Genomic DNA, 128,489 nt, shown 5'->3' on the forward strand with positions numbered 1-128,489 from the left:
TGGGAGCAAAAATTAATATAAAACACTGTCTTCGGGGAAACAGGGTAAATATTTTATGATTCATTTTCAGTGTTTCCGATTTACGATCCATTTATGGTTTCCAAATTTCCAATTTTACCATTCCATTTCAATGTTGATAATGATTGAAGATTTGTGCTTAGAAATCGCGAACAAAATTCTCAATCAATTGGGAATGCCATCATGGAATCGATCTGCTGCTGCTTCGTTCGATGTAGAATTGCATGGTGAACAAAATTACAACACGGTTGATCTTTTATCGTATGTACAATCAAATGTTCCTAAGCTAACGCTTGAGCAAAAAGGCATTTACAATCAAATAATGCAAACTGTCAATAACGGGTTTGGAGAAATCTTCTTAGATGCACCAGGAGGAACTGGTAAAACTTTCCTAATTAGATTGATTCTGGCAGCAATTCGATCCCAAAATGACATAGCCTTAGTTCTTGCGTTGTCCAAATAGCTGCGACATTGCTACCACGTGGAAGAACTGCTCATTCTGCTTTGAAATTGCCATTGAACATGCAATTCATTGAAACTCTCACGTGCAACATTTCCAGAGCATCCAGAATGGCAAAAGTATTGCAGAAATGCAAACTATTGTTTGGGATGGATGCACAATGGTGCACAAAAAAATCACTCGAGGCTCTTAATAGATCATTGCAAGATTTGCGTGGAAACATCAGACCATTTGGGAACGTATTAAGATTGCTTGCAGGAGATTTCAGGCAAACATTACATGTAATTCCTCGATCGACAACAGCGGACAAAATAAATGCTTGCCTGAAATACTCTACTTTGTGACGACACGTAAAGACGTTAAAATTAAGGACAAATATGCTTGTCCAGCTGCAAAACGATCAATCAGCTGAGATATTCTCACATCAATTGCTGGAAATTGGGAATGGAAAGGTGCCAGTTGATCTGACCTCAGAACGAATTTTCTTGCCCCATAACTTTTGCAATGTAGTGACGTCAAAAGAAGAATTGGTTGAAAAGTATTTCCCAATATTCAAACCAATTATAAGAATCACGATTGGCTGAGTGAACGAGTTATTCTTGCGGCCAAGAACAAAGACGTCTACAAACTTAATATTATTCAGTCTAACACTCAAAGCGAGGCAGTCACATACAAGTTCGTCCACACTGTTGCGGAAGCAGATGAAGTGGTTAATTATCCAACAGAATTTTTGAATTCACTCGATCTGCCAGGGATGCCACCGCGCGTACTGCAACTGAAAATCGGCATGCCAATTATCATGTTGCGAAACATCAACCAGTCAAAGCTTTGCAACCGCAGGCGGCTTGCAGTAAAAAATTAATGAGCAAGTTGTAGAAGCGACAATCTTGACAGGACCTTTCAAAGGTGAAGATGTCCTCATTCCTCACATTCCTATGATTCCAACGGATATGCCATTTCAATATGAGAGACTGCAATTCCTGATTCGATTGGCGTTTGCAATCACCATCAGCAAAGCTCAGGGCCAATCTTTAGAATTGTGCGGTTTAGATCTAGACACGGATTGCTTCTCACATGGACAATTATATGTTGCATGTCCTAGAGTCGGCAAACCAGACAATCTCTATATCTGCACAGACAAGGGAACAACAAAAAATACTGTATACCCACAAGCATTGTGAAATTAAACATTTTAGAAACAAACATGCGCTTTCTCTTTTCTTTCTTTTCCATTTAACCAGACTGAGCCACAGCAACACGTGGTCGGATGCAACTAGTAAAAAATAAAGTGTAAATCTGAGTGTGTCCCATTCTAGGTTAAAAGGCTTTATTTAATAGCTGCTTACTCCCATTGTTGTCCTGATAGAATAAAAAATCTTTAAGGTGATTCCAGGGCCTGTAGGAATTTCACCTCTTTTTTTTTTTTTTTTTTTTTTAATTCAGGGAAAAATAGTATTTTAGAATCATCTGGGGATGATGAAGGGCTTTAGAAAATTGTTTAAAATGTACTTGGCCATGAAGAGATAATACTCAAATTGTACCAGATTTTCCAAGGTCTAAAATATCTGGGAAAATAGTTTAATTATATATACTTTTACCCATTTTATAGTTTGAGATTTTATTTTATGAGCGGGAAACATGATCATATTTTCTGAGTTTAAGGTTTCTAAAGCTCATCTGGCCCAGAGTCTGTGGGTTAAGGAAAGTCTTACTTGGGGGAATAAGGTCTAAATTGGGTCCAGTTAGTTACACTAAGGGTCTAGGGAGGTTGGGAAAGAATGAAGGATCATGGAAAGGGGAGAGAGAAGTCTATGAGAGGGAGGAGTGGAATGTCAATGCCATAGCAAGTCTGGTCTTTATTCCCTGGGCCACTTGCTTCATGGAAGGATGGGGGCTAGGGGCCGATTTCTCTTGTTCATATTTGAAGCCCCAGTGCCTGGCACACGGTAGACATATGGCTGGCAACAAATGCTGAATGGATTAATGAATAAACAAATGAATACTTCTAAGAAAGCATTGCAGTTACTTACGTTTCGGTGTGTTTTATTCATCTCTGCTTAGTTAATCTTGTGCTCAGTACCTGTTGAATTGCCCTTAATTGCATAGCTGGACAGGAATTAGTTTTGGAACTTGGGAGTACAAGTTCTTACTCCTAGTTCAGTTTTCTTGTCCCTCACACCATGTTGCCTCTTTAATGCTGTATAAATATTAGAATATGCCCCTGAGTGCTATAAGTGTTTCTCAGGGGCTCACAAACCACAAGTTTCTTTTTCTGATAATCAGTTTTATTTATTTTATTTATTTACACCTCTCATTGCTAAGGAACGTTGTTTTTTAGCAGTGAATTTCAAATATTCAAACCCATTACCACTGTATTTTAGGTAACCGCAGTGTTTTTTTATAACTTATTTTAAAGAGCACAAATAGTGTGTGCTTTTGAACCTGCTGTGGTACTATAATGTCTCAGGGGTAACAGATTCCATCTGAAGAAGAGTCTAGTGTATTCACCAATATAGCATTTTGTCTCAAACTTCTAATTGATTGAAAGGTCTATTATCCCTAACCGTTTGGCTCAGTGGATAGAGCTTCTGCCTGCGGACTCAAGGGTCCCAGGTTTGATTCTGCCCAAGGGCATGTACCTTGGCTGCGGGCACAAAAAGGAAAGAAGGTCTATTAAAACTGAAACTTTCAGACAAACAACAGACTTTGCTCTTAGGAGGCCCTTACCATTATCCCTTCTCTCTTCCATTTTTCTTCCTGTTTTCATCCTCTATTTCTCTCTCACACAATGCCAACCATGTTCAAAACTTATTTACACTTGTTTTCCCCCTCAAGCAACATTTGTCTCAGTTCTTTTTTAAAAAATATATATTTTATTGATTTTGTACAGAGAGGAAGGGAGAGAGATAGAGAGTTAGAAACATCAATGAGAGAGAGAGTCGTTGATCAGCTGCCTCCTGCACACCCACTACTGGGGATATGCCCGCAACCAACATACATGCCCTTGACCGGAATCGAACCCGGGACCTTTCAGTCCCCAAGCCGACGCTCTATCCATTGAGCCAAGCCGGTTTTGGCTGTCTCAGTTCTTTACAACGTGCTTCTTCAGCTTTCTGCTGAAATAATGCCCTACGTGGAGAAAGTGCTTCCTGGCCACCATATAAAATTGAGGCCTTCTGGTTTCCATCCTTTAGATTTTTCTCCATAGCATATTAATCACCACCTGACATTCTGTATATAATTGCTAAATTGTTTGTCTCACTCAATAAAATATGAGCCCCATGAAGATGGAGGCTGACTTGCATCCTTACTATCTATTTGGCACACCACTGACTATTTGGTGAATGAGTGAATGATGTTTGACCTTTAATAACTGTCACTTTATCATCTAAAGAAGGTATAATCTGTTCATAATAGTGTCTGCAGAAAATAGTGTCCTTCATTAACACTGTCCCCACAGTTATATTTTTAGGCCACATCTAATTATGCCACTCACATGTATAAAGTTTTTCTATTGTTTCTGACTGCCACTAGCCATGCTTCTCAATTTGAGGTATGAGGGGATGGAGAGGTCACAGGATAAAATAGCACGCCATTCTATTTCAGAGGGCCAATTTTAGTTTCAGGATTTGGGGGGTGGGGCAAGTTTCCAATTTTATTCATCTTTAAAAGTTTTGTCACATGCATGTATAAACTCTGTATAAAGTCAAGAATGTATAGGACTTGAACTTTTCAGTGTTTTACTTTTATTAATTTACATAGAAAATATATCTCATACAGCTTTAATATATATATATATATATATATATATATATATATATATTTCAGAGAGGAATGGAGAGGGGGGGAGAGAGAGAAACATCAATGATGAGAGGGAATCACTGATTGGCTCCTCCTGCACACTCTATTGGGGTTCCAGCTCTAAACTCAGACATGTGACCTTGGCCAGAAACAAACCTGGGTCCCTTTAGTTCCTTGTCTGACATTCTAGCCACTGAGCCAAACCAGGTAGGACTTCTTACAACTTTTGCAGAACTCTGAAATAGTTACACAATGCAATGTTTCCAGAAATGAAGAGCTCCTACTATATTCATAGCATATATTCTATGAATATATACCCAAACTTTATTTACAAACTACTTTTTCTAGTATCAAAATGATATCCATTATTGTTATTAGATTCAATTATTTAATTGTTATATACTATTTTTCAAATGCCTGTATTCATCCAGGTTTCTCAGACCCCATAACCCCATATGGCAACCACTGTTTCAAAATAATGGCAAAATAGCTAGTCAATGTACAGCCATTATCCCATGGTTCAAAATATAATAAAGAACCAGAATTTTAGCCTTTGCCCTAAAACTATTTCTTAAACTTGGAGAATCACTAAAAATCTTTAGACTTTTTTTTTTAATTGTGAATAGATGGCATTAGGCATTCTCTACCATTGCTTCAGAGACTACAAATCATTTTAACTTCCTTGAGTTTAGGTTTCTTTTTTTAAAATATATGTTTTATTGATTTTGTACAGAGAGGAAGGGAGAGGGAGTTAGAAACATCGGTGAGAGAGAAACATCGATCAACTACCTCCTGCACACCCCCTACTGGGGATGTACCCACAACCAAGGTACATGCCCTTGACCAGAATTGAACCTGGGACCCTTGAGTCAACAGGCAGACACTGTCCACTGAGCCAAACTGGCTAGGACAAGTTTAGGTTTCTTATTTGTCCATTTCAAAACATGTTTATTTTACCTTGCAGGACATCAGTGCATATAGCAGCAGCACAATAATTACATGTTCAGCTAAATTAATCAGTAGCCCACTAAATTTGTCACAGGCCTGGCTTCTAATGATTAATCAGTTAATATTTGTTGAGGGAATTAAAATACCTGAAAGGAGCCTAGAAGGACAGAATAATCACCTATCTTCATTCACCAACATGAAGATAGCGTTATATTTTCATTTGAATTCACCTATGCTAATCAAAATATTGAATGTCCCCAGAATTAGTTTTTTTCTACTGCAACTATAAAAGACTTACACACCCAAAATTATCACATTGGCAAATACAGATCTTTAAGTTCTGTCCATTTCTTTCTGGATTAGTGCACAAAATGATGGCCTGGGAGACAACAAGAGTCCATCTGGGCATCAAATCGTTTTATTGCAAAGAACAGTTTGATAAGTACTTAGCCTTTGCCCACAATTTACAGGTTGAAGAAAAAGTAGGTTTCTAGTTGTTTATATGGAAAAAATGCAGGTACTTTTGCTCCACCCTGTGTACTTAGTTCCTTATCAACCTATGGGTTTTGCTATTACATAAGTGTGGTTGGCCAATCTCAAGTGTCCTTTAAGTGAGAAAACACTGAGCAAAAAGAGGAGGCAGTCATCATTCTTGACACTTAAAAACCAACTACATTACACTTATGAAGAATAAGCTGAGGTGGTTTGCTTTATAAGTTAGATAATAAAGTTACATAATTAAGGTAGTGCGGTATTAGCAGAGAGAGGAAAAGTTTACCGATAGAATAAACTATAAAACCCAGGAACAGAGTAACATGCATTTGTGGAAACTTGGTATATGAAAAAAGTTACACAAAATATGGCAGGGGAAAAATGGACTATTTAATGAATGATGCTCAGACATTAAATATTTATTTAAAAATGAAATTGGATTTCTTTTCAGTATCATACATAAAAATCAAATCTTTGTAATGAAAATTAAAGAAAAAATTAATCTTTATTGAAAAAAGCTATCTGAGAACAAAAGTGACTGGCAAATGATTCTGAGGATGTTTCAGACTGCCATACTATTATATAAGTATTCAGACTTAACCTTCTAACAAGAAGATAGGTATCAATGTTTTTATTAATAGTTGCCCATATTATTGTAATACATTTCTCTGGTAGTATTTTGGATCTTCTTCTTCCTAGCAATTATACTTACATCTCCTCTAAAGACAAGAAAATAATATTTTTGTATTCATGTTTTGTATAATTTGGTATTACATAGAATGAGATATAGCCTTGATTGTGAATTTCTAGCCCTAGTCCCAATTTGATGAAATCAAAATGCAATTCACATTATCTATTAAATAAGATTTAGAAAAACAATTTGTATTTTTCTTGGGTCATTAAAATCAAACACCATTATATAATGGAATAGAATAATAAATTCACATGAATTTGAAAGGTAAAACATGTGATGTCAAAGAAAGCCCATAGGAGTTGAGGGTTACTTTGATCTCTCTCTACCCATACAGTCCCCCTTCAAGAACAGGAATGGCATTTGGCCACAACTTGACTCTTTCCAATTTTTTCTTCCACAATCCGCTGCTCATTCTCCCCATGTTCCCACAAACACACCTCTTCTCATATTTGATCCAACTATGTTCTAGCTGTAATCTTTTTTGGAACACCTCCATATGGACAAGCAAATCTAGATTTCTAACTAGCAATATAAATCTATCCATATAATTAACCATGAAGACTTTGGCAAGTTAGTAAGACCGAAAATACAGGGTCATTTCTGTCCCCAAAACATTATAGACACTACTTTAACTGCTGATAGCTCAACGGATGTTTTTTAGCCAGACTAAACTTTGAACAAAGGAAATTCATCCTAAAATGCCACTGGAAGTTGAAAATACAGTTGAAGCACCAGAACTGCCTTTGTAATTATTCCAAGTGTGTATACAGCCGAAACCGGTTTGGCTCAGTGGTAGAGCATCGGTCTGTGGACTGAAAGGTCCCTGGGTTCGATTCCGGTCAGGGGCATGTACGTTGGTTGCAGGCACATCCCCGGTAGGGGGTGTGCAAAAGGCAGCTGGTAGATGTTTCTCTCTCATCGATGTTTCTAGCTTTCTACCTCTCTCCCTTCCTCTCTGTAAAAAATAAAAATAAAAAATAAAAAAATTAAAAAAAATTAAAAAACAACAACTGTGTATACATTTAATTTTCTCTCCTCTTCAGGTTTAACTGATTTGTAATAATAATGGGGGAAGTCAGACTAAGCTTTGAACAAAGAAAATTTATCCACTGGACTTTTTTTTTTATGGGGATACATAAAAGATAAAGTTTACAGTACAAAACCTGCCAACAGCTAATGAATTGAGGCGCACAGATACCCAACGAAATGATTCTTGATGTTTGGGATTCTATTGCTTCCTGTCATCAGCAGTGCCTGAACTAGAATGGTCATCAGTTTGAGAACAGACACGAACAAAAAAATTATTCATTTCTGTAAATTCTTCTAAATTTTGAAAATGATCTATATATTGTATTAATAAACCCTGGCTTTATTCATTAATAAACCCTGGCTTTATTCATTAATAAACCCTGGCTTTAATCACATTCAAAGTGATTGTTCATTTATCTGGGGATACCCTATGTACTAAATATAACCCAAAGGTTTGCTTTGGAGAACTGAAAAATCCCCCAGTCTGCTACTCCTTGGCTTGGTAAAAATACATATCTTCTTTTCAAGTACAAAATATTCATTAAATATTTTTAAGAATTGCAGAGTAAATTATTGAACCCCATACCCCCTCCCGCATAAGGACCATATTCTTTGTTTTTTTGAGTTAGGGTACTACACGACCACAATAACGATGTTTAATGAAACACAAAGGCTTTTAATTAGAGTACTACTACATGTTAAACATTTTAAACCTAATAACTCTTTGGCATTGGTGTTCTAATTGGCAATTTTCAGCAACGTGGCAGCCGCGGTGGAGGTGAGGCGGATGGTAAGAAGATGCTCCAGCGACCTGCCCCAGGTCCGTTGGGGCTCCCGCCTCGGAGGCCCCGAAGGAGACCGGCCCGGTCCCAGAACCGTTGGACCTGCCAGGGACCACCAGCTTTGCCGGGCGGCCTCCCTGGAAGCCCACACGGAACCATTAGGAAATGAGACGGAAAGAAAAGGTGGCTCCTTGGCAGGTTTCTCCCCGTGGACACCCACGTGCTCGCTGCGGGGAAAGTTTCCCCCAGTGCGGCCTGCGGGCCAGAGGATCCCCGCGCCGCCTTAACGCGACCGCGGCACCACCTGCGCAGCGCCGAGAGCTCGAAGCCTGGCCGGTTCGGTCCGGTCCGTGGCGAGGCGGGAAGATAACCAGGCCCCCCTCGATCGTGAGAACATGGTCCCTCGGAAGCCTCCCCCGCCACTCCCGGGACAGGCTGTCCGGCCTCAGCAAAGGGTTCGTCCACCCCCATAGGTCAGGCGCCCGCGAAGGGCCCGCGCACTCCCCTCCAACTTCGCGAGGCGAAGGGGCGGGCCCGGCGCGGAAGCCCCGCCCACTCCCACACGGAGGGCCCGCCCACCTAACACCCGCTCTGCCTGCCGGATTGGCCCCACCCACTCCCGCGCGGCGGCCCCGCCCACTCCCGCGCGGCCTGCCGGATTGGCCCCGCCCCCTCGGGGGACGCTGGTGGCTCCTCTTCCTTCGCAGCCACAGGCCTCGGCCGCGGCCCTAGTTCCGGCACGCGCCTCGGGTTGTCGTGGGCGGCCGCAGGCGCCGGTCTGGGCCCTCCCGAGCCGCGCGCCGCGCCTCCGTCCCCCCCTCCCCGAGAGCCGCTGGCCGCGGAAGTGACGTGGGGTCCAGGCAGGAGTTTGTTTGAATCGGTTCCCGGCCCGAACCTCCCGCTCGCCGCTCCTCGGCCACCGCCGCGGAGGGAGGAGCTGCGGGGCGCCGAGGCGGAGCTGCCTCGCGGCCGGGGGGACCGGAGCTGAGGGCGCCGCGCGGAGCCTGCGTCTGGGCCCTGGGCGCGGCGGCGGCGGCTGTTTTTTCCTCCTTTCTCCCAATATGGCAGCGGCGGGCGGCGGCGGCGGCGGGCCCTCGGCGGGGGCTGGAAGGGGCGGCCGCGGCGACCGCAGCAGGAAGGTGTACGTGTTCGACCGGCGCGAGAAGGAGTCGCAGCAGGGCGAGCGGCTGCTGCAGGTCGGCGAGCGCTTGGACTTGGCGGGGTTCCGCGCCGCCGTGTGCCAGGTAGGCGGCGGGCCGCCGAGGGATGCGCGGGGGGCGGACAGTTGGGGTTGGGAAAGGGGGCGGGGGAGGGGGGGGACGAGGAAAGGCCAAGTTTCTTGCTCGGGGCCATAAACCTGTCACCGGACCCGGTCCCGGGCGGCTTTTGGCTTCTCTCTCTCTCGCTGCCCGGCGCCCGCCATCTCCGCGGCCGGGCGGCAGGAAGCCTCGGGGTCGGCCCCGCCGGGGCCGCGGAGGGCGGACCGGGCCTGGCCGCGGGCCTCCCTTTGCCCCGGGGGCCTCGGGTGGTCAGTGGGGCCGGGCCGGGCCCGCTCGGCATTCCACCGGGGTCTCTCTCGTGCGGGACTTTTTTATCGTTGAAACCGGAGAGCAGAGGCATCCCGGAGGGCTGTCAGGAGTGTTGGGGGCGTTGGAAGTTGTGAGATTCCTGGAGTCGGTGTGCTCCCAGGTTCCTTCCATGAGGCGCAGATTCCGCGGGCCGGCCGGCCGCCTGTCAGGAGCGCGGGCGGCGGGGTCCTCCCCTCCCGGGCGGGCGCCCCGGGCCCCGGCGGCCTCGCAGGTGCGGCTCGCTTTCTGGGTCGTCTGAGCCCTCGTCGCTGGGACTCCCTGAACTCGGAGGGTGTCCGGGGGACCCCAAAGGAGGGTGTGTGTTCCCTTGCTTTAAGAAACGAACGGCCGTGGGAGGGAACCGGCCGTGTTTTGCCGATGGGAAGGGGCGGTGCCCCCTGAGCTTTACCGAAGGGACGGTGTCCTGCCCTGCGGGACCCGCAGGAGGTTCTTGGTACCCAAGGAAGAACTCTCAAGGAAAAAGGAGCTGGGGTGAAAGTGTTTGAACTTGAGCGGGAAGATGTTGTAAAAGACATAACTCTGTAACTGCTGAAGTTACTGACATCCACAACCGTGCAAGCGACGTGAGAGGCAGGGACTCTATTGCTCCGTGTCTAGAACTGTGCCTGGTGCTTCGTAAGTGCCCACGTTAGAGTGAATTATCTGGGTGGCGGCCCCCAGTGTGCGAACTTGGGAGTTCATTCTGTGCCTGGATGTAGAAGACTCCCCTGTGTCTTTAGAGTGAATGAAAGAATGGGGTATCTTCTTTGATGGGTGTTTTGTACTCAGAACCATCCCACAAAAATGAAACTTTTTTGTTTATCATTTTTTTTTATTGCAAAAAATAATCAGCGCAATAAAGGAAATAGGGAACCAGCAGGGGGGAAAAGTGAACCTTTCCTCACTGTAAAATTTATAACCACTGTTAGCTCTTGGGGTTATTTCTTTGTATCCTCACCCCTCATTTTTTTTTTTAAAAAGTATTAAGTTTATTGGGGTGACATTGGATAATAGCATGTTTCAAGTGCACCATTCTATAATACATGCATCTTTGTATAGTGTGCTCACCACCCAAAGGCTAGACCCTCATTTTTAAAAAATATATTTTTCATTGATTTCAGAGAGGAAGTGAGAGAGGGAGAGAGACAGGAACATCAATGATGCGAGAATCATTGATTGTCACGCCCACACTGAGGGTGGATGTATGTGCCCAGACTGGGAATTGAACCATGACCTACCTCCTGGTTCACACGCCAGCCAGGCTAGACCTTTTTTTTTTTTTTTCAATAAATCTTTATTGCTCAGATTATTACAATTGTTTCTCTTTCACCCCCCCACCCATAGCTCCCTTCCACCAGGTTCCTGCCACACCCTCTGCTCTTACCCCAGGCCCCCCCCCCTCCCCCCGCAGGATGCTAACTCTGTCTCTTGCAACCAATTCCCTAATCCCCCAATTTATAATTTGCCTTACAATTTCAGAGTTACTCTTTTGGGAAGAGTTACAATAGATAAAATGAGTCTTTAATACAGGTAACATGCATAGCATGGCTATTTTTACCATAGTGTTATAAAATGTTACCTCTATTTTTTTCTGGTACTTTTATTTTACCTACTTAAATATTGAATGTATGTGAACATACGTTAATAAGTTTACCTATATATTGGGTTGGAATAATGTCTTTTGTCTGGGAAGAGTCTGCTTTTGTTGAAACCTTTCTAAAATGTCCATCTATACACTCATGGTCCTAGGTGGCATATAATAGTAGGAAAAAAAACCTTGTTAAGCAAATAATTTATAGATTTGTGCTTAATTATGAAAAGGCAAGATTTTAAAATATTATGACAGACAATTGTAGTAATTGTTACAAGATTATATACTATTAGTATTTTCATATTTTTAAAAACTTGTTTGGTGCATATATTTCCTTTGTGTAATAATTTATTTTATTTATATTATTTTGGATAGAGACTTGGCATTTCACCTGTGGAAAAATTTGTTATTACAACAACAAGTAGGAAAGAAATTACCAGTGATAATTTTGGTAAGCAATGTTAACTTTATGCTTTTATATTTAATATGCTCCAGTATAGCGGTCGCAAACCAGTAGTCCGTGGATCACTGGTGTTCCCAAAGGTTGGCAACCATTGCTCTAGTACATTGTACCGCAATAACTATTAGATTACAAACATAAGCATAAAAACTGTTGATTTTGGTTACTTTGTTGTGTGGGGAGGAAACTGTCTATAAGTTCACAGTTTGTACAGAGGTCATATTTTTCAAGGTTATAGAAATATAGTTGACATCATTTATGGCTACAGAAGATGAAACCTTGCCCAACAGCTAGCCACAGGCTTTCCTGGTGGGCCCTTAAGAAGCTAATTCTCCTGATTGGGTTCTTCCATTAAATTTTTTTTATCCAATTGGATTGTAAGACTTGTCAGCTTTTTTGTTTATTTTTAAATATATTTTTATTGATTCTAGAGAGGAAGGAAGAGGGAGAGAGAAACAGACGCATCAAGGATGAGAGAATCATCGGTCGGCTGTCTCCTGCATGCCCCACACTGGGACCGAGCACATGCCCTGACCGGGAATTGAACCATGACCTCATAGGTCATCGCTCAACCACTGAGCCACACTGGTTGGGCAAACCTGCCAGTTTTTCATGCCTGATTTCCTTTTGAATTTAACCACTCTTCTCCTTTCATGTTGATAACACTCTAATGTAGTTCATCATCTAACTTCCTGTGAAAATTTAAGTTACTAAGTTGAGGGTTTCAGATGCATGGACGTATTTGGGCCTGTTTAACTGATATTCTTTATATATAGAATATATATATTTATTATTGATTTTTTTTTTACAGAGAGGAAGGTAGAGAGATGGAGAGCTAGAAACGTCGATGAGAAAGAAACATCAACCAGCTGCCTCTTGCACACCCCCTACCGGGAATGTGCCTGCAACCAATGTACATGCCCTTGACCGGAATCGAACCTGGGACCTTTCAGTCCGCAGGCTGACGCTCTACCACTGAGCCAAACCGGTTTCTGCTTAACTGATATTCTTAACAAAACACAATTGAAATTGTAGATTGAGCCATTATTTGGGGCTTTGCCTGTATCATCTTTAAAGATATTTCATAGAACAGATATGGTTTTCATTTTTAAAATTATAAATTCATGTGTTTCTAATTCTAGCTTTGCACTTAAGATATTACCTTTTGATTACAGATGAAACTGTTAAAGATGGAGTTACTCTATACTTACTAAAGTCAGTCGACCAATTGCTACTAACAGCTACAAAAGAAAGAATTGAATTCCTACCTCACTATGACACACTGGTTAAAAGTGGCATGTATGAATATTATGCAAGTGAAGGACAAAACCCTTTGCGTAAGTATTCCATTTATACCATTCCTTTATTTTAAAAAATTATCTCATTCTAATATTTTAGAAGACTGTAACAAATCATTGTGAGTTTCCTTACTTCAAACTCTTCATCACAATATAATTCTTTTCCTACATATCATCTTACTTCAGAGTAAAGATACCTCTCCTTTAAAACTAACCTAGTTTTAGAATTCATTCCATCTCAACTCATAAGAGATCTTGTTTCTACACATTCTTCTAGCTCAGTGGTTCCCAACGTGGGGCACACGCCCCATAAGGGGGCAATTTGAGAATGAGTTAACAGTGAATGTTTTGCATTTCTTATGGTTCTAGGGGCCTCATGTATAGTATATAAATATATATTGTGACATGTTTATGCATGTCAGTTCTGTATTTTATGTTTTGAAACTATTTGCTGGTTTTTTTTTCATATCCATATTATTATTATTATTTTTTACTAATTTCTTAGTGATTTCTTCCTCAGTACTTCAACTGCCCTTTCATTCTTTTATTTTTCTCGTTCGTGGATGTTATGTTCTTTGAAAGCTTGTTTAGACCAATGTAATGGCCTTTGAATATGAGTTCACTTTTTAAATAGTAAGAATTATATACCACACAGCAGGGGGCATCAGGATTTTAGAGATGCTTAGGTGGGGCATGGCAAAAAAAAAAAGTTTGGAACTACTGTTCTATCTCATGTATACTTGCTTCTCTGATTGATTCTTCCTTCTCCTATATACCTCTAAATTGTTTTGTCTTGCCAATTTGTGTAGTTGAACTGCATGAATAAATGGTTTGTCTTGTTATTTCATTTCTTTATTATTTCCTTTTACCTTTATCACTTGCAAGTTTTTATCCTACCTTTGGATTGTTTGCTAATGAGCTTTACAAATTAGTTAACTTAGAGAATTTTTTCTTTTGGACCCTGCTAAAGTGTTTAATACTACTTATATGTTTGTTATAAACTTTCTAACTGAAAATAGTTTTACTGTATGTACATTATAGTTTATAGGAAATTAGAAAACATATATAAGCAAAAAGAACTTAAAGAATATCCCTAGCTTTACTACCCAGATATAACTACCACCAACACTTTGGTGCGTATAGCTTCAGATCTTTTCATGTTGTTGGTTTTTTTCTATTTTAGTGGTTTTATATGATGCATGCTATTTTAACCTACTTTTTTTGTTTCAAATAAAATGAACATCTTCAATATGTCAATATGTATTTGTTTTTAGTGGTTAAACACTAGATAACAATATACTGAACAGTGTTCTATTATTAGACATTTGGGTTATTTCAGTTTTTTAAATTACAAATGACTGAATATTCTTATGACTAAATCATTGTGCACATCCTTACCTTATGTGCAACTAATATTATCTCTGACATTGTTCCTTTCATACAAAAAAATGCTCTTATTTCTTCAGTCTTAAAAACATCATAATCTTATTCCTCCAGCCATTGCCCAGATTTTTGCTCCTGTTTATAACAAAACTTCTCAAAGGAGTTGACTGTCTTCACTGTCTCCTCCCATTCTCTTCTATTCACGATCCTGAACTTACTCTTTTAAGGTTACCAGACACTAAATCCAGTGATCAATTTTCAGCTCTCATTTAACTGAAGGCATTATTTGACATAGTTTATCACTTCTTCCTCTTTGATATAATTTTCACTTGACTTTCGAGAGATCACACTCTGTTTTCTTTCTACCACTGACTGCCTTCTCTCTTCTCTTTCCATGCCTTTTTTTTTTTCTTCTAAATTTTTGAGGTATAATTGACACATCTCCCCACCTTCTTAATGTTGAAGTAAGTGCCTCAGGGCTTAGCCCTTAGTCTCATTATCTCCTCTTAATTTTTTCACTTGGTGATCCCAGGGATAATTAGGTAGGCAGGCAAGTGGTTAGGGGTGATAAGCTAGGCAGGCCAGTGGTTAGGGGCAATCAGGTAGGCAGACGGCCCCTCACCAGGATGGCTCTGCCGTCAAGCAAGCAGTTAAGAACAATCAGGCTGACAGGCACAATGGTTAGGAGTGATCAGGTAGGCAGACGGCCCCTCACAGGACTGGACATGCCCTCCAGAAAACATTTAGGGGTGATCAGATGGGCAGGTGGTTAAGGATGATCAGGTAGGCAGGTGAGCAGTTAGGGACAATCAGCTAGGCAGACGGCCCGTGGCAGGGCTGACCCTGCCCCCCAGCAAAGAAAGAGGGAGGCCCAGGCCAGCCAAGCCATTACACCTCATGCCTGTTGCCTGCAGAGGGATGCTACCAGTGGCAGGGAGCGCGGGGCAGCACTGCACACATGGCCAGCAATGGCAGCGGCGTGGGTAGCGCCAGCTGCCGGCAGCCATATAAAGAAAGTCCCAATAGGCCCTGATCTTGGGCCAGGCCTAGAAACCCTACCTGAGGGGTCCTGGATTGTGAGAGGGTGCAGGCCAGGCTGAAGGATCTCCCCGGGTGCATGAGTTTTCGTGCACTGGGCCTCTAGTAAAGGGAATAAAAGTGAGAAGTAATTTAAGTAGTGACCTTGAAGAAAGAATATTTGGAACAAAGCAGAGCCTGTGATACATGAAACATCCATTTGGTTGTATAGTAGGAAATCAATAGCAGTTCTGTGTCAGTTAACCAGACATGTTCTGCTGCTTGACAAGTTGCTGTCATAAGATTTCTATATCTAAATTAGCTGTTAACACACACACACACACACACACACACACACACACACACGTTTAGAGTTGCTTTCTTTATACTGGCCTTCATATCTCTGTATGTACTTTAGACTTTTTGATTATGTGATTACATACTATAGTGTTCTTAATATTGGGTTTTTATTGTAAAAGTCTTCTGTCTCTTATGCCTATATGTCTGTCTGTTGATTATAAACTCTGACATCAGGAATCATGGTTGGCTGAGACTTGCCATATAACACTATACAGTATTGGGTGATGACTGCTTTTTTATGCTGGTGGTGATTGGTGATGATGCCTTTGATTATGTATTGCATCATCAGGATCAGGATAATACTTTAATTCTAGTTATTTTGAAAATAGAAGTGATGGCTTATGGTACTTCAGAATTTCTTCTGTGAAATTTTATGTGAAGTATTTGGAAAGAAAAATTAAAGTAATAGTGTTTTCTCATCTTTTCCAGCATTTGCTCTTGCAGAGTTAATTGACAATTCGTTGTCTGCTACTTCTCGTAACACTGGGATTAGAAAAATACAGATCAAATTGGTAAGAAAACAATACTATTAAATAATTTAGCTTTTCCTTTTATAAAAGTAGTACAAGTTAATTGGGGGGGAAGTAAAAAAATAAAGAAATTAAAAGAAATAATGATCTGATATCTCTTCATCTATTGTTAATATTTTTCACTTGTCCTTTTTTCTGTGCATATGTGTGATTATAGTGTACATTTTGTTTTTTATGATCTTTCCCTCAACAGTAAGTACATTGCCATATCATGAATGTTTGCAATATAATATACCCTTGATGCAGGTTGGTTTATTGGCTATGATATAAATTATAATAAAAATATCTATATATAAAAGTCTGATATGTGAAGTGTCCGTTGGGAGTTCAACTGACTGGGAGTTAGATCCGTCATCAGAACGTGTGCAGACTACCCGTGTGGGGACCACCAGGGCACAGAACAAAGGAAGGCCCCGGCCGGTAGCCACTCGGGACCCTAACCATGCATGAATTTCATGCACTGGGCCTCTAGTATAATATAATATTAGTCAACCTACTACTATTGTGCATTTGGATTTTTTTCTGTATTTTAGCCACTGTAAGCAATGCTGACATGATAAACATTCTTATAGGTCTTTCTTTGCATCTCTGATTAATTCATCAAGGTAAATTTAAGAAATGAAATTTCTGGATTCAAGGACATGCAGAATTCTCAGATTTTTTATTTATACAGCTGAAGTGCCTTTAAGAAAGTTGTATTAATTTAAAATTCCACCAGAAATGTATGAGTGAGCCCATTGAATCATTTTTCTATATTTTACGTTTCATGTTTTTAATATTGATTTGACTCTGTCTTTTTGAACTTATTTTATAGCATTTTGATGAAACACAAGGAAAACCTGCTGTCGCAGTGATAGATAACGGAAGAGGAATGACCTCTAAACAGCTTAATAACTGGGCTGTGTATAGATTGTCCAAGTTTACAAGGCAAGGAGATTTTGAAAGGTTAGAAAACATTACTCACTTTTTTATGGGAGCTGGGTATTTTAATAAAGACAAGAACTCATATTTCTTTAGTTATACATGATACATTGGAGGTTTTGATGTTATTAACATATTTACTTAGATTTTTATATTATAGAAATTTTATGATCAAAACTTAGTTTAGAAGTTGTCAAAACTACTATAAATCACATTGTGCCCATTCATTGAACAATTGTTTTTGCATTTTCTGAAGAATGTAAGAGTTATGTTGATTACTTTGACTCATTTCCCTTTTTTCTTAGTAAGTTTGATGGAAGTTGCGTAGTCTCTAGAGGAGTAGAATGGTTTTAAAATAGGCATTAGAAATCACTAATACCACTTAAAGATGTCTAATGCACTTAGTTTGGTTGAGCTCTATTACTCTACTTATGGGTCTTATTCTACTTTTGGGGATCTGCGTTATAAAACATTTACAACTGTTAGAAAATATAATCTAGTCAGGAGTTTACATAAGAATGTGTTCGTAAAAAATATCCTGAATAAAATGTTGTAGAGGAAACAAAATATACTAGAAATTGTCAGGAATATAATGATTAGGTTCTTGGGATATTAACTCAATTCTAGTAACCACTGATCAACAAGTCTTTTGATATTTTAAGCTATGTTGTATACTTTAGGAAACATACTTGGGAAGATCTATTGGTATTCTTATTAAGTAGTTAGTATTTGTTCATGCCCTGTTTTGGTATTTCTTATGTAAAGGCAAGTCACCCAAATTGAAGGATTAATCTCAATAATGTATTAAAAGTTAATGTCATTAACACCTTTGTCTTCTCATTTCTGAAATTTTAGCACCTGTACAATCTTTATAAAATTTGTAGACTTATAGTGTCATGGTGAGAGGCAATATAATGAAAAAGAAGGGTTTAGAATCATTTAGCCTGGTTTGAATTCTAGTCTAATGTTGATCAAGGTACTTTATTTCTCTTTGTCTCAGTTTACATACCTGTAAAATGGGCATAATACTTCATAAGGTTTTGTGAAGACCAAGTGACTATCTGGCATATAGTATTGCTTCCTGACTGAGTGACTCCATAGTTTCTGATGAAGGATCAGCTGTTAACCTCACCAAGCATTCTTTGTATACAACTAATCTCTTCTCTATCTGCTTTAAAGATTCTGGCTTTTTTCCTGGCTTTTGACTGTTTGATTCTGATGTGTCTAGGTTTGGGTGCTTTTCATTTAATCCTATTTTGTGTTTCTGAACTTCTTGGATGTATAGATTAATGTTTTCATCAAATTTGGCCATTATTTCTTCAAATATTCTCTCTCTTCTCTTTCTATGACTCCTGTTATCCATATATTGATAAGCTTGATGGTGACTATCAGTTTTTGAGGCTTTGTTCATTTACTTCTTTTTTTTTTTGTTTGATCCTCAGATTGAATAATCTCAATCAATCTGCCTTTTAAGTTTACTAATTCTTCTGCCAATTCATATTTGCTCATTAACTGACTTTTTCATTTCAATTATTGTTCTTCTCAATTTCAAAATTTCTGTTTGGTTCTTTTTAAATAATTTCTCTCTGTTATTCTCTATTTGGTGAAACACTGTTCTCATACTTCATTAGATATGATTTCTGTTATTTCCTTGAATGTATTTAAAATAGTTGACTTAAATCTTTGTCTAGTAAGTCCAAGCTTGTTCTTTCCCTGCCATGGTTTCTACCAACAATTTGTTTTTCTGTGAGGGGACCATATTTTAACATTTCTATGTGTGTCACTCATTTTTTTGTTGCGAACAGGACATTTTAACAATGTAATGTGGGTAACTCTGGAAGTCAGGTTTATTTTTCTTCACAGGGATTGTTGTTGCTTCTGTTTTTTTGTTTGTTTGTTGTTGTTTTGTGTGTGTGTGTACAATTGATGGTTGTGTAGTGACTTCCCTAAACTAATTATGTAAAATCTGAATTCTTTATCTTGTGTTGCCACTGAAGGCTCTGCTAGCTTAATGGTTAACCTAGTGATGTCCTTAAATGTGTTGAACCAGAAGTATCCCAGCTTTGCCAAGGGTTTCTGTGTGCACATTGGTCTATATTTTTAGTGTTCCAGCAGGAAACTTACAACTCTTTCTTAGCATTTACTTCTTTCTTACACAGGACCTCAAAGTCAGCCAGAAATGAGAGTTTGGCCTTCTCAATTCTTTCTTGAGCTGTATATGGGCAGTCCCGCACACGATTGTGACCTCAATTCTCATGAATATGTTGGTGCTTTTAAGTACCATATTTAAATACCAAATACCATACTTCTCATTCCCTAGCTTTTCCTTGTAAGTTTTTGACCAAATTCTTGTTTTCTCCCAATTGTTTTCATTGCTTTAGTCAGCTGTGATGCTCAACTATTGCCACTGATTGTTTTTGACAAGTGACCCAAGAAAAAAGCTGTTCACAGTGAGCAAGTTCTGACTTATGTCACAAAAAGACAAATCCTGAGTGGACGTTTCTGGAGAACTTTCAGATCCAATAATGACCATTGTATAGAGAGCTCCAAACTTATTCTAGTGACTCCTAAGCCACCGGTTTTCACTATGATTGCAGGGCTGTCCTTTTTCAAGACTTCTGTGGAGCTGGTGAGAGGGGAATGGGATAGGGCATACAGCTGTCTTACCAAAATTCAGCCATGTGTCTTGAACAAAAATACTTTCGATTGTTGCAAGACTTTGGTTAATTTTTAGAGTTCTGAAAAAGTTGATTTTGATTTGAGTCTTTTATTGCTTTTATTAATGAGTAGATTTTCATAGGTCCTTACTGTGCCATTTTGGAAGTTTTCACCCTACTAACTCAATTTTGATACATAATACTATGTACTCCAAAACCACTATTAAGATATAGAACATTACATGAAACTAGAAAATTTTCTCATGACTTGGGCACTATTATGATCATTGTCTTGGAAATTAAATTAGATAGCTAGAACATAGTTATATTATGTGTTCATTTAATTATTTTCTGGAAGAAAGAAAGGTTAAAATTAGTGAGGTCTTCTGGGTGACTGTAATCAAGTGTGTGTTGGATCAGTGCTAATTTCTGCACTTTCACCTTGTTCAGAAATTAATAGGTTTACTGAAACCGGTTTGGCTCAGTGGATAGAGTGTTAGCCTAGGGACTAAAGGATACCGGGGTTCGATTCCGGTCAAGGGCATGTGCCTTGGTTGCGGGCACATTCCCCAGTAGGGGGCGTGCAAGAGGCAGCTGATCGATGACTCAACGATGTTTCTAACTATCTCTCTCCCTTACTCTCTGTAAAAAAATCAATAAAATATATTTTTTTAAAAAGAAATTAATAGGTTTCCTCAACTAAAGGAACCATTTTTGGGAACATAAAAATGGGTCATGCTACATGATAATTTCCCATGCCACTTTTAGGTTGTAGAAATTATCTAACAGGATTTCCCCCTAATTTTTCTAAAGAAAAAGCTCCTTTGTCTTCAGTATTTTCTGCATATGAAGATGAGTTTCACTTACTTTGTGACATATATTTATTCACTTGAATTTAAAGAAATGGTGTGTAACATTCTGGCATCCTATTTTAATTTAGTTGTTTTCAATAGTGAGATATAAACGTTCACATATGTAGTCATTCTACCATAATTCCTGGAAGTCACTTAGATTGCTTTTAGTTTCTGTTACTAATTTGATCATTTCTTTTGTTCCTTTTTATTACTTGTTTCAATGTGGGTTTTGCTTTTCTCTCTTCTAATAAATCAAATACTCTTACTTGACAAAGATATAATACCTGCTTATATAAGAATATGAATGAGATGATTTCTGAAATCCTTATGGACTGTGATACAAATTTATTCCTGAGGAAAGTGACTTTCTAAATTCTCCAGAGGACTGCTTCTGTGATGCAAAATTGTTTCATAAGTTCGTAGATTACTTTTTTTCTTACTTCATGAAGTGATATTTATGTAGCCCTTTAGTGTGGATACAGGAATTTTTTTGTATGCACACAAGTTTGAAACCTACTAGAACTTTTTGTTTTCAGCCTTATTTGCTGTGATACATTGATTTTCCTAGGTTTGGTTTACATGGATGGTTTGGGTTAAAAAAGGAAACTTATGACTGGGTAATTCTTAATCAGAACAGAGTTTCTTAGTTTTGAATCAGATTAAGTATGTATGTATTGTTTTACTTCTGAGCGCTCCCTTCCCTAAACTTTTATATACTTCCTCATATCTATTTTAAGGAGAATATTTAGGGGAGGGTATTTTCAACCTATTCCTAGAAGTGTTGCCATAGTAACTAAAGTAGTAGAACCTATTTACTCCTTTTATTTTTCTTAATAAACATTAGATTCATAAAATTTGATTAATCATAATTCTTGATTTATAACAGCTTATTAATTCAGTCCTGTTTTAAAGTCTATATTATAAAGCTTAATAAGTTGAATAACCATAATCTACCACCTAGTACAATAAATAGAATATTCATTATAACTTATATCTGTGTGTTCCTCTCTTATTCTATTTTCCCCCCACCAAAGTTAACTACTACATTGAATTGCTTTTCTATTTTCTTAATTAAAATAAATGTATGTATCCTCCGGACCAGAGTGGCTCAGTTGGTTGAGTGTCATCCTGTGCACCAAGGGGTTGCCAGTTCAATTTCCAGTCAGGGAAAGTGCCTGGATTGCAGGTTGGACCCCCTAGTCGGAGCGCATGTGGGAGATTATGTTTTTTCTCACACATGGATGTCCCCGCGCTCTCCTCTCTGTGGACTAGATGATGTCTCAATTTCTGGCTCTGATTCTTTTATCTTTGAATAGGGTATCATTTGACTTGGGGATCATTTTATTAACAGTTAATAAAAGTGCTGTGACAGCTTCTTTTTGCGCCTAAATAGCTGCTTTAATATCACGGCATTAATTTAATGTTTTATTTTAGTGATCATTCAGGATATGTTCGACCAGTACCAGTGCCACGCAGTTTAAATAGTGATATTTCCTATTTTGGTGTTGGAGGCAAGCAGGCTGTTTTCTTTGTTGGACAATCAGCCAGAGTGAGTAAAAAAATTTTTGTAAATGAAAGTTGATCAGACTATTTTGAGGTTGACTCTAAATATTTTAATCAGTTTAACTTTTAGGAATTTTTAAAGTATTCTTCTTAATATCTAACAGATGATAAGCAAACCTGCAGATTCCCAAGATGTTCACGAGCTTCTGATTTCTAAAGAAGATTTTGAGAAGAAGGAGAAAAATAATGAGTCAATATATAGTGGATTTATTAGAAACAGAAAGGTACACTACATTTTAACTCATTGTAAATGTATTACTTTGTATGGGTGATAGGACAAGAATATTTTTTCTAATTCTATCTAAGATATTAATGTTGCTTTAAAAAACTTGAAAGTATGGAGTTTTCAAAATAAGTTAATTTAATTTTATTCTTTTTTCTTTAATCATGTGAATGGCAAAAGTGATCATTTATATGTTTTCTCAGGCTGGAATTCTTTAGACAACAAATTATTTTTTGTAAAGCTGAATAAGCTTCCTGGAAAGTGCTCATAAGATTGTAAACTTTTTCCTTGCACTGACTTTGAGTTTTTAAATCTTTGTTGTATAATCATAGAACTAGAATGGAAAACAGGGATAAAAGAATAGACTTTTAGAAAATCAGAGCTTTAGAGAAAGTAATGAGCGGTTCGTTTCTGTTAGAAATTTGCTTTCAAATTCTCATTTAATAAGCAGAATGTTAATAAACTTGCATCTTGATCATGTATGTGAAATTTATTATATTCAGTTTTTCTTCATTCAAAACACTTTACAATTTTTAATTTTAAAATCTTTACTTTAAAGTAATTTTGAGGTTTTTACGAATTATTGTTTAATTCTAAAACTATATAAAAAAATTTAAAGAAAATATTAAAGAAGTTAAAAGTCTCAAATGCCAGAAAAAGGTACTTAATGTTTAGTTGAATTTTCTTCTAGACTAACTTCTTTATTACATACTTATAGTTTGAACCACATTTTTAAAAATAACATTTTAAATTAAACACACTTTAAATAGCTTCATGGTATTTCTTGGACTGAACGTACTAAATCTTAACTATTATTTTGAGTATATATAATCACATAATTTATTTTGATTTATATAATTATAAAGATAATGCTGTGAATATCTTTGCTTAATATTTTGCCTGAATTATAATTTTTCTTAGTATAGATTGTTAGAATTTTAACAGCTGTGATACACTATGAACTTTATGAATCTTTATAATATATATTATAAAACAACTTTTCTGAAAGGTTGAGCCCAAATCAACTATACTCCCAACAACAGTTTATGGAAGTACCTATTTGATCATTTTCTTATTTTGAAAGACGGGAGGGCAGCAAAATGTTGACAATTTGATCGGTAAAAATAATACCTTTTCTTTAATTACTGAGCTGAAAATTTTTTCATGTTTATTGGCTACTTTTACTTTTTTCTATAGCTTAACATTCTTCTTTGTCCAGGAAATTTCTTTATTTCCTTTTTCCTTTTGAATTAACAGTTTATACATCTTATTGTATTTGCATAGTAGTATTTCATTTTATCATTTCTACAAGTGACTTTCAAACCTGTATGCTGAGGTCTCTTGGGTCATCCTTTCTGACAGTTTTTCCTGTATCTTGTACTTTGTTCATCCCCACAAACATTTTATGGGTACTAATGGATCCTTGATTTTTTTTATTTCCTGACTTGTTCTTTTTAACATACTCTTTTCCCTCTCCCCCAACTCCTCTTATATCCCTGACCTGTTCACATTTGCTAAAATGTGTGTGGGGTTGTGGTTCTTTTTTTTTTCTTTCATTTTTTAAATTAAGGTATCATATGTGTACATATCTTACCAATGACCCCCCTCCTCCTCAACTCCCATACATGCCTTCACCCTCCAGTGTTTTGCATCCATTGGTTATGCTTATATGCATGCATACAAGTCCTTCGGTTGATCTCTTATTTCCCCCACCTCTCCCTAACCTTCCCGCTGTAATATGACAGTCTGTTTGATGCTTTACTGCCTCTGTATCTTTTTGTTCATCAGTTTATAATGTTCTTTATTATCCACAAATGAGTGATATCGTGGTATTTTTCTCTCATTGACTGGCTTATTTCACTTAGCATAATGCTCTCCAGTTCCATCGAGGTTGCTGCAAATGATAAGAATTCCTTCTTTTTATGGCAGCATAGTATTCCATTGTGTAGATCTACCATAGTTTTCTTATCCAGTCATCTGCTGACGGGCACCTAGGCTGTTTCCAAATCTTAGCTATTGTAAATTGTGCTGCTATGAACACAGAGGTGCATATATCCTTTCTGATTGGTGTTTCTAATTTCTTAGGATATATTCCTATTATAGAAGTGGGATCACTGGGTTAAATGGGAGTTCCATTTCAGTTTTTTGAGGAAACTTCTTACTGTTCTCCACAGTGGCTGCACCAGTCTGCATTTCCACCAGCAGTGCATGAGAGTTCCTTTTTCTCTGCATCCTCGCCAACACTTGTTGTTTGTTGATTTGTTGATGATAGCCATTCTGACAGGTGTGAGATGGTACTGCATTGTCATTTTGATTTGCATCTCTTGGATAATTAGTGACTTTGAAGATGTGTCTATTGGCCTTCTGTCTTCTTCCGAAAAGATTCTATTTAGGTCCATTCCCCATTTTTTTATTGTATCATTTATCTTCCTTTTATTAAGTTGTATGAGTTGCCTGTAGATATTGGAGATTGGGATTGTGGTTCTTGATCTCTACTTATATAACCAATGGTCTTGCTTTTTCTGTGTGTGTGTGTGTGTGTGTGTGTGTGCATGCGTGTGTGTGCGTGCGTGTGTGTGTGCGTGTGCACGTCACTTAATATCAACAGTTCTCAAATCTATTTTTTGTTAAGTGACTGTTAAGATTGAGACACTGAATCAGGTTGAACTCTGTGAAGGAGGCAAACTATTCCAAGCACTTTAAAGGGAAAAGGATTTAGTAAAGGGAGCTAGATACTTTCATGATTATTGGAAGGGATGAAGGAATGAACTCTAGGTTAAACCTTGTGGAATGATTCTAAGACTGTCCAAGTTGACCTGCAAGGGATGCTGCAACATAGGTTATAATCACGTGGCTGGAGGACCTGGATCTGGAATTCAGAAATACACTGCCTTACCTGTAAGTTGGAAAAGCCTCGCTGTCACAATTGCTCCAACCTGGAATACAGAATGTCTGGCATAATCAGTGCTGTATCAATGCTTACACTTAAAGTTGGAACCAAGATAATGGTATTTTTAGTATCTTTCATCATTATAGAAAACCTTCAGGAATCCTCAAGAAATGGCTGCTGTTTCTTTTCCTCTTCAAAATCTTTGGCTAGTGCTTCTAATTAGGTAAAACCCAATTTGCACCCACATCCCAAAATGTAAGGGAGTCTGAGAAATGTGATTTTTGGTTTTCTATTATCTATAGCCAGGAGGGAAACAAAAAGGTGGTGTAAATGGGTTGCTGAGTACCATCTGTTATACTTGTTTCCAATTTCAAATGGATTTTCTTCTCCCAGGGTTCCATAAGTAACTTACTTGTGGTACATCTGATATCAAACTTTATCCTAACCTTTCATATTGTCTCCTTTTCTTCTCATAACTACCCTTTTTAATTAACAGCATCCCCTGACCAAGCAGTTAGTAATTGTTAATCATTCACATTTAATTCTGTCTTTTAAAATAGTTTACCCTCTCTTTTACGCATTTCTACTGCTTGATTCAGCATTTCCAACTTCATCTTTAGTCATTTTAAACTAGTGTGTTTCCCTTATACTCTCCAATCCTTCATGTTCTCTTTGGTCTGGAATGTTCTTATTGAGCTGTCTGTTGGGTGACTTAATTCTGTGGTTATTGGTTCATATCTTTATAATGGCACATTGTTTTGTAATCATTTATTTCTCACCTCTTACTAGATGGAATTTGTAAGGAGGAAGGGCACTTTCATTTATCTTGAACTCGGGTATCTCCTTGTATCTGGGTGGACTCATAGGTAGGATTTGGAAGGTACTAGATAAATATTGGGATAATTAACCTGCATAATTAGTAAACCTAAACTATTCTAACTCTCATAAGTGTATAAAAATATTCTATATTATACATTGTAGCTGTAATATTAATGATTTAGTATAAAGGATGGTTGAATGGTGTTGCAGGGTTTGTTTTATTAAGAAAGTAATAATACATGCTTATTAAACAAAAAAAATAAGTCATTTTCCTAGACATAATAGTTCAGTATCTATCTTTATAAGTTTTTAGTATGTGGCAACATACATAGTATGTATATATACATGCAATTTTTAACACATATAGATTCATAGTAAAAGTTAAGAAGTTTATAACATTTATCTTCAAACACCCTCCCACCCCAAGCCCTTCTTCAGATTTCCATTCTGCAAGCTATAGATATTCTCTGAAAGTGGACTGAGGCCAGGATGATTTTATTACTCAAGTGCCTTTGTACTAAACCATCTGAATTCAGACTGCATCCTAGTTTTCTTTTTCTTTATTGATTAAGGAATTATATTTGTGTCCTTATCCCCTCATTGCTCCCCATCTTGCCCCCCCCTCCCCTCCCGCTCATGCCTTCACACACACACCCTGCCTGTGTGTGTGTCCATTGGTTATGCTTATATGCATGTATACAAGTACTTTGGTTGATCTCTCCCCTTTACCCCCTCCTTCTCCTGCCTTCCCTCTGAGGTTTGATGGTCTGATCGATGCTTCACTGTCTCTGGATCTGTTTTTGTTCATCAGTTTATGTTGTTCATCATATTCCACAAATGAGTGAGATCATGTGGTATTTTTCTTTCTCTGACTGGCTTATTTCACTTAGCATAATGCTCTCCAGCTCCATCCAAGCTGTTGCAAATAGTAGGAGTTCCTTCCTTTTTACAACAGCATGGTATTCCATTGTGTAGATCTACCATAGTTTTCTTATCCAGTCATCTGCTGATGGGCACTTAGGCTGTTTCCAAATCTTGACTATTGTAAATTGTGCTGCTATGAACACAGAGGTGCATATATCCATTCTGATTGGTGTTTCTAATTTCTTGGGATATATTCCTAGAAGTGGGATCACTGGGTCAAATGGGAGTTCTATTTTTAGTTTTTTGAGGAAACTCCATACTGTTCTCCACTGTGGTTGCACCAGGCTGCATTCCCACCAGCAGTGCACGAGGGTTCCTTTTTCTCTGTATCCTCGCCAGCACTTGTTATTTGTTGATTTGTTGATGATAGCCATTTTGACAGGTATGAGATGGTACATTGTTGTGGTTTTGATTTGCATTTCTTGGATGATGAATGACTTTGAGCATGTTTTCATATGTCTCTGGACCTTCTGTATGTCTTCTTTTGAAAAGTATCTATTTAGGTTTATTGCTCATTCTAATGGAGGGCTGGGCATTGCTTTTAACTAAATTAAGTGGTAGGTATCTCAAGCAAGGCCTCATCCCATTCTAGAATAAGTGTCCTTAATTTTTCCCAGCATTTTAAAATTCAGTATTTCTTTTGTTTTTTAAATATATTTTATTGATTTTTTTACAGAGAGGAAGAGAGAGGGATAGAGAGAGTTAGAAACATCGATGAGAGAGAATCATCCATTAGCTGCCTCTTGCACACTCCCTACAAGGGATGTGCCCGCAACCAAGGTACATGCCCTTGATCGAAATTGAACCCTGGGTCTCCCCAATCCGTAGGCTGAGGTTCTATCCACTGAGCCAGACCGGTTTTGGCAGTATTTCTTTTTTTAACCCTTTTCTTCATGATTCTAAAATTGGTTAGGCATTATGGTAGGATAGTCCTTTATGTTTGCCAGATTAGCAGTCTGTATAAAAGTTTCTCTGTCCTCACCTTATTTGATGCTATCCAAGTGAATAACAAAATATTACTTCTATAATTACAACTAAGCTGTGTGTAATCTGTTTTATTTGTATTCATTCTGCAGCCATCTGACTCTGTTCACATTACAAATGATGATGAAAGATTTCTACATTGTCTTATCTCAGAGGAGAAGGAAAAAAAAAGCTTTACTGCTGTGGTTATCACAGGAGTACAACCAGAACATATCCTGTACTTGAAAAATTATTTCCATCTTTGGACAAGACAGTTAGCGTAAGTATTTAAATTTGGTTGAGGACATGTTTCTACTTACCATTTTTAAGAATGAAAATATTACAGGTACATTGAAGCTTCTTGGCTATCTGTTTTGCTCCTGTCCCATTTTCTTCCTTTTAATATAGTAACTAGTACTCCGATGTCAGCATTAAAATTGTTCCCTATTCTGTAAATATTTATTGGTCACCTGTAATGTATTGGTTGATATTTGAAGCACAGGCATTATAACATCTTTGATAAAAATAAGCCAAAATTTATCAAATTCAGTGTTATCATTCCCACAGGTTCCTTTTGTGCTTCTCTTAAGGATCAGTCATAATGTTCCATGCCATATATTTTACTTATTTTTTTGTTTGCTTTCCCCTATTGGAATGTCTTTTTTTTAATGTGCTGCTTTTTACCCAGTGTGTCCTGTTACATAGTAGATATTCTGTGTTTATCAAATGAATGCAGCAAGTCTATTAATATGAAAAAAGTCTATGTGTTTATATAAAACATATAATTAGTACATACACCTACACTAACAAAGAATAACTCTTAATGTATGGTTGTAATTTACCTTTGATTATAATGCTAATGCTTTTGATATGTCTGAAGAACTATCTCACAATTTTTAGTGATTTTTCTTTTATTACATAGTATTTTAAACAGGATAATTAATTCTTTTTTAAAATTAAAATTTATATGAAGGAAGATTGCAACTTCCTGTTTAAAGAATAATTAGATTTGGTATGTTTTAGCCCTGAAAAAAATGTCACCAAAATATAGTTATTTTTAACCTTTACTTAAAAATAAAGTGATTTTTTTAATGAAGTAATATTGAATGCATTAGTGATTTTTTTGTTTGGGAATATTAGAATAAGATTTTTCACTGCTATAGGAGAGGAACTATGAGTGTTATAAAGCAATGTGCTCATTTTGCACAGATATCTTAAACATATCCAATCCTATATACTCCTTGATATTTTAATCCTTGACATCCCTGACAAGTAGAAGTATAGCCTCTTACCTTCTAGTGTTTTTTTGAATTACATTTCTTGGAAATATAAAGTATGTAAACTTTGAAAGGCCTGGATTGAAGCCTCCACTCTTCCAAACTCTTAGGTTATATGACCTTAGGTAAATTATATAAACTCCTTGTACCCCAATTTCTGTATGTATTCTAGTAAAATGAGGTATAATAATAGCTGTATCTCAGGATTTTTTTTTATCATTAAATGGGATATATGTTTTAAAAAGCTTGATATAGTGTCTATTAGGTACTGCTATTAGTAGTTATAGATTTTTTTGGTAGGAGAATATATGAACTATAATTTTATGTGAATCAAAAGTATAAAGTTATTTTTCTGTATTTTAGGCATATTTATCATTACTATATTCATGGCCCAAAAGGAAATGAAAAACATACATCAAAAGAAGTTGGACCTTTCAACAACATTGATATTGAAGTAAGATAAAGTTCCTTTTTCAACTATTATGAATTATTAGATATCTCTTCCAGTTCAGGTGACTCTGGATAAGAAAAATCAGACAATACAGAAACAACTTCTCTCTTTTTTTTACTAAAGTATTTTGGTATTTTGATGTCCAGACAAAGAGGTATTCTTAGAGATGTGTTTTTCTGGAATCTTTGTTTTTAGTTTCTTTTTTGTCTTTTATAGAGATATGAGTTGTTACTGAATATTGTGTCTTAGAGCAGAGAGGAAAAGGGACATATTTTCCCTTTGGTTTTAGAAGTCTTATAATGGTGAAGTAAGATTTAGAACAATAAAACATTTGAGTGTTGGGTTCTGTTAGAATTTCATGTACATCATTGTCCCACTTCCTACCTCTAGCAAGACACTTGATAAATGTGCTCATGACTTACCTGTCTTTCAGCTTTGCTTTGTTCTTTTTTTTGCTTTCTATTTTTTAGTAGTATATTTTTTACTAATATGCTACTTATAGCTATTTAAATCATGTAAACTATTTAATTCAGCTAAATTATTACTTGTACAAATAAAGGTAGTATTTGCCTATTCCTTTGTTGGATCATAGCTGAGAACAAAAGTCACCATAGAATTTAATTATTTTTGTTTTATTTTTATTTTAGATTTCTATGTTTGAAAAAGGGAAGGCACCTAAGATTGTCAACCTAAGGGAAATACAAGATGACATGCAGACGTTGTATATAAACACAGCAACTGATAGTTTTGAGTTCAAAGCTCACGTTGAAGGAGACGGTGTAGTGGAAGGGATTATCCGATATCACCCTTTCTTATATGATAGAGAAACTTACCCTGATGATCCATGCTTTCCATCAAGTATGTTAAACTGTTGTCTTAGCTACAAAATGTGTAGTGATTTAGGATAGTGATTATTTCTTTTCACGATTATTGTTAATTGGGCTATTAAGGCTAGATAAATATTAAAACCTTTTTCCTTACGCAAATCTTTTAAAGATGTTACGTATTTATAATTTATATAAGTCTTCACTTTTGAGTATATTCACTTTTAGATGAATAAAGCACTGGCTTTAAGAAACATTACATATTTTACCTTAGATCTCTTATTGAACTGAACTTTTAGTTATATACTGCATATTAATCTTTTATATATCCCCCATATTGTTTTCCCATTATCTATGGCATCTATAAAGGAGTTTTAAACTTTCTGTAGTTAGTTTTTCTTCATGCTTTCTGATTTTATCTTACTGTAGAAAATCTTCTCAGGACTATAAAGTGATCCTGTAGTTATAAAAAATTATTTTATGTTTAGATCTGTAATGTATCTGAAATCTAATCTCCCTTTTTTGTGTATAGAATAAGGTAGGGCTTTAATACTTTTCCATGTACACCTTCAGTTTCCTAGCACCAATTATATTGAATGTTAACGATTTTTTAAATAGTTTGAAATATCACTTTTATAATATTAAGTTCCTATATGGGTATATATCTGGTTTCTTTACTATAGATCTATTTTTTATATACTTTTACTGATTTCAGAGAGAAAGGGGAGGGAGAGAGAGAGATGGAAACATCAGTGGTGAGAGAGAATCATTGATCGGGTGCCTCCTACATAACCTCTACTGTGATAATCGAGTCCACAACTCTGGCATATGTGCCTTTGACTAGAATCGAACTTGGGACCCTTCAATTCATAGGCCAATGCTCTATCCACTGAGCCAAACTGATTAGGGCTATTTTGTATTTTTCATGTGAGTAATGGTACCTTCTAGTAGCTATATACTATATATTGATATCTGCAGGGCAAGACAAATTTTGGAAATTTGACAAAATTCTTATTTCTTAATCTTTTACTTTTCTAGATACACTTTGAAATCTGTTTGTACATTCACTTAAAAAAAAATCCTGGTGGGATTATTTAGATTTCATTGAATTCAGAGATTAAAAATATTAAATTTTCTCATTCAGAATACGTCCTCTATGTACTTAGTGTTGTGGGTTCTGTAACCAGATTTCCTGATTTGAATCCCATCTCTGCCACTTTCTGTTGTGTAAACTTTGACAAAGTCCTTACTGCCTATCTCAGTTTTCCTTATCTGTGAGATGAGAGGGGTTACCTTTTAAAACATGTCTCATGCTTCATGGAGGTATTTTGAGGGGTAAATAAGAAACTGCTGCTTTTTTGTCCAACATTATTTATTCAGTGTTCATACATGTTACTACTCAGTGACTCTACCTCCTGTGATGTCTCCACTCCCTGTTTAATTTGCCATTTCTAATATTTGTATGCTTGTAGATAGGAAGATCAGGTTCTTCAAATGATTTCTTAAAGTAAGAACCAATAACTGGAGTGATGATTAGAGGGGTTCTCTAAGAGCAAAGCAATTTGGCCTGAAGGGACTTTTGTTTAGGGACTCCTTGTGATGGGTTTTTTTGTGGGAAGAAGCCCTTATTTGTGGGGCTGAATTAATGCCAGAAAAACTGAGATGTTGCTATATACTATTATAATGCTTGATCCTGATTTAAGTGGATATATGAAAATGTATTGCTGACAAACATAAAATGCTATAGATAGTTGTATTAAATATGTGTTTGATGGTTTGTAACATAATTTTTGCTGTATCACCTGGATCTGATCTTCACAAATTTAATAGTTTATGAAAGTTAAACTTAAATTTAGTAGTACTGATTAATTTGCCCAAATTAGATAAACTTGTTGCTACTAGATACCATAGGTTTCCCAGCTAATATTTAGGTGAAAATACTGATTCTGACAAAATTGTGAAACTTGTATTTTTTGTTGTTGTTTTTTAAATATTTTTTTTTTTGATTTCTGAAAGGAAGAGAGGAAAGAGAGCTAGAAGCATTAATGATGAGAGAGAATCATTGATCAGCTGCCTCCACTCCCCACACTGGGGATTGAGCCTGCAACTTAGGCATGTGCCCTGCCTGGGAATAGAACCATGACCTCCTGGTTCATAGGTTGACACTCAACCACTGAGCTACGCCAGCTGGGCTGAAACTTGTGTTTTAGGCATAGAATTTATGCTCCTATATTTCTAGGGAAGAGAGATTCTGCTAGAGCACAGTGTCTTCGGATGTGTGATTATTTTGCTTTATAAACAGGTTGCAATTTTATTAGCTAGTGTAGCACCTAACACATTGATTAGTATATAAGTAATTATTAATTTTATTTATTTTAAAAATATTTTTATTGATTTCAGAGAGGAAGGGAGAGGGAGGGGGGAGAAGGAAAGAGAGAAGCATCAATGATGAGAGAAAACCATTAGTCGGCTGCCCCCTGCATGCTCTACACTAGGGATCGAACCCACAACCTGGGCATGTGCCCCTACCGGAAACGAACTGTGACGTTCTGGTTCATAAGTCAACGCTCAACCACTGAGCATACCAACCAGTAATTCTTGGCTTTTAAATGAGAAATTCCATTGGTAATATATAACCACTTTGGAAATCTTCCTTTCTGAGGACAAACTAAGAATAAAGCTACCTTTAGGTTTTCTAGAATACAACGTGAGTTTTTGTTACCATTTCTCTGAAGCAACTTTAACATTTTACTTATAGAAATTGATTTCTCAGCGGTAGAAGTTTCATATACTTTTTAAAAGTTTCATATACTTGATAGCCATAAACATTTTGTACCACTTATTCCTGCGTTCTAGAATTAAAAGATGAAGATGATGATGAGGATTGTTATATAATTGAGAAAGGTGCAAGAGGGAAAAGGCCTATTTTTGAATGTTTTTGGAATGGACGTCTAATACCATATACATCTGTTGAAGAGTAAGTTTTTATTTTTGCTGAAATTATATTGTTTTATAACCTAATCTTTTTACTAACTACTATTTTGTTCTATTCAAGCTTTGACTGGTGTGCTCCTCCTAAGAAGAGAGGGCTTGCACCAATCGAGTGTTACAATAGAATATCTGGTGCATTATTCACTAATGACAGATTCCAGGTCAGCACAAATAAACTGACTTTTATGGATCTTGAGCTAAAATTGAAAGATAAGAACACTCTTTTTACAAGGATTTCAAATGGACAGGTATGATTACAAATATCAAGTTTTGAATATTTGCAAATGTTCTATTTTATGTACAACAAAAGTCATCGTGAGTGTAGATTTATAGACAATTTATATACTTTTCATTTTAATCAAAAGAACATATATAAATTTTTCCTATGAGGGTTTATGTGTTCATACCACCCCCAGTCAGTGCACATACAATAATCAACCAATGAATATATAAATAAGTGGAACAACAAATCAATGTTTCTCTCTCCCTCCCCCTAAAAATCAATTTAAAAAACAAAATTTTAAAAATTGCTAATGGTTATATGATTTTGAATAAAATTTAAAGTTCTTAATTAGATTTTAATATCAAGATTGTGACATTGTGAATAGAAGCTATGAAAGGATGTCTATTTAATGAGAGCATATAAGAACAATTTTATCTAATATAGGACTGTCTTTGTGTTTTAATAACCAAACTATACAATTTTAATCTAATCTTAAGGATGAACTTGAGGTAGAACTGAAATATTTTGGGTTAAAAGGTGATTTGAGATTGGTCAGTATTAAAATGCATGCATTGATTGATAAAATGAGAATGATAGTTTTTGATGTAGAAAGACATTAACTTTTGTAATTTTGTGCATTGTCTTCTGTGAAAGCATGTAATGTGGAGATTGTCTTCCCTATTCCTAAAGACAGGTAGTAAACAATATATTGCAGCTTATGTTTGAGTATAAATCTCTAAACTATCTCCCAGCAGGGTGAAGAATGATATGCAATAATACTTTCTAATATATTATTAGAAAACACTGTTTTTACCTTATGATTTAATTTTTGGGATAGGTAATAAATATATGTTACATAATTAAAAGGAAAAATGTGTTTTGCATAGGAGGGTTTCTCAACCCTTTTTTTATTATCACCCTCATCTGGAACCTTTTTTAGACCTTTATTTTTCTTATGCTTTCCCCCATGATATTTTAATACCATAGATATGCCTTACGTATGTTTGTGTACTATATATATATATATATATATATATATATATATCCTCGATACATAAAAAGTTATTTATTGGAAGGGCCAGAGGGTGGGGTGGGAACCTGGTGGAAGGGGGAAGAAATAAGGAACCTTTGTAATAATATGAACAATAAAGATTGATTTAAAAAATAAGTTATTTATTGCCCTATTGAGAATTGCATGATTCACAGTGATAAGATTTCTATTTACCCCTTTCTCATTGCCTCTACTATTCATAATTTTTTTTGTGTATCCTAAGATTTAAAGCAGGTAAGTAAAGTTTTATTGTTGGTATTGACTATTAAGACTTGGTTCCAAGGTAATAATAAATATTTGCTTTCTGTAATACTGGTTTTGTTAGAAATCTAAATTTGTATGGAAGAAAAATCCAGCAAAATATTCTAGCTATTTTATTAAGTTTTCTGGGTGGGTATGTGAAAGAAAAAATGGAATAAATGACAAGTGTTCTTGGTTGTATTTGTTAACTATATTTCATAGAATGTTCTCAAATTTTACAGGAGCAGCGAGTGAAAATTGACAGAGAATTTTCTTTCTGGCTCAAAGACTGTCATGAAAAGTATGACAAACAAATAAAATTCACACTTTTTAAAGGAATAATCACACGCCCTGATCTTCCTGCTAGAAAACAGGGCCCCTGGGCCACATACTCAGCAATAGAATGGGATGGAAAAATATACAAAGCAGGACAGCTGGTAGGTTTAACTTTTTTTTTAGATTCAATATTTAGTAGAATTTGAAACTAATAGATGTACTAGAATTAAAAATTTTATTGAATTTATTGGGGTGACATTGGTTTGATGTATTAGAATTTAGCAACAATTAAAAATAATGTATGTATTGATTGGTTCCTCAGGAGCCAGGAAAAAATGAAAAGGCCAAACTGATTTTAATTTCATAATTTAGCATGGCATTAAAAAAAACCACAAAACTTTTTTGTTGCCTAAGGCTCAGTTAGCAAGGTTTTTATTGTTTCTTGCAATAAATTTTACTCAAATAGATATTTTCAATGTTTAATGTGTTTTGAAATTATGACTTTTTAGCAAATTTTATTATGTGCTGCTGAAACCGGTTTGGCTCAGTGGATAGAGCGTCGGCCTGTGGACTGAAAGGTCCTAGGTTCGATTCCAGTCAAGGGCATGTACCTTGATTTCGGACACATCCCCAGTAGGAGGTGTACAGGAGGCAGCTGATGGATGTCTCTCTCTCATCGATGTTTCTAACTCTCTGTCCCTCTCTCTTCCTCTCTGTAAAAAATCAATAAAATACATATTTTTAAAATTTTATTATGTGCTTCTTTAAGTTGCTATAGATCTTACAAGAATGCGTTGTGGAGAATTCAGAGATCTATTAGATGTGCTTTATTATAGCTTAAAAATAGATAACCTAAACATAAATAATAAGTCAGAAGGTGATTACTATGAAAAAAGGATGGGCCTAGGAGAAGAGAGTAAATCATGAAATTCTTTAGGCTTTTTAAGGACCTTGAAAGAAGTAGCCTCAGGTTTACACAGATTATTACAAAGGTGGAAGTGTGTTCATTCTCTCCATAAACGTGAGAATCATTGTCATGTATTTAAAACTAGAATTTGGATGCAATCGCTTAAAAGTACTGTGTATAACTACGTTCTTTTTCTGTAGTCATACTACATGTATTTTTTTTTTAAATAAATTTTTATTGTTCATATTATTACAAATCTTCCTTTCTCCCTCCCCATCCATTGCTCTCCTTCACCAGGTTCCCACCCCACACTCTGCCCTTTTCCCACCCCCTATTGTCTCATCCATAGGTGCATAGTTTATGTTCAGTCTCTTCCCATATCCCCCTCTCCCCTTTTCCCCAAGAATCGTCAGTTCACTCCCCTTCCATACCTCTGATTCTATTATATTCAACAGTTAATATTGTTCATCAGATTTTTTTTTTTTTTAATTTCCTTGGTTTTTAGATTCACTTGTTGATAGTTACGTATTTGTTGTTCATAATTTTTATCTTTATTTACTTGCTCTTCCGAAAGAACCCCCTTCAGCAATTCATATAATTCTGGTTTGGTGGTGATGAACTCCTTTAGCTTTTTTTTAATTAGTGAAGCTCTTTATCTGACCTTCGATTCTGAATGATAGCTTTGCTGGATAGATTATCTTTGGCTGTAGGTTCTTACTATTCATCACTTTGAGTATTTCTTGCCATTGCCGTCTGGCCTGCATGGTTTCTGTTGAGAAATCAGCTGGCAATTGTATAGGTGCTCCTTTATAGGTAATTACCTGCTTTGCTCTTGCTGCTTTTAATATTCTCTCTTTGTCTTTTGCTCTTGGAATTTTAATTATGATTTGTCTTGGTGTGGTCCTCTTTGGATTCCTTTTGTTTGGAGTTCTGTGCGCTTCCTGGACTTGTAAGTCTAATTCTTTCACCAGGTGGGGGAAGTTTTCTGTCACTATTTCTTTCAGTATGTTTTTGAAAAAAAATATATTTTATTGATTTTGTACAGAGAGGAAGGGAGAGAGATAGAGAGTTAGAAACATCGATGAGAGAGAGTCATCGATCAGCTGCCTCTTGCATACCCCCTACTGGGGCTGTGCCCGCAACCAAGGTACATGCCCTTGACCGGAATCGAACCCTGGACCTTTTCAGTTCCCAAGCCGACACTCTATCCATTGAGCCAAACCGGTTTCGGCTCAGTATGTTTTTGATATCTTGCTTTCTCTCATCTTCTGGGACCCCCATAATTCTGATGTTGGTTCACTTGAAGTTGTCCCAGAGGTTTCTTACATTATCTTCAATTTTCTGGATTCTCTTGCCTTCTTGCTTCTGCGGAGGAGTGTCTTCTGGCTCGTTATGTTCCAAATCTTTGACTTGATTCTTGCGATCTTCCATTCTGTTTTTAGGACTCTGTATAATATTTTTTTATTTCAGTCAATGTATTCTTTATTTCTTGTTGATCCTTTATCATTTCTTGTTGATTCCTTATTAATTTTAGTTGATCCCTTTTCATATCCTCATAGGTCTTATGGATCTTTTCTAGGAAATTCTTGAAAAACCTTATAAGTGTAGATTTGAACTCTATATCCAGTTGCTTTTTGTCTTCCATTTCTTTCGTTTGTGATCTATTTCGTCTCGGCATTTTTGCAGCTTCCCTGTTGGGGTGGTGTTTCAGGGTGGAGCCTACAGCTTTGCCTTCCGTCAGCCCCGCCCTATGTGGCTCCTGAGTCTCAGGGTCCTTCAGTACTTGCTGCAAGGCCTCTGAGATCAAGGTGCCCTCGATTTTCACCTGCTACCAAACAGTCTAAGCTCTCCCCCAATGAGCCCGGTATTGGGGTTCAGTTCAGTTGGAAGTGGAGTTGGAGGTGGCGTTCAGAGCAGTCTGGAGCCCCTGTCTCCTTCCCGCCAGGGCAATCCCGTGTGCAGCACAGCCAACAGTCCCTTCTCTGTGCGCAAATGTGCGCGCCTCCGGGACCTCCTCTGCCGCTCCCCTGGGGTTCCACCTTACAGCCCAGCTCCCTCTGTGTGAGCCTGGGTCCCCGGGGTCTGGCCTAGAACTGGGGTTCAGAGCAGTCAGAACTGGGGCCCAGCACAGTCGGAGCTTTTATCTCCTTCCTGCTAGGGAACGCCAGCCAGGCACTCAGCCCCCCCTCCTCTCCGGCTCTGTCTTCTCGGCGCGCGCCGCATGTCTCCATACCTTAGGCTTTTACAGCTCCTCTGCTCTTCCTTCTGGTTTTCTCCTTGCTTCTCGTTGTAGAATTTCCAGTCAGTCTACTTTCCTGTAGTTCTGGGTAATGTCCATTTTATATTTTAGTTGTATTTTATTGAAATTGTTGTGTGCTGCTGCGGCTAGGTGTTTACCTGTGCAGCTATCTTGGATTCTCATACTACATGTATTTCTAACATTTAGGGATTAGAATGAAAAAGGGGGAGCTGAAAAGAATGAAAGGGAAAGCTGGTGAGATAGAAGGAAAGTAGTAGAATATGGAGGTCAAGTGAAGAGTTTTAAGAAAAGCGGAGTGATCAGCTTTGTCAAATTCTTTCTCAGAGTTAATTTGAGCATAGACAAAGATATTTGTAAGTTCAGAGAAACAGCAAGTGGTAAACTTGGGCTATGTGTATGTGAAAAGAAATAGTTTAGAAATTAGACTGAAAGATTAAGTATCAACTCGTATAGTTCTTGTCAATGATTTCTGAGTTGGATAATGGAAATTACTCTTTAATTTTTTTAAGCCATGTAAGGAAAAGAAATGCTATAGGCAAGTATTAAGCTAATTTATTTGAAGGAAGTGATAACTAGTTGGAGTTTGTAAGTCATTGTTGATAGTCTGAAAGCCAGATTTTATGGTGGAAAAAGATTTGAGAAACTTTGGTATTTATAATAATTACTTTGACATATGCATAGATATGACATTTTTGTATGAAAAATGTACTGTGTCTTTATAAAATGTGTTGGGAATAATAATTGAGAACTTCACAATTCTAATTTTTTTGGGATGTTAGAATGATTTTTTAAAAATTAATTTTTCTAATGATAGATATCAAATTTTTTCCTTTGTTTAAAATAATTATTTTTTGTATGAAATAATTATTCTATTAACCTGTTTCTCTTAGTAAATATTAACATTAAAGCCTTCTTTCAAAACTAAATACTAGGTGAAGACAATCAAGACACTTCCTCTTTATTATGGAAGCATAGAAAAATTTTTTCTTTATGGTAATCATGATGGAGAAGTATATGCTACTGGAGGAGAGGTTCAAATTGCAATGGTAAGACAACAAGTGATACAAAATATTTATTGAAAGTATGTTGGTACCATTTACTTTTGCTTAAATGTAGAAATAAAGGTACAAACGTTTTTTCATTGCGTAGTGTTAGCATGAATTTTTATACTTCATATTTGGTGGTTTTAATAATATATAGAATTTAACATTTGTATGCTCAATGTTTAACAAATATACATACACTGTGTGGCCAGATTATTATGATCTCTAAATGAATAATAATCTGGCCACTCAGTATATGTCCTATATAATAAAAGGCTAATATGCAAATTGTCCCCTTAACTGGGAGTTTGACCAGCAGGCAGACAGGCCAACCGCCCATGTCCCCGCGTGCATACACACACACACACACACACACACACACACACACTCGAGTGGCCAGATTATTATGCGTTCAGAGATCATAATAATCTGGCCACTCAGTGTATATTATTGTTACTTACCACAAATGTGCACATTTGTGCACTTTGTAAAGTGCACATTTCATCCAAGGCCCACAAACTAGAAACACTAGAGCCAGAATTCTCTTAAGAATGAATTATTCTAACATTATGTTAAGTGAAATAAGCCAGTCAGAGAAAGACAAGTATCATATGCTTTAACTCATATGTGAAATTTAATAAACATACTGAACTAAGAAGCAAAATAGAGACTTAGAGCAGGGAGACAGCTCTGGGAGAGGAGGTGCTGGGGGCACAGATTGAGTAAAAAAGTGTGTAAAAAGAGAACTCTTGGCCCTAGCTGGCTTGGCTCAGAAGATAGTGTCAGCCTGCTGATTGGAAGGTCCCTGGGTCAAATCTGGTCAAGGGCACATGCTCATGTTGCGGACTCAATTCCCAGTAGGGGGCGTGCAGGAGGCAGCCGATCAATGATTCTCATCGATGTTTCTATCTTTCCCTCTCACTTCCTCTCTGAAATAAATAAAAATATATATTAAAAAAAAAGAGAGAACTCGTGAACATAGACAACGGTATGGTGATTGCAGGGATGGAGGGGATGTGTGTTGGTAAAAGAGGGCATAGAGGGAATAAATGGCAGTAAAAAATTTAAATTTTAAAAATTGACTCTAAAACTTGATTGGGCTTTATCTCTATACCATGCTTTTGTTAATATTTGAATGGTATTTAATTAGGCCTATGGAGATAACATGAAAAATGGAAATAAACAGAGGTGTAATGTAATAATAACTTACGAATTTATATATTTAATGAGGGTAAATATATTTCTTTGGAAGAAATAAATGAATGTATTGCAGTTAAATTCAAACAGTTTTCTTTGAAAGGTTGATATAAATTTAATTTGTTGATTTAGGAACCTCGAGCACTGTATGATGAAACAAAAGTTGTGCCAATTGCAAAACTGGATAGGACCTTTGCTGAGAAAGCTGTAAAAAAATACGTAGAAGATGAAATGGCAAGGTAATTCACATTTCAAGATGCATGATAGCAATAAAAAAAATCTAGAGTAGATCATAATGCTTTCAACTATTCTTTTGTGTGTTGTTATGCTCTTCTAATAGGGCATTTGTAGTCTAGATGTATATATTATGACAACATTAAAAAATCGAAAACTCTGGGGAGGAAGGGCATATATGGGAGTGGGCGGGGATTGGTAAGGTATGTACACATAATACCTTAATAAAAAAATGGAAAAAAAAATCACTGCAAGTGGTAAGATAAAAAAAAAAAATATCGAGAATCCAATATTTGTTTTACAGAAAAAAAGAGATTTTATATATCTAAAGTATCACTATTATAGGCACTATGATTAGGATATTTTAAAGAAAAAACAACTTTGGCCTACAACAAGAGGAAAATTGTAGTAACTTCTGAGAGGTAAAGATTAGTACAAGAGAAGTAAAAGGAAATTGAAAAACAAAATTCTCTCTGTGATTCTTATGTAGCTAATGATGGAGACATTTTGATTCTCACTGAATCTAACTGGTAATCCTCTTCTTAAGAATTTATTATATCTTCAAAGGATAACTTACACAATAATGAAAAAATTTGAAAAATTGACAAATTCTGGCTCTTAATGCTAAGAGGTTTTGCCTGACTTTTCAGTAACCATGGTTAAGGTGGAGAAAACTTTTAGATTATTAGTCATATAGAAGTTCAGATTTAACCTTTCAAAATATATGACAAATACTAAAGTTTCTTGTAACTTCTATTTTCTAATTAAAACCATAATTAACACAGTTTATGAAACTAAAGTGTTTTGTGTACGAAAATAATTTATAACATGGAGAAATACTCAAAATGTTAGTTTTTTTTAAATGTGGGCTTCAACATTAATGTGTCGGTTTCCTATTAGGCTTCCTGATAGATTGTCAGTAACTTGGCCTGAAGGAGATGAATTATTTCCCAATGAGATTAGGCCTGCTGGAACCACCATTGGTATGTTTTTCGTTTGTTTTTTTTCCTTAATACTGACATTGCCAATATGTAAAAGACCATGAAAAATTAAAATGCAGTGTGAAAACCTGGCCCAATCATCATATTATTGGGTGTAACTAAGACACTCTTACTTTAAATTTTGGAATAATAGGTGCATTAAGGATTGAAATACTGAATAAAAAAGGAGAAGCGATGCAAAAGCTTCCAGGAACAGGTCATGGAGGGTCAAAAAAACTCCTAGTTGAGCTCAAAGTTATATTACACAGTAAGTATAAAAACTAATTTGGATCTTTAATATTGTCCTTAAATGTGAAATATAGATTTTAATATATTTATATAATTAAGGATAACTTAGCAACCTTAGATTTTATTAAAGTTAGGAACTTCAAATGTGTTATGAATAATTTGAGTTTTTTAATTGATAATATTCTTAGTATCTTTAAAAAAACTTTATTCTGAATTTACCCATGTAGGTAACTATATGGGCTAAAATACATGTATAGTATAATAATTTGTACTAGATAGGAATGTAAATAACCTTTAAATCCCCTCTAAGTAGAAAATACTGTGACTCAGTAAATAATCTTTAAATCTCCTCTAAGTAGAAAATACTCTGTCAAAATAGCCAGCATCAACAAATCAACAAACTACAAGTGTTGGCGAGGTTGCAGAGAAAAAGGAACCCTCATGCACTGCTGGTGGGAATGCAGACTGGTGCAGCCACTGTGGAGAACAGTATGGAGTTTCCTCAAAAAACTGAAAATGGAACTCCATTTGACCCAGTAATCCCACTCCTAGGAATATATCCCAAGAAACTAGAAACACCAATCAGAAAAGAAATATGCACCCCTATGTTCATAGCAGCACAATCTACAATAGCTAGAATTTGGAAACAGCCTAGGTGCCCGTCAGCAGATGATTGGATCAAAAAACTATGGTACATCTAAACAATGGAATACTATGCTGCCATAAAAAAGAATGAATTCTCATTATTTGCAGCAACTTGGATAGAATTAGAGAACATCATGCTGAGTGAAATAAGCCAGTTAGTGAAAGAGAAATACCACATGACCTCAATCATTTATGGATATTAAAGAACATTATAAACTGATGAACCAAAAGACAGATATAAAGACAGTAAAGCAACAAGCAGATCTGGGGGAGATAAGAGATCAACTGAAGGACTTGTATACATGCATATAAGTACAACCAATGGACACAAAACTCTGGGAAGGGAGGGTATGTATGGGGGGGGGGCAATGTTAAAATATGTACACAGATAATAATTTAATTAAAAAAAAAAGTGACAAAAAAAAGAAAAAGAAAATACTGTTGGCCAAAAGTACTTGGTTCACATAATAAGCCTTACCCACTCTTTGGTAAAGAGGAAAGAAGTGGGTATTATTGCTCATCTTGAGTCACCTTGTTTTTTAACTTTTTTATCCATTATCCACACCATGAGTGTACATTCCCATCAACAATATAGAAGGTTTCCAATATCTTCACATCCTTGCCAACATGCTAGTTATTTTAATATCCTAATTGTGATACTGTATTGTGGTTTTGATTTGCATTTCCCTAATGATCAGTGAAGTTGAGCATCTTTTCATATGCTTATTGGCCATCCCTACATATTCTTTGAGAAATGTTTAATCCAGTCCTTGTCCATTTTAAAATCAAATTTTGTTTTGTTTGTTGTTGATTTGTAAGAGTTTTTATATAGTTTGTGCAATAATCCCTTGTCAGATAATATGATTTGTAGGTATTTTCTTTGACTCTATAGGTTGCCTTTTTACCCTATTAATGGTATTTTTTGATGCAGAAAAGTTTTAGATTTTGAATAGTCCAATTTGTGTATTTTTGCTTTTGTTGCCTGTGCTTTCCAAATAAATCATTGCCAAATCCAAAGTTATGAAGCTCTTCTTGAATGTTTACTTCTATGAGTTTTGCAGTTTTAGCTCCTACATTTTATTATTTGATCCATTATTTGACCCATGTGGTCATTTTGAGTTGACTTTTATATAGTTTAATTTTTTAATATGGTTAATAGGGATTGCATTGAACCTGTAGATTTCCTTGGGTAGTATGAACATTTTAATGATGTTAATTCTACCAATTCATGAATACAGTATTTTTCCACTTGTTTATATCTTCCTCTATCTCTTTTTTCAATGTATTGGGACTCCATTTTAACTGAGGTTTCTGTTTATTTTCACAGGCAAAAGTGAGCTTTATAGAACGTTAGGAAGAGTAGCACTGAAACAGGGCTTGATTGGCTGCAGTTGAATATATGCTTTAGATCTTTAAAATTTTCAAAATAACTTTTAAAAATTAAAGCAAAAAAAAAATTATTTGATGCTATTGTAACACTTTATATTCATATTCAGTTTCACAGGTAATAAATGCTTCTTTTTTATTATTTTTTTTTATTAAGCTTCAAGTGGAAATAAAGAAATCATTTCACATATTAGTCAACATGGAGGAAAATGGCCTTACTGGTTTAAAAAAATGGGTGAGTTATTCTGAATGTTAAAAATTGTATCAATGTCATTCATGTTGACTTGATTTATAATTTATTTTTTATTTTTCTAGAAAATATTCAAAAATTGGGGAATTACACATTGAAATTACAAGTTGTATTGAATGAAAGTAATGCAGACACTTATGCTGGAAGACCACTACCATCTAAAGCAATTAAGTTTTCTGTTAAAGGTAAGCAAAATATTAATATATATTTATATGCTAAAGGTGGTATTTTAAATTAAGGAGAAATGCTGTCTAATAAAAGAGTAATATGCAAATTAACCATCACTCTGCTATGCCCACCAGCCAATCAGAGCGAGTATGCAAATTCACCCCAGCAAAAATGGTTGCTGCCACAGAGAGCAGGAAGTAGGCTTGGGTTTCCCTGGCAATCGAGGAAGCCAAGCTTTCCACACACCCTGGCCGGCCCAGCCTTCAACTTAAGGCTCCAAAGTTTCAAATATAGAAGATACATAAATTCCAACAGAAATGTCAGAAGCCATGGAGCGAGGAGGAGGCTTGGCTCCACTCCAGGCTACAGAGTTTCAATTATAGAAGATAAATAAACCCCAGATATCAGGATATCTACTTGGGTTGCCAGGGGGACGTGGCCAGCTTGCAAACCACCATAGGCCCCTCGCCCAGGTCACCCCACACCCCAAGGGAGTCCCCTCCCTGATCCGGGACACACTTCAGGGCAAGCCAGCTGGCCCCCACCCATGCACCTCTATCCTATCTAATAAAAGAGTAATATTCAGATTGACCATCACTCCAACACATAAGAAGGCTGCCCCCAGGGGGTCAAAGATCCTGCCCTTATTACTGTTGTCCTATTTTTATTGTTTTTTTTGTTTTTGTTTTTTTTTGTATGTTTAGGCCTCTTTAAGAGAAAAAACCCCCAAATCTTTTAGTGTTATTTTTATGCGTTTTTTGAGAAAGCTGATCTAAGACCCTGTGATCATTTTGCCGCCTTTAAAGAGATGGGCCACCATGGAGATCTTTTCTTTTGGGACATGTAAATCTCCCACATTTTTTTTAAACAGCTGTGAAACACATTCTGCAGTTTTCTGTTGACAAAAATCGTGACTGTTTTACATTTTTGGGGTCTATTACAAATAATATTGGGTGTTTTTTGTTTTTTGATGGGGGGTGGATTATGCTGCTTTCTGTTAGAATTTCTCTACTGTAGATACCAAGAAGTAGAATTTCCAAACTGAAGTGTATGTGCTTAAACTTTTTAAAGATAAATACAGCGTGTCTACTAAAAAATATATGTATACACTGTCACAGCTGATAGCTCAATTTTGAAAATAAAATGTATTTTATTAAACACTGTCTTTATAATTATTCAAAGTATGTGTGTACATTTTTTTTTTTTTTTTTTTTTTGCTTACAGTCTTGGGGAGAAGATACATTTTTTTAAATTTTTATTTTTATTTATTTATTTATTTTTAATAAGTTTTTATTTTTCATATTATTACAAATGTTCCTCCCCCCCCCCCACCATTGCTCTCCTCCACCAGGTTCCCACCCCACCCTCTGCCCTTTCCCCTCTCCCCATTGTCCTCATCCATAGGTGCACAGTTTATGTTCAGTCTCTTCCCACGCCCCCCTCTCCCCTTTTCCCCAAGAATCGTCAGTTCACTCCCCTTCCATACCTCTGATTCTATTATATTCAACAGTTAATATTGTTCATCAGATTTTTTTAATTTCCTTGGTTTTTAGATTCACTTGTTGATAATTACGTATTTGTTGTTCATAATTTTTATCTTTGTTTACTTTCTCTTCTGAAAGAACCCCCTTCAGCAATTCATATAATTCTGGTTTGGTGGTGATGAACTCCTTTAGCTTTTTTTTATTAGTGAAGCTCTTTATCTGGCCTTCGATTCTGAGTGATAGCTTTGCTGGGTAGCTTATTTTTGGCTGTAGGTTCTTGCTATTCATCACCTTGAATATTTCTTGCCATTCCCTTCTGGCCTGCATGGTTTCTGTTGAGTAGTCAGCTGACAATCGTATAGGTGCTCCTTTATAAGTTACTACCTTCTTTGCTCTTGCTTCTTTTAATATTCTCTCTTTATCTTTTGCTCTTGGAATTTTAATAATGATGTGTCTTGGTGTGGTCCTCTTTGGATTCCTTTTGTTTGGAGTTCTGTGCGCTTCCTGGACTTGTAAGTCAAATTCTTTCACCAGGTGGGGGAAGTTTTCTGTCACTATTTCTTTCAGTATGTTTTCGATATCTTGCTCTCTCTCATCTTCTGGAACCCCATAATTCTGATGTTGGTTCGCTTGAAGTTGTCCCAGAGGTTTCTTACATTATCTTCAATTTTCTGGATTCTCTTGCCTTCTAGCTTCTGTGGAGGAGTGTCTTCTGGCTCTTTATGTTCCAAATCTTTGACTTGATTCTTGCGATCTTCCCTTCTGTTTTTAGGACTCTGTAGAATATTTTTTATTTCAGACAATGTATTCTTTATTTCTTGTTGATCCCTTATCATTTCTTGTTGACTCCTTATTAATTCTAGTTGATCTCTTTTCATATCCTCATAGGCCTTATCCATCTTTTCTAGGAAATTCTTGAAAAACCTTATAAGCGTAGATTTGAACTCTATATCCAGACGCTTTTTGTCCTCCATTTCTTTCGTTTGTGATCTATTTTGTTGTCGCATTTCGCAGTTACAGATGGGACGGGGTTTCAGGGTGGAGCCTGCAGCTTTGGCTTCTGTCAGCCCCGCCCTATGCGGGTCCTTCAGTGCTCGCTGCCGGCGCCTCTGAGAGAAAGGTGCCCTCGATTTTCGCCTGCTGCCAAACAGTCTATGCTCTCCCACAATGAGCCCGGTATTGGGGTTCAGTTCAGTTGGAAGTGGAGTTGGAGGTGGCGTTCACAGCAGTCTGGAGCCCCAGTCTCCTTCCCGTCAGGGCAATCCCGCGGCACAGCCGACCGTCCCTTCTCTGGGGGCAGTGTGCGCGCCTCCGGGACCTCCTTTCTCCGCTACCCCGGGGTTCCGACTTACAGCCCAGCTCCCTATGGCTGAGCCTGAGTCCCCGGGGTCTGGCCCAGAACTGGGGTTCAGAGCAGTCAGGGGCCCAGCACAGTCGGAGTTTTATCTCCTTTCCGCTAGGGAACGCCCGCCAGGCACTCGGCCTCCCTCCTCTCCGGCTCCGTCCTCTTCGCGTGCGCCGCGTGTCTCCGTACCTTAGGCTTTTACAGCTCCTCCGTGCTTCCTTCTGGTTTTCTCCTTGCTTCTTGTTGTAGGATTTCCAGTCAGTCGACTTTCCTGTAGTTCTGGGTAATGTCCATTTTATATTTTAGTTGTATTTTATTAAAATTGTTGTGTGCGGCTGCGGCTAGTTGCCTACCCGAGCAGCCATCTTGGATTCTCCTGTGTGTACATTTTTGAGGAACACTATATATTTACTGTCAGATTGCCTTCCCAGAAGGTCGTGGTACCTTCACCAAAAAACTATGAGAGTTCCAGCTTCCCTATGATCATTTCTGGTCAGCCTAAATTTAAATTTTGCTAATTGGCAGTTAAATTATTCCTTTAATTATTAAGTTATGCAGTTCCTCTAGCCTTTATTGGACACTTTATGTCATCTGTGAAAGCCTGTTAATTTGCTGTGGCCATTTCAATAGTTAAAGCTGTGGTTCTCAAATTAGAGCTTGTATCTGAATCATCTGTAGGGCTTATTAAAATAGATTGCTGGACATCACTCTCAGAGTTTCTGACTTAGTAGGTTTGAGATGAGTCCTAGGATTTACATTTCTAATAATTTCCCAGGGATGTCTGAAACTATTACACTAGAGAACATACTTTGTGAACAGCTGGTTTAGAGAAGGTGTTACGTATTCTGGATTTCAAACCTGTGTTGCAAATACTTTCTCATATAGGACTTCTCTTTTAACTTTGTTGATTGTATATAATAATATTATTAATTATGTGTTTAATAATGTTTGCCTTAGTTTTTTCTACAATATGGTTATAAGCATATTCTTTATTACTAATGTCTCAGTGCATGAAATTCATGCACGGGTGTGTGTGTGTTTGTGTGTGTGTGTGTGTGTGTGTGTGTCCCTAAACCAGCTTGCACCCTCTCCAATCTGGGACCCCTCGGGGGATGTCTGACTGCTGGTTTAGGCCCAATCCCCCACAGGATCAGGCCTAAACTGGCAGTCAGACATTCCTCTCATAATCTGGGACTGCTAACTCCTAACCACTCACTGCCTGCCTCCCTGATTGCCCCTAACCACTTCTGCCTCCCAGCCTGATTACCCCCCAACTGCTCCCCTGCCAGCCTAATTGACGCCTAACTGCTTCCCTGCTAGCCTGATCGCCCCCAACTGCCCAGATCAATGCCTAACTGCCCTCCCATGCTGGCCTGGTCACACATAACTGCCTTCCCCTGCAGGCCTGATTGCCCCCAACTGCCCTCCCCTGCAGGCCTGAATGCCCACAGCTGCCCTCCCTTGCAGGCCTGGTCCCTCCCAACTGCCCTTTCCTGCTGGCCTGATTGCCCACAACTGCCTTCCCCTGCTGGCCATCTTGGGTCCACATAGGGGCAGCCATCTTTGATCACATGGGGGCAGCCATATTGTGTGTTGGAGTGATGGCCAATTTGCATATTAACTCTTTATTATATAGGCTATTCTAACTAGAGTCCTAGTGTACAACATTTGTGCACTGGTCGGGGGGAAGAGGTCCTTCAGCCTGGCTTGTGCCTTTTCACAGTCTTCAACCCCCTCAGTGGATGCTCCCACCACAGCCACTCTAGCCATGAGCCTGGCTTCTGGCTGAGCGGCACGACCACCAGGGGCAGCTCCCACCACCAGGGGCAGTTCCTGCATTGTGTGTCTGCCCCCTGGTGTCATTGTGGGTCATAGTGATTGTTTAGTCTATTTGCATCATAGGGTTTTATTATATAGGACTAGAGGCCCAGTGCACAAATTTCGTGCACAGGCGGGTATATGTCCCTCAGCCCAGCCTGCACTCTCTTCAATCTGGGACTCTTGGAAGGATGCCTGACTGCCTGTTTAGGCCTGATCCCACTGGACAGTCGGATATCCCTCTCACAATTCGGGACTGCCTGCTCCCAACTGCTCACCTGCCTGCCTTCTTGATGCCCATAACCACTTATGCCTGCCAGCCTGATCACCCCTAACCACTCCCCTGCCATCCTGATTAACACCTAACTGCCCCCCTGCCAGCCCAATCGCCCCTAACTGCTTTCCCCTGCAGGCCTGAACACCTCTAACTGCCCTCCCTTGCAGGCTTGGTCCCTCCCAACTGCCCTCCCTTGCTGGCCTGATCGCTCACAACTGCCCTCTCCTGCTGGCCATCTTGTGGTGGCCATTTTGTGTCCATATGGCCACCACAAGATGGCCACCACATCTTGTGTGTGATGGTCAATTTGCATATTATCTCTTTATTATATAGGATAATCTCTACTTTTAGAATTTTACTTTTATGTATGGTATGAGATGGGCATCTAACTTTATTATTTTCTGAAGTAGATTTATGTAATTTTGCACAGATTTTAAATGCCATCTTTATTGTAGTTTAATTTCTCATGTATAAATGCATCTGTTTCTGGCCTACATTGAATTTGCTTTGCATTTTTACCTTTTCTTTTCTTTTTTTTTTTTAGAGGGTAAGCCAGAAAAATTTTCATTTGGTCTTCTGGATTCTCCTTTTCGTATTGGAGTTCCATTCAACATCCCTCTGGAGTTTCAGGATGAATTTGGTCATGCTAGTCAATTAATAAATGATATTCAGCCAGTTCTTGAAGCAAGGTAATTTGAAGTACAAACTTGTATTTGACACTTTATATTTACTAAACATTTACATTCTCTCATTTCATTTTTGGCTTAAATATTTTGTATGTGGTTACCTTCACTATTGTCATTAAAATGTTTAGCAGCTTTTATGATATTTAGGGGATGTATTTATCCCCAAGTTATCCTCTGTGACTTCAGGGTCATGTATAAATTGACTTGCTAAAGTTTTCTTTTTTTCATTGAATTTAATGTTAAATTTTATAGATAAGACTGATAGTTCTGTCTTTTTTACTCCATTTCTTTTGGCAAGTATGATATGAGGTCTTCTGGTAATTGTTAGTTATAACATGTCTATTTTGTTTTATTTGTTTAGCCTTAGAAGTTATGGACATTTAAACTGAGAAATACTGTCTACTAGGTTTTTAACCATCTAATGCAGTTTATTTTTGTTTTAAAATCTATAGCAATAAAGTATATGTTTCCCATGTAAATTTGAGTTCTTCCTTAGAATTTGACTTTACTTAATCATCTTTTAGAGTGACGTGATTGGCTTATATTAATAAATAGCTCTTAAAAAGTTAACAGTGTGCCCAGCTGGCACGGCTCAGTGGTTGAGCATCGACCTATGAACCAAGAAGTCATGGTTCGATTCTCAGTCAGGGCACATGCCCGGGTTGCGGGCTCCAACCCTAGTGTGGAGTGTTCAGGGGGCAGCCGATCAATGATTCTCTTTCTCCTCCTCCCTTCCTCTCTGAATTCAATAAAAATATCTTTTAAAAAAACAGAAAATTAATAATATGTTCAGTGATGTAATTGAGGAGGTTCATTATTTCCCATCACTTCTTTCTGTAGTATCTAGGTAGAAATTCTTAATTACTTTAAGAAGCATGAATGCTAAGTATTTTGTTTGTTTGTTTTTAGTATATTTTATTGATTTTTTACAGAGAGGAATGGAAAGGGATAGAGCGTTAGAAACATTGATGAGAGAGAAACATCGATCAGTTGCCTCTTGCACACCCCCTACAGGGGATGTGCCCGCAACCAAGGTACATGCCATTGACCTGAATCGAACCGGGACCTTTCAGTCCACTCTATCCACTGAGCCACACCGGTTTTGGCTGTTTTTGTGTTTACATTGGGTGCCAAATTTGTCCTTTGGGGACATCTTGTTATTTTTGCTTTCTTTTATTATCTATATGTATTTTTTCCTCTTATGGTATAAATGTTTACTATTTCAGTCATTTGAACATGTACTGTATTCCAGACATTTGCTAACTGGAGTTATAGAAGTAAATAAGGACATAGTATTTGTCTTCTAGAAGTTCACAGATTAGTGAAGTGTAGATTGTTTAGTGTCTAGATTTATACCATGGTTAGGTTCCTGAAAAGCAATACATACTTATAAAAAATATAAACTGAATTTTACAGATTTATGTTCTATTAATTTGCAAAAAGTGATTCCTGTCTTTTGACATATCACATTCATTTGAATATTAAACAGTAAAGGAAGAATTGTAAATAGTTGACCCTTGACCAATGCAGGGATTAGGGTCACTGACCCTGCACAATTAAAAATTCACATTTAATTTTTGACTCCACCAAAACTAAACTAATAGTCACCTATTAAGTGAAATCCTCACCAATAATATAACAACTAATTATCACATATTTTATATGTCATATGTATTATATACTGTATTCCAATAAAGTAAGCTAGAGAAAATAAAATGTTACTAAGAAAATCGTAAGGATAAATTACATTTACAGTATTTATTTTTAATATTGCATAAAGCCCAGATTGTTGAGGCTTAAGTGTATTAAACATGTTTGTTTAAAAATAAAACACTAAAGCCCTGGCCAGGTAGCTCACTCAGATAGTGGCATCCGATCCCTGGTCAAGGAAATATTCCTGAATTGTGAGTTTGTGAAGTGGCTTATCTTGTTTAGCATTTAATCTCTTATGGATCTCCTATTTTTATAAGAATCCTATGTTCCCTTCCTGTTGCTGAAGCACATCCTTCTGTATCTTAAGAAAGGGTAGCTGAAAACGGTTTGGCTCATTGGATAGAACTTCCGCCAGCGGACTGAAAGGTCCCGGGTTTGATTCTGGTCAAGGGCATGTACCTTGGTTGCGGGCACATCCCCGGTAGGGGGTATGCAGGAGGCAGCTGGTAGATGTTTCTCTCTCATCGATATTTCTGGCTCTCTGACCCTCTCCCTTCCTCTCTGTAAGAAATCAATAAAATATGTTTTTTAAAAAAATGGGTACATGTGAGATAAAAGCATTGCTATGAAAATGTCTTTTTTTCTACCTAGGTACTTGATTGATTGAATAGTGGAAATTGGTTTTCTGTCAAAATTATAAAAGAATTCCTCCATTTCTGCCTTTGAACTTGAACTGTTGCTAATAAATTTAAACTTGGTTAGTTTTCCTTTTTATGTTTCCTGTATGTGCTCTCTGGGTACTTGTAGGATCTACTTTTTATTGTTTTTAAAAAAATGTATTTTATTGATTTTTTTCAGAGAGGAAGAGGGATTGAGAGTTAGAAACATCGATCAGCTGCCTCCTGCACACCCCTTCTGGGGATGTGCCCGCAACCAAGGTACATCCCCTTGATCAGAATCAAACCTGGGACTCTTCAGTGCACAGGCTGATGCTCTGTCCACTGAGCCAAAACAGTTAGAGCTACTTTTTATTCTTAATAGGACAAAATTTTATAGTGATATATGCCTGTTTAGGTCTCTTCATTATTTGAAGTACTTCATTCTCTACTTTTCATCATTACTGTTTTCTCTTACTGGGATTCTTATTTATCTGATATTGAGCCTTCCAGACTGGTTCTCTGATTTTTCTTTTCTTTTTTTTAATTTCTGACAGATTTTTTTTTTCAACTTTTTAACTTTTCCATTGAATTTTTCCTTTCTGCTATACTTTTAATTTCTGAGAGTTCTTCCTGGTTTTCTGAATGTTCTTTTATAGGTCTTCTTTTGTTTTAGGAATATAAAATATTTTCCCCCTGACAAATTACTGTTTTTAAAAATACTTTACATAGATAATCTCTATTGTTTCCAAGTTTGTTGCTCATGTTGATTTTTCATCTCATTACTCAGATATCTGATAATTATTGGTCATCTCTTATAATTGAATGGAGAACTAAAGTGCAGATGGAGTGTGGGAGATGCTGATGACTATGAACTACACTATAGAATGATCTGCCTATAACACTTTCTTGGAAAGAAATCCTATTGTCAGTATTTTTAAGTCGTTTCTTCTTTCTTGGGCTTGGCTATTTTCTCAAAGAAAAATATTTAGCTTCTTGCTTTGAGAGGAATATTTAGCACTCCAAGTTCATAACTTGTCCCGTAACAAAGCTGGGATGAAAATGGAGATGGGAAGGTCTCAGCATCTATATGCATTTATTTAGGATTAATAAATTCTTTTTGTTATTTTAGCCTCCTATTTTTTTTATTTATTATCTTAACCTCTCTTGCAATTTATGTGCTTTTCCCTGGTTCAGAGAGTCTCTGCTTTAGCCTTTTTCAAAAAATCTTTTAGTTACCTGATAGGCAGAGAGGGGAGGTTTGGGATATTGATTTATCCATCCGTCCATCCATTCATCATTTATCTATCATCATTTTGCTTTTCTATTTTTAAACCACTTTTAGAGGTAACTAGTACCACCAATTCCTGAGTGATACCTGGGAATTCTGCGGTATAGATTGGTTTCTGACTTTTTCCATTGCTGTTTTAGGTTCAAGTTTTTTTTAGACTACTAGGTTACTTGCTACTGTGTTCTAGTAAGTTTTGTTGTCCTTCTCTCTTCTTCCTTTCCTCTCTTTTTAACTCTGTCTTTAACAATAAATTAAAGAAATCTCTTCATTGGCATATTCCTAAGGTTTTATGAGATAATGAAAATAGATGTGTGCCTTTGATGGTTCATCATCCTAAAGAAGTTTATCCTAATGCTACTGTGTGTCTTTTTTCAAGCAAAGCATGCGGTTTAATTTTTACAATTTATTCAGCAATACTTTTAAATATTTAAATTTCTTACTTTTAAAAAAAATATATATTTTATTGATTTTGTACAGAGAGGAAGAGAGAGAGATAGAGAGTTAGAAACATTGATGAGAGAGAGTCATCGATCATCTGCCTCTTGCACACCCCCTACTGGGGATATGCCCGCAACCAAGGTACATGCCCTTGACCGGAATCGAATCCGGGACCCTTCAGTCCCCAAGCCGACGCTCTATCCATTGAGCCAAACCTGTTTCGGCTAAATATTTAAATTTCATTCTTCAGAAAACATAGGTGTTTTCTCCATCACGTTGTACTTCTCTTTGTTTTTTCACCTTACCCCTTGACAGTAAAATGTTTACACACTAAGGATCTACACATGTCCAAAGGTAATTTAGAAATCAAATTGCCCATGGTAGTAGATTAGGGATCTCAGTATATATTTTAACAATATTACATCTTTATAAGACTATACTTGATTTTTATTTTATTTTTTTTGCTTCATCTTAATTTGCCATTCAGTATAGGTGTCAAAAGTTCTCTGAAATTCCATTGGATAAAATTTTTTTTTTAAAAAATAAGTTTTTATTGAAATTTTTTTTTTTTTTTTTTTTTTTGAGAGAGAGAGAAAGAGAGAGGGGAAGGGAGAAGCATAGAAATATAGAAACATCCATGAGAAAAAAACATCTATGTCTGCCTCCTGCACACCCTCTTACTAGGGATTGAGCCCATAACCCAGGCATGTGCCTTGACTAGGAATTGAACTGGGTGGGACCTCTTGGTTCATTGGCTGATACTTAACCAATGAAACACAACTATCTGGGTAAAGGTGAGAGATTTGAAAGAATCTATGCAAAAGCTGAAGAAATGCATAACCGTGCTTATTTGGATTATTTTTTCTTCTTAGGCCTATATCTATATTTTATTCAATAGCATTTGCTTATTTCCTACCTTGTAACTTTACTAATTCATTATATGAAGCTTTACATTTTACATTATATCTACCATTTGCATTGGCTTATTGGTATCATTTATCTATACTTGTTAAATCATTTTTCTATAGGAAAAAATTCATAGGAATTTGCTTCTTTGTTCAGTTATTCATTTTTAAAAATACTATTTTATTTAAAATATGAATTAAACTTGTGAATGACATATGAGAAAACGGAACATATTTGCAGCTTATTTGTAGGTAATGGGGAGAAGTTACAAAATAATTTGTTTTTTTTTCTAGTGGTTTATCTTTACAATATGAAGGAATAACAAAGGGACCAAATTGTATAATTCGAGGTGTTACAGCTAAGGGACCTGTAAACTCTTGTCAAGGCAAGGTAAGCATTTGCATAAATGTTACAATTGTCAAAATGAAATTGTAAATTAAAAAATGAATAACTTATTTTTAACAAAATGATAGTAATGTTGGGTTCTTAAAAATTAATTAGGATCATGTCACTTAACTTTCCATATATATCTCTAAGAAAAATCTGCATGTGTGTGACTGTTATTTTTGCTAAACACTTATTCAGTATTTTTCAACTGTCTTCATTTATTTCAGTCTTTTCACATACAAAGTCTTTTTTCAATACAGTTAATCCAGTACTGTATTGTTTCTCTTTTTAAAAATTTTCAGTTACAGTTTACTTTCAATATTATTTTGTATTGGTTTCAGATAATACTGCATAGCAGTTAGACAATCATATGCTTTACAAAGTGATTCCTCCAATGTTTCCAGTATTCATTTTTCTGTTGTTTTTTTCATTCATTTTTGAATTCTTAGAACAGAAACAAATATATGAGAAACTTTAGCTCTCTTCTGTAAACATAATGGGTTTGGTATTTGGATAAAGAAAAGTATGTTTATAGAAGAGTTAGAAGATAGAATACAGAGTTCACATATACTCTTCATCTAGCTTTCTCTTTTAATATCTTGCATAACCGTCCTATATTTATACACACTAAGAAATGAATATTGATATAATACTATTAACAACACTATGTCTTTTTTTAATATTTTTTTTTATTGATTTTTTACAGAGAGGAAGGGAGAGAAATAGAGAGTTAGAAACATTGATGAGAGAGTAACATTGATCACCTGCCTCCTGCACACCCTCTACTGGGGATGTGCCTTTAACCAAGGTACATGCCCTTGACTGGAATCAAATCCAGGACCTTTCAGTCCACAGGCTGACGCTCTATCCACGGAGCCAAACCAGTTCCAGCAACACTTATGTCTTATAAATCTTAAAATTATAGTCTGTAAAGAAGCAGTATGTCATTTCTTTTACCTATGTCTTTTACATACATGCATTCTATCAAAAGAGTAATATGCAAATTGAGTATCAATCCACTACACCCACAAGCCATGCCCAGCAGCCAATCAGGAGTAAGTATGCAAATTAACCCAACCAAGATGGCTGCAGTCATAGAGCAAGCAAGAAGCTTGGGTTTCCCCAGCAATGGAGGAAGTCAAGATTTCTGCAGCCCTTGCTTACCTTGGCCTCTTCTGCTCAAGGCTACAATGTTTCAATTAAAGAAGATAAATAAATCCCAACAAAAATGGCTGTGGCCACAGAGTGAGCAGGAGGCTTGGCTCTGCTCAAGGCTACAAAGTTTCAATTATAGAAGATAAATAAATCCCAGACTAGGGCCTCTGGTTGGGTTGCCGGAGGTCATTGCTGGAGGTCATGCAACCAGCACAGGTCCCTCATCCAGACCACCCCATGCCCCAAGGGAACTCCCACCCTGATCTGGAACACCCATTCAGAGCAAACCAGCTGGCCCCCACCCATGCACCAGGCCTCTATCCTATCTAATAAAAGAGTAATATGCAAATTGACATTTACTCCAACACACAAGAAGTGGTCAAAGATGGCTACCCCTTTGTGGATATAAGATGACCACCACAAGATGGCTATCAGGGGAGGGCACTTAGGAGGGACCAGGCCTGCAAGGGAGTACAGTTAGGGGTGATCAGGGGAGGGCAGTTAGGGGCAAACAGGCTGGCAGGGAGCAGTTTGGCATCAGTCAGGTTGGCAGGGGAGTGGTTAGGAGGTGATCAGACTGACAGGCAGGCAGGCGAGCAGTTGGGAGTCAGCAGTCCTGGATTGTGAGAGGGATGTCCCAATCCTACATGGGCAGTCAGACAACCCTCGAAGGGTCCCAGATTGGAGAGGGTGCAGGCTGGGCTGAGGGACACATACCCCCGTGCACAAATTTTGTGCACTGGGCCTGTAGTAAATATATAATTACATATAATCCTATATAATAAAAGGCCAGAGACATCATGACCGAAACAACCCGAGACCAGACCACCATGGCCCCTTGAGGGCTTCCCCTGCCCCAAGCAAGCAGTTAGGGGCAATCAGGCAGGAAGCAGAGTGGTTAGGGGTGATCAGGCAGGCAGACCAACGGTTAAGGGTGATCAGGAAGGCAGCAAGTGGTTAGAGCAATCAGGTAGGCAGGCCAGCGGTTAGTGGGAGATCAAGTAGGCAGACAGCCTCTCGCCAGGCTGGCCCCGCCCCCAAACAAGTGGTTAGGGGCAATCTGCAGGCAGGCATGTGGTTAAGGGCAATCAGGTAGGCAGACCAGTGGTTAGGGGAGATCAAGTAGGCAGAGGGCCCCTCCCAGGGCTGTTCCCCGCCCAGGCCAGCCTGTTGCCTGCAGTGGGAGGCCATTGGTGGTAGGGGAGGGGGACAGCTCTGCACAGATGGCAAGTAGTGGCAGCGGCAGGGGTAGGGCCAGCTGCCGGCAGCCAGTGGAAGGAAAGCCCCAATCGGCCCTGATCTCAAGCCAGGCCTAGGAACCCTACCTGAGGGGTCGCAGATTGTGAAAGGGTGCAGGCTGGGCTGAGGGACCCAATCGAGTGCACGAATTTTCATGCACCAGGCCTCCAGTGTCAATATAAAATTGCTAAGTAGACTTCTATAATGGTATGTAAATAAAAAGCAAAAGATAAATCAGAATTGAGGTGATAAAATAAGTATTTATTTAAGACTTGGATTTGTTTAAATTTTTTTCAACAGACTTTTAATCTGAAGGTTATTCTTCCGGGTTTTAAAGAAGATTCACAGATTTTGAAAGTTAGATTCCTACCAGGTAATATTATTTTAAGAAATACCCCTAAATTTACCTTTTAAATAATATTCTTATGATAATATGTAATAATATCTTCTTTTTTAAAAATAATATCTTTTGATGTGATAATTATATAAGTCTTGAAAAGACATGAATGTCAAACATAACACTGACAGAAATGACCAGGAAGCAGACTTGAGTGACGTTCTAAAAATAACTTTGGGAGGATAATTTGAATATTGAAAATGTATTTGGGAACTATTTTTAGAGTTGTACATACTAGGCTTATGTTACAACTGGATCAGTCTTTTACCTCTTCTGATACAACAGTGATTACTTCGTTTAAGGAAAAAAAAATTTTTCTCATGTATTTAAGTTGTTAATTTGAAAATGAAGTTACATTAAAGTTTCACAGGGTAGAAAATGCTGGCTAATTTGAGGAAGAGTATTTTAGAAATTCACAGAGTAGACTCAACTCTTCTAGGTTTGAATCTAAACTGACTCTTAATGCGCTAAGTAAACTTGTTTTTTGTGTTTTTTTAAAAAATATATTTTATTGATTTTTTACAGAGAGGAGGAGAGAGGGATAGAGAGCTAGAAACGTCGATGAGAGAGAAACATCAACCAGCTGTCTCTTGCACACCCACTACTGGGGATGTGCCCGCAACCAAGGTACATGCCCTTGACCGGAATCGAACCCGGGACCTTTCAGTCCGCAGACTGACGCTCTACTACTGAGCCAAACCGGTTTCGGCTTAATGCGCTAAGTAAACTTGTATGTGTCAGTTTCTTTATGTGTAAAATGAGAATATTTACAATTTTCAGAGTTGCAAGGATTAAATGAGTTAATATGGGCAACTCTTGGTCTGCAGTTCCATGGTTACTGAATAGAGGACAAAGTTTCAATATGCATGCGTTCTCATTAACACAGTACTGCTCTTAAGTGAGAACTGCATGTATTTGTAAAATGCCTAGAACAGATGGCAAGTTTTAGCTCTGAAATTAACAATACCATGATTATATCTTTATCTATATATGACCTTTTGTACTGGTTTTGAGTGAAAGGAATCATTGGCTATTTTATTATCTTTTATAAATTCCAGTAGTTTGAGATTTCCTGCAATCATGAATTGATAAAAATTGGCACCTTAATAAAACTATAATAAAAAGTATTACATATTAATAAACACTTAATTCTTAAATTTTAGAGGTTAGCTAAAAGTATGGATTAGAGCCGAAACCGGTTTGGCTCTATGCATAGAGTGTCGGCTTGGGGACTGAAAGGTCCCGGGTTCGATTCCGTTCAAGGGCATGTACCTTGGTTGCAGGCACATCCCCAGTAGGGGGTGTGCAAGAGGCAGCTGATTGATGACTCTCTCTCATCGATCTTTCCAACTCCCTTCTCTCTCCTTTCCTCTCTGTACAAAATCAATAAAATATATTAAAAAATAAAAAAATTTTAAATTGCATTAAAAAAAAAGTATGGATTGGAGTAGAGAGCTTCTTAGTAATCAGTTGGTTCTGACATTTTTTGGAATTCAAGAGTGAAAGTGGTAAAGTAGGAATTAGCACAGTATCGTGATAGTGGTCATCAGGTTTCATATTATAAACCAGAACTTCAATCTGAATCTGCTACTCTCTAGTGACTTGTCCTGAACAAGATACTTAATTTCTCTGGATCTCAGTACCTTGTCTATAAAATGGAGACAATAATATTACCTTATTTATTAAGATCATTATGAAGATTATATGAGAACTAGAGGCCTGATATACAAAATTCATGCAAGAGTAGGGCTTCCTTCCCTTGGTTGCTGGCACCGGCTTCCCTCTGGCACCTGGGACCTGGACTTCCCTCACAGCCCCGGCTTCCTCTGGAAGGATGTTTGGTCTAATTAGCATATTATGCTTTTATTAGTATAGATAGTACTTAATTAAAACTAACATGTTGCCTGGCATAGAGTAAAAAAATATTAGCTAATATCATAAAGTAAAATAAGTTTTTCTTGTAACTATTCTTTATAAACTTTGTTACCAATATTTAGCATAAATTGAATTTTGAAAATACAGTGTTTATAGAACACATCAAGTCATCTTGCTACAGAAGTGTAAGCCCTCTTATTAATCTTAGAGGAAGCTTGTGTTGTAATTTGCTTATGACAGCAAAGTAGTAGGCAGTCTGACAAATTATCTGGTCATATCACTACATGAACTGATCGTTTGAACATTATCCTTTAAACAGACATGTAGTTGCATGTGCCTGAGAAATCAGTCATTGTGTAAAGTTGAAGTTAGTAAAAGTATAATAAACTTTGCTTTTCTTCTTGACTACTTTTTTCCCCCAGGATCGTTTTTAAAAATGTATGTATATAGGTGATTTCTAGCATGAGTTATCACTGTGTCACAATTTGTTGCATAAAACTAAGTCTAGACATCAGGCATTTTTATACAATTGAGACAACCCTGGTCAGATATAGAACTTATGTATTTGGGGAATAGAAATGATGAAACATAGTTATGGCTTAGTTTTTCCTTTCTCAGCATTATTTATAAATTATTAAAACTTGAAATATTAAAAATTATTCCTTATGATATTTTTATATTTCAATCTTAGAAACTTGAATCTATATTTCATTGTATAATTTCCTTGTAGGTCCCCCTCATCAATTGAAAGTGAAACCTGATTCTGAATTTTTAGTTATAGAAAATGGAACGGCTTTCCCATTTCAGGTAGAAGTTTTGGATGAATCAGGCAATATAACAACAACACAGTCAAAATTGGTTGTTCATTGTAAGGTAAGCTATTGTAAGATAAAGAATATGTAGATTTTATTTTGAATCCCATTGTAGTAAATGGAAATAACTATTTTTAGCTGCTTTTTAGTAAGTCTTGTATAGTATATAGGTCTTGAATGATATTTCCATGGAGAAATTTGTGGGATATTGCATTACCAATAGTTTTCAGGATCCCTAAGTCAATAAAGATGTCAGCTACACCGAGTTTCATAAAGAAATTTATGAACTAAAGGTTCCCCTTCTCTCCTTCCATGGTTAATTCACCTCATTTCAGGTGAAGTATTTAATTTATGAATAGAAATCCTTCAGGATTGGGGATGGATGGATGGATGGATGGATGGATCAATAGATGACTAAAAGGAAAGCAAAACCCAAGTAGTTTGTAAAGTGAAAAAAAGGAAGAATATTAGTTGAGGAAGTCAGATTTTCTTCCAAAACAGGTAAATTTTACCTAGAAATATAAAAAATTAACTCTCTTCAATCATAAATTCCCTAGAACATTATGATTCTACTTAGAATTTTCTAATTTATAGCCAGAAATAGTAGTTCTAGTGAAGTACTTGAAAATTTAAACAATTATTTAAGTTATTGAGGTCTTCAATGATTTTTTGTGCTTCTAGTTTTCAGGTGCTCCTAACCTTCCACTCTACACTGTGGATTGCAGTAGTTCTGGAACCAGTATTTTATCAGGACCTGCAATTCAAGTTCAGAATATTAAAAAAGACCAGACGCTTAAAGCTAAAATTGAAATACCTGTAAGTTGTTATTGTTATTCAGTGGTGTTATATGAGTCTTCATACAAATAATCTTTAGATTTGTAATAAATTCTGTAAAGTTGTTTGACTTTTTTAAATGAGGTATTTGTGCAGTTCTTTTAGCCAAAGGGAAATAAGGAAGCATGAAGTGGTATAATGAATAATGTTTTATATAAAATATTAGGTTGTTTTTTTGTTTTTTTTACAAAACCTTTTACAATTTCTGTAGCATTATTGATTTACATATTCCTAAAATAAATTTTCTCTTATATAAAAATTTGACATTTACGTGTCAGTATTATTTTTTATAGTTTACACTTGTTTCTTAGAAAGTTTGGTAAATATTTCCATTTAAACTATCACTGATGGACTATAGGCATTTAATTTGTATGTGTAATTTAAAAAAATAATGGTTTTAATTAGTATTTTCATATAAAGACATTTTTATGTTAATATGACTATAGGATACATTTTTAAAAAATATTTTTTAATTGATTTCAGAGAAGAAGGGAGAGGGAGAGAGAAATAGAAATATCCATGATTAAAGAGAATCATTGATCAGCTGCCTCTGGCATGCCCCACACTGGGGATTGAGCCTTCAGGCCAGGCATGTTCCCTGACCAGGAATTGAACTGTGACCTCCAGGTTTATAGGTCAGTGCTCAACCACTGAGCCATGCCAGTCGGATACTTTTTTTTTATTGGATATACATCATGGCTGAAGGTGAAGCCAGCTTGATATAAGCAATTGATTCCCTAAGATGGTTGAATGGAAAACAAATACTTAAACGTGATTTCTTTATATATGGTGCAGTAGATGATAAATATCCTAATTCCAGTTGATTGAATAATTATACATCATATAACATTTAAACCTCAAAAGGGTAAAAGACAGCTTTTATTTATTTTTTATTAGAATGAGATGACTTTAAATATTTTATTTTCAGACTGGTTGTATTTGATAATTTTCAAATATTTGTTATGTATTTTTTTTTTCTATAATATGGTCAACTTATTTTGAGCATACTATCAGGAAGATTAAGGAGAAAAGATTTGGATTTAGGAAGGAATTTGGGTTTAGAAGCAAGAATAGCAAACTATTAGGGGTTATGCAAATACAGGGCAGCAACAGGCATAGGACCCAAGAATCCAGATCAGTTAAGGCAAAGACCAAAGTATAGCACGTAATATGCAGTTAGAAAATGTTATCTAAAGGTTGTGACTCTTGAGTTTTGAGTTTGAGTCAGGCAAATAATATATGCATAGGATGGATGATGGGGATGGGTTATTTATCTGATATTCTGTGAAGTAGGAATTTTGAATATCATGTGGATGGGCTTTGATAGGAATGACTGTAGCCGATAAGGAAAGAGGCATGAGCTAAGGAAGATTGTAAAGGTATTTTAGGCTTAGGCTTATTTTGAATTTTGTGAAATGCATTATACCTGGTTATGAAATAATGATGTAAGATTTTAATTTTTTGTGCCTAAAATTAACTTATAAAGTTTAATCCAGCTCATTTTTATTGATCTATGAAACACTGAAATAATAACTATAATAAATTATAAGTATGCCAGCTTAGTCTTTAAGACGTTTAAAGTCCTTATCTAGCTATAAGCAAACTTGTCCACTTCCCATTTAATAATGAATTGAAAAAGCACTAATGTAACATAATATCATTAAATAATGTACTTGATGGCAATTAGTTGTCCCTGATTTTATTGAAAGCTTTTAATATTTTACATTTTTAACCTTATTAATGAATCTTAGTCACCAAATCCCAGTTATGTGATTAAAATTTTACAAGTTTGTGGCACTTTTAAGTAAATTTACAAATAAACAGAATGAAATCCTTTTAAGTCCAAATATGCTAGTGTTTTGGTTTTAAGAAAGTGGCCATTATCTTTATTTATAACTTAGTGGTATAAAATATGGAATTATTGATAGTACAATAACTCTTAGTTACAAAACCTGTGAATGTTTTTTTTTAAAAAATATATTTTATTGATTTTGTACAGAGAGGAAGGGAGAGAGACGGAGAGCCAGAAACATCGATGAGAGAGAGTCATCGATCAGCTGCCTCCTGCACACCCCCCACTCGGGATACGCCCACAACCAAGGCACATGCCCTTGACCGGAATCGAACCCAGGTCCCTTCAGTCCCCAAGCCGACGCTCTATCCATTGAGCCAAACCGGTTTCGGCAAAACCTGTGAATGTTAATAGTATATAAGATGATCTTTCATATTATTGGAATAAATTTTTAAGCAGTTGTAATAAAGCCTTCACTGTTAAAGCCAAAAACTGTTTTCAAAAAGTACAGATGTTAGTCAACATATGTTGGTTTTCTTCTCTTTCTAGAGTTGTAAAGATGTGGCACCTGTGGAGAAAACGATTAAGTTGCTTCCCAGTAGCCATGTTGCAAGATTACAGATATTCAGTGTGGAAGGACAAAAGGCAATCCAGATCAAACACCAAGATGAGGTTACTTGGATAGCAGGCGATGTTATGCGTAATCTTATCTTTCAAATGTATGATGAGGGAGAAAGAGAAATCCATGTAACACCAACTTTAGCAGAGAAAATTAAAGTAAGTATCTAAAACAGATGGTTTATTTTTAAAAATATATTTTTATTGAATTCAGAGAGGAATGGAGAGCAAGCAAGATAGAAACACAGAGAGACAGAGAGAAATGATGAGAGAGAATCATTGATTGGCTGCCTCCTACATGCCCCTAACTGGGAATGGAGCCCATAACCAAGACATGTGCCCTGACCAGGAATCAAACCATGACCTCCTGGTTCATAGGTCAACACTCAACCACTGAGTTACACTGGCTGTGCAACAGATTGGTTATTTTTAAGAATTTTTTTTTTAAATTTATGTTTGGAAGACTCTGAATAAGAAGTTTTGCTTAGAGAATCAACTTTTTACTTTTTACTTTTGTCTTTGCAGCTTACAGGCAGCTTATGGTTGGGTTTTATTTTTTTATTCAGTCTGCTAAGTCTGTGAGTGACTTAGGTGTTTATGTAGGTGGGTTCTGATTTATGGTGAAAATCAGATTATGTTGCGCTATAGGAATGGATCTCAGATGTAACCTGAGGACCTATTATGTATATCCTGGTTTGGAGATTTTTGTGTGTGGTCACTATTAGGTTTGTGAAAAACTTAAGTTGCATATGTGCCATAGTGTTTTTCCTTTTATGTTTTTGTTATCATAAATTATCCCTGTTTTAGCTGTAAGTTTTTTGATGATCTTACTTGTAGTGTTGTGACCTTTTTTGTGACCATGTTCTTTGTTTTAGGTACAATAACTCCCTTAAGTATTTCCTGCAATGGAGGTTTTCTGGTGATAAAATCCCTTAGCTTCTGTATGTCTGGGAACGTCTTTATTTCTCCTTCATATTTAAAGTTCAATTGGATATATTGTTTTTGGCTGGTAATTCTGGTAATTTCTCTCTTTCAGATATTTGAATATTTGGTTCCACTCTCTTCTGATTTGTAGTTTCTGCTGAGAAGTTGGATGAAATTCTGATAGGTCACTTCCTTTGTTTGTAGGTCACTTCTTTCTTTTCCTTGCCTGCTTCGAGGATTTTTGTCATTAATTTTAGACAGCCTTAATACCAGGTGCCTTAGAGAGGGCCTATTTGGATTGAGATAACTAGGTGTTCTCTTTGCTTCTTGAATTCGAGGATCTAGTTCTTTCTATAGGGTTGGGAAGTTCTCATCCACTATTTGTTTGAATAGACTCTCTGTTCCATGCTTCTACTTCTCCTCCGGAATACCTATAATTCTAATATTGCGTTTTCTTTTTTTCAATCTTTAATTTCTTTATTGATTAAAGTATTACATATGTGTCCATATCCCCCTATTAACCCCACTCATGCCCTCAACCCCTGTTGTCTGTGTCCATTGGTTGTGCATGCATGCATATAAGTCCTTTGGTTGATCTCTTCCCCTTACCCTCCCCCTCCCCTACCTTCTCTCTGAGGTTTGACAGTCTGATTGCTGCTTCTCTGTCTTTGGATCTGTTTTTGTTCATCAGTTTATGTTGTTTATTATAATCCACAAATGACTGAGATCATGTGGTATTTGTATTTCTCTGACTGGCTTATTCCACTTAGCATAATGCTTTCCAGTTCCATCCATGCTGTTGCAAATGGTAAGAATTCCTTTTTTTTTTTTTTTTTACCACAGTGTAGTATTCCATTGTGTAGATGTACCACAATTTTTAATTCATTCATCTGCTGATGGGCACTTAGGCTGTTTCCAAATCTTAGCTATGGTGAATTGTGATGTTATAAACATAGGGGTGCATATATCCTTTCTGATTGGTGTTCCTAGTTTCTCGGGATATATTCCTAGCAGTGGGATCATATGGTCAAATGGAAGTTCCATTTTTCGTTTTTTGAGGAAACTACATACTGTTCTCCACAGTGGCTGCACCAGGCTGCATTCCCACCAGCAGTGCATGAGGGTTCCTTTTTCTCCACAACCTCGCCAGCATTTGTCATTTGTTGATTTGTTGATGATAACCATTCTGACAGGTGTGCGATGGTATCTCATTGTTGTTTTGGTTTGCATCTCTCATATAATTAATGACTTTGAGCATGTTTTCATATATCAAGTGGCCTTCCTTCTGTCTTCTTTTGAAAAGTATCTATTTAGGTCCATTGCCCATTTTTTGTTTGGGTTGTTTATCTTCCTTTTGTTAAGTTGTATGAGTTCCCTGTAAATGTTGGAGATTAAACCCTTATCGGTGATAACATTGGCAAATATGTTCTTCCATGCAGTGTGTTTTCTTCTTGTTTTGTTGATGATTTCCTTTGCTGTGCAGAAGCTTTTTTTTTTTTTTTTTTTTTCTGAGTGAAAGAAACTTTAATCAAAAAAGCACATACTATTTTATTACATTACTAGAGGCCCAGTGCATGAAATTCATGCACAGTTAGGGTGCCTAGGCCTGGCTGGTGATCAAGATGAATCAGGTTCCCTGCCTCCCTGCCTCCTCCTTTCCTCATGCTCTCAGCACCCCACTGCCACAGCCCACTGCTGCTGGTAACCTGCTATGTTCCATGCTGCCCCCAGGTGGTCAGTGCACTTCATAGTGAGTAATTGAACTGTTCTCTCAGTCAAACTCTGGAGGGGACCCTTTGCATATTAGCATTTTATATATATAGATGATGTTTCCAGTCCCAGTAACCTGCTTCTCAGGAGTGCTAATAGAAACCTGCTACTGTTTAAGAAAACATCTGTGGGTTATCTTGCCCTCAGACAAGTTTGGAGGCTCTCTTAAATGAAACTACTCTTGGTTACTTTAAGAAGCTTTGTGGAGTAATACCTGATTTATGTCTGCCCTGGAGGAAGTTTCCCCTGAATTTGAGTTATCCAATTAGAAAAACTGATAAGAAATTAGGCGCTGACATTAGCTGAGGAATCAACACTGCCTTGGCTGTTGACGGCATTCAGGTCAGTTTGAACTCACTGGTCTGGGTTGCTTTTTGATGATAACATTGCCCTTAACCTCTTCCTTGTTAGGGCCAAGGCAGAATCTGCTTAAAAACTAATACATTCAGCTATAAAATGAATTAATGTTTTGGGGCAAGCAGAAACGTCAACACAGGGACTTAAAGAAAAAGCTACCTAGCTCTCTACGGTAGATTCTGATGGTTTATCAGATTTCTTTCTTTCTTTCTTTTTTTTTTTTTTTTTAATTTTATTTATTTATTTTTTTAATATATTTTATTGATTTTTTTTTTTTTGCCCCCCTCCCTCCCTCCCACACATCCCCTCCCTCCCCAGAGTTTTGTGTCCATTGGTTGTACTTATATGCATGTATAAAAGTCCTTCGGTTGATCTATTATCTCCCCCAGATCTTCCTCCCCTCCCTGCTTTTGATGTAGTCCCATTTGTTTATTTTCTCTTTAGTTTCTAGTGCCCTAGGAGCAGTATCAGTGAAGATATTGCTTCGGCATATGTCTGAGATCTTGCTGCCTGTGGATTCCTCTAGAATTTTTATGGTTTCCCTCCCCTGCTGGCCTGGTCACCACAATTGCCCTCTCCTACCGATCTGGTCACCCCTAACTGCCCTCCTCTGCTGGCCTGATCACCCACAACTCCCATTCCCTACCCACCATCTTGTGGTGGCCATCTTTAACCGCATGGGGATGGCCATCTTGTGTGAGGGTCAATTTGCATATTACCTCTATATTATATAGGATATCCTATAGTCATCTTGAGTTTCCAAAAATAATAACTGATATTTTAAAAGACTTGTTTAACTAGGGGTTCAACTGACCGTATTTTAAAATTTTTATTTGGAATAACCTCTGCTCCAGCCAGTTTGTTTTCCCTCATTAATAAGAGAAGAAAAGTAATCCTAAAAGGGAGGCACAAGTCATTTTTACTTATATCAGCTGAGTTGGATGAGTGGTTTAAAAGTGGTGCCAAAGAACCTGACTTCTAAACTGGTTCCACGTTCTTTTTCATACTGAGGTGAAGAAGAATTGACTGGAGAGCCTCTTCCTCTATGTACCTTTTTTTATCCATTCTGAGAGCTTGTGGCCTACATTTGATACATTTTTGCCTCAAATCTAGTAGTTTTATATTTCTTGGGTTCCAGAGATTTTAAAACACCTCTTCATTGATAATACCAAATATTAACCCTTTGCACTCCGAACCATTCTGGACATTGGCTACCAGCTACTCGACGCTACTTTGCGAAACGTGCGTTGAATTAACTCAATTCCCCATAATCACTAATAAACTGCAATGTCCCCTGAGAGGGGACATCCGAGTGATATGCTAGAATTCCGATGTTCCCTGAGAGGGGACAGCGGAGTGCAAAGGGTTAAATACTGTTGTTTTAATAAATCAAATGTATAGTCTTTAAAATATTTTTTGTGTTGCCGAAACCGGTTTGGCTCAGTGGTAGAGCATCGGTCTGTGGACTAAAAGGTCCCAGGTTCGATTCCGGTCAAGGTCATGTACATTGGTTGCGGGCACATCCCCGGTAGGGGCTGTGCAAGAGGCAGCTGGTCGATGTTTCTTTCTCATCGACGTTTTTAGCTCTCTATCCCTCTCTCCTCCTCTCTGTAAAAAAAAAAAAAAAATCAATAAAATATATATATATATATATTTTATTTTTGTGTGTGTGTGTGTGTGTGTGTGTGTGTGTGTGTGTGTGTGGTCTTTATAGAATTCTCCAATACTGAGGAAAGTCAACCTAAACTAGGAATTCATTGAAGGGATAACACAGCTTTTTGTGTAACTCCTACTGTACTTGCTTCCATTATTAAAAAAAAAAAAAAAAAAAAAGTATAACAAAGACTAAATGAGAATGAAACATGGTTTTAAAAGATTAAAAGGTAACTAAGCCAATTAGAGCATCATAAACTGGGATGAAAATATTAGAATATAGAAAGGATTAGAAGTTTAAAAGTAGGATAGAGTGGGATAATCAAGTTTAAAATATGGATCTAGTAACAAATTAAAACATGGGATGCAAGAGGTGCAAAATTAAATTAGATCTAAAAGCATTCAAGAATGAATTAAACCTAGAAGAGGTCAGTGAGGAGAATAAGGGGATATATGTAATACTTTCAACAATAAAGATTTAGCTCTAGCTGGCTTGGCTCAGTGAATAGAGTGTCAGCCTGTGAACTGAAGGGTCATGGGTTCGATTCTGGTCAAGGGCATATTCCTCGGTTGTGGGTTCCATACTCAGTAGGGGGCATGCAGGAGGCAGCCTATCAATGATTCATTCTCATCATTGATGTTTTTATCTCTCCCTCTCCCTTACTCTCTGAAATCAACAAATATATATATATATTTTAAAAATGACAAAGATTTAGCCAAAACCAGTTTGGCTCAATGGATAGCCTGCAGACTAAAAGGTCCCTGGTTCGATTCCGGTCAAGGGCATGTACCTTGGTTGCTGGCACATCCCCAGTAGGGGGTGTGCAAGAGGCAGCTGATCGATGTTTCTCTCTCATCGATGTTTCTAACACTCTATCCCTCTCTCTTCCTCTCTGTGTAAAATCAATAAAATATATTTTTAAAAAATAACAAAGATTTAGCAAAAGTATGTATTAAAGCCAAAAGGTGGCCAGAGGTTGTTACCATCAGTGGGCATAATTTCTGTGTTTGCTGAACAAAGGTCCACTCAAAATCTCTTCAAAGTCTTTATTAATAAGATTCTTTTCAAAAAGTAAAAATTACCTCTTAAGAATTGATCATGTAATTTGATCTGAATATTATTTTTAAACCATAATTATCACAGTGAGAATCTTGTAACAAAACTCTAAAGAAATAACCTAAGAATCTTCATTTTATTGCATTGAAAGATATGGCAACATTAACAGCAGAAACAACATAGAAGATACTTTTTTATCATGATAATATATGACCCACCATCATTCTGGTTATAAGGGGGACTTCTTTTTCCTCAGAGGGAGAAAGCCTGGGTTATAATTTAACTTTAAAAGTCTTCACTTATACTAAAACCAGTTTGGCTCAATGGTAGAGCTTCGGTCTGCGGACTGAAGGGTCCCTGGTTCGATTCCGGTCAAGGGCACGTACCTTGGTTGTGGGCACATCCCCGGTAGTGGGTGTGCAAGAGGCAGCTGATCGATGTCTCTCTCATCGATGTTTCTAACTCTCTATTTCCTCTCTCTTCCTCTCTGTAAAAAATCAATAAAATATATATTTTTTAAAAAGTCTTCACTTAGTAAAACAGTTAGTTGGCAGTAGGAGAATATTAGACTACACTTTTTATTATTGTTAACTATGTAATTTTTCTCTTAGGTTAACTGGACTCCTGAGATTAGCAAAGAACAGTTGCTGAAAGGTCTGCTTCCTGATGTACAAGTACCAACATCTGTAAAAGATATGCGCTATTGCCAGGTTTCATTTCAAGATGATCATGTGTCTTTGGAAAGTGCATTTACAGTAAGGTTTGTGGACATATTACACGTGGAGGCATTTCAAAATTCAGCATATGGCAACAAAAATACTTTTCTCAAGAGCACTCATGTAAAATTCTTTTTAATGTAGGAAATACCATAATTTCTGTGAAATATGGTAGATTATCTTTGGAATAGAATCTTACTAGAGATAGTGATTAGTTTTTAATATTAGTATAGCTCTGGGCTTAATTACTTAGCCCTCTAGTATCTGTAAGAACCAGAACTTTCAGTAAAGGAAAGTCTTCCTAGTGCAAGCAACAGAAAAGACACGAAAAATACGAAATATACAATCTAATTAGTCAATGTATTGTTCAGAAGGAAATATTCCTTGGTTATTTTGAGTTTCAAAGCTAACTCCAGCCAGACCCAATATATAGAACTTATAGAAAAGGGGAAGGCAGGTAAATATATTAAAATTTTTTCACATTCACCTGTCACTTCCTTGGCCATCTCTTTTCTGGCAACCTCCTTCATTTCAATTCCTCTACCCATTTTCATACTATTTCCAACACTTTAAATAGCTCCAGAAAATTTTCAGATGTACTGCTTTCCAACTATAGCCAGATCTCTTAATGGTTATTTTTAACCTTTTCTTTCTCAGTGCTCTCGTATAATTTATTTTTAATACAGCATAGCTATTATGATTTAACACTTAAATAATTTTTTCTGTCAGTATCCTGTAGTCTCTTTGCAAGCTATCTTTATTTACTCTTGGGTTATTTGGAGGGGAATTACTGCATTTGAGTTTTAGAAGGTGAGTGATACATATATCTTTAACATATTGTAACTACTTTAAATTTTTTGTACAATGAATGGTGTGACTAAAACCTTTTAACTTGTTAACCAATTTCAGACCCCTACCTGATGAACCTAAATATCTAAAGTGTGAGTTGAAAGGAGCAAAAACAGTACAGATGGGCCAAGAGCTTCAAGGGGAAATAGGTTAGTATGTCCAGCTTAAAAAAACACACACACATAAAAGTTTATAATACATATTTATGTTCATGTTTTGACATATATAAGCTGAAAGGAAAGCTTTGGATTTATATATAATTATTGGCTTAAAAATCCATTGTCAGAAAAGATTGAAGTGTTTTCACTATTTTTGCCCAGGTTGACATACTATGATGTTAATTTGGTAAAAGGTTTGTTGGAAAAAACGTTGTCTCATATCAGTGAATACATATGTATCCAGTAATTTTCATATATCTAGAAGTGATTTTCAACCTTTTTCTTCTTCTTTTACACATAAACTAATGGTAATTACCTCCTCTTTTTGCTCCAAAGTGACTTTAAAAAATCAGGTGCCTACACTTGTATGTCTAGTATGAAGAATTAATCAGATACAACCTTATTATGCAGTTTGATTAATAAGCAACTCTATTATATGATCTATATATTTATGGTTTAAGACAGGACATTCACACTGCATGGCTTTTGTTATGTTAGCCAGTATCACTTTTTAATTTGCTAATCTAACGGAAAAGAGGTCAGTGTCCCTGGCTAGCCAGGTATTACAAGTTTTACATATTCTTGTGGCACACCAGGGTGTCAGGGCACACTGGTTGAAAATTGCTGATCTAGATATGTAATACTAAATTATTTTCTTTAAATTTTCATGGTAAGAATCTGGTTAGCATCAGCATCATTTTAAATATATAAATACAAATGCATATATGTATATTCTTGATGTTTTTGTTTGTGATTGATTATAAAGTAAGTGAGTATAACTATATTAATAAAAGGGTAATATGCTAATTAAACTGGATAGACTGGACATCTTCTGGACGTCCTTCTGAACAAAGCCATGGTGGCGGGGCCAAGGCAGAGGCAGTTAGGGGTGATCAGGCTATTTGGGGGTGATCAGGCCAGCCGGGGGGGTCAGTTGGGGGTGAGCAGACCGGCAAGGACATGGGCAGTTGGCGGTGATATGGTCGGCAGGGCAGGGGGGGGAGTTGGGTCCAGCAGGCCAGCGGGGGTGGAAATTGTGGGCAAGCAGGCTGGCTGGGGGGGGGGGGGGGGGGGCAGTTGGGAGTGATCAGGCCAGTGAGAGGAGACAGTTGGGGATAAGAAGGCCAGCAAGGGGGCAGTTAGGGACAATTAGGCTGTTGGGGGGAAGTTGGGGGCAAGCAGGCCAGCAGGCAAAGTGGTTAGGGTCAATCAGGCAGGCAGGCAGGCGAGGGGTTAGGAGCCAGCACCTCCCGGATTGCAAGAGGGATTCTGACTCCAGTTTAGGCCTGATCATCGGGCCTAACCGGCAGTAAGACATCCCCCCAAGGGGTCCTAGATTGGAAAGGATGCAGGCCAGGTTGAGGGACACACACACCCACACACACACACACTACACACACTACACACACACTACACACACACACACACCATGCATGAATTTCGTGCACTGGGCCACTAGTTTTTTATAAAAATACAAACAAGTACAAAGAGTGAAGTTTTAGGCATAATTTTATTGAAGTATATAAGTATTATTTTATAGATATTTGTATCTTTTATTAAAGGATATCTCTTTAAAATCAAACTTTCCTTTTAGTTGTAATAGTTACAGATCAGTATGGAAATCTGATTCAAGCATTTTCACCAAGTTCTTTATCTGCCTTGGGAATTGCTGGTACTGGACTTGATAGTTCACAGTTGAAAACTACCTTTCAGGTATGGCTGCTTTTCACTACAGTTGGCTAATGCCATTGGTTTACATATGTCAGAATTGGGGGGGGGAACTAAAATGACTAAAAGAAATTTGATTTTAGTGTTTATAGCAAAAAAGTCATATAAGGAATTACAAAAACTTTTTTGTAATTAAAATTTTTGAACATATGCAAAATATAGATTAAATAGTATAAATAAATCCCATGCTCTCATCACTCAGCTTCAAGTCATTACTTCCCTCCTTATGATATCATTTTGAAGCAATTTCTTTATTTTCCCCCAATATTTTTTATTGATTAAGGCAGCGTTTTTCAACCGCTGCCTGGTGTGCTGTAGGTGCAGACAAGACAAGAATTTTATAATTTTTCACTATTTTGTTTACTTAATATTTCATAATAAAGTAATTATAAAATACTTTCTTTGTGTTTATTTGATTCCTATTCAAGAGAATTACTTTATATATAGTCAATATAGGCACAGAGTTAAATTTTTTAACATTTTCTAATGGTGGTGTGCCTCGTGATTTTTTTCATGAAACAAGTGTGCCTTTGCCCAAAAAAGGTTGAAAAACACTGGATTAAGGTATTACATATATATCCATATACCTCCAATAACCCCCCAATCCACTCCCATACATGCCCTCACTCCCCCATTGTCTTTGTCCATTGGTTATGCTTGTATGCATTCATACAAGCCTTTTGGTTGATCTCGCCCCCTTACTCCCACCCTGCCCTACTTTCCCTCTGAGTTTTGAGCATCTGATCAATGTTTCTCTGTCTCTAGATCTGTTTTTATTCATCAGTTTATGTTGTTCATTATAATGTACAAATGAGTGACATTTATCTTTCTCTGACTGACTTATTCCACTTAGCATAATGCTCTCCAGCTCCATCCATGCTGTCTCAAATGGTAGAAGTTCCTTCTTTTTTACAGCAGCATAGTATTCCATTGTGTAGATCTACCACAGTTTTTTAATCCACTCATCTGCTGATGAGCACTTAGGCTATTTCCAAAGCTTAGGTATTGTAAATTGGGCAGCTATTAACATAGGGGTGCATATATCCTTTCTGATTTGTGTTTCTAGTTTCTTGGGGTATATTCCTAGAAGTGGGATCACTGGGTCAAATGCGAGTTCCATTTTTAGTTTTTTGAGGAAACTCCATACTGTTCTCCACAGTGGCTGCACCAGGCTGTATTCCCACCAGCAGTGCACGAGGGTTCCTTTTTCTCCACAACCTCACCAGCATTTGTCATTTGTTAATTTGTGATGATAGCCATTATGATAGGTGAGAGATGGTATCTCATTGTTTTGACTTGCATCTCTCATATAATTAGTGACTTTGAGCATGTTTTCATGTCTCTTGGCCTTCCTTCTGTCTTCTTTTGAAAAGTATCTATTTAGGTCCATTGCCCATTTTTTGTTTGGGTTGTTTATCTTCCTTTTGTTAAGTTGTATGAGTTCCCTGTAAATGTTGGAGATTAAACCCTTATTGGTGATAACATTGGCAAATATGTTCTTCCATGCAGTGTGTTTTCTTCTTGTTTTGTTGATGATTTCCTTTGCTGTGCAGAAGCTTTTTATTTTGATGTAGTCCCATTTGTTTATTTTCTTTTTAGTTTCTATTGCCTTAGGAGCTGTATCAATGAATATATTGCTTTGGCATATGTCTGAGATTTTGCTGCCTGTGGATTCCTCTTAAAAATATATATATATTTTTTGTTGTTGTTGTTGTTGTTGTTTGTTTTGTTTGTTTCCCATCTTATGTTTAAGTCCTTTATCCATTTTGAGTTTATTTTTGTGTATGGTGTAAGTTGGTGGTCTACTTTCATTTTTTTGCATATATCTGTACAATTTTCCCAATACCATTTACTGAAGAGAATGTCTTGACTCCATTGTATGCTCTTGCCTCTTTTGTCAAATATCAATTGAGCATAGTGTTTTGGGTCATTTTCTGGGTTTTCTGTTCTATTCCATTGGTCTATATGTTCGTTTTTATGTCAGTACCAGGCAGTTTTGAGAACAGTGGCTTTGTAATACAGCTTGATATCTGGTATTGAGACCCCTCCTACATTTTAGGATTGCTGCAGCTATTCATGGTCTTTTTTTTATTCCAGATGAATTTTTCGAGAGTTTGTTCTAGGTCTGTGAAATATACTGTTGGTATTTTAATGAGGAGTGTATTGAATCTATAGATTGCTTTGGGTAGTGTGGACATTTTAATGGTGTTGATTCTACCAATCCATGAACATGGTGTGCTCTTCCATCTGTTTGTCTTCCTCTATCTCTTTTTTCAGTGTCCTGTAGTTTTTTGCATATAGGTCTTTTACCTCCTTATTTAAGTTTATTTCTAGGTATCTTAATTTTTTTGGTGCAGTGGTAAATGGGATATTTTTCTCAGTCTCTCTTTCTGTAAGTTCACTGTTGGTGTATAGAAATGCCATAGATTTCTTGGTGTTAATTTTGTCTCCTGCTACATTGCCAAATTCATTTATTAAATCTAATAATTTTTTGATGGAGTCTTTAGTAGGGTTTTCTGTGTACAGTATCATGTCATCTGCGAATAATGACAATTTTACTTCTTCTTTTCCAATTTGGATGTCCTTTATTTCTTCTTCTTGTCTGATTGCTGTGGAAATAAAGGATCCCTTCAACATGTTTTTCTGTCCTATTTTGTCTGACCAAATTCATTGTCAGTTTTTAGTTCTCATTCCATCTTTCAGACCTATCAGTATTTTACATTTTAAATTTAGACTCCCTCACCTAAATATGGCCTAAAAACCTAGTAGTATTCCTCCACAGCATAATCTGCCACCTTTCTTCTTTCATAGCTTAATGTTTGCCAGCCAAGTAGACTTTATTTTTTCAAATTGTCATTTTATAACTGATATGTACTATCTTGACTCACTTTCAAACAACAGGAATCTACCCGCAGTCTCTGCAGAGATAAAAGAGCTTTTTGTGGTTTTTAAATAAAAAGTAGTTTTAATATATCGTTGTTTCTTAAAATCATTCCATTTCTGTATCTACATAAAATGTCCTGCTCTTCTGAAATACATTCCTCTGATAAATTCAACATTAGACCTTAACAGTGTGCCTTTAAGAATTTTATTTGAATTCTATTTGTACTTATCTGCAATTTTCAAAGGCATAAACAGATTACATTTTCAAGATTTGAAGTAAAACCAGAATAACTTCCAATGTGACAAAAAATAAATCACTTCTTCAAAAGGGCTTTTAGTGTTTCACTACTAAATGTGACATTCTGGCCCCGCTGGTGTGGCTTAGTTTTGAGCATCGACCTATGAACCAGGAGTCACCATTCATTTCCCCATCAGATTATATGCCCAGATTGTAGGCTTTATTCCCAAAAGGGGAACATTTAAGGGGCAGCCAATCAGTGCTTCTCTAACATCATTGATGTTTTTTTTCTCTCCTTTCTTCCTATCTCTGAAATCAATGAAAACATATAAAATGTGAAATTCTAGGTTATACTTCACTTATTTTTAACTTTCAATATGTTTTACTAATGAATATTCATTTTGTTTTTAAAATATTAAAAAAATTCCCACTGGCTGTGTGCTCATTGGGGTTTTGGGGAGATAAATGTGGATTATTTTACAACGTCTTTTTACAGAAAATATTCTACAAACAATTGTTTGCAAAAAAAAAAAGCATAAAATTTTAAGTTTAATTTTTAAAATATGATGAATTTGTACTCAAGTGGACATTTAAGATGATGAATTCATTAAGAGTCAGTATTAAAATTCCATTATTACAGTACTCCTGCCAGTATAAAACTGGTTTATGTCATTCAATCACATTGTAAAAATTACAAGCTAGTTTCATTGGTTTCCATTAATATGATGTTAGGTATTCTAAGTAGCAGGCATTAATCAGTGACAAATCAAAGCTCCTACCTTCTTAGAGATCATGCAATATGATCCTTCTTGGAGAGCATGCAGTAGGTAAAATATGACTAAGAAGAAAAATAAATCATGGTAAAAAAAAAAAAGTGTGACATTACATAGATCCGTCTGGGAATACCTCTCTGCATAAGATATCCTATATGCGAAAAACAAAAAAAAAGCCATGCCGATATCTGGTAAAGAATGTTATAGAGGAAAAGAGCAAGTGCAAAGGGTATTGGGCAGACACCTGGTTGGCTATGTGGGAACAGAAAGGAAACCCATGTAAGTATAAATAAGATAGGATTTAGACAAAGTAAGATAAAAGTACATAGCCAGACTTTTTAAATCTCTCCTTCATAAAAAAAAAGAAATTTAGTTTCTCCTCTGAAGGAAATGAAATTCATGGTATGTCAATGTTGACATGTGTGCAAGTTATTTGCAATTGTTTTACCCAGAAGCACATCATTCTATCTTCTCAATGTACTTTTTTTCGTCACTAGGAAAATACACAGAGTATAAGTGTAAGAGGCATCAAATTTATTCCAGGTCCTCCTGGAAATAAGGAACTTTGTTTTACTTGGCGTGAGTTTTCTGATTTTATTCGAGTACAGCTAATTTCTGGACCACCAGCTAAACTTCTCCTTATAGATTGGCCAGAATTAAAGGAGGTAAGTAACTTCCTGCCTTGATTCAAAGAATTTAATATATCACATGGCTTCTTTCAGTTTGTCAGTAGATCAAAATAGATATATTTTGTTATTAAAGTAACAACAGATAACAATAGGAACATTAATAGCAAAAGGGCAAAGAAATACATCCTTTATACTTCATTATTTAATTCATTACTCTGTCCTTGTTTGTTAAAAAAATAGTATAATAATTCAAATCCTAAGTATATTTTCAAACATGCATAAAAATGAAAATAGTATAATAAAACTCTTAATGGTTTTTGCCAATTTTGTTTCATTCTCACTGACTTAAAAAATGTTTTTGTTGGAGTTTTAAAACACTTATCAGATATCAAGTCATTATAACCATAAAAACTTTAGTATGTCTTCCTATGCAAGTACTTAAATCTTAAAATCTAATTCTGCAAATACTTGTCATATCCGTTACTTTTGTTGAGCTTTTACTAAATTATGAAAATTGTAATATTGAAATGTTTAGATTCTGGCATTTACTTATGGTATAGCAAGGCACCTTTTGGTATGATAGCTTACATTTTTTTCTAAAGGAAAATGAACTTATATGACCATGGTAGTAGATGAAATTTACTTCTTAAAGAAGCGGATCATTTAAGAAGAGTTTACATACCTTTGCCCTAGTTTGAGATTGCCCTTTTTTAAATAAAACCTGAGAATTTTTACCATTGACTTTTTTTCTTTTTTTAGAGAGAAGTGGAGGGGAGGAAGGAGGCAGAGAGAGAGAGAAACATCAATGTGAGGCAGAGAGAGAGAGAAACATCAATGTGTGAGAGACACATTGATTGGTTGCCTCCTGCATGCACTCTGACCTTTTATTGAATTATTAACCCTTTGCACTCCACTGTCCCCTCTCAGGGGACATTGCAGTTTATTAGTGATTACGGGGAATTGAGTTATTTCAACGCACTCCGCCGCAAAGTAGCGTCGAGTAGCTGGTAGCCAATGTCCAGAATGGTTCGGAGTGCAAAGGGTTAATCATTTCTATGAGGATCATTAGTAATAAATTTTTTTTTTAATTGATGAAAAGCCATTTGTAAGTACTAGTATACAAATGATAATTATATTGTTTGATACATATTTAATGCTTCTTAAAATATTTATATGTGTATCAGTCTGTTCCAGTGATTAATGGAAAGGAATTACAGCATCCTCTCATTGTTCAACTTTGTGATCAGTGGGATAATCCAGCACCTGTACCACAGGTTAAAATAAATATCATAAAAGCTAACAATTTAAAGGTAAGTTTTAAATGTCCTTAAATAATTTTCACTTAAAATTCTCAATTTCATTCTTATAATGTCTTTAGGTGTCACATTTTTTAAAAATGGAAGTAAAGTTTATATCTTATAAGTACTGTAAGAAGGGGCAATGTTCTTCAATTATGACTGAGTATTTATTGTATAATACTAATACTTAGATTTTGGATTAGGATTAATAGATAACACTGACAAGGTGTGACTGAAGGGTAGATACGCCCACAATATGAGTGCAGTAACAGGTATTATTGGGGAAACTTACAAGCTGAGGATAACAAAAAAAGTCATGATAGGTACCTCCCAGGACTAGGCATAGCTGTTAAAATTACCCTGGGTTGTTCTAGGGCAGTGGTCAGCAAACTCATTATTCAACAGAGCCAAATATCAACAGTACAGCGGTTGAAATTTCTTTTGAGAGTTTAATTTCTTAAACTTAAACTTTTTCTAACGCCACTTCTTTACAATAGACTTGCCCAGGCCATAGTATTTTGTGGAAGAGCCACACTCAAGGGGCCAAAGAGCTGCATGTGGCTCGCGAGCCGCAGTTTGCCGACCACGGTTCTAGTTTGTGGGGCAGGCATGTACATGGCCTTGTAATATTTGGGGGCAGACATAGTGCTTACTGGATATTAGGAAGTCAGATATTAAGTATTCTTACCTAAGTATTGGGATAACCAACTTCTTAAGATCTACTAGGGACTTTGTTAATCAGCTTAACAATAACCTACAACCTTCGGACCAACTGGGATCTCCTAGGGACTTTGAATGGTTGGTGGCCCTACCATGAGGGGAAAAGCAAGAAGTTGCCAGTTTCTTACAAAGTTGTGTTTTGACACAATCCCTCCTATTGGTTGAAGAGAATTAATTTGCTCTAGCAAGGTTGTTATTTTATGGAAGTAAAGTTTAATTCCTTTCTTACTGCCCCTTCTTACAGTACTTTTAAGATATAAACTTTACTTCCATAAAATAACACCAGGCAACACAGAAAGAGTTCCTGAGGTAATAATATTCAGCCAGACTTGAATTTTAGTGAGTGAAAACAGTTGATAATATGTAAATACACAGTTCTCTTGAAATTAATCTATTAGTTCAATAAGAATCCCAATAGGGATTTATCAGGACCTAGTAAGTTGATCTTAAAAAACATACAAGAGAGCCATGGCTGGTGATTCAGTTAGTTGGGGTATCATCCCCTATGCAAAAAAGGTTGCCGTTTTGATTCCTTGTCAGGGCACATGCCTAGGTTGAGGATTCAGTTCCCAGTTGGGGCGACAGGAAATAACAGATCAATGTTTCTCATATCGGTGCCTCCCTCTCTCTCTCTCTCTCTCTCTCTCTCTCTCTCTCTCTCTCTCTCTCTCTCTCTCTCTCTCTCTCTCCCCCTCCCTCCCTCCCTCCCTCCCTCCCTTCCTCCCTTCCTCTTTCCTCTCTCTTTAAAATCAATAAACATGTCCTCAGGTGAGGATTAAAAAGATAAAGACGTACAGGATTTTAAAGTGCCGAGAATCCACATGGACTTGTTTTGATAGTTAAGTAATCAGGGTTAAAGTAATTTGTCAAAAAAATAATATTGCTGCTATACAATCAGAAATAGACTTGCTTCTCTGGCTTAGCAATAAGGATTTAGGGCCTATTTTGAGAAAAATAGACAAGGGATCAGAGGATAAATGTGACAAATACAGGAATTTATTCCATCATTTCACTTGGTGTGTTTTTTTTTTCTTCATCTGCTATAGTTACATAATCTTTAAGTTACATTGCAATAAGTATTAGGGTTTAGGAGTGTGATTTTCTTCTATCACTTTACAAATTCACTTTTGTTCTTTTTTTAAAAAGTATTTTTTTTTTTTTTTATTGATTTCAAAGAGGAAGTGAGAGGGAGAGAGAGAGAAACAACAATGATGAAAGAGGATTGTTGATTGGCTGCATTCTGCACGCCCCACACTGGGGATCGAGCCCGCTACCCAGGCATGTGCCCTTGGCTAGAATTGAACCTGGGGCCCTTCGGTCCGCAGGTTGACACTATCCACTGAGCCAAGCCAGCTAGGGCTCACTTTTGTTCTTAATGTTTGTTCCTAAGAGGGTTAAGCTGATTATTTTCTATCCCAAATAAGAATATGACTCTAGTTACTAGATAAAAATGCTGACAGACTTTTCTAACCAATGATTAGGAAATGTGACAACTGATTCTTAATCACCTGAAAGTGGAAGCTGGGTTATCACTATGAAGGTAGCATTGCAACAAAGATTTAGAAGGACATTTGATAGATATAAAGATAATAATGAGCCTTGGCTGGTGTAGTTTAGTTATTTGGAGCATTGTCCTATACACCAAAAGATGGTGGGTTTGATTCCCAGTCAGGGCTCATACCCAGGTTTGGATTCCACCTCCAGTCAGGGCAAATATAGGAGACAGCCTTTGATGTTTCTTGCATCAGTGTCTCTCTCCCCCTCCCTCCCTTCCTCTTTCCCTTCTTTCTTCCCTCTGAAATCAGTGGGGGGGAAAAGGATATCCTTGGGTGAGGGAGAAAAAAAAATAAAAGATGAAGTAATGATGGACATAGTATTATCATGTATTATAGTATGATGCCTTGAATTGTGTGTGTGTGTGTGTGTGTGTGTTTATTTTTCCCATGCCATTCCCTAGAACCCCAGTTTTGGAATATACAGTACTTGTGAAATTAGAAAGTTGTAGGTTTTATAAGTGTGTGCAACTATAACTTTTTAATTCCTAATAAAGAAATTGAATTTGATCTTTAGAATTTTCTAATTGTTTTATTTTGTTTTATTTTTAGCTCACTCCTTCAAACCAACAGTATAAAACCGATGAAAGGGGCAGGGCTAATTTGGGAGTGTTCAGTGTTTATGCTCCTAGGTAAGAACTGAGAGTTTACCGGTTATTAGTATTATACAGACAGTTTTTTCTTATTATTTGCTGAAGTTAAGAGTAATAAACTGTTCTGGCCAGTGAGCAATGGTTAGAGTGTCGGCCCAACCACTGCAGGGTCGCAGGTTCATTCCTGGTCTATGGCATACTAGTACACGTGGGTGGCAGGTTTGATCCCTGGCCTCTGTTGGGGCACCTGCGGGAGGCAACCTATCAATGTGTCTCTCTCCCATCAATATTTCTCTCTCCTTCCCTACTTCCCTCCCTCCCTCAACTCTCTTCCAAACTCTAAAATCAATAGAAAAAATATCCTCTGTTGAGGAATTAAAAAGAAAAGAGTAATAAACTACCTTCTGTTTAGTGCTAAGTGATAGAATGAGCAAGAGTAGTTTCCTAAATAAGTTAAACTATGTATAAATTCTCAGAATTTTTAGATTATAACTAATGTAATTTAAACCCTCTCCCTGTTTTTTTCCTTTTTAGAGGAAAACATACTATGCAGGTGAAAGCCATCCATAACAGGAATACCATAGAAGGACCTATAATTAAGTTAATGATTCTTCCAGACCCTGAAAAACCCATTCGTCTCAATGTTAAATATGACAAAGATACTTTATTTTTAGCAGGGGGTATTTTCACTGGTGAGTAATTCACAGTTTTAAAATAAATTTGTAATGATAATTTGCCTTTCACATTAGTGGAATAAAGTATCTATTCTTGGTACTTTGTATGATAAAGAAAGCAAGTATGTAATAGCCTTTTAAGTGACAAAGAAAGTACATTTGACTTAGCTATGTCTTCTTTCACCTCTTATCCTGCATTCCTTTAATGGTACATAACAAACTGGAAGTTCATACATAAACTGATAGCCTTGGGTAATTCTGCTTGCAAAAGAAATATAAACTGCCGAGACTGGTTTGGCTCAATGGATAGAGTGTCGGCTTGGGGACTGAAGGGTCCCGGGTTTGATTCCGGTCAAGGGCATGTACCTTGGTTGCGGGCACATCCCCAGTAGGGGGTGTGCAAGAGGCAGCTGATCGATGACTCTCTCTCATCGATGTTTCTAACTCTCTCTCTCCCTCCCTTCCTCTCTATACAAAATCAATAAAATATATTTAAAAAAAGAAAAGAAAAAAAAAAAGAAATATAAACTGCTAAATGGGCTCTACTAAATGTATTGCAATATTAACAAAATAAACCAGATTTTTAAGTTAATTTGGAAGGAAATACATCAATCAGAATTTATGATTAAAGATACTTCAGAACAACAAACATTTACTAAATGCCTCCTATGTCCAGGCACTATACTGGGCTCTTAGTTCCAATAATGAATATGACAGTTTTCAATGAGCTCAGTCTAATGTAGAAGACAACCAAGTAAGCAAATAATTTCAGTGTAGTCTAGCAGGTGCCAAGTCAATAGGAAATAGCAGTGGTTGGCAAACTCATTAGTCAACAGAGCCAAATATCAACAGTACAATGATTGAAATTTCCTTTGAGAGCTGAAAACTGACTTCTGCTCTTGGGCCACTAAGTTTCAATCGCACTGAACATGTGCGCCCACACATGGTATTTTGTGGAAGAGCCACACTCGGGGGGCCAAAGAACCACATGTGGCTCACAAGCCGCAGTATGCCGATCACTGGGAAATAGTATTTGCTTCATACAGGTTATTTTCTTGAAGACTTATTTTCTTCAAGGGATTAATTCCTGTATATAGATATAATGGTTAGAAATTGTTAATTTTTGAATCTAATTTTTTTGGTCTGCTTTGTTTAACTACTTATGTTACATATAGACATTGTCTTTATACGCAAGTGTTTTAAATGTTTGGGGAGATAAGACCTATTTTCTGTGATTAAAAAAGGAACCGATGTCAATGAATGTTACAGGTGATAAATATAAGGGGAAAATTATGTGTGATAATAATTTAGCTGCTGTATGTTATTAAAAATCATAAAAGAAAATAAACAGCCCTAGCCGGTTTGGCTCAGTGGATAGAACATCGGCCTGTGTACTCAAGGGCCCCAGGTTCGATCCAGTCAAGGGCATATACCTTGGTTGCGGGCACATCTCTAGTAGGGGGTGTGTAGGAGGCAGCTGATTGATGTTTCTTTCTCATTGATGTCTCTGGCTCTCCCTCTCCCTTCCTCTCTGTAAAAAAAAAAAAAAAAAAAAAAAATCAATAAAATACTTTTTTTTTTTTTTTTTTTTTTTTTAAAGAAAAGAAACATTGTATTCTTAGAATTCACAAAACATATGTACTTATGACCAGCTGCCCAAATTTCTGGTTGCTGAATATCCACAGTCTAACCTTTTTGGTCTTGCATGATAAAACTTACAGCATAGCAGACCATGAAAATGAGACAAGGGAATATTAATAGCAAAGATGTATGTATGGATTTCTGGGAAAGATTTAGCACCAGAGTTGTCTGTCATTATTAATAAGTTTTATAGACAAATTGTTGGAGAATGCTGATTAAACAAATAGTGTTATTTTCTTCATCAGAATTTTATTAACATTTAAACAAGTTGTATGCTTTGACATTCAGGCATACCTTGTTTTATTTAGCCTTTTAGATACTGCTCTTTTACAAATTGAAGGTTTTGGCAACCCTGTGTTGAGCAAGTCTGTGAGCAGCATTTTTCCAATAGGCTAATTAAAAATATGTACATTGGTTTTTTTAGACATAATGCTATTGCATACTTAAACTACAATATAGTGCAAACATAACTTTATATGCATTTGGGAAAGGAAAAAAATGTATGGTAACTTGTTTTATTGTAGTGGTCTAGATCCAAATCTACAATATCTCCGAGGTATGCCTGTACAGTAAGTCTTCACTTAACATCGTTGATAGGTTCTGTGATTTTAAGTGAAATGACATAAAACAAAATTAATTTTACTATAGGCTAATTTTTATAAGTCAGATTTAAGTTCCTATGATATTAGTATAATTAACGACGTTTGAACCAAACAATGTTATTTGAGGATCTGCTGTGCAATTATTTAGCCAAATTCATTAGTTGAACTAGAAAGAAAATAATTTTTTTTAATGTTCCTCATGACAGATTTTATGATTACTGTTATTTCTGAAGATGATAGCATCATTAAAAATATTAATCCAGCACGTATTACCATGAAAATGTGGAAGCACTCTAACAATGGGAACCGACCACCAGCAAATGTGAGTCGTGGGAAGCATTTTAGAAGTTATAAATAGTTTTTACATTTATCTTAAAATTAAATGTAACTTAAGTAAAAATGCAGTATGTATATACTGAAGAACTAGAAATTAAACCAATACATCACTTGGGATTTAAAAATATATCAGAATATTTAAAAACTGTGTTGATGTTACTGAAAAAAGGCAGCCTATATTGTGATAGTTATAAAACTTTCAGTTACTTTGCACAATAAAATGATCTTGTCTAAAGGACAGTGGTACAAAGTAAAAAGCATAATATCACTAAGATAGTATAGAAAATGAAATAGTAAAGAGATATGATTGATAGACTTGTTAGAGAAGGGGGATAGAGTGTTAAGAATAGTTTGGGGATTTAAAGCAACATAGTCTAATGGAAATGTGTCACGCATGATACTTCATATTTCTAGTAGTAGTGACATTAAAGTGTAAAAAGAAATAGTAAGATTAAGGTTAATGTAGTTTTAACCTACTCTATTGAAAATTATCAGGTCTTTGAATTTGGTTTGTATTTTATGCTTACATTACATCTTAGTTTGCACCACCATATGTGGCTCAGTAACCAGATGTGGCTATTGGCTACTATACCTTATACTATATCAGAAGGTCGCAATTTAACAATGCCTTTCATAATTTATGATTTATTGTAATTATCAGTTTAGGAAATTAACCTCCTTAATTGACACCATTAATCTCATCAAGCAGTTATTACCTTAAACTGTATCACCAACAAAGATCTATGTACCCTTTAATAATGTCTTTCCACTGTGGCTAATCTCATATTGTGTCTTATATACATTGTAAAGATATATACATACAGCCTATGTATTTATAAATTCATATGTGATTTGCATTCACATTCAGTAAAGGTGATATACTAGTAACTTTTCATCCTAAGTATACTATGTTAAATGTTTGTGATTTCTCTCTCCCCTGTCCCCTTCTCTCTCTAGGCAGAAACATTTAGTTGTAATAAAATAAAAGGTAATGACAAGGAAGATGGCTGCTTCTACTTCAGGTATTTTTCAAGTCATTTCATATTTTTATGCATACTTTGTTACATAGTTAAATCAGCCTTTGCCTGCCCAACTAGAGAAAAATAATTTGTGATTGAATAAAAATAATACTCTTAATTTTTTGCCAATAATTTTTTTGAGAATATGCGTTATAACTGTTTGTAAGCTTTGTAAAATGGTTTGGTGAAAGATTGTTGTGATATATGTTTTCAGAATTACCAAAACCATCAGAAGAAGAATCACACTATGTTGTTAGAGTACTTTGTAATATCTTACTCTATAGGAAATTTCTATAATCTTAGTTATGATTTTAGAAAGTTAAAAAAAAAAACTGGACTAGTGTTTTACTATTAAAGTACATATTCCTTTGAGATGTTGCTTCTGCATTCTGGACCTCTATTTTGAAATATGAAAAATAATTTTGAGTAGGCTATGTCTAAGGTTTTGTTTATCTATTTTTAATGATAATTTTTTTTAGATTTTAAAATAAAGAACAGTGGCACAAAGCAAAAAGCATATCACTAAAAGATAGTATAGAAAATTAGATAATTATAGTTTATTTAAATGTATTAGTCCTTAAGTCATATAGAAACTAAAAAATGCAGTTACAAACCATTGTTAAAATAATGCTAACATTTATAATTGCTTCTGTATTTACCTTTATTGAGATCTTTATTTCCTGTCTTCATGTTACTGTCTACTGGAATACACTTGATTTTATCATAATGTATTATCACTTTTAGGTATTGGTGGATTTGTTTTGCTAATATTTTGTTTGGGATTTTTCCATCTACCTTAATGCATTTCCTTTCATGCATATTCTTTTTCAAATTTGATGTCTAGGTCATGTATGCCTCACAAAAATAACTGGAAAAAGTCCCTAATGCCTTTTTTTTTTTTTAATATATTTTATTAATTTTTTTTTACAGAGAGAAAGAGAGAGGGATAGAGAGTTAGAAACATCGATGAGAGAGAATCATCTATCAGCTGCCTCTTGCACACCCCCTACTGGGGATGTGCCCACAACCAAGGTACATGCCTTGGACCGGAATAGAACCCGGGACCCCTCAGTCCACAGACCGATGCTCTATCCATTGAGCCAAACTGGTTTCGGCTGGTCCCTAATTCTTGATTTATTCTATAGGAATGTCTTGTTTAATAGTGTCATATTAGTAATTATGTATATACATGAATAATTTTAGGAACAATCACAAATCTTTTTATATTGGGTTTTTATTTATTTGGTCAAGATATTTTCTAATTTTCATTGTCAGTAGTCATTAGTATTAACCGTTTTACCTAGTTTTAGAAGCTCATAATACACCACACCTTCCTGATCCCACCAAATGCAGAACACTGTCTTCTTTCCAAAGCAGTTTGGCCTTGCAGTCGATGTTGATGGTTGACCTCGATCAACCCATGATTTTGTGCATTTGGAATTCTCAAAATAAATCCACTTTTCATCGACAACAACAATTTGATGCAAAAAAGTCTTTCTTTCGCGCTGATGAAGCAACATTTTACTGATGACTTGTTGATGTGGCACCCCTTTTCTTTCCTTTAAAATCTTTCCTATTGCTTGTAAACTATCGGAAATTGTTTGCTGAGCAATGTTTAGTTTTTCTGCAAGTTGTTTTTGAATTTGACATGCATCTTCATCTAATGATGCTTATAGTTGTTGGTATTCAAACTTTTTCAGTTGATCTGGGTATTCTTTGTCTTTCACATCGAAATCGTCACTTTTATAAGCATTTAAACCAGTGTTCACAAGTATCTTGAGATGGAGAATGTTCACTATGAGCTTCTCAAAATACACAGTAACTTTTGGCAGCACTTTTCTTCAATATAAAGTAATGAATTAAAACTTCCTGCAAATGCTCTTTTTTTTTGCACCAAATTCAACATTTTTAAAAATAAAAATATCTATGATGTTAACACCTTCAGCAAATTGGACATATGAAGTTTTGGAGCTTGCTGTCAATACAACAAAATAGCATACATATCAAATCGCATATATATCAACATATTTGTAACTCCATCGCATGTATATCAACATATGTGTAACTCCATTGATAAAATCCGTAATATTAACTGGTACACCTAGTATGTATTCAAAGTCTTTGTTTTCTTTGCTATATTATGCCAGTATTTTTAGATTATAAATGACATGCAAACATTATTGTAGAGATCATAATCCATACAGTACATGCCAGGCAAAGTATACCATAGAATGTCATTTATATTTTCATTGTAATTAAGTGTGATCAAAACAGGCTAGTAAGTATACCTCTTAATAGGCACTAAATTCTTTATTGATAATTAAATCATAGTAAATGCCTTGTAAAGTTAAGTATTTAAAATATAAAAACAACATAAAAAGATAAGTAGGATAATCTGTGATTTTGAAATATAAAACTTTGAGTTAGAAATTTATTATGTAGAATTAAAGCAAAATTCTCTTCACATACTAGTATAATTCCACGCTTTTTGTGTGTTTATTATTTTATGAACTTCATATTCCTATTTTTTCAACGTTGTCACACTCAGAGCCTGGTTTCTAGATGTTTTGTGGAAAAAATGTCCAGGGAAGAGGGACCTGGAATTAAGGCCAATATTTCAGAAATATTTGCTGATGTAGACTAATGTAGAAGTAATTGTCTTTTTATGCATTTTCTTGTTGAGGATGAAACAGAAATGTTGATGAATTCACAATTATTTGAAAGTTGTGAATAATTTTATCTCTTTCTTTCTAATTTAGGGATAAAGCAATTCCTAATAAAGTGGGGACATATTGTATCCAGTTTGTTTTTATGATGGATAAAGCACTTATTCTTAACAGTGAACAGGTTTGCTTACTCTCTTTTTATACCATAGTTAGCTTTACATTTTCTTGTTTAAGAAAGAAATGTTTTGTTTTAAAATAATTATTGGATGCAAGTGAATTAATTACTGGATACAAAATATAAATAATGACATTTTCAGGAATATTAGAATAGAATGCATTTAAATTATGTTAATTAATAAATCTGCCCTAATTGGTTTGGCTCAGTGGATAGAACATCGGCCTGCAGACTTAAGGGTCCCAGATTCAATTCCGGTCAAGGGCATGTACGTTGGTTGCTGGCACATCACCAGTAGAGGGTGTGCAGGAGGTAGCTGATTGATCTTTCTAACTCTATCCCTCTCCCTTCCTCTCTGTTAAAAAAAAAAAAAAAAAAAATCAATAAAATGTATTTTTAAAAAATAGGATCTGCTGCAGAAGTTACTTTTTCCATCTCTTTATATATCAAAGACTCAGTTAATAAGCATTTTAGTGTATATCATGGTAAGGTTGCTCCTATCAATCATAGATAAAAATTTTTCAATTAATAACAGTTCACATGCTAAAATCTATAAATATATATAAAAGCCTAAGTGACAGTTCAACCTGTCGACCATTTGATTGTTGGACTGGTAGCTATGATGTGCATTGATCACCAAGGGGCAGATGCTCAACACACTGGCATGGAAACATGGAACAGACTGATGACTCTCAAAGGGAAGGAGGGCACGGGAAGATATTAACCACAGATCTTATATGTAGACTAGAGGCTCGGTGCATCAATTTGTGTCCACTGGTGGGATTCCTCAACCTGGCCTGTGAGGATCAGGCTGAACCAGAAGTTCAACATCCCCTGAGGGATCCCAGATTACGAGAGGGCACAGCCCAGGCCCAAGGACCCCACCAGTGCATGAATCTGTGCACTAGGCCTCTAGTATAGATAATGAAGTTTAAGGTAGTTTTAACATGTCATTTCCATTCAAATGGTAGTGTACCAAATTTTTATAAATTACCTGTATTTTTACATGTCTATAAATTTGTTCTTAAATAGTTTCATTAAAAATTAAATCTTTGATACACATTTTTATCCTCAGTTTTTTTAAAAGTTGATTTAAATCATTTTAAGAGATTAATGGGAAGTACATGTTTAAAATTTCATTTAGTATATGCTAATATTTCTTCTCTTACTCTTGAATTCTCAGCTATCAACTTATATTATTAATTGAAATTCTTCTTTTGTTTTGAAAGATTATAGTTGATGTTCAACCTAATCAACCTGTGAAGTTAGTACCTAAAATTCAGCCAGCCACACCAGCTGTTTCAAATGTTCACTCAATTGCCAATAGGACCCTGGTCAAAGATTTACATCTAATTGTCACGGTAATGTTTATTAATTCCAAAATTGCATTGGGTACCAAAAATTCTTTCTAATTTCAGGGTGCAAAATAGTTGTTATAGAATCAGAATTTGATTATCCAGTTATAGGGAAAAATTGTTTTGATAAATGAAATACAAACATCTCTGAATACAAGTAGAGAATGCATACATAATAAATACATAAATACATAATATATATATTCAGATATACTAAGTAGAACTGACTCAAAAATGCAAAAACCTGCCTACCTTTCAATATATCCCCTTTACATCTCCTATTTCATATATGTATTAAACATGCGTCGAGTAAATTGATTCTACCATATACATGACAGAAGGAGGTAATTAATTATTTTTAAGAGAGCTGCTGCTCAGTGAGAACTTTTGGTTACCTGTAGACTAAGCAGCAGTAGAATTTCTGTAAATATTAACAAAAACAAGTAAAATACAGTAGTGGGACCTTGCCTTTATGGAAAATTTTGCAGGTAGTGTACTTAGTTTCTTTCAGTTTATTTTCTTGTTTTAGACAAGTAAGTTGTTCTTAACTTCTCAGCCCCAGATCAATAGATGTTAAAAGTACATAACAAGATGACATTTTAAAATAGGAGCCCTTTTAAAAAAGAAAGTTAGGAGCTATTGTATTAGTTGGAAACTGCTGGTTTTTCTTGTTTTCTGGGATTATTTTCTGCCCATAAATCACTTAATCTGAGAATTGAATTCTATGCGTACGTAGAGTGAAGAATCAGGGTAATTTAAAATTTTTCATTTTTTATTTGCACATGCCCTTCACCGGGTTTAATTTTCTTACCAGTTCTTCTAATTAGTTATTTTCCATTGTTTACTTTAAGGATGAGTTCAACAATCAGACTGGACTTGATTTGGTTGGCACTATAATAGCTACCATCAAAGGTTCTAATGAGGAAGATACTGATACACCACTCTTTATCGGGAAAGTCAGAACACTTGAATTCCCTTTTGTAAAAGGTTCCGCTGACATCACGGTAATTTTTACATCTTTTGATAGATGAGTTTTCTGTACTTTTAGCCTCAGTGATAATATATTTATGTTCCATTGAAAAGTTATCATTCTATGGTTAGAAACAATGAACCATAACTCGGGTAAAATGTATACATAGCTTTAAAAAATTTAATAACTCAGTTCATCTTTGTTTTTTTCCCAAAAGGGAAATAATTTTACTTATAAAAAATACATAGTGCAAAAACTCAATAATAATCATATTATCACCCTTTGGAGATAATGATGGTTAACAATTGAGTGTATAATCTTCAGAGTTTTACTATATACACAGCATTGCGTGGATACCCTGTGTATATATGATTTATATACTTGGGGTAGTGTGTATGTGAAATTACAGAACATTGCTTTTATAAAAGTATTTTCTATTTTAACACATCTTTAGTGTATTTCTTCATCAATAAGTATAAACCTAGATTATTATATTGATGATCACTTATTTGATAAATCCTAAGTGAAAATTTAGTTTCTTTCCAAAGCTTATTTTATCAGCAGTGCTTCCATCAGCTTCTATGTATATCCCTTTTTACATATATCTGATTATCTCTGTAAGAAATTGGTAGAATATTAGAGACTAGGCTTTAAGTAGTTATTGCTTATTGCTCTTCAGTTTATATTCCCACCAGAAGTATGTGTATATCCTTACAATATTACCAATCCCAAATATGAATTTTTAAATTTCTAACCAAGTTTCCTTTATTTAAGAAATATGTAAAATTTTTTGTTACTAGTTTAAGGTTGAACATTTTTCATATTTGTGATCTTTGTAGGATTATTCTTCAACTTTCTTTGGAATGTTCATCATTTTCTTCTTAATTTTATACTAAAGATATTAATGCTCTTTTGTATATAAATATTTTTTCTGAGTTTGTCTTTTATGGGGGCTTTGTTTATATTGGGGCAGGAAGGAAGATTATATTCACAGTGCTAGCTATAGTATTCTTAATACATTTAATTTTTGATTTGTTTGAATTTTATTTTTATCTTTTTTTCCTCCAAATTCATCAACTAAATTTCTTGGTATCATTTACTTAATAATTCTTCCTGTACCAGAAAATTTGAAGTGTCAACCTTTTTGTCAGTGTTTATTTTTATATCTAGACCAATGCTAATACCACTTTTTAAAAAATTATAGTTGGCATATGATATATCAGGTGTACAACATATCACACTGTTTTAATAACATTAAGCTTACAGTCAGACTGCTAGTTTGCAACTGGCCTACAGTAGACATGTCAGTTGATTTGGCAATGACGGACCACTATAGCATTTCTATTTTAATTCGTTTCCAACGTTTAAAGTTCTAGAAATTTTACATAAAGGTAGGTATGCATTTCTGATTTATTTGCAGAATTCAAAAGCCATATCAATACTGAACCAAGATTCTCTTAGGGCAGCAGGACTTTCCATTCAGTCCTATTTATGCCATGTCTTTTCATTTATTTATTTTTTATTTATATTTTTAATATATTTTATTGATTTTTTTTACAGAGAGGAAGAGAAAGGAATAGAGAGTTAGAAACATTGATGAGAGAGAATCATCGATCAGCTGCCTCTTGCACACCCCCTACTGGGGATGTACCCGCAACCAGGTACATGCCCTTGACCAGAATCGAACCCGAGACCTTTCAATCCGCAGACTGACTCTCTACCATTGAGCCAAACCGGTTTCGACACGTCTTTTCATTTATTGTCATTGAGAGCAAGTGTCAGCTGATACATTTACACTTATCTTATTTTTTATTATAGTGGAGAGTAAAGTGAAATTTTCTTGTACCCTCACAAAAATGAGGTAATGAAAGCCACATGTTGAAAAACAAGGGACGAGACACTTCAAAGTAGGTTTGTTTTAGAAGAGTACACCTAGTCCACTTATTTCCAATTTACATATGTTTTGTTTCCTTGGCCCCTCTGTAGGCTTTTCAAATAGCTAATCCCACTGGATACATTTTTTGATGTTGAGATGATGACATAAACTATTCCCCTATAATTATGTACAGAATCTAAGCTTCATGTCACATATGAATTTCCACTAGAGGTACCTAATATCACACTGAATAAGCAAAAACCTCAATTCCTGCTTGGCTTCTGACCCACTTATTGATTTAGTAGGTCTGGGGCAAGGTTCTGTAATTTGATTTATAATAGGCAAGTAATTATCACTAGGGACACTTAGGAAACACTGACCAGTATACAACATGTATTTGTTAATGTTACACATTTGTTTGTGTAAGAGACAGCTGATCTATGATTCTAACTCTCCATCCTTCTCTCTTCCTCTCCATAAAAAATCAATAAAATATATATTTTTTTTAAAGTGTATGTGCGCGCGCACGCGCATGCGCGCACGCGCACGTGAATTAATGAAGAGAACACAATTTTTTATAAAAAAATAAATCTTCAGAGCTTTTTTTCAGGGCCTCTTGTTTGGTCACCTGGGACTGGTGACAGCTATAACTTAAACTCAGCATTGGACTTTGGGCATTTTTTTGTATAAAAATTTTTTGGGTTTTTATAACTTCCATACCATCAACTGTTTCACACTGCTTCAACTTAAAAGGTTTGAATCAGGAAGGTATTTCTAAGGTCTAAAAAAAAAGATACTTTTTCTTGTAATCTTCCATTGTATATGTTTTTGCATATACATTTACTGATAAGATCATTTTTGTTTTTTAACCAATATCAAAATGTAAAATGTTTAATCTTAAGGATTGATCAATGTTAAAATTTACCACTTGTTGGGAAACAGCACAATAAAAGGTATAATGTTTAAATGTTGACAAATATCTTTTTAACTTTTTTTTTTTGTTACTGTCTTTTTATTTACACAGAGTCTAGTGCTGGCAGAAAATAGTCCTGGAAAAGATAGTACTGAATACTTTATTATATTTGAGCCTCAGCTACCAGATTTATCAAGATCATTAGAATCATATATTCTACCATTTATGTTTTCTAATGGTAAGTTTCTAGGAAAATAGAGGATTAAATTCTTAGTGTTTGTGTTATTTGATTTGCTTTCCATTAATATTGTGCTTATTAGTTAGTCATGTTATGAAATACTTAAAAGTCACAATTTTTAATTGAATTAAATTATCTGAATGTTTCTTTTTAGATGTTAAGAAGCAGCAACAAATGCTAGCATTTGCAAAACAAAAGGATGAATTATCTCAATCTATTGAAATGTATAGAACTGTATTTGAAACCAGCAAACAGCTTATTGATGAAATGAAGTGTAAGTCATTTTGTATTCAAAGGTAATAAAAAATATGATGGGGGAGTGATGAAGCAGAATGTTGAGACCATGAGATAAGCATTGTCTACTTTCCTAAACTACAAGTGAACTGCAGAACCTGCAGAAAGGTAGTAATAGTGGTTTGCACTGTTCCTCAATTGAGCTACTTAAGATGAAGTATTTCTTTACTTCAAGTGAATTTATATCCTGTTTACCTACAAAAATTCAAGATTTCTAAGAATGGTAAATCTGTGGAAATTTAAGGCCTTGGCATAATGTTTATATCCAATTCCAGGTTCTGGCAGTGATATTAGATGACAATATCACTGGGAGATATGTAATGTGATTTTTATTTGAGTAATGAAACTGTGTGTTTTACTTAAAATATCTTAAATATTCCACACTATGGAGGTGTTCAGGACAGCATACATTGATATAGAAATGTATTATTTTTTAATCAATACATGGAATGTTTGCTGCAAATTTTAATGTTTGTATACTTCTAAGGCATTTGATGAGTTATGCTCTGACATCTCTTTCCATTTGTCAGATTTTTTTTTTTTTTTTGGCTCTATGTTAATTATATAGTTAAAATTTTGACCCATTTACCAACAAATATGTACTGCCTCCATCAATGAACACTCACTTTTGTATTATCTTTCTAAGGTTAAGGGTATTAAGAAGATAATAGGAACTAAGTAAAATTTTATTTGTTTCTTGCAACAACCTTGTATGTGTATATTATATACTAGAGGCCCCGTGCACAAATGCCACCGATATTGTCCCTCAGCCTGACCTGTGGGGATCAGTGGACCTCCTCACTGCCATAGCCTAGCCTTACCTGCCACCTCATCAGGCTCCAGCCCGCTGTCCACATCAGTCCCGCACAGCACAAAGCAGTGCGTGAAGCGGCAGGCAGCCAGGGAAGAGCCTGGGCTGGGCACCAAGCCACTCCCGCTTATCCCAACCCCCCTGCACCTCCTGCCTCCACTGCTCGGGTGAGCAGGGGAAGTGTCTTTGAGAGAGGCTCTCCAGCCGAGCTTGGCATCTGGCCGTGCTCCTGCTATGGGAGCGCACTGACCACCAGGGGGAAGCACCTGTATTGAGCATCTGCCCCCTGGTGGTCAGTGTGCATCATAGCTTCTGGCAGGTTGTCCAGTCACGTAGGCTTATATATATGTAGACTAGGGGCACAGTGCATGAATTCATGCACCTTGAAAGGAACTGTGGGCCATGAGGCTATGGTGGGCACAGAAGCACGTCTCTGCCCATCCCCCGCTCCCCTGCCTGGCCCCTCCCACTGAGGCCCTTCCTGATACCCTGTCAGCTGGCAGCCCCGCTCCCATCATCACCTCTCCCACACACTGATGGTACTGGCCCTGCTGGCACTCGCTGACAGTGCAGAGCTATTGAGTCCAGTGCCAATAGCAGGAGCAAGCAGCAGCTGCTGTCCTGATTACCCCTAACGAGCAGGAGAAGAAGGAGAAGCCCTTGGGCAATTGGGGCCAGCAGCCACTGCTGACACCTGTTAATGGCGCCAAGCGATTGGGACCTGCACCGAGTGCCGGTTGCAGGTGTGAGCAGGACCAGCACTGGCAGTGGGTGTGAGTGGCGGCTCTAGTGCCACAGTGGGTGCAAGTGGGGCCTTCGCCAGCAGCAAGTGCAAGAGGCGGCTGCTGGCCCTGATTGTCCCTCAGGAGCAGGGGTAGGTGGAGAAACCCTGAGGGGTGATCGGGGCCAGCGGTTACCGTTGGCATCTGTTGATGGCGCCAAGCGATTGGGGCTGGTGCCAGGCACTGGCAACAGATGTGAGCAGCGGCTCCAGCGCTGGTAGTGGGTGCAAGCACTGGGCGGTACCCCAGCACCTGGGAGCAAAGAATTTTCAATAACCCCCAGAGGATCACCCCGATGACAGCAACTGGCACCCCATCTTGGTCTGGCACCCCCACTCACCTGCTGCACCATTCCGCTATGTCCCACACCCACCATGTTCCATCCACTGCTAACACCCTCTGGTGATCAGTGCATGTCTTAGTGACCAGTGGCTCAGTTGTTCCGCTGTTCCGTCTATTTGCATACAGTAGGCCCTCAGGTTCCGTCAGAGATCTATTCCAATGGCGCAAGGTAACGTGTTTTCACCTTAAGTCAGAACCTACCTATATAAGTGCCTACATCACTCACATGGAGCACATACATAGCAGTAATGAAGTAAAACAGTAAAAAAAAAAAAATGTTAAAGGAAAATAACAATTCCTGACCTTTACTTGTAAATACAGTAAATAATAAAAAACATAAAGCATATAGGTACATACGTCGAAATGACGCACCTTTTTTTCTTTTTAATAAATAAATGGGAGATGGAGACATAACTACAAAACGACATACGTCTAGTCCAACATAACCCAAGGATTGCCTGTTTGTATATATAGATAGGCATGTGGATTAGAATTAAATAAGTTATCCAAGATTATTTGGAGTTTTTAGTATAATAGTAATATCTCTTAACCAATTAATTTTTTTTATTTTTGTATATTAGAGCGGAATCTTAATTTTAGATTTTATTTTAGGACATTCATTAGAAGGAAGACAGTAAAAGAGACTGAAAATATTTCTAAAAGTATTTTTATTTTGCACATTGATGCAAGGGATTTTTTGTTTCTTTTTAATTTTAGGCCAAGTTGAAGTAGCAAAATCAAAAGAGGCCCAGTTGCGAAATGAACTAAAAACAAATAATATTGACATTCCTACAACACAACAGGTACAGTTTTCCAGTGTATGTGAATTTTTTTTATTCTAGTTTATTTTTTTTGCAATTCATATTAGGAATTTTATGGGCACTATTACTTTTAGATACTAAGACACATGGATTGTAGTCTAGTCACTTACTAGACCAGTGGTTGGCAAACTTGTTCTGACCCAGAAGTTTTAACTTCAGGTTAAAGATATTAGTTATTAAAATGTTTTTTAAGTGTTTTTCCCTAGCAGTGGTTGGCAAACTCATTAGTCAACAGAGCGGCAAACCCCGGCTCATGAGCCACATGTGGCTCGCAAGCCACAGTTTGCCAACCACTGTACTAGACAATAAAAAGAGGCTAGCAAAATGATAGAGTTCTCTTTTCAAATAAATTTCAGGTTTGATTTTTTTTTATGTGTGTTTTTTGTTTTTTGCTTTTTTAAAATTTTACTGATTTCAGAGAGGAAGGGAGAGAGAGATATATATATAAGAAAAATCAATGATGAGAGAGAATCTTTTATCAGCTGCATCCTGGACGCCCCCAACTGGGGATCTAACTTGGGCATTTGCCCTGACTAGGTATTATAACTTCCTGATTCATAGGTCAGTGCTCAACCACTGAGCCACATCAACCAGGCTGCAGTTGGTATTTCTAATGTAATAACACCAATAAATAAAATTAATAATACAACAACTTGATAACTGCACTGAAGAGACTATGTAAATTATAACCAATATGTGTGGTGGCAAAAAAAATAAAGTAACAAAAGACAATAGAGTATTTTAAAATTGTGTTCTTTTATGTACTATACTAGAGGCCCAGTGCACGAAATTCAGGCATTGGGGGGGGTTCCTCAGCCCAGCCTGCACCCTCTCCAATCTGGGACCCCTCAAGGGATGTCCGACTGCCCATCAGACATCCCTTTCACAATCCAGGACTGCTGGCTCCCAATTGCTCACCTGCCTGCTTTCCTGATTGCCCCTAACTGCTTCTGCCTGCCCGCCAGCCAGCCTGATCACCCCCTAACCACTCCCATGCCAGCCTGATTGATATCTAATTGCCCCCCCACTCCCCGCCAGCCTGTTTGCCCCCAACTTCCCTCCTCTGCTGATCTTATCACCCCCAACTGCCCTCCCTTGCAGGCCTGGTGCCTCCCAACTGCCCTCCGCTGCTTGCCTGATCACTCACAACTGCCCTCCCTTGAAGGCTTAGTCCCTCCCAACTACCCCTGCTGGCCATCTTGTGGCCATCTTGTATTCACATGGGGGCAGGATCTTCCTCTCTGAAATCAGTAAAATTTACAAAAAGCACTCTTTTTTTTTAGGAGTGATGGTCAATCTGCATATTATTCTTTTATTAGATAGGATAACTCACTTGCAAAAAGAAGTACTATTATAGGCTGTGTATTTCTTAAGATAGAAAAGAAATCAGTGAGGTGAATGGAAGTTTTACATTCTATAACCATATTCTTTTAAAGCGGGAGTGAGGGGAACATCTGGCCCTTGTATGGCCCACTTGTTCTGACCCTGCCAAGACAGAGAGGGTGAGGTAAGTAAATGTTTGACCAAATATAGCAGGCTAATTTTTAAGCTGATAGTTTTGTATGGCCCTCGAATGATATTGTAAATATTTAAACGGCCCTTGGCAGAAAAAAAGGTTTGCTACCCGTGGTTTAAAGTACTGCCTGCTTAGTAACTTTGTTATTGAGTTGTCCAAATTATTGATTTTTCTTTGTTCTCATTATGACTGCCCTGGTACAAGAGTAATTGGCCTTGTAGTTAATTTTCCTTTATAAATTACAGGTGCCATACATTGAAGCAGTTTTAAAAAGAAAGATATTAGAACAAGAAGAACTAAAGAAAAAGCCAAGAAGATCATGTACCCTTCCAAACTATACTAAAAGCAGTGGAAATGTTTTGGGAAAGGTATGTGTTTAAGAGGCAGCACATTTTATTATCTTGTTTTGTTCAAAATGTGTTTTAAAATTACATGATAATAAGATAGTGTTTCTTTGTATTTTTCCCCCAATAAATTAGTTGTTCTCATTATCATAATAGGGATTCGGAAGAATATAAAACTTGAAATGCATTCTTAATTCCATAATTCTTTCTGCTGTGGTAGAAATTGTTAACATATCTTAATTCAAGGCTTATTACCTACTTAGAAATGCTTTCATGTCACATGGCTTTATAGATCCAAGACCTTTCTATGTGACTCAGACTTTAGTGAGACAACAGGAGAAAGAGAAAGATCAGAATTTATCTAATATATCTGAGTCTAATATTGTTAGAGAATGAATTCTTAGATTTTCTTAGAACTTAAGAAAAAACAATAGTAACAACAGAACTCTTATATGTTTGCTGCCAAAATAGTGCCAATTTTCCCTTTCTTTTGTTCTCTTTTTGGTTATCCTTTTGTCAGAATTTTATTTTTATTTTCATCCTGCCATTATTTAATCCTGAATACTTTTCAATAGAAAGTATTTCTTATAGAAGTGTCCCTAACATCTTCAGTTTTTAATGGTGTTAAGGTTTCTGGTATATGTATGTGTGTCTCACTTGTTAAACTTAGCTTTCTGCTTTTACCTCTGCTTTAAAACTGAGGAAACTGAAACTGAGACACAGAGAGATTTAAAAACTTGCTCAAAGTTATATAGCAAGAGTCAGAGCCTGAACTCAAGCCCAGCCAGTCTTTAACTCCAAAGTCAGTGCTGTTTATTACTGTTTGGTGTGTATTTTTTAATCTTCACCAGAGTATTTTTCCCCCGTTGATTTTTAGAAAGAGTAGAAGGGACAGGGAGAGAGATCTAGAAACATCAATTTGAGACACATCTATTGGTTGCCTCCCAAATGTGCCCGGATTGGGCCTGGGGATCAAACCTGCAACCTAGGTACTTGCCCTTGACCAGGAAACTACCCTGTGGCACTCAAACCACTGAACCACCCTGGACAGTGCTATTATTGTTTTTAATTGCCTTTATACATTATTCTTTTACAACCACTGTGATTGTTTATATTTCTACTTTTACACGAGGAAATTGAAGTTCAGAAAACTTAAATAACTTGTCAATATATAGTTGTTAAGAAGCAGAACTTAGACATAAACCTAAGTCTAACTCCAGAGTCCATGACAGTTTCTTTAAAAATGGTTCCTTAGCCGAAGCCGGTTTGGCTCAGTGGTAGAGCGTCGGTCTGTGGACTGAAAGGTCCCAGGTTCGATTCTGGTCAAGGGCATGTGCATTGGTTGTGGGCACATCCCCAGTAGGGGGTGTGCAAGAGGCAGCTGGTCGATGTTTCGCTCTCTATCTCTCTCCCTTCCTCTCTGTAAAAAAATCTATAAATGGTTCCTTAACATCACAAACTGCATTCTGAAAATAGGGGTAGTGGTTACTCTCAAAGGGAATGGTAGTGTTTACTACTGAAACCAAGTTACCTTATATTTCAAACCCCAAATATAATTGAAAAGTTAAGAATGTAAATTTGTGCCCTAGTCGTTTCTGGCTCTGTGGTTAGAGCATCGGCTTGCAGACTGAAGGGTCCCAGTTTCAATTCCAGTCAAGAGCACATGGCAGGTTTGCAGGCTCGATCCCCAATGAGGGGTGTGCAAGAGGCAGCCAATCCATGATTCCCTCTCATCATTGATGTTTCTCTTTCTCCCTCTCCTTTCCTCTCTGAAATTAATAAAAACACATTTTTAAAAAGAATGTAAATTTATAAACCGAAAACAGTTTATAATTAAATTTTTTTAATTGTTATTCCTTTTAGCCAATTTATAGAATTGATAGTAAGAATCAGTCTTTATAGAAAAAAGCAGTCCTATGATTCTAAGCATATTGATACTTCTAATAGCCTGTTTTCAGGTACTAACATTCCACATTCAGTGGTTCGTTTAATACAAAATTCTTGCTCAATATGTTAAGATTTTTTATCATAGTTTAAAATAAAATGTAGCAGAATGTATTTTTAAGTCTTCCAATCAGGCGTTTTTCATCACATCTCTAAAAAATCAGAGAGGAAGCCTTTGAAATTTTGTTTTATATAGTTTCTTCTGTCATCTCAGCAGCCCTTTCCTATCCAGCAAGAGAATTTTTTTCCCCAAATCATGCTTAATCTCCTTTCCTTGATTCCTTTTTAAAAAAATGTTTGTTTGTTTGTTTGTTTTTTCCTGGCATTTATCCTAGAACTAGAAAAAATAAGTGTGAAATATAGTAGGAGACAGAAGATTTATGATGTATATTTTAACATGGTGAAATACTTCCATTATCTTGGATATTTTAATGTTGCCCTCTTAATTGCAAATATCTTTTTTTCTTTTTTTTTTAATTGCAAATATCTTGAGATTCCATCTATATTTCTGTTGTTTAAAATATGTTTTTATTGATTTTAGAGAGAGGGTAAGGCAGAGGGGTAGAGAGATGGAAACATTGATAAGAGAAAAACATCCATCAGCTGCTTCCTGCTGCTCGGAATTGAACCTGCAACCCTGGCATGTGCCCCAACCAAGAATTGAACTGATGACTTCTTGGTTCATAGGTCTACAGTATTCACACATTGAGCCACATCACAGAGCTCCTTTTTATTTTTTTAAGTGCCATTTATGTCTTACTCCTAAGAAAGAATTAGTAGCATCCATGAAAATAGGTGGGGTACACTTAAAACTAAAAAAGTAGTTAAGAAGTAGTTAAGGCTTGAACAGAACATCGTGTTATACAACTTAAAAATAGCAAGTGTACATCTTAAAAAGCATTCGATTTAAATATATATATATATATTTTATATTGCCTGAAAACTCACGGAGATAGTATATAGTTTTAAGGAGTCTACTGAAAGCTCCCAATCATATCTTCATTTAGAATTAATTATTGCAGTTATAAGATTAGGGTAACTTGTGAATAATCACAAAGTAGACACCTATCTGTCCTAGCACTTGCGGTCAAAAATAGAATGAGATCACCTAATTTGATTTGCCACTACCAATCATTCCTTTGTTTGCTAGGACATATTTTTTATCTTCATTTACATTTGCTAGTTTCTCTGCATGTCTGTTTTCCACTAACTTCAAGAGAATTGGAGTACAAAGGTGGACATCATGATGTTTCTAAGAGTGACAGACTACTTTCTCATTGCTAGGGCAGGTATGAATAAAGGTTAGATGTGATCATTCCACCATTCCAGTGCAGTGAATGAAATTTTTAAATTGTTCTCAAAATTTCAACCCTGTTGTATTTTGAGCAAGAATGCTTGTGACTAAGGTATTAGTAAATAGGAGGGTGCTTATTTAGCCTAAACTCCAAAGTGTTCTTTTAAGCAGAAGAAATTCTTCTTATTTGTGACATTTAGACTAGTTTTCTGAACAAAACTCTCTAGTAGTGGAGTAAAATATCTACTTAGAAGGGTATGGTATGTAACTATATTTATGTTTAATTGAATCTTAAAGTCCATTTATTGTAGATGCATATTACTTAAATGTATTTTAAGGTTACTTAATTAAAACACATTCCCAATTGTGGAGATAGTAAAGGTGAAAAGTGTACTTCATTAATTATCAGGTAATAGTACAAAAAAATTTTTATTTGCTCATTTGTAAAATTTATTGGAGTTTAATTTGTACAACAATTCTTTCCAAAATTAACAACAGAATAGTTTGATATTCAAACCAGTAAGTTTTTAAAGTTTGATAATTTTTTGTGAAAATTATGTGAGTGTTCCAGAGAAGTGTTTTTACTCCTTAGACTTGGATTTTTAAAATATTTATTATCAAATTTTTATATATTTAGAGTTTTATAGTTGTTTTTTTTAATGGATTATAGATTGCACACCTGGCACAAATTGAAGATGATAGAGCTGCAATGGTTATTTCTTGGCATCTGGCAAGTGATATGGATTGTGTTGTCACCTTGACCACTGATGCTGCGCGTCGTATCTATGACGAAACCCAAGGTCGTCAGCAAGTGTTGCCACTTGATTCTATTTATAAGAAGACTCTTCCAGATTGGAGAAGGTTAGGAAAAAGTGGAAGTAATTTTTTTCCCTGCAGTAATATACATATTTAAACTAAGCATGGAATTTTAAAATAATTTCTCAAAAAGATGCCTAAAAGAGAGAAGTGACTCATCAACATTATTCTATCTTTATCTTCATCACAAATGTGTATACTTCATTAAGATGAATTATATATGCTGACCATGTTTAATTTGCTAATTAAATGTAATTTATATGAAACATACACACAAGCACATACACACACACATAAACTCATTTCGAAGGGCATAATCATTTAGGAGTTTTACTTGTGGATGGAGAGTTGATTTAATGATTACAGTAATATGCAATATCTTCATGTTTCTCATATTTTATATTTTTTAATTTAAAAGTTTTGAGTTTTGTTTAATACTTTTTAAATTTTTCTTTTCATTCAGACCTTTGCCTCATTACCGAAATGGAAAATTATATTTTAGACCCATTGGAGATCCAGTCTTTGCTCGAGATTTGTTAACGTTTCCAGATAACGTAGAACATTGTGAAACAGGTGAAGGAAATTATGGTGACTTTATTTTATAATTTATATGTGATCCAGACATATAAATTACGGATTATGGAATTTATGTTCTTATTTCATTTATAAGTAACAATTTTATTAATATTTAATTCTCTAATTTTTTCCAATTATAGGAAAGTGTTGAATAAAATTCTAAACTAGCAGTCTTTGTTTAAAAAATGTTCAGTGTGTGTTAATATTTTAATATAATAAAAGAATATGTTATAAGTTAAAATTTTGTTTATTGAATTTTTTAGTGTTTGGTATGCTATTAGGAGACACCATTATTTTGGATAATTTGGATGCTGCCAATCATTATAGAAGAGAGGTATGTATTGAATTCATTTTTAACTTGTAGCTCTAATTCTATTATGTATTTTTTAAATTTAATATATTGTAGACCTATATGGGGGAAAAAGTTATTTTATGATAAATGTGAAAATGATTAAGTAACCTTGTGAAAACCCATTTAAATCCTACATATCAATAAGCAACATAAAATTGAGTAAAATAATGAATGGGCCATCATACAAGTTAAAATCATGCATGTTTGGGGGCTATGAAATTATCGAAGACTCAAAAACTAATATCTATTATTGATGATGGTATTGGAAATTGGAAAAGAGTGCTATCATTAATGTTGGTAGAAATGTATTTTTATGTATCCCTTTTTTATTAGTTGTTGGGGCTACTGTAACAAAGTACCACAGACTGGGTAGCTTAAACTACAGAAATTTATTGTGTCTCAGTTCTAGAGGTTTGAAATCCATATTCAAGGTCTGAACAGGGTTGATTCTTTCTGAGGGCTGTGAGAGAAGAATATCTTTCAGGCCTCTGTCCTTGTTTTGTCGGCTTCTATTTATATCTGTGCATAACTATATCTCCTTTTTGTAAAGGCACCATTCATTGAATTGGGGCTGTCTTTTTCTCTCTTTTTTTTTAAGAGAGAGAGTAGAGAGAGGGAAGGAAGGAGGTGAAGAAAAGAGAGAGAGAAACATTGATGTGAGAGAGGTACAAAGATTGATTGCCTCCCAGACATGCCCTGACGGGGGCCAGGGATCAAACCTGCAACCCAGGTATGTGCCCTGACTGGGAATAGAACACACGACCCTTGAGTGTGCTGGTTGATACTCTGACCAATGAGCAACACTGGCCAGGGCTAATTACCACACTTTAACTTGCTTGCTTCTGTAAAGACCTTACCTTTAGATAAGATCACATCCTGAGGGATACGGGTTAGGACTTGAACCTAAGAATTTTGACATATAATTCAATCCATAACATCTTAGAAGGCACAGTTGGGCAGTATACATGTTTCAGTCATCTATTACTATATAACAAACATTCCAAAAGTTGCTTTAAACAGTAACACATATTATTCCCATATATCTGTGAGTTTCTCCAAGTAGTGATAGATGATCCTTTCCCAATAAACTGGAACTCCCAAAGGGTTAACCCTTAGTGTAAGAGTAAACAAAGAAATATACCTGCTACTTTGGTCTCAATTCCAAGTGTCCCTGGAGACTGCAAGCAAATTGCCTCTCTTGAACCTTTGGTTTTAAGAAGAAGAAAAGAAAAAAAGATTAAATTGTTTTCCTGGAGAATTTAATAGGTTGCCCTATCAAAGTATAACAGGTTTGCCCTCATGTCTGTCTGTAGCCTGCATTCATAATATTTGGATGGTCTAAAAAATCTGAAGGTAAATATTTGGTTTCATATGGTGCTGAACTGATAGTGTCCTTAGATATATGATCAGAGGAAACACAGATTCTCTCTGGAGGAATTCATCTTTATCTTTGAACTGAAATAATTTCTATATTGAACACAGAGCAGGCTTTAAAAATATGTTTAATATAATTCAAGAAATAAAAGTGTTAAAAATTAGGAAAGCAGCCCAGCTGTCATGGCTCAGTTGTTGAGTGTCAACCTATGAATGGGAGGATATGGTTTGATTCTCGGTCAGCACATGTCCAGGTTGCGGCTCGATCCCCAGTGGAGGTTGTGCAGGAGGCAGCAGATCAGTGATGCTCTCTCATCATTGAAGTTTCTATCTCTCTCTCCCTCTCCCTCCTTTCCTCTCTAAAATCAATTATGTGTGTGTGTGTGTATTGTAGTATTGTCCACTAAAGATTAAGCACTATTATTTTCAGTTTGTATTTTCTTCTCTGCTTTTTTTTTTTTTTGTCATCTGTAAAATTTGTATTTAACAGAAGCTACTGATTCTGCCTTGATACTGCCATAGCTTTCAGAAGCACAGCCTACTCTTGCTGGTCCCTCTCTCTTCCTTCTTATCAAGCAAACTGTCAGTTTCACTTTTTTCCATTTGTGCTGTCACTATTCTAACTTAGGCTAACACTTGAGAATCATTCATATTAACTTATTGCCCTGCCTTTGTTTTTCCCCAATTCATCTTATACATCACTAGCTTATTAAAATATATAAATACTAGCATGGGCATGTCATTTCTAATCTCAGAATTCTTAAATGATTTCTCCTTTCTTAGAACAATTGAAATAAGTTTTATGGACTCACTAATTAATATCTGTTTATTTAAAATAGGTGGTTAAAATCACACACTGCCCTACCCTGCTCACAAGAGATGGAGATCGCATTCGAAGTAATGGAAAGTTTGGGGGCCTTCAGAATAAAGCTCCCCCAATGGACAAACTTCGGGGAATGGTATTTGGAGCTCCAGTACCAAAGCAGTGCCTGGTCTTAGGGCAACAAATAGGTAAGTTGGATAAGTTCCTAAATAACAATTTCCCATTTAATTTTAATTCTTTATCTGGGGCTTGTGTATTGATATTCTAACATGAAAAATAATCCAGTAACAAATATGAATAAGACGAAACCAGTTTGGCTCAGTGGATTAGAGCATCAGCCTGAGGACCGAAAGGTCCCAGGTTTGATTCCGGTCAAGGGCATGTACCTTGGTTGCGGGCACATCCCCAGTAGGGGGTGTGCAAGAGGCGGCTGATTGATGATTCTCTCATCGATGTTTCTAACTCTCTATCCCTCTCCCTTCCTCTCTGTAAAAAATCAATAAAATATATTTAAAACAAAAAAAACAAATATGAATAAGATGTTTTTGTTCATGACATGTGACCTCCCCCATTTTCCCTTCTATGAGCTCTTTTTAGTTAGCCATGTAATTGTTTTTATATCTGTGCTCTGAAGTGTATATACAGATGACACTTGAACAATACAGGTTTGAATTGTATGTCTACTTACATGAGGATTTTTTTTTCACTTAATATACAGTTGTCCCTCTATATCTCCAGGTTTTGCATCCTTGGAGCCAACCAACAGCAGATTGAAAACAGTATTTTCCATCTGCAGTTGGGATTTCACAGATGTGGAGGGCTGACTCTATTCCTTGTTCTATGCCATGTTTTGTAAGGGACTTGGGCATCTGTGAATTTTGGGATTCAGAGGAGGGGGGAGAAGTGGTCAGCACCCCTAACCTATGTTATCTAAAGGTCACCTGTACTTTCTCAGGAAGCCTGCTCCAGGCTATTACCTTAGAGCCTATTTGCTCTTAATTTTATATATTGTAGCTTTAATATACTTGGGTACCTACTTTTTCAGCAAAAAAGCGGTTTGTTGTTATTAATATTTTATAAAAATGTGGTAAATCACATAAAATTTACCATCTTAACCATTTTTAAATGTGTAGTTCAGTAGTATTAAGTACATTCACATTGTTGTGCAACCAGTCTTCAAACCTTGAAACGGAAACTCTGTACCCATTAAACAGCTGCTCCTCTTGACCCCTTACCCTGGTGTCCTGACAGCTACTAGGGTTTCTTTTCTGTGAATTCGAGTATTCTAGGCCCATTATATAAGTGGACTCATACAGTATTTGTCCTTTTGTGACTCGCTTATTTATTTCACTTAGCTTAATGCCTTCCAGGTGCATCCACGTTATCAGAAAACCCTTTCTTTTTAGGATTGAGTAATATTCTGTTGTGTATATATACCATATTTTGTTCTTAAATTGTATTAAAGCATGACAAACATACAGAAACATGTACATTTCATGACATACTGCTTGATAAATTTTCACAAGATAAACAACTTCTCTCTTCAGAAAATAACTTTCTTAACTTAAAATAGCATAGATTAGTTTGTTCATTTTTGTATTTTATGTCAATGTTTCCCAAACTTTTGACATATGTGTACCCCTTCTATAATTTTTGTAACACTGAGTGCCCCTCATACTCATGAGAACGTAGAATTAGGCGCAGCTAAGCACGGTGCAGTGCATATCCCCACCAAACTCTGGTGCAATGCGTACCCCCACCAAACTCTTCCTGTGCCCCTGGGGGTACGCATACCACACTTTGGGAAACACTGCCTTATGTGAATGGAATCATGCATTGCATATTCTTTTGTGTGTCTGGTTTTGTTCACTCAATACTGTGTGTATAATTGTAGTTCATTTACATTGCAGGATTGTATTCCATTGTGTAAATATACCATAGTTTATTTCTTTATTCCACTGTTGAGGAATTTGGATAGTATTCAGTTTTTTGTTGTTACTTCAGCCCCCAGCGATTTTAGAATAGTAGGTGGGAAACGTAGTGGGAAAAAGTTATTTTATATTCTTTTATGAGATGGTTAGTCAGGTGCAGCTATAACAGGAGAAAGGGAAGACTGGAAAACAAAGTTTATGACACTCACAGGTCCTAGAGACAGAAGTTACCACACACCGTGCCGGGCCACATGGAAAAACACACATGTGGTTAAGAGGCAGAAGACAGGAAGGAGAATGCTGAGGCCACAGCCTTTATAGGAGTTTCTGAGGGAAAGCCACATACTACAGGATGAGCCATTCCAATGGGCTTTGGGTTATAGGCGTGGTCTAGGTAGTTGCCTGATAACCGGCCCTGAGATGATAAGGCAGAAGAATATTGGGTCTTGGTGTGCACAGGCCAGATAGAGGAGGTTTGGCTCTGGATTAGTTACATATCAAAGGTACACCGGGCCCTTTGCTATCTTCAAGTATTGGCTAACTCTGGGAGGGGCAGTCTGCTTCCCAGCCAGAAAGGTTTTTAAAGATGTCAAAATATCACAATATATAGAAAATTAAAATGATACACAATACAGAGGCCCATTACTTCAGTTTATGATGGCATTGAATGCTTACAAAAATCTTCTTTGTAGACAGTAAATGAACATCTAAATAAATGATAAGAAGTTAGGGGGGGAAAGCAGTGAATCGACATAAAAAAGCCTCAACCCTTAATCACTCTAGCACTACAGTTTATGCTGTGTTCCATACACAAGTGCCACACAAACAGAATTTCCAGTTTACCTGGGTACCTGGATATCAGTATAACCATAAGGCATTATCTGTAGACTTTAGAGAAGAAAATATTGTAATTAAAGATTTGTGTGCTCTATTGGGCCCATTGTTTTTATATGTAAGGTTGACAGATAATACAAGGACTTCAGAAATATAACAGATACTTAATCCTTTGGATATATATTTCAAAGATACAGTCCATATTCAGACTAATGATTCAATCATGAAAATTCAAATATTTGAGAAATAAGTTTTTAAAAATCAAACAAGACAGTTTAAGATTACTGATGTGTACAAAGTACTTTTGGTTGTAAGCAATAGCAGGCAGCCCTGGCCACTTGAAGCAAGAAGGAAATGTATTAGAAGGAAACTGGAAGCAATCACAGATTCAAAGAAGATTGGCAACAGACAAGGACAAAACCAGAAATGGCTCTGAGACTTTCAGCAGCTTTGAGTTTCTTTCACCTTCACCCTGGAGTGCATCTTTTAACACTACTCAGATTCTACAACTCCTAGGAGTGAGATTTTCCCCCATGAGTCAACCAGCATAGTAAAAGACCAGATAAAACAGAGCTTTGAGGATCCTCCTTCTAGTGTATCATGGGATGTTTGCAGAGAAAAACAATTTTCAATTACACTACCTCCACAAAAATTGTACTAACACAATTACAAGCAGAGTGTCTTCAAATAATTTTGCCTACATAGTGTTTTACATTGTAATATTTAATATGAGGTAACAGCAAATCAGAGTAAAAAAATAGAAGAAATGAATATTTACATGTTACAAAATAAGATGATTAGAAATAAGATCTCGAGTAACATGTAAATACATTAAATTCTTTAGTTAAAAAGCAGACACTTAGCCCTGGCCCATGTGGCTCAGATGTTTGTAGCATTGTTGTGTGCACCAAAAGGTGGCGTTTGATTCCTGGTCAGGGCACACCCAGGTTGCTGGTTCCATCCTCCATCCTGGCATGTTCGGAGGGCCAGCCTGTCAATGTTTCTCATACATTCATTTTCTCCCCCTCCCTCCCTGCCTCTTTCTTCCCCCATCTTTCCCCCTTCCCCTTTCTAAAATCAATTTGAAAAAGTAAAAAGACTATCACCCGACTCTTAAATAATATCTTTCACGCTTTTATATGTAAACTACACTTTATTTTCATGAATATTGGTCATTTTTGTGCCAGACATTAAATATTTTAAGGTTTGTGAGCCAAGAAGTAAAATCAAGGGTAGTATTAAGGTATTTATATAACCATTTAGAATATAACCATTTATAATTGTATAAAGCATTCTTGGCCCATGGACTGTAGTTTGCTAACCCTAGACTACAGTGTAGTCACTGTATTTAATATTTAGTATCAAGTAAATTATACAGACAGACAATAGTCTCAAATTTGAATAATTTAATACATTTACTTTTTTTTAATTGAATTTATTGGGGTGACATTGGTTCACAAAACAATACAAGTTTTAAGTATACAACTCAATGAAACTTCATTTACAGACTGCATCGTACGCCCATTGCCCTAAACAAAAACTCTTTCCATCCCTCTTCCCCTCCTCTGCCTTTGCCCCCTCCACTTAGCCTCACCCCCCTCTCCTCTGGCTATCACCACACTATTGTCTGTGTTGCACTACATTTTAAGAAAAGTAATATAAGGAAAGTTAAATTTTTTTTAAAAAAAGTATTCTATCAAAAGTGCATCTTTGAAAGCTGTGTTTAAGGTAACAGTTACGTCTGTTAGGAACAGGGGTTTTCTGACAGTTTTCCTTTAATGCATTAGCATCCCTCCTCAATGTGTCTATGGAGTTAGATCAGACACGTTACAGAGCACTTTGATGTAGAAAACTCCTTACACAGAAATGAATTTATTAAAGCTAAGCAATTGAAGAAAATTAAAATTTAGCAGGTTAATAGTTTTGTGCTCAGGTCTAAAGTGTGCTTTTTTATTTCATTTATTTACATTGAATGCTTTGTGACCTTAAAAATAGTTCCCACATGTTACTGTAACATACCCTATTTCCCCGGAAATAAGACAGTGTCTTATATTAATTTTTGCTCCCAAAGATGCACTAGGTCTTATTTTCAGGGGATGTCTTATTTTTCCATGAAGAAGAATACGGTACACATTTATTGTTAAATGAAAATAAAGGAAATTTATTACCTGTATACAGTACGGTAGTTGTCAACACAAACCAGACAAACTGTGAATCCTACAGTATCAAGAATTTATTCATTTATTCAGTGACAGTCATGTCATCATCTTCTGGAACATCATCATAACAATCCAATTCCTGAATTTCCTGGTGAATTTCTTGTGACTCCATTTCTTTCAGAATCAGTGGACCAAATCTCTCATGTTTAGCCTGGGGGGGGGGGGGTGGCTTATATTTCACTCAGAAGAAAACCTGTAAGTAGGTCTTATTTTCGGAGGATGTCTTATTTTCGGGGAAACATGGTAGTACCCAATGTTGCTAATTCTTATTTCCTAAAACCCTAATTTCATGATATCAGTAGTTTTAAATCAAATGCCTTTGGTTTCTTTGCAGATCTTCTTCAACAGTATCGTAATGCTCTGGACAAGTTGAACAGTTTGACCAAGGAACTTAACAGTGAATTAGAGTACCTGCAATCTCCAGAAATGAAGAAGAAAAAACAAGAACTTGATGAACGAGAGAAAACTCTGAAACTAATGGAGCAACAGCTTCTAGGTATGTGCTTACTTTTTGTTAACGTCTATTTTGTTAGCATGAAGATGAATATTAATGATTAAAGAGGTTCAACCATACGAAAGAATGCGAATGATCCAGAACTTAAATCTACAGACTCTTGACTTCTAAGTCATCTAACAAGTGGTTTAAACTATTCTCTCAGCAGGAGTAGTAAGAATCATTCTCAGTATTATTTATTCTTCATCTATAAATTTTAAGATGTGTTTGCTTTTCATATATATATATATATATATATATATATATATATATATATATATTCATTTCAGTGAAGGAGAGAGACAAAAACGTCAATGATGAGAATCATTGATTTACTGCCTCCTGCACTCCTCCCTACTGGGGATCAAGCCTGCAACCTGGGCATGTGTCCTTGACTGGAATTGAACCCGGGACCCTTCAGTCCACAGGCCGACACTGAACCAAACCAGTTAGCACTGTATTTGCTTTTCTTGCTTACAATTTCAGTCTTCTAAAAGTTAATTTTCTATCGTTATAGGTATAACTCCCATGCGTAAGTGCAGTGACTCCTTATTTCATCCAGCAAAGGTTGAAATGGCAGATTGTCCAAATCCTCCTAAAAGAATGAGAAGAGAAATTACAAGACAAAATAGGTGAGTCTATTTATGATCTGAGACTTAACATTGATTAGTTTATCAAAAGTCTTGTCTCATTATGCTTTAAAAAATAGCATGAGTTTATTTCTAATTTCCCCCTTGATCTGGAATTAGCATTTTTTTTAATTGAACCAAGTGATGTATAATGAAAGAAAACATAATCATTAAATTCTTCTAGGATACTCCGTTTTCTACATAATGTTTGCTAATTATTTGGAAAGTTTAATAGTTTATTTTTATATGTTAAAAGTTAATATTTAAATTGCTCTTCTGTTGTTTGGCTTAACTTTAAAAAAAACTGCATTCTGCTTCATAGGATCAGCAACTTGATAAGTATAGAATATGCAAAACCATTTTACATTACTTATTTTAAAATTGCATATCATGTTTGGTTTAGAAAATCATATACCATTTAGATAGCTCACCAAAAAAACAACAAAGCCATCTGTAACCTAACTCAATAGTAAGAAAATTATCCTTTTTAGATTAGATATTAGTGAGGCCCTCACACAGAAGGATACCATGGTATAAGGGTTTCTTGTATATTATTTTAAAAAGTTTAAATATAGCCTTTTCCTGTAAGCATGTCTAATATTAACCTTAGAGAAGGAGTTCCTTTGAGACTGTGGTATTTGGAATTTGTATCCAAGCCCCTTTATTTACACTAGAGGCCCGATGCATGAATTTGTGCACAGGGGTGGAGTCCCCTCAGCCCAACCAGGTCCCTCTCCAATCCAGGATGCCTCGGAGGATGTCCAACTGCCGGTTTTGACGTCCCTCTCACAATCCAGAACCGTTGGCTCCTAACTGTACAGCTGCCTGCCTGCCTGATCGCCCCTAACTGCCCCCTGTCAGTCTGATCACCCTTAACCATCCTGATCACCCCTACCTGCCCCCCTGCTGATCGCCATCCTGATCACCATCCTGATCACCCCTAACTGCCCCCCCTGCTGGCCTGGTTGTCCCTAACTGCTTCCCTGCCAGCCTGGTCGCCCCCAACTGCCCCTCCCAACGGCCTGGTCACCCCTCACTGTCAAGGAAAGGTGGAAGAGTGTAAATTTTCTCAGAGAGTGAAAGGGAGAACCATTATTATTAGTGCAGACATCAAAAGGTCGCCATTATTGTTTAGCTTTGTGTTGGCAGTGTTAGAAGTTTTAGGTTGAAAATTTGGTATATTCTAGCCTATGGCTTTCTCCCTTTTTGCATCTTGTTTATCTTTGGGAAATTTAAAATCACTCTAAATTTTCATTTAAAATTTAAATTTCATAAGTTTCTATATAAAACATAAATTAGTGTTTAGTAATTTTCTCATACACAATCATATACTCCATAAATTTTGGACTAATCTCACACCATCGCAAAAACATTAAAACATTTGAGCAGCATCTTACTATTGAAATAATGGTATATTTCATCCATACAGTCAGGAACAAATTAAATAGTAGGAAATAGCAACAAAATGTGTGTGTATGTTTTTATTTATATTTACATATGTGTATTACATAGTTATATATTATAAGCTTTTATAGTTATTACCATATTTCATCAACTTTAAGATGTTATTTATTTTAATTCATTATAAGAGAAACATTATAGAAACTTTTGTGAACATTAAAGAAAAACACTGCATATTAACTCATGACATTCCAAGGTGGATTTTAGTGGACTGTACAGTCGACAAAATATACTTAGCACTATGGAATACTACTACATAGTAGACTCATTTTCTTTAATAGAGACTTAAGTTTTCTAATTCATTTTCTACTCATAAAGATAAAAAATTAGCTTTATAAAAAATGTGTATCTTTTTGGAAATAGAAGTTTAAGGAACTAACATTAAAAAATAAATTATTTAGATATACCTGAATGAAAACATCTGCATAGATTTATATGCAAGGTATTCACTATGTTCATCTCTATGTAAATAGAAATATAAGTATTTGTTCATGTTTTTTTTCTTTTTCCTTGTCTTTATAACTTTTGTAATAAGCATTATAATTGTTAATTTTTTAAATTATATTATAATTTCATTTAAGGAAAAGGGGGATAAGTAAGTGAAAATCTTCAGATTTGGTGTCTGAGGTACACCATTGTAAAAAACTGTTACAAATTACCCCTTCTATATATGTTTGCTGCTTTTATTTTAAGGCTTTTTTACTTTTTTCCCCCCCATACATGTCAAAGAAGTGATTATGTACAAAGACTTAATTAAATATGTTTATACAAAGAATTATCATAATAGCCCAAATATCCTGTATGGATATTTAACCATACAGGTCTAATGAGGGAGTTTGGGAAAGGAAAACTTTGACTTATATAATTTATTATGTTTTTTTTCTTTTTCCATTATGACCAGAACTGTAACCAAAACAAATGTGTGAAAGGTGACAGAGAAGAGGGGACCTTGGTCTCAGATGAATACCCTGCCTTCGGCAGCTCTGTTTTGGAAGACTAAGGAGATGATTTACCAGACTGAATACCTATATGGGGACAGTACAAGCACCTGGGCATTCATTTCCATGTCTGTCCAGATGGGACTGGAAGCAACCATTCAATTTTATGACTCTTACTGGATGATATGCATTTTCTGTAATTATTCCAGTCCACGTGCCCTTTGCTTGTCATTATCTTGCAAATGTGTCAGAGGAAAATGTGCAAATATAGCAGTGACTGTAAAATTGGCACATAGCATTGATTAATCCTGAAGAAAAGTTTATGAATTATTTTCAATATGATTACTATGAATTTGCTAGAACTATTTCTTGGAAACAAATTTTTTTATTACTTTTGTGTAAATTTATTTAACAAAACTCTTGTTGGTTGTGCCTAAGGAAAGTTCCAGAGGTTAGGTATTTAATTTAAATATGTGAGGAAACTGAATGAAGAATTCAAAAGAGAAAAGAAAGAGCACCAGGTATCTGGGAATTCAAATGTTAAAATACATGAAAAAAAATAGTAACTACATGAGTGAACTTGTGACAGCAGTAGCATTTTAAATTTCTAAAGACTTTACCCTTGTATATATAAAATAGGCCACAGCATCCATTTTTATAAGTATTGTTTAATTCTATTAATACTAGATTATATAGTCTCAGCCTTAATTCTACATTTGCATTATTTTGTAATTTTTTATTACTATTTTTAAAGATTTAAAGAAGTTGTACACTTCCATATCAATGCAATAAGGCCCTGCTAGAAAGTTGGTTCCAACACATCTGAATTGTGTATTAAAGCTAACATGTCAATATATATGTCTTTGTATAAGTCAAGTTGTATTGTTCTGTAAAGTTACTTTGTAAGGAAATACTTTTGGTACAGTTTTGTGTCCCTGGAAATGTGTATTTTTAATCCTTTCTAAATACACAGTGAGGTTAATAACTGGTGGTTTTCCTATTGAATAGATTTTTTTTTTAATTGAAAGCTTTCTAAAAGTTATTACCTTAGTAAAAGTTATTACAATGTTAACCTGTCTTTATAATTGGAAGTCATTTAACTGTTTTGCTTAACAGACAAATAAAATGGCAATAATAGAATTAGCTAAAGGAAAGATTGGATTCCTTTTAAGTGAAACTTGTTCTTATTTGTTCTTAAATATTAGTGCTAAAAACATCAAAGTCCCATGTTATACTTTTGCTTCTCTGACTTGGTTATTTACAGTTATTTAAAATGGGTGAGATTAATTCAGTTATATTTTTAGTATAAATTTTCAAATATTTTTTAGTAAAAAGTTTTTGTCATTTTTATGCTGTTAAAATGACTTTTCAGTTATATCTGATAAACATTTTCATGGAATCATCTTTTCCCCTTCTCTGTTATGGAATTATATTTATAAAATTATTTTCATACATGTTAGTTAAGATGCTTTATTTTGCATGCCTGTTGAACATAATACTGTTTTGGCTTAAAAACGAGGATACAGTCATTCCTTGGTATCCACGGAGCATTGGTTACAAGACTCCCTGCTGATACCATAAGCCATGACCACTCAAGTTCTTTATATAGATGGTGTAGTATTTGTATATAACATACACACATCCTACCTTAAACTTTAAATCTCTAGATTATATTAAAATACTTAATGCTATGTAAATAGTTTTTATACTATGTTGTTAGTGAATAATGACAAGAAAAAATGTTTGTATATGTTCAATACAGATGCATGTCAACAAAAACATAACTTTATAAATAGACTTTAAAAAGAAAAATGTTAAAATAAAGAGGGGACGTTTTATAATCATAAATGGGTGAGTCCATCATAATATAAACATAAACATGTGCACCTAATAACAGAGAACCAAAATACATACATGAAGCACAAACTGACAGAAAGTAAGAAAACCAACAATAATAGAGACTGTGCCCCATTTTTCTTTACTTTTTTCTTTTTAATTCTTACCTGAGGATGTGTTTTTGGGTGTTTTATTATTATTATTATTGATTCTAGATATAGAGGAAGCAAGAGAGAGAGAGAAACATTGATGTGAGAAACATCAACTGGTTGCCTCCCATATGCACCCCAACCAGGATTGAACACAAAACCTTGGTATGTGCCCTGGCCGGAAATCAAACCAAAACAACCCTTGGTGCAGAGGACGACACTCTAACCTCTGTGCCACACTGGCAAGGACGTTTTGTTTTATTTTTATTTTTTTTATTTATTATGATACAATGCTATATTAGTGTTAGATGTACAACATAGTAATTAGACATTTATAACTTGCAAAATGATCCATTTTCATTTTTTACATGTATTTATCAGGTTTTCCTAATTTTGAAGATACTGTCTTTGCCCCGTTGTATATTTTTGCTTCCTTTGTCATAGATTAATTGATCATGTAGATATTGGTTTATTTTTGGACTCTATTCTGTTCCATTGATCTATGTATCAGTTTTTGTGCCAGTACCATGCTGTTTTAATTACTATAGCTTTGTACTATAGTTTCACATCAGTGATACCTCCAACTTTAATCTTTCTCAAGATTACTTTGACTATTCAGGGTCTCTTTTCCTTTCATATAAATTTTAGGATTTTTTTTCTAGCTCTGTGAAAATGTTATTGGTATTTTGATAGGTATTGCATTAAATATGTAGATTGCTTTGGGTAGTATGGACATTTTAATGATACCAGTTCCTCCTATTTATGAGCACTGTATTTCCATTTATATCTTCAGATTCTTGATTCAGTGTTTAATAGTTTTCTGAGTCCAGGTCTTTTACTTCCTTGGTTAAATTTATTTCTAGGTATTTTATTATTTTTGATGCAATTGTAAATGAAATTGCTTTTTTAATTTCTCTTTCTGGTAGTTTGTTATTGATGTATAAAAATGCAGCTTAGTCCAGCTGGTGTGGCTCAGTGGTTGAGCATTGACCTGAGGACCAGGAGGTTCGATTCCCAGTCAGGGCACATGCCTGAGTTTTGGGCTTGACCCCCAGTAAGGGGCATGCAGGAGGCAGCTGATAAATGATTCTCATCATTGATGTTTCTATCTTTCCCTCTCCCTTCCTCTCTGAAATCTATAAAAATACATTTTTTTTTTAAATGCAACTGATATCTTCCTGGTCGGTTTGGCTAAGTGGTTAGCATGTTGGCCCTCAGACTAAATGATCTCGGGTTCATTTTTGATCAAGGGCATGTATCTTGGGTGTAGGGTCGATTCCTGGGCCCAGTTCAGGTGCATGCAGGAAGCAACCTAGTCGATGTATCTCTCTCACATCAATGTTTCTCTCTGTCTCTCCCCCTCCCACATACTCTAAAAACATAGTTTAAGTATCCTCAGGTGAGGATTAACAAAAGTAAATAAAAATGCAATTGATTTCTGAATATTAATTTTGTCTCCTACTTTATTGAGTCATCAATTTTAATAGTTTTTTGGTGGAATTTTTAGGGTTCTCTCTGTAAAGTATCATGTCATCTGTAAATAATGACTGTTTGATTTCTTCCTGTCCTGTTTGGATGCTTTCTGTTTCTTGTCTGATTGCTATGGCTAGGACTTCCAATTCTGTGTTGAATAAAGGTGGTGAAAATGGTCATCCTAGTCTTGTTTCTGATCTTAAGCAAAAATTTTTCAGCCTGGTCCATGAGGCTGAGTGTCAACATAGGCAGTGAGAGGTCACCGCTTTGATTCCAGGCACAAGTCCGGGTCACTGGCTCATTCTTCAGTAGGGGATTGTGCAGGAGGCAGCTGATCCATATTGATGTTTCTCTCTCATCAATCTTTCTCCGTCAAATCAGTAAAAACATTTTTTTAAGTTTTTTTTCAGCTTGTCACCATTAAGTATGATGTTAACTTTGGGTTGGTCATATATGGCCTTTATTATGCTATGGGATGCTCTATCACCATTTTACTGAGACTTTTTTTTTATCAGAAATGGACCTTTTATTTTGTCAAATGCTTTCCTGCATCTATATGATCATACAAAGTTTAGTTTTCATTTTGTTTATGTGGTATATCTTGTTCATTGATTTGTGGATATTGGACCAACTTTGCATGCCAGGAATAAATTCCACTTGATCATGGTATATGATCTTTTTAATGTATTGCTGAATTCACTTTGCTAATACTGGATTTTGTTGAGGATTTTTGCATCTATGTTCATCAGGAATGTTGGCCTATAATTTTTTGGGTTTTTAGTCTCTTTGGTTTTGTTGTCAGATATACCCCATTCTCAATAATAGGTAGAACAGTTAGACCAACTAATAGATAAAACCAACAACACAATGGAAGACTTAAAGAACACTATAAGCCAACTAGATTAAAGAAACACATAGGATATTTCACCCAACAACAACCTTATGCATTCTTAAGCACATGCAGAACATTCACCAGGGTAGACCGTAGGCTAGGCTATAAACAAAAAAATTTAAAAGGACAAATATACAGGATAGGTTCTCTGGTCACAATGCAATGAAGTTTAAAATAACGGGGACATTGGGAAGCACAAATACTTGGAAATTAAACGCTCCTGGATATACACTCCTAGATAACCCATGGCTTATAGAGAAAATCAAAAGGATTTCTGAAAATATTTTGAGATGAGTGAAAAGAAAACACCAGAAGTTGTGGCTGATGTGGCTTGGTTGGTTAAACAGCACTCCATGTACCAGGAGGTTGTTGGTTTGATTTCTGATAGGGCATATGCCTGGGTTGTGGGCTCGATCCCCAGTGGGTGACATGCATGAGGCAGCCAATCAGTGATCTTTCATCATTGATGTTTTTCCCTCTCCCTCCCTCTCTGAAATCAATTTTTAAAAAATGTTTTAAAAAAGTGGGATTACATCAAACTAAAGCTTCTGACCAGCGTAACATCAACAATAGGAAAAGTCCAAGAACCAAAAATATTTGTAAATCATATTTGATAAGGGGTTAATACCCAAATTTATTAAGAATTCATATGACTCAATAGGGAGAGTGAAAGAAAATCCAATTTAAAAACAAACAGGCTTTTTTTTCTTAAAACCTCAAAGGTCTGCAGGCCTCAGGCACGTGACCGCCGGCCTCGGTGTGCTCTGTGCTTTTTTCTGTGTGGTCCCAGGCTCAGCAATGGCACCCAAAGGGAATCTACATTAACCTGGACGACACCACTCACTCCACCCTGGTAGCTTCCTTAGACCCTGTCTCGCCCAACTGTGTACAGTCCACAGCTCCCTCAGGGGCTGGGCCCTGTGGGCAGCCTTATGCCTCAGGGTGCCCTATGCCTTCTGCAGAGCTGCCCAGGCTCAGTACCAGTGGCAGCCAGTCTCCGTTCACAGTGTGGCCTCTTCCGTGCACCTCCAGGCCCAGCACAGGGAGCTGCCAACCATGGGTCGCTTTGTAGCACCTGCCAATTAGCCCCGGGCTGGTCACAGGGAGCTGCTGACCTTGGCCTGCACGGAAGCCCCTCCCCAGAGGATAGTTTTTTTTTTTATTGATTTTCAGAGAGAACAAAAAGGTGGGGGAAAGAGAAGGGAGGAGAGAAACATCGATGTGAGAGAGAAACATCAATTAGTTGCCTCCTGCACCCTCCCCAATCGGGGCTGGGGATTGAACCTGCTACCCAGGCACATGTCCCTTGACTGGGAAAATCCAACCCCCGAACCTTTGGTATGCAGGTCAGCGCTCCAACCACTGAGCACACGGCCAGGGAGTTGTGCCCACTTAAACTCCCTCTGGCCATATGGGAGAGTTTCTGTCCGCATTCACACTATGTTTAAAATGTTTGTCAGTCTGGTAGGATGTAGTACCTTAGCATCTATCATAGATATTAATTACTCTGCACTTCCAGGAGACTGAGCATTTTTTTTTATTGGCCATTTAACTTGCTGCTTTTGTGGAGTGCAGATGCCAGTCTTTTGCCTTTTTCTCCATGGGATTGTCTTGTTGATTTGTTGTTGTTGATTCATTAAGTTCCTCATCAACTCTTTAAAAAAAAAAAAAAAATATATATATATATATATATATATATATATATATAGTTGATTTTTTACAGAGAGGAAGGGAAAGGGATAAAGAATTAGAAACATCAACTAGAGAGAAACATCAATCAGCTGCCTCCTGAACACTCCCTACTGAGATGTGCCTACAACCAAGGCACATGCCCTTGACCAGAATTGAACCTGGGACCCTTGAGTCCGCAGGCCAATCACTGAGACAAACCAGTCAGGGCCTCATCACCTCTATTAGCTACATGCTGAGAACATGTGAGGGGCCTGGAGGAGGGAAAGCGTCAGAGAGTGAGGACTGCCGGGTCTGAGGGTGGACAGCAGGTCCCGGGCGTGAAGAAAATGCCACAGAGGGAGCAGTTTACGCAGATTTTATCCGCGTCGGGGCCTTCGATCAGACAGAACTGGAAGCAGCTAATAAGAGGAAAGTATCCCTTTCCCTCCTAAGCCCTCCGCAGGCAAGTTAGACTGGTTTCTGGATTTAACGTTCTCCATTGGAAGACCAGCTTCGATGCGGATGCCGCGGCGCTGTGTGCTTCTCCAGCTGGGCCTGCGCTCCGCCTTGGAAGGCTCCCCGCGGACCCAGCACCCGGGCCTCTGGGCGAGGCGGGAACCTGCTCCCACAGAGCGGGGTTCGCGTCCAGACTCGCTCCCGTTCAAACTCTCGCTCCCTAAGCTAATGAGATGATGCAGCATGACTGGATCCTTCGGAAGACATCCTTAATTCTTATTTCCCTGGCAATCACTGAGGAGCCGCACTTCAAAGCTTAAAACAGATTTTCCTTTTTTGTCTCTACAGCTGACAGACCTTTCTGGCTAAGCAGTGATTTGGCAATGGTTGGTTAAGTCCAGCTTTTTAGAAGTGAAGTTAAGGAGAATGAATTCTAAGGCAGCGTAGGTTCGAAACCTCAGTTGGCCCCTCATTACCTCATCCACGAGGGCGGGAAGCACTCTGGCTGGAGATCACATGCCTTGGCCTGGGGAGAGGGTGACTCTTGTTTTGTTCTGGGGCCTCCGAGTGGGGTGGGGAAGCTGAAAATAGTCATTTGTTGGCTGCCTGGGCCAGGCGGAGGGCCTCTCCAACGCGGGTTCGTTTACCAGTGGGAACGAGAAACAAGCCTCCGAGGTAGGCCTCGCCGGTCCCTGATGTGAGCAGAGCTGATAGAGGCCCAAGGAAGATGTACGGGGCGTTTGGGTTTATTCACGATGTGCACATTTGTTAAAAGATCGAGCGGAAGCAGGCTCCTCTGTTCAAAGTTTGAGTTTTCAACTTGTGTCCATGTTAGCATCCCCAGCTCCCAGTTCTCACCCAAATTCAACGCCACTTCACCACCGTGTACCGGGTATGTGACCTTGGTCAACCGTCTTCCAAAAGCCAGATGCCTGTCTGCTTGCTTTCACTCACTCACCCTGTGTTAATGAACAACTGATGTGTGCCAGGCACTGTGGGAGGCAGAGGGTTAAAGCATGAGAGGAGAATAACGAAATCATTTTTCTTCCACAAACCTGCGCTGAGAAGTAGTCAGTGGTGTTGGAGGTCAGTCGGTGTGACCTTTGGAAAGGATCCGTGGTTGGGAGGAGGCAGGAGGGGCTCTGGGTGCTGGTCATGACTGTTCATTATCTGGGTGCTGGGTGCACAGTCACTTTGTGAAAATGCATACATAAGTCACTTGTGATTTAAGCACCTTTTATAATGCGTTATGTTGATAAAATTTACATTAGAGAACTATAAATACTTATTTTTTTTTTTTTAAAGTGCTTATGACATTGGAATCCCTCGTCCTAAAGGGAAAGATTGCTTTAGGATTGAAACACGCTGGAACTGAGTGCTGGTACATTTTTTCTAGTGTTCTATTTCTCCCAGGAGTCCTGGCACCACCACTCTATCCACCCCCTTCCCCCCTGCCTCCAAACAACCTCTTGGAAAGCATAACCTCAGAATATTCTGGGAATACAATATTTTGTTTTTATATTTTTAAGATTAAGGAAAACGTGTAAGAGTGTAATAAAAGACTAAGTCACTTTCCTCCTTGACCCCTCAGCATTCTCTAAATATGAAACTCGTCTCACCTGTATTTTCCATTTGTCAAAAGATATTAGCGCTGAAACCGGTTTGGCTCAGTGGATAGAACATCAGCCTGTGGACTGAAAGGTCCCAAGTTCAATTCCGGTCTGGGGAATGTACCTTGGTTGCGGGCACATCCTCAGTGGGGGTTGTGCAGGAGGCAGCTGATCGATGTTTCTAACTCTCTATCCCTCTCCCTCTCTGTAAAAAAAAAATCAATAAAATATATTTTTAAAAAATATATTAGCAACTTTTACCTGCCCATGGCTTATTAATTATGTTGTCATAGTCTCAACCAATAAATGTTCAAAGATGTCAATGGGCTGAGATGGTGAGGTCCATTTGAGCATGCCCTCCCCTGCTCTGCACTATTTAAGTGTGCAGGGACCTGGCCAGAGAATGTGAGCATAATGTCGCACCATGGTGCTGTGTCTTTCTTCGTCCTCAGGTGAGTTGAGAAGTGATTATGTCTGGCCCTGGCTGGAGTGGCTCAGTTGGTTGAGCTTTGTCCCATGCACCAAAAGGTCGCCAGTTCAATTACCGGTTCAGGGCACAATCCAGGTTGTGGATTCAATCCCCAGTACCACATTGATGTTTCTCTCCCTCCCTCTCTCAAACCAATAAAAATATTTTTTTTGAAAAAGTAAGTAAGTCTGAAAAAACTGAGCCAAAGAACATCATGCAAATATCCTGCTTCATTCACAACTAAATAACCTAGTTGTCAGGGCTTAATGAACTTGTTTTTTACAATATTAACTTCAAAAAGTTACCAAAACACATGAGGTAATAGCGGAACAGGAGAACTTCCCCCGAGTAAAGTTATGACTTAGAGCAGTTCAATTCTTTCTCATTTTTCTGATTTTATTATTTGCATTGACGTTTACTAATAGTTTAGCCTTTATAAATACTGTTTGTATTAAACTAACAGTGTGGCTTTCAGGTCATCTTAGGTCTCTCAGAGTGACCATGTAATTTATTATCCAAACCCAGGGCACTTTGGAAGATGAAAGGGGACACTGAAAAGAATTAGCAATGTTAACTGACCCTCAACGGAGGAACCTGGGACTGGCCCGGGCAAACCAGGGTATCTGGGCACCCCCCCACTCCACCTCCAGATAAGGGATGAAAACAAACAAATTAGAGCTTGTTTTTCTCCCCTAGCCTGCACTGGACCCTTTAACAGCGAGATGTCCTGCACCCGTTTCTCATGTGCATGACTCCTCCGTCCCACTGGTTCTGCCTCGCCGACATCCTTCGAAGACCTCATGCTTTCGTCCAGCCAACCTCCTGGCTAGCTCCTGCCTTTGCTTATTAAAAACACACAGGGTCAGGTCACAACTGCAATCACTTCCTCTCTTGCGATCACATTCATTTTTCATCATCGCAGATGGGTTTAAGCAAAACAAAGCAAGAAAAACACTTCTCACGGCCTTTTCCAATTAATGCTCCACTTTTCTGATTGCCTTAATGTCTCTCTCCATCATTACTGGGGTAAGCTGTTTTCACAATGCTATATTCTTTACTTTTGTGCTTTATTTTTATTGTTTACACTATTACAGATGCCCCCATTTCCCCTCTCTTTGCCCACCTCCCCACACCCCTATCCTTCCTTCCCTCTGACCACTGTTGTCTGTGTCTTTGGGTTTTGCATATAAGTTTTGGCTAATCCCTTCGCCTTCTTTCCTCCAGTCTCCCCTCTCCCCTACCCTCCACAGCTCAGTCTGCTCCATGGACAATGCTATCTATTCTATTTACTAAATGTAACTTTGTACATGTTCTGAAGTCATTTCAAACACGTGTGCCTTGCTTCCCAGTCAATTAAGATAATAAAAAGCTAAATCTGTTTTTCTCTGGCTTCCCTATCGCCTGGTATAGTGTTCAATAGGCAAAACTTCCTCAATATGCTCCCAACGAAACAAATCTTTGGGTGGCCACAAAACCTCAAGAACTTCTTATTGCCGAAACTGGTTTGGCTCAGTGGATAGAGCATCAGCCTACGGACTGAAGGGTCCCAGGTTCAATTCCGGTTGGGGCATATACCTTGGTTGTGGGCACATCCCCAGTAGGGGGTGTGCAAGAGGCAGCTGATAGATGTTTCTCTCTAGTTGATTTTCTGACTATCCCTATCCCTTCCTCTTTGTAAAAAAATCAGTAAAATATATGTTTTTTTAAAAAGAACTTATCTCCCCAAATATACCATTTTCCCGTTGTTTCCAATGGGAAATACAGTTGAAACACAGTTGATTCTCATTATTCATAGGCTCACTAAGTTTATTTGTAACTCCAGAAGCAGCACGTACTGCAGCACGCTCCTGCTCCTCAGTGGCCCTGGGAGTAACCTGACTTGCCCGCTGCACACGTTCCCAGCTGACGTCCAGCAAGGCGCGGCTCTGCCCTCCTTTTTAGCTCCCGTGCTGTCAACAGCCGTTCTTCTCGTGTTCGTGCTTTTTGTGAGTCATTTCGCTGTGTAAAATGGCCTCCGTCACAGTGCTGAAGTGCTGTCTGGAGTTTCTAAGCACAAGAAGGCTGTGATGTGCCTTATGGAGAAAATACGTTTGCTAGTTAAGTATGACTTGCAGTGGTATTAGCCATGAGTTCAATGTTAATGAACCAACAACATATAGTAAGAAACACATATGAAACAAGATTATGTATTGATTGGTTAACAAAACTATTGTGACCAGAGGTTTATAGGAACTGCCCTGTATTTCCCCTAGAAGCAATCTATAGCGTTCATGAATTTAGTGTTTGCAGCAACTTTATGGGATTGGCTGGATTCAAATACTGAGACCACGGTTTAGAACCGCACAACCTGAACTACTGGGGAGAATTAATTTGCTCATGAATATTATTCTAATGAGCACGGGCCAAGATTGTGCTAAAGCTGATTAACTCAAAATCATCAAACTCATTCTGCCTGTATAAAACAGTTGGTTGATTCCAGAACAATCAACTCTCATTCCAAAAATAAATGATGAACTACAACATAGTTTGAAGGGGCTTGCCATGATGAAGAATTATTGCCTAAGCTATTATAGCTCTCTTGGTAAGAAACAAACATATTCTTAGAGCCTATTTTTGTCAGTTATTCCTTATAAAGAAAAAAAAAAAGTGTTCAGAATCATATAAGTGTGACAAAAAAAAATTCTCAAATGTAATATTTGGCTTATAGTCATAGGGAGCAGCCTTAGAATGAAGAAACATCTGGGAAAAATTAAGGGATATGGAATTAGTAACGAATTTCATCTTTTGAAGGAAGAAGATATTCATGGTTGAATTGCCCGGTGATCTGCATTTATTTTTGTGGTGTTAATGCTCCTGAGCAGTGAGCTGAACTGCGTGCTTTCTCACGGGGAGTGGGAGGAAGACACTGGGCTAGAAATCACCCATCACACCCAGGAGCAGACCACAGAACCCCGCTCCGCTTCCCTGCACAGCCATGTCCGTGTGCTGTGAATGTCGGTCAGCCACCCTGCACCCACCGATGTGAAAGAAGTGTGTGTCTTCTGTGTCTCTCCATTCTACTTCTTCTCCAGGCCCAGGGTTCCCCGCTCTGCTTTCTCCAGCGGCCTTCATCTGCCGCCACTGGCTTTCATGTCACCCTCCCTACACCTCCTCCTCTGATCGCAATGCACAAAATGGACTGCAAGCCTGCCCTCCTTCAGAGCGTTTTCTCAACTCGTTGAGATTTTGATTCCTAGCAGCTGTCAGCAGTTGGAGTCAAACTCATAAAAATTCCCCACAAGGTTTGGGCATTTCCTATGTCAAAGCAAAGATGAGGAGAGAGAAGGGTGGGACACCCAGGCAAGTCTTAAAGGCTTGAGCACATCCGAGATGCAAAATCTGTTCATCTTGAGCCAATGTCTTGTGCCCAGATGATGGAGCGTGGTGATGGGGAAACATCCCGTCTGCTGTCTCCGTGAGGGTCGTCCTTCCTTCACCTTCTGGGGGCGGGGATAGGGCCTAGCAGGCTCACTGCTCCTCGAGAAGTACCGTGTTTCCCCGAAAATAAGACATCCTCCGAAAATAAGACCTAGCGCATGGAAAGATAAGACATCCCCTGAAAATAAGACCTAGCGCAACTTTGGGAGAAAAAATTAATATAAGACACTGTCTTATTTTTGGGGAAACAGAGTACCCCCAAGTTCAGCCCGAGGAGCATCTTTTATCATGACCAACAGTGAGGGAATGGGTTATGGAGCAGTTCTACTTCGCGTTTTTGCTTTAGGTAAGTTGGTCACACAATTAAGAGTGTAAGTCACTATGGGGCACTTTTTATTTAAAAGCAGAGGAAGTTCCTTTAGATTGTTATAGGAAACTGCCTTTTCAAAGGCTTGTGAGCAGCTTATGAGCAATCCACACTTCCAGCGTTCTGCCATTTATGTCCACGTTGTTGCTTGTGGCTGGGACCAGATGACCTGCCCACATCAGCCTGTTTCCTAAGGCGCGTCAGCTCTCCATCCTCAGGAAGCTCAGGAGGGCTCTCTGGTGTGCTCTGTCCCTTCCTCTGGCGAGAGGAGAGGAAGGGAAGAGAGTCTCTTGGGGTCTTGGCCTGAGAGCCAAGAGTCTTCTTCCATCTTCCCAGAGCAGCCCCACACGGGGACACGAGGGCTTGTCTGTAACAGCCGTGAGCTCACGTGATGACTGCACATCGGAAACGCCACACCCTTCAGGGCCCAGGAGCGCACAGAGGCGCGGTCAGCACAGAGCCACGTCAGGTGGGACAATGCTCAGGTGTCTGTGCACAATGCCCAGCAGGGAGCAGATGTGCAGAACAAAATTTATTTACTGATTTATAGATGATTAAATAGAGTGTGTGGTCCTCTCCACGAGAAGTTGGTCCTCAAATTCTGGAGCTAGAATATCACTTCCTACTCTAA

General features: G+C 36.8%; 1 protein-coding gene across 3 annotated transcripts; it reads left to right on the top strand.

Moving 5' to 3' along the window:
- The first annotated feature begins 8,917 nt into the window (after positions 1–8,917).
- SMCHD1 (structural maintenance of chromosomes flexible hinge domain containing 1) lies at positions 8,918–116,977 on the top strand. Of its 3 annotated transcripts, none has more exons than XM_084888064.1 (48): positions 8,919–9,468; positions 11,759–11,834; positions 13,019–13,180; positions 16,331–16,413; positions 17,246–17,376; positions 22,298–22,412; positions 22,531–22,650; positions 28,359–28,525; positions 29,886–29,976; positions 30,621–30,831; positions 33,654–33,774; positions 33,853–34,036; positions 35,545–35,739; positions 39,678–39,791; positions 41,118–41,224; positions 42,120–42,202; positions 42,354–42,467; positions 44,637–44,714; positions 44,795–44,914; positions 50,366–50,510; positions 55,745–55,841; positions 58,533–58,605; positions 61,235–61,377; positions 61,998–62,132; positions 64,492–64,719; positions 70,933–71,081; positions 71,947–72,035; positions 73,639–73,757; positions 78,164–78,331; positions 79,480–79,605; positions 82,419–82,498; positions 82,994–83,151; positions 85,583–85,698; positions 86,670–86,734; positions 89,491–89,578; positions 90,802–90,933; positions 91,779–91,931; positions 94,798–94,924; positions 95,079–95,198; positions 97,871–97,971; positions 99,736–99,858; positions 103,743–103,933; positions 104,352–104,461; positions 104,728–104,798; positions 107,030–107,201; positions 112,332–112,493; positions 113,008–113,122; positions 115,482–116,977. In XM_084888064.1, the coding sequence occupies exons 1-48, from the start codon at positions 9,286–9,288 to the stop codon at positions 115,504–115,506; spliced, it is 6,036 nt and encodes a 2,011-aa protein (XP_084744190.1). In that variant the 5' UTR covers positions 8,919–9,285; the 3' UTR covers positions 115,507–116,977. The 3 variants fall into 3 exon arrangements, with proteins under 3 accessions (XP_084744192.1, XP_084744190.1, XP_084744191.1); XM_084888065.1 differs by having other exon boundaries at positions 97,871–97,956; XM_084888066.1 differs by lacking the exons at positions 90,802–90,933; positions 91,779–91,931 and having other exon boundaries at positions 8,918–9,468.
- The last annotated feature ends 11,512 nt before the right edge of the window (positions 116,978–128,489 follow it).

The sequence above is a fragment of the Pipistrellus hanaki genome (genome assembly GCF_964339955.1).
Source record: "Pipistrellus hanaki genome assembly, chromosome: 6".
NCBI lineage: Eukaryota > Metazoa > Chordata > Mammalia > Chiroptera > Vespertilionidae > Pipistrellus > Pipistrellus hanaki.

Coding starts and splice junctions, on each gene's coding strand:
- SMCHD1 (XM_084888064.1), top strand. CDS start 9,286: ATGGCAGCGGCGGGCGGCGGCGGCGGCGGGCCCTCGGCGGGGGCTGGA. Junction 44,715..44,794: donor TTACTGGTTTAAAAAAATGG/GTGAGTTATTCT, acceptor TTATTTTTCTAG/AAAATATTCAAAAATTGGGG. Junction 64,720..70,932: donor CTTTAGCAGAGAAAATTAAA/GTAAGTATCTAA, acceptor TTTTTCTCTTAG/GTTAACTGGACTCCTGAGAT.